This window comes from Temnothorax nylanderi, unplaced genomic scaffold (assembly GCF_030848795.1).
Source record: "Temnothorax nylanderi isolate EJ_2023f unplaced genomic scaffold, tnyl_v1.0 TNYL_tig0274_pilon, whole genome shotgun sequence".
NCBI lineage: Eukaryota > Metazoa > Arthropoda > Insecta > Hymenoptera > Formicidae > Temnothorax > Temnothorax nylanderi.
In genome coordinates, this window is record NW_027249336.1 from 8,619 (window position 1) to 130,514 (window position 121,896).

General features: G+C 40.5%; 5 protein-coding genes and 1 long non-coding RNA gene across 8 annotated transcripts; 5 read left to right on the forward strand and 1 right to left on the reverse strand.

Moving 5' to 3' along the window:
* The first annotated feature begins 39,554 nt into the window (after positions 1 to 39,554).
* On the forward strand, positions 39,555 to 41,163 carry LOC139780375 (uncharacterized). Its single transcript, XR_011720216.1, has 2 exons — positions 39,555 to 40,314; positions 40,824 to 41,163. It is a non-coding gene; the product is annotated as an uncharacterized lncRNA (long non-coding RNA).
* Positions 41,164 to 41,229: 66 nt separating this feature from the next.
* Mad1 (Mitotic arrest-deficient 1) lies at positions 41,230 to 43,980 on the reverse strand. The gene is made up of 7 exons (XM_071718992.1): positions 43,817 to 43,980; positions 43,456 to 43,716; positions 43,148 to 43,378; positions 42,625 to 43,061; positions 42,112 to 42,564; positions 41,722 to 42,020; positions 41,230 to 41,624 (listed from the first exon to the last, which is right to left on the reverse strand). Exons 2-7 carry the CDS (start codon positions 43,714 to 43,716, stop codon positions 41,272 to 41,274), a joined length of 2,034 nt encoding a protein of 677 aa, XP_071575093.1. The 5' UTR covers positions 43,817 to 43,980; the 3' UTR covers positions 41,230 to 41,271.
* Positions 43,981 to 44,177: 197 nt separating this feature from the next.
* Positions 44,178 to 48,008, forward strand: Par-6 (partitioning defective 6 homolog beta). Its single transcript, XM_071718993.1, has 5 exons — positions 44,178 to 44,356; positions 44,471 to 44,696; positions 44,782 to 44,906; positions 44,988 to 45,266; positions 46,126 to 48,008. The coding sequence occupies exons 1-5, from the start codon at positions 44,303 to 44,305 to the stop codon at positions 46,420 to 46,422; spliced, it is 981 nt and encodes a 326-aa protein (XP_071575094.1). The 5' UTR covers positions 44,178 to 44,302; the 3' UTR covers positions 46,423 to 48,008.
* A 56-nt stretch (positions 48,009 to 48,064) lies between these two features.
* Positions 48,065 to 51,289, forward strand: LOC139780378 (uncharacterized). Its single transcript, XM_071718997.1, has 7 exons — positions 48,065 to 48,495; positions 48,704 to 48,859; positions 49,609 to 50,004; positions 50,084 to 50,233; positions 50,276 to 50,581; positions 50,856 to 51,057; positions 51,240 to 51,289. Exons 1-7 carry the CDS (start codon positions 48,283 to 48,285, stop codon positions 51,287 to 51,289), a joined length of 1,473 nt encoding a protein of 490 aa, XP_071575098.1. The 5' UTR covers positions 48,065 to 48,282.
* Positions 51,290 to 51,639: 350 nt separating this feature from the next.
* On the forward strand, positions 51,640 to 55,886 carry LOC139780376 (uncharacterized). The gene is made up of 8 exons (XM_071718995.1): positions 51,640 to 52,039; positions 52,618 to 52,845; positions 52,944 to 53,421; positions 53,503 to 54,211; positions 54,418 to 54,648; positions 54,718 to 54,888; positions 54,960 to 55,432; positions 55,512 to 55,886. The coding sequence occupies exons 1-7, from the start codon at positions 51,640 to 51,642 to the stop codon at positions 55,278 to 55,280; spliced, it is 2,538 nt and encodes an 845-aa protein (XP_071575096.1). The 3' UTR covers positions 55,281 to 55,432; positions 55,512 to 55,886.
* Positions 55,887 to 58,685: 2,799 nt separating this feature from the next.
* Positions 58,686 to 119,045, forward strand: LOC139780379 (ras-specific guanine nucleotide-releasing factor 2). Of its 3 annotated transcripts, none has more exons than XM_071718998.1 (26): positions 58,686 to 59,283; positions 61,863 to 62,078; positions 64,228 to 64,358; positions 67,346 to 67,462; positions 91,123 to 91,229; positions 94,894 to 95,041; positions 96,879 to 97,189; positions 97,656 to 97,885; positions 98,295 to 98,488; positions 99,147 to 99,272; positions 99,352 to 99,454; positions 101,841 to 102,092; positions 102,418 to 102,578; positions 102,955 to 103,337; positions 103,718 to 103,824; positions 103,931 to 104,035; positions 104,181 to 104,384; positions 104,698 to 104,895; positions 105,005 to 105,447; positions 105,635 to 105,762; positions 106,530 to 106,550; positions 107,690 to 108,065; positions 109,429 to 109,526; positions 109,591 to 109,873; positions 110,428 to 110,622; positions 110,850 to 119,045. In XM_071718998.1, exons 2-26 carry the CDS (start codon positions 62,051 to 62,053, stop codon positions 111,069 to 111,071), a joined length of 4,671 nt encoding a protein of 1,556 aa, XP_071575099.1. In that variant the 5' UTR covers positions 58,686 to 59,283; positions 61,863 to 62,050; the 3' UTR covers positions 111,072 to 119,045. The 3 variants fall into 3 exon arrangements, with proteins under 3 accessions (XP_071575099.1, XP_071575100.1, XP_071575101.1); XM_071718999.1 differs by having other exon boundaries at positions 102,427 to 102,578; XM_071719000.1 differs by lacking the exon at positions 106,530 to 106,550.
* Positions 119,046 to 121,896: the final 2,851 nt, after the last annotated feature.

Consider the following 121,896-nt stretch of genomic DNA (forward strand, 5'->3'; position numbering starts at 1 on the left):
TAGGCCGTTCACGGCGACATGGCCGATTACGGTAATTAAGTGCGGAAACAAATATGAAATTAATACCTGCGCTTGTCCGTCACGAAACGGTCCCACGGCGCTATTAGCCGCACGCGACGCATGTGCATATGCGTGTGCATGTGTACGCACAATACCGACCGATAATCGCGGGTATCGGTTTGCGCACCGGTATTATGGGTGCCATTGTTAATTGCGGCCATTGTCGAGTGGTCAGGTATATTCCGACGTTCGCGAAGTTAATGCCCCATATTTTCGATCGGGTGCGCATCACGGAGAGATAGACGCCATCACCGGGACTGAAGAGAGAGAGAGGGATGAAGAGGGGGGAGGGGGCAGGGACGAGACAGAGGGAAAGTACGCTATTGTGCGTGCCGATTGAATCGAGTCGCTCCGCATTGTCAATTCCGACCGAGCGCGACTCGTTTACTTCGAAACTAACGGTTGTACACGACGCCGTTTAAAAACCGCTTTCACCAGTTTCACCGGAGCGAGATCCGCGTGCACGAGTGATGTCTGGTTTTTTTTTTTTTTTTCTAAATTCACGACATATGATTCGTTGTGGCGAATGCGTTGTCGGCGGATAACGTGAGTCTCAAACGAGCAGTAAGATCTTTAAGCACATATGAATACATATATGTCATGTCTTCCAAAATGACGCAGCATGGGGTGCATGACTACACGATTGCCGGTACGCGGCTGCGGTTTGAAGTGAATTATACATGTACTCTCGAGACCCGACGATCTTAATACGTTGATTGCCAAATACTTGTTAATTCCTAATTGGCGATGGTCTGTCTAGACGTGAACGCCAGCTGTTCACCGATTCGATTTATAAAGGGGAAAATAATAATTTGATTGCAAGTTTTGATGAAGAATGAATATAATTGAGTAATATATTAACCCTTTGAAGCACATATCATGTTTGATATGTCTTTTGAAAAAAATATATTTCTTTTACTCTGATTTCTTTGAAATATCATATTTAAGTGGTTTTGAGTCGCCGATTCCGAATCTGTAATAAAAATTTCAAAATTCACAATATGTTGAGTCAATATAGCGGCGCAAAGTCCGAGCAATTTTTGTTGTATAAAAAAATGTACTATAGTAAAAAATTTCGTCTGTACGTGATATACTAAAATTAAGTATTCGGAGGTTTTTGGGGTCACTGAAAATTTTCAAATTATCAAAATACAAGATAGCGGAAACTAAAATTGTAAAAAGTCAAATTTACACCATAATTTGATATCCAAGATTTTATTGAGTTGCTGATTTTGAATATGAAATAAAAATACAAAAATTCAAAATGGTAGATTTAATATAGCGGATCAAAGTTGCAAAAAATAAATTAAAAATTACTTTTAAAAAATTGCAAATTTATGCAAAATCTGATTCCAAATTTATGATCAGCGACCTCAAAACCCTCTGCATACCAAGTTTCAACGAATTCGTACGTAAAGAAAAATATATGCTTTAAAGGGTTAAAATAGCATTGATATAAGTGGCATTAGGTATAAAGTTACCTAATTGTAAAGTGGCAGTCGTCTGCCACTTTACAATAAGCTGTCTTCTCGATGCGCGAGCGAGAGTTTTAAGCGAGTTTCGGGAGTTCCCCGAGATCGTGTAAGTCCTCGACGGTGAGCTCTTTCGAATTAATCGCCGGCGCGAGATTGGATTTGCCGTTCGCTGTACCGGGAGCGGGGGGAGGATTATCTCAGGAGCAGACCAGAATCATCGCCCTGGCGGGATTGCACGGGGGGGGGGGGGGTCCTCCGGCAGGTACTTCGACGACGCGCGGTCTGGAACGCGGCGAAACCATCTGTCTTATTGCCGATGCGCGCCATTCCCTAATCCGTCCTCTCACGTCCTTACCCCTTGCGTGTTTACGTATGAAAATGACGTACTCCGGCGTGATGGGCTCGGGTGTATATTCTGCTCCCCAACACGCGCCCCGGCTACACCGAAACGAGGGTCCGACCGACTCCGCGCGCACGCGGGAATGACCTACATTATGCGCGCCCCCGTTAGCACGCCGTGTTATTATCCCTTCCCCCATTCGAAAGGCCATCTTGCGAGATCATTAATCTCGCGTACCTACAGAAGCTGCCATTAAGGGGAATTATTTGAGAAGTGCATTATTTTACGGACGATACTTACAAAGGGGAGTTCTTAGACTCGGAGCTCATCTATATGTGCACCGGCGAATTATCAATTTCCTGAAGATCGATAATTCGCTGACCTCCGGGAAAAAGAAACGCTTAAGAAAGGCACTGTCTAAAATAACACATATGCATGTGTTTGAATACGTGGCGCGAATAAATCGCGAAGAGAATAGAACGGATGAAACAGCGAGTTTTTCGAGCCCGGGACTTTCTCCCCCGAGCCAGACAATTGTACATTATACATGAAACATGTCGCTCGCTATTTTGGAAGTGGATTGATTAATGAAGAGGTTTCTCTCGCAATCTATTTAATATGCGCATTTATTCGGTAAGTTTCCTTTATGATCAATCGCGATCTATAATTCGAATCCGCGCGGTCTGAACGGTACGACGTTCGCTCGTGATTGTAAGAGATGCGCTCTGTACACTGAGAGAAATAATTATTTTTTTCAAAAAAAATTTTGTTGATTTAATAAAACCGGAAGATTGTATGTTGCCAAGCAGATGATTTGATTGGCTTAACAAAATATTTGTACAAAATATTTTGTTCTTTTTGTTCTTTTGACTATTTTGTTTGTTGACTATATTGATTTGTTCTTTTTAACTAAATATTTTATACTATCAATTATACATAATATAACATTAACTAAATATTTCTTTGAATAAATTTACTATTTTTAAAAACGTTAATGTTCTTGGTTCAACAAAATTATTTTATTGAGTTAACAAAATTGATCATTAACTTAAAAAAAAAATGATTTTGTATGATACCATTTTCAGAATTCAATTATTTCATTTTGTTCAAATAATAGACGTGTACTTAATTCAATAAAATAAATAATTGGATCAATAAATTGAAAAATCAACAAAATTGTTTTGTTGATTCTACAATATTTTTCCCTCAGTGTAGACGTGACTATAAAATACAAAAGTTATATGCGCTCTCGAGACTTTATGTGAAACGCAAGCTGACACGTGTTATTCCCTGTGTGTCCCTCACCATGGTGTCTGTAATATTTGTGCACTTACGTACGTACGTACGTACGCCGTTCACGGAATGTTATTAAGCATGATAATAATTCGACTGGAATACCGCAAACCCCTCGTAGCGACCGATCGTAGCGGGGCGATAAGAGCGAATTAATTCCCTTGATGCTAGCTTCGCTAGAACGATCCTACTCGCACGTCACGCATACAGCAGTTCACATTTCTCCTCATCTGTTCGCAGGAAACTACAAGAAGCCGTTGGGCTTTATTTTCTAGCTTCTGTTATATTGCGGCACAGTTTTGCGCGTAAAATTTCGCAAGCCAATATGGCCCCAATTCCGCCTCTGACCGCATTAAAGAAGTACCTGGAATCGATATTTCTCAAAATTTTACACAGCAACTTTCCAACTGAGCGAAATATTTAACGTTGAAAATTAGGACGGCCTGATGGCGAGCTAAGCCGCACAAATGTAAAATAAATAGTGAAATCTTTGGCCTCGGGTGCATTTTAATCTTAAGACGATTAATGCTACAAATAACACGTCGCGAAATTTTCGCTCGGCATAAATTAAAGCGCGCGCGAGATTCTTTTTTCAACCATTTCCGCCGTGTACCGGTTATCTTTAATATTTAATCTGCGTTTCGCGTATATATTATAGGACCGTGTATATTACAGTCCGTCCAACGCGCCGATGAAACAACTTTTGCCATTTGCCATCGTGATTCTCTCGGTAGCGTTCGCGTCGATGGAGTCACTTGTACTCTAATCCGCGGGCATGAGTTCGAATCTCGCTCGCTAATACCGCCAAAGAGGCGCAGCCGGATGAGGCTATCGGCGGGCCACTCTTGAAAATACTGCGAATAGGTGGATATCACAATCAAATGTAGCTACAGTTAGCAGGTATTACCAGTAATCTCGCGTGACTGCCCCCTTTTCATGCTCGCTGCGTATTATCCTGCAAAACGTTAGCGCGCCGTGTCGCAGCTCATCAATTCGTTCGATAATAAGTTTTAATCAACGTATTAGCAGTTTAATTGTTAACTACTTTATAAAAGCGCACTTTTGTCGCGGCATATTAGAAATACACGTCATATTTATCGCTGGATTGATTATGCAATGATTATGTAAAACCCCGATTTGCGATAAAGTCGACGAGATTAATTTATCGATCGATTATTGGCTGTCATTATTCCTTCATTCATCTGTATATATTTCATAAATATTATACTTATACTGATAATATTATATCACACCGTTTTTCATACAGTTTGTATATTTTGTGTCATTTTAGAGATAGATAACACCATATATCCCAGCTTTTGTTCACGGACCCAGGGAGCCTTTCGTCGACGGAACTTAACCGACCGGCGGTAGAAGGGACGATTTCACGAATGACATAGCGAGTCAACCAATAGTAAAATTTTAATGAAACCTGGCCTAAAGTCTGCCCCGTTTCCTCGACAAACACCGACAAACGCGACGTTCGGCTGTGGACGTCTGAGATTACGCGTCTGAGCGCGATATTCTAATGGACGGCAGGCAGCCGGCCTTTCTCGTGCATTTAGCCGAATGGGTTAAAACTGCGGTTATTTGCAGTGCACTTCGATCGAATTGGCTGCCGTTTGCATAATCTCCTTCCGTTGCCCGCCGCCGCGTCGCATTCGTCCACATCCGTACGCCTTTTCTTTCTACCGGATCTCCTCTCTCTCTCTCTCTCTCTCTCTCTCTCTTTCTCTCTCTCTTTTCCCGGTCTTTTCCTCCTTTCCCGAGCGCTTTTCTTTTTCCCATCCGGTCGGTACCTTCCATCCACGAAAACGATCGCGTTTCTTTGTTCGAAGCAGGAAATTTAGGTTCCACTACGATCGTGCTTGATTTATATCCGTCGATCGATCGAGTCTCACGACAAACGAATTCGTTCGCCTCGCGCGCTTGCCTCGAGGGAAGCTTGATCACGGCAGTCGCGGTCAGCGCGCGCGGAGCGAACGAATCGTCTCAATTACGATTTCTTGTCGGGATCGGATTTTCTCTGCAGGTCGGGACTGCGTTTACGCGAGCCCGTCGACCGCGACGTCGACCTCCGACGGTGACACGGAGGGACTACGTGCCGGTGCGCGTTCTTAAGAGAAAACAAATGACACACCATGATCGTCCTGAGTTTTGCACATAACCGATTTGAATAAATTTTCACACAGCCGTAAAAATTGCCCGGTCTTGCCTCTGACACACACTGAAATTGCGAGATTGTTTCCACAACGTGGAATAAAAATATTTGTTTCGAGAAATTTATACGCGTCCTCGGTCGGACATATTTTTCTTGAGGAGAGATCTCGCGACGTAAAATAATCTCGGAAACTTAAGTATCGTTTCTTCAGTATATGAAATCCTCCGATCAAAAGGGACGCCGTGAAGCGTAATTTACGTTTAAAAGATCACGTATAAAATTATCATACTGTAATCACAGATTTTCGCGTGAAACGTGACGCGTGTTTGTGTGTGTGTGTGTGTGTGTGTGTGTGTGTGTGTGTGTGTGTGTGTGTGTAGATTTAACGAAAATTCATGGCTCAACGTAAAATCATTTCGCATTAACGTTATGAATAGCGCAGAGCGCGGCACAAAGCAATAACGGTTAATGTCCGTAATAATTGTCCGCTGCATATTATTAATACAACTTAATTACCGGTAAGCAATCTGCGGTATATATATCTGCGACAATTCCAGTCGCCCGGATGGAATGTGTAATAGTACTGAATTTGCGGTGTTACGAGCTCGAGTCGCTTTGCACGTGAGTTACATCGGTTACGCTAAGTTTGTCGCGTTACGCGGGACGACACCGAGTTCTTGTTAAATTGCTCGTCTTTCGCTTACGCAATCCTGATATATATATATATATATATATATATATATATATATGTATATATATTAGATAATATATATACGCACACATATAATATATAAATATGGATGTACGTATGTTGTATATGTGTCATCGCGTATATATATATGTGTATCATTTACACAGAGGCGTAAATATGCACATGTACAATGTATTTCATTGTATATCGTTCAAAGTGAAAATTTCCCGCCGGGCGTTCGCTTTAAACGTCGCTGAATATTTATGATCCCAATCTCTTTTCAGCCTACGGTAAAACGAGGTTTACCGCCATAATAGCGATGGGGTGTGCGTGGCGTATCCGCGATGACTTTAATAACTAGTTACCGGATTAATTGCGTCACTTTGTCACCGTTAATTTACCTATTAAGCACTTATCGGTGGAATGACGTATCACGGGCGCGCGGCACAATTATTCATTATGCTAATTGCGCGCAGCTCTGCCGTAGATAAATCTTACTCGCTCTTTTCGATCGTGTAAATGTCATCATCGTGACGTTTATATCGGTACGGAAAAGGAAGCTGTTCCGGAGCTATTCGAAACTCCTCGTTGTATAATTTAAAAGTGAGATCTCGAGGGTGTTGCGACACAGTCGGATTTATATATATTTCAAAAAATTCAGAAAATCTCACTCGGGAGGATTAAAAATACGCTGCGATCAAAGGGCAGCATGTAAATCGCAGTCGGTCTTAAAATAGCGAGAAAAAAAATAAATTATGCAACGAGGAGGGAGACGAGAGAAGAGGGGAGAGAGAGAGAGAGAGATGTCGTCCCCTGGCGAGATTAAAGCTGCCTTACCTGTCGTCAGAGTAGAGCAGAATAGCGCTGACAGTAGTACGAGCTGCATTTTAGTCAGACACTTGCCGCACCTGGAGCACGATTCGTCGCCGAGCAAAGTGGCGCTCCACTTCTTCCCCGTCTGCACCCTCGAGTACTTCATCGTTCACTTGACATTTGCGCGCGGGGTGGGGCCAGAGGTCAGATGGGGGGAGGATAATCGCGGCCGTTTGTACCGTTTGTCGAGAAAAAGAATGAGAGTTATACCGCAGAATTTGCGCCGTCCGGGAATTTCCGCTTAATCGAGTCTGCCGCGGACTCGCATTAACGAACGCGCTCTCCCTCGTTCTTCAGCGGATTCGACGACGCCACGTGTTCCTCGCTTCCGAGGGAAGATCGTCGGCATCGATATTCGATGCTTTAGAAACAGTCGAGCGCCGTCCGCATTTGAATGTTGATTTCGATCGTAACCGGAAAGCGGAATTCCTGCGCGTTCGCCGCCGATTTGTCCTCGCCCTCGACGTCTCTCCCTGCACGCTTTTCGATTCTCGCGGAGAGGATTCTTCTCGTTGCTTTTTAAGAAGAACCGGAATACCGATCAGGCGCGCTCGAAAAAAAATTCCACCCTGCGTTCGGATTTAATGGAACGCGTGGAATTTCTCGACGTTCCCGTCGTGATTTACCTCCGCGTCCCGATGTCGTTTTTCTAATCTCTGCTCTTTCGGAAGATCGTAAGGATCGATAGAAGTACCACTTGCGAATTAAATCAAAATTGAATTATCACGTTCCCGTGGTTTATTTGTTCAACCTGGAAATTTTCTCGATTCCACGCGAGCAGAAACGTTTCTCGACACCGTGTTTTTTCGTGGAAGCCACACCGGGCAATAAGCGCACCTTAGCCGTCGTACATCCGCGCGAAAGTAGTTTCGCTATTACTCCGGCTTACTTCGGTCATTCCGCAGAGGTCTTCTCGGGCTTAACGATCCTGCTTTTATTGTCAGTTGTTAGACGGCGGGGCGCTATTTCCGCCGTAAACGTTGTCCCGTAATGTTTTTCGTCTCCCGCAACTTCCCTCGGGCGCTTTCACGAACTTTTTACGCGAAGGCTCGGCGTCTCTTCCGTTTTCTCTTCTTTTTTCCTCTCTCTCTTCTTTTTTTGCACGCTCGACGTTGCCCAGGTGCGCGCCGCGCTACCGAGCACACGTATATATTTCCCCGTCAAACGGATATCACTCCCTCACGAAGCTGGTCCCTCGTTCCCTCCGTTCGCGCTGCGAAACGACCCTCCTTCGCAAACGCGCGCATTAACGCCGCTCCCTCCGAGCCTCGCTAATTAACGCGCGGAATGATTACTCGCCGCGCGACGCAAACGTCGATGCGTCTCGAGAAGTCCAGGCTTCGCATCGGATTCCTTCGCACAAGATTGGATGAGCGTGCTCGAAATGGAAACGAACAAGTTTCGCTCTCTCTCTTTCTCTCTCTTTCTCACCGGTGACTCCTCATCGTTGATTAACCGGCGTCTCCGTCGACCGCGGTTCGTTAGTAATGTCAAAGCGAAAGCCTTCGCGGTAGAGCGGCGCGAAATACCTCGTTGTAAATTTCATCCGGCTACCGGCCGGATCACTCTCGCGTCCTCCGGATCCTCTTTTATCCTCTTTCCGTTATTTCTCTGTCGCGCGACGAGAGTGAGGGAGGGGGGGACAAATCGTCAGTGATCAGTGAGCGTGAATTTTTGTTCGCGTTTATTTCGCAGCTCAATGAATTCCTCGCGATTTTTTCCACCGCCGCGACCCCTTTTTCTCCGCGGATCGGAAAAAAATTCCCCCTGACGTTTGCAGATTCTCGCGGAATCTCGAGTCCCGGACGCGAAACACGGCGATGCACCCACCACGTGATACTTTCGTTCCTTGGCCACGTGCTGCGATCGCGATTGTCGCACCTTTTTATTTTCTCCCGCCGCGATGTACTCTCGTCGCGAAGTACGCGGCTCCTTGCATCGATTATCGTTCTAATTCACATATTTCTCAGGTTCGTCAGTCGTCACTGTATCCTTTTTCACCAATGGTTCCCCCACGCGTATCCTCGTGAACGCACTATCCACTCTCAAACACACGCCTCACCGATTTCGCCGGCGATTGCAATCGAATCTCTCGGCTTAATGAACAATCCCGCGAAAGTTATATATCACTGTCAATGCACGTTTTTTTGTAATTGTTTTTTTTTTAAGTTAACAAAGAAAAAAAGAAGTCACGACGTTCAGCGAGCGTCACTCCTCTCCGCGCCACATTTGAGAGGAAGTCAGTTTCCGCGAAACATGCGTGATACCGTGGATTCGCGGCAACGAGCAACCCGGCTCCGTTGTTACAGGTTACCCCGAGAACCTTTACCATCGGCAGTTCGTAGTTGACAGAAACCCTTGGCGGGAGCGGTACAACGAATAAGGTGCCACTCCCACCCGCGCATGCTCCACCACCACTCTCCGGATCATGATCCCCTTCTCTCCTCTTCCTCCTTTTGCTTATTTTCTCCTTTCCCCTTCGTTGTGCCCCCCTCTCGCCTCCCCCCCCCCCTACGGCCTTCCGTCTCACGCATGATCCCCCCATTTACTGCATTTTCAAATCATTTTCTCTCGCTCCCATTTGTCGAACTCCTCTTCCTTCGTTTTCTCCTTGGTCTCTCCCTCTCTTGGCAGCACCACCATCATATAACCGCACGTGGTGCTGCCGTCAGAGTGGGGCGATCCATAAACCAATTAATTCGGGTAATAAACTCGACCGGAGGGCGACCTATTCGGCGGACCCTCGCCTATCCCGAGAACACGCCGCTGGATCCTTTTAGCGACTTTCTTCGACTTGACTCGCCTTTGTTCGACATGGCAAATCGGCTTGCCACATCGGAAGCTATCTCTCTATCTTCGTTGAAACAAGCTTAACCCTTTGGCCACGTATGGCGTGTCAGAGGGATGTGGAACGATGTCTGTCAGAACGGAACGATGGATTTACGAGGCTACGCGGATTTACGAGGCTGCTGCTCCTCTCTTTTTCGAGGCCCTACGCTCAACTAATTTAAAACTCATTCTTCACAGCTTTTTAATTGAGCACAATTAAGCACTCGATATACTGATTTATACGTAACAATTGTTAAAGAACGACAGTCGTTGAACAGTTACAAATTTTTGGAGATTTTTGGAGATATTACGAAAGTCTTATGAATTATTAGATAATAGAAGATATTTAAATATTATATATAATATTTAATTAATTAAAGTGAAAAAAAGACTCAATGCGAGAAACTTGGCGCTGCTAGACCAAGTACGGCTGAAATAAATGAATAAATATGATAAACATGTATGATACATGTGTGTGTCATGTTTAGGTCTAAATTAAAAATTTTATTCCGAGATCTAGCAGCGCGTCAAATTTTTTGCTTTAAATATTTTTTTATCTTAATTAAATATTATATACATTAAAATAACTTCTATTATCTCTTGGTGAGTTTAAAAATGTATAATCTTTTAAAACGTTCATCATATTTCCTCTTTCATTTAGCGCAATTTTCTTATTTCAACACTTTTTTTGAAAAAAAAATTTTTAACATTTTTAAAATTATGAAATGTTAAACAACATTACAAATTATTTATTTGAACATTCTTTTTACGGAAACCAACAGCATTTATGTTGCGATGCACAATTACTTTACATTTTTGATTGGATATATTGAAACAAAAGAATGAACACGGCTCGTATGCATCAAAAATTGAAATGAAAAGGGCCAATGACCGAGCAACAATAGATGTTAAATAATTAACTTATTAATTTGCAAATACAATATATAAATTGGTATGTTTTACATTTTATCGAGTTTTCTTCAGCCATAACATAATAAAACATTTAAAGACGGTAATATATTGACGTATCATTTAAAATAAGTCAACCGTTGAAACAAACTATGTAAAAGTAAACAAAGAAAAAAATTCAACGTTTGACTTATTTCAATCTGTTCTCTATGATACGTCAATATATTACCGTCTTTAAATGTTTTATTATGTTATGGCTGAAGAAGACTCGGTGAAGTCGAAATGTACCAATTTATGTGTTGTATATGCAAACGGCAAATTAATAAGTTAATTATTTACAACTATTGTTGCTCGGTTATTGGCCCTTTTCATGTCAATTTTTAAAACAATTTTTTACAGTTTTTCAGTATATAACAGTTTTTCATACTGGCGTGTGTACTTGGAGATTATTTTTACCTTCTTTTTAAAAAGATAATTTTTTAATGATTGTATGTACATTAAGTCATAATTAATAATGTTGAAATAAAAGTGAAATATAAGATGGATTTTTTTATCGAAATTAATTTATGGCGAGAGACAAAAGAAAAAAGAGAATATATGCAAACACACAATGCTTGAGACACCGTGCATCCGGACGACCGTCACGATCTGTTTTAATTTGTTAAATATATTCATTGTCTCCGTTAGAGCGCGGCGCGTCTAGACGCCGCTTGCATAAGTTTTCGCGATGGCGTCGTCCCTTATTCCCCGGGCCCAATGAGGGATTATTAAAGAAAGGCGCTCTCTCGTAGCAGCGGGCTGCGTAATAAATCAATTAGTTTAAATAAGAAGGGCCCGGGGCACGTAGACGGGGAGCGGCGACATCGCTCGTCCCGTGAAACAACGCCACTCCGCTTCTCTCTCTCCCTCTCTCTCGCCAGCCTATTATTATGGCCCGCACGGTGGGCGAACTGCCGTCGATTGCGCCGATGAATTAATTGCGCGCGATCGATTAATTAAAACGCCGACGCACCGTCAACGTGATCCCAATGCCGAGCGGCAGAAATATTATTCCGACGCGCCCCACGCCGCGCCGCGCGCCCGCGCCGTGTCGGTGGCTCGCCGGGCGATAAACAGCGAAAACCTTGAAGTCGACACACGATCGGACGATCGCTCATCGCTAAACCGACGGTTTAACGTTGAAACGACCGTCCGCGCCTGTCGTACTTGTGTCACTTCGATGAACTGTCGTGCGGTCGTTTCTACCGCCGATCATCCGGTTGGGACGCCGCGGCCGCGCTGCACCGCCGCTGCCGCCGTCACCGCCGCGCGCCGCCGCCCGCCGCGTCGCCGCGATTTGTCGAGGTGGATCGATGCCGATATTCGATTTACATTCTCTCATCCCTTTTCGCGAGAAGCCCCCGGATCTCGCGCGCAGAATAGAAGTGTTCGGCGCGGGCGTTTGCATACATTCGAATGATCGCCCTGTCCCGCGAATGACAGCTGAGAGAATTATCCGTTGCATAATACACGCCGCATCCCGGCGTAGGATGCCGAGAGATCCTGGATACGAGTTGTTGGTGAATGAATTAACATACTAATTACATGCCCCGTCGAGCACGCGTTGCGCGATTTCACGGCTTTGGTAACTTTGCAACAATGATGAATCTTTCGTAACTATATGTTAAATAGATCGTGACGCGCTTTTGTCTTCCCACCATCACGCGTCCGCACGCTGCAATTTTGCGCGGCTTAATCTCGTTTTGAACGAATCAGATAATTAATTTTCTTGTGCAAGACATATAATAATATTATTCCTTCGTGTGTGCTAATTTGTCAGGTTATTGATAAAATAAATATGCGCTTACGTGCATCAAAATCTGTCTGCCGTCATCGCGTCTCTCTAGAAATCGAGAAGAGAGTGCAAAAATCGCAGACTGTTATCGATTGTTTAAATGTACAATTTGTACACCTCGTACGTATTCAATTAGCTGCGATAAATAATAACGTGAAATGCGTTAATAATCGGCGGCAAAATGCGCGCAAGCCGCACATCTGCTTTCGCTCATTCGAAAATTTTTAATCCAACCGCAATTTTCGCTGTACGTTTTATTGACAAATTGGAATACGAGAATCGCGCGAGCGAGTGAGCGAGCGAAGGCAGATTAATGCGATTTCGCAGAGTTGCTCCCGGCTTGTTTATCGCGCGCTTATCGATTTTGTTCATTCGATTGCTCAGAAAAAGCCTAAGAGATAGATCTGTTCAATTATCCCCGTAACGGACGTTATATTTACAGGCCGCTTATGTGTGCGGTCTGTCTCGCAATTCTTTGTTCGTCCAATTACATTCTCACCGAGACGTTAAATTACCAATTCTTTTGTCACCTGTAAACTTTAATGCACTCTTTCTTTCTTATATTTCGCTCTTTACGTCAAATATATTCCTAATTAAACTCGTTAAGCTCATTCTACGTCAGTTTCATTCCTAATTAAACATAAACTCGTTAAAATTCATTCTATTTATTCTCGAAGAAGATCCTGATCATTGTAAACGGGAAACCCGCTGTCGAGCGTAGTATCGGGATTTGGATTTAGGGTTACATATTAAACTTCAAGCCGTCTCGTCGCGGTAGGAATCCGTCACATAAACGGCTCATTCCGGATTTGTGTCCGGAGCCGGCTTAATCCCGCGACGCGTTATCTCTCGCATCCGGTATATTTTTCTTCCCGGCGTCCCGGGTGTCGAGACAACTGCCTTCCCGGTGGTTTTAGGGAACCATTTTTCGAAACAGCACCGTCCGATTGTTATCATCTCGGCTACGGCGCTCGGCGCGGCGAGGGGAAGGGCGGTGTCGTGGCGTCGAGCCGGTCTTAACATCCTGAGCGAACCCATTCGTCTCCGAGACTCATCTCACCGATCTCACCCCTCGTTTATACGGCAGCCAACCAACCCTGGTGGCTGTGGTGGTTGCTCCTGCCTGGCAGGCGCCTTCAAATTCGAGCCCGATGCGAGGTCTCTGCCCCCGAGCCTAATCCGCTCTCTCGCCTCCATTCCATGGAAGCCGGCTATGTAGTGACGGCCTTTCAACCGATACATCATAGCAAATGTGAAAATTAGTAGACTGAAAGTGGTTTATCTTTTTTCTTTTAGATATATAATCTGCGTTGCAATTTTCTAATGAAATAAATTGCACAATTATCAACAGTGTCGAAGGATATTGAAAATTTCCTTGCGAAATGATTGCTAAATTATTTGCTAATGTTATATCTTATATATTTCGAGTTTGTGGCTAAAGGGACATCCGGTAGGTTTTCGGACATTCTATAGATACATCCGCATTTACGCGCTGACGTTTATACTCATGAAAGATCGATGCGTGATACGAACTACTCCATATCACACGCGAGGACATGTGAGTGCGCCATCGCTGTACCCTTCGCTTTGCCTGCTTCTAGGTGGAGGTGGCGTATTCCCGTCTAATTTGAAAAGCCCTGTAACCCGAACTAATGGACCACGCGGGAGAGATCAATCTGCGTTACCTTCGCGCGAATTATTTTTCCGCGAGGTACGACTGTCCGCGCGCTTTCCATCGCGTGTGTGTACGCACGGTATTATTGACGCGAACGCTAGAAAATAAACGGAAAATGCGGCGTCCACGTCAGAGACGGGTTTTACGGTTTTACGCCCTGGGCCATTCTGCTTTCTGCCGGCCTTTGTACATTTATAATTTCGCGATAACATAAAATACAAAAGAAAAAAAATAAGCCAAGTACGTAACAAATCAACGTATATATGTAGATTTTGGAAAAAATAGATGTCTAAAATTAACTTCGTTTATCAAAAATAGACGTGAGATCAATGCAATTAACCAAATACATAATATATAGTATCAATGTTATAATCTGAATTACAATTTTTAGTACTGCTATCTATACATTAAGTAAGAAGTACTTAGCTCTCATTTACACTTTGTTATATTAATTCGTTGGTTCTCTGCATGTATATTAATAATAAATGCTGAAATATTCAGGTGAGAAGTTAAGGAAAAACTTAACATCGAGACTCAAAAACTTGGCGTGCCCAAATAAATAAATTGACCTTCACTATATAAATGTTAAGAATGCTATTAGTTTTTAAAAACTAAACATTATTGAATATATATGTCTACACTATGGTTCTTAATCAGATTGTTCCCAATCGAAAGCTCGTATCAATGTTATATTATATAGAAAACTGTCGTCAGATTTTCGATCGCAGTTTTCTTTCTTGAGATATTTGATTTCGGAAAATCGATCGGCCTGAAAACTCCGGATAAGCTACTTGGTAGCGTCGTCTGCTAGCTCTCTCTTTATGTACTTGGCGTCGCGACGCTACCGCGCGTCGCTTGATATCGGATGCAGCAGTGAGAACGTAGCGGACTATAATTTATATAATTTTTTAATGATTAGGAGCATCGAGATCGCGTTTGATTATTTCAACCATTTGACCCGCGGATAATGGGAAAATGTCCCATGCAAAATCCATTGGATTAATTTTTCGTTCCCTCAAAATTTCGCCCGCTTACACCGGAGCATGGCCCTGAGCGATGCGAATTGAAAACGACGAAAATTTCGCCGGCAACTTCGCAAATTGAGATGCAAATTACTAACGGTGACCTTTACGACGGCGTTTCCATTGCAGGTAGGATTTGAGTATCTTCCAAAACTGCAAAGTTGGACTTCTAAACGGGAATAAGTTTGCTACACAATTTCCTCTCCGCCCTGTTAAACGCAATTCGCGAAATTCAGCGTAGCAGAATTTAATCAAACCCGATTATGATTATTTGTCTTTTATCTTCTTATAAAATATGGGTAGTTATATATTTTTTTTTGTATGCAAGTTCAATTTACGAGAATCTGGTTTTACACGATATCTCGCGGGAGCGCGCTAATAACATAAATCGGGAATAACGCGTGTCAAACGTCCCGCTGATGCAAAGCCGGTACGCGATTTCACCATGAATTCTATCACTCCTCCCTCACCCTCCCTCCCTCTCTCTCTCTCTCTCTCTCTCAGCATTGAAAAGTTATTTGTTTATTGTTTATTGTATAATCCGACCGACATCGCGAAATCTAGTACGCGATGCAAAGCGTAATAATAATTTCTCCGTACCGAACCCCGGGCCACTTGTTATTCCGCACGTTTCTAATTTCCACAAATTTCGCATCTCTATGTTTAACCCTCGGGAATCGCGTTAATAACGTAAACTGGCGAATTACACGCGCGTTCACGCGAAGTCCGCGCGCGCGATCACGTCGCCGTAACACGTGGATCTTATGTTAACGCGCGGGTCCCGCATTAAATTAAGGGAATTCATTGACCGGAACGCGCGCGACGGATGCTCGTCGAAACGACGCGATTCCGGGACGATTCTTTCTTCTTTTTTTTTTTTTTTTTTTTCGGCCGTCTCGTTCGATGCGCACCGGACTTCGGCCATTCCGAAGTTTAAAACGCCGAAATCGAATGGCGACCAATCGCCTTTTTTATTATCGCGTATCTCCCGGATAATGGCCGCACGCGCGCGTGTATCTCTCCCTGGAAAAGCGTGTATCTCGCCCGCATTTATTTCCCACCCGCGCCGAAAGCCCGGGACTACAAACCGTCCGGCTGTAAAAACCCGATATTAGAACGGAATAACCGCGCGTGGAGTCGCCGCCGTGAGCTCGACGAGAGCCGCACTAGCTCCCCTTGCAAATTTTACCACGATTATTTACATTATATAATATACACGCGGTATTCCATAATATTTTACGCGGCGATATATATATATATAATTTCGTATGTAAATAAAATCTCGTTTTATTTTTATGATTTCGTAATTCTCGCGTTACTGTAACGCGCGATCGTTATATACGTTTACATTTTATGAATTATACATATTATTATCTACACTTTTCGAGCGTTCCTCGTATTTTATATCTTCAGAGTGATTCTCGACGTTTTAATATTTTCCAGCGATGGAGATGCGTTTTAATTCAATATCGTTACCGATAATATCAGGTATTTTCCGTTTCTTATTCTTTTTTTTCCCTTCTTCCTTCTCCCGATACCCGCGGTGGAGTCTCTCTCTCAGGAGTCTCTAAGCCCTCCATTTTCGTTTGTTTGAAAAATTCGCGTCGATCTACACGGGGTGGCGGCGGAGTAATGGCGGTGCTTCCGCTAAAATGTTATTTGAACGACAAAGTGGTTTGGCTGCGCGGCCTGCGGGGTGTTATATTATACACATTTACACGTTTACACAGGGCGACCGGCATCCCCGCGTTCGGCGTTTACACCGGCCACGTGTCGCGGCACCCCGCTCGAGCGTGAACGTGCCCCTCGCGCCACTCGCCCACCCGCGCCCGCGTGTGCACGGCACGTGTGTTGCACGTACAACGGCCACGTATATATACCTACCTCCGGCGTGCACGTGTATGAACACCCCGTGTACATTGAACACGTCGTCGTGCGACATATACCGGGTATGTCGCGCGCGCACCCCGGCCATTCTTTTTCATATACGGATTCTTGGCTCGATTTCATTAGCGCGATTGAAAATCCGAAAAGTCTCGTGAAACGCGCTGGGAAGGGGATTAAGGCCTTATATATACATATTGAATTTTGTAGAATCGATAGAATTTTGATTAATTACTGCAAATTACTAGAAGAGACGTTATCGGCTTTTGATTTTTGCCGAGGAAGCGCCAGATTGATCGGAGGAGCCCGTTGTTAGGAGCGAGGGTGTGGTTCCGGGACACCCTGTGAACACAGACGCGGACGCCGCCGCTGCGCTGTATATACGTGCATGCGCTTCGGTGTTCCGCTCACGCGTGTGTACGAAGCTAAACAATATACACTGTGGGTTTGCGGAGGCTGGCTCGCCGGATTCGGCAAGCTTCGTACGCAACGCAACGTGTACCGTGTCTGAGCGAGGGCGAGGAGGGTTTCGATGGTAGTGGAAAATAGCGACGTGTGGCACGGCGCGAGATGGGATGGTGGCAGGAGAGAGGCGGTTCGGTGATAGCGGTTATTGAATTATTAATTAAGCCGGTTAATTAATAAACGATAGGTCGCAAGTCCCGGTAGTCAGCCAGCCAGCCAGCCGGCTGCGCCACGCCGCGCCGGGGCTTCGCCTATACTCGTTTCTACTACCGATTACTGCTGCTGCAGCCACCCTGGCACAGCAATCTCCTTCTTGCAACCTTCGCAGAACCTCAGTCTTGTGTAACCGCGCTGAGACAAGCCGACGAAAGGCGACGACGACGGCGGTCTTTCAGAATTCGAGACCGTAATTTCGCTCGCGACACGCCAGTCGACTTTTTCGTTTTCCGAATGGTGCGATATATTACGTCCGCTCGCGATATATTGTCGCGACTATTAACTGCCTGAACGAATTCGACGTAATGAAAACCGTGCGTCAGTTTAAGCTAATTAATTGTACTCGTTTGTTTAATATATAACCAGTTACAAAGGCAAAATATAACAGTAACTTGGAAAAAACAAAAAGTAAATGAAATAAAAAACTTGTGGCAAGTATCAATTATATTTACTGAGATGATGAGAACGCTTTGAAGTGAAAATATTTCTGTAAAATTAAACGCGCTGTTTTTCCGTTTATCTGAAACATCAATACATCAATAAAAATATAAATCATAGAAATAACAAGAGAAAAAAAGTTTTTACTGTTTTTAGAGAAAATGTCGATATGACCAATTGACCATATATCAATGTAATCTATTATTTTCCGTCAGTTTTCCAAAAAATTCGCTTTTGAAAAGTTTAACATTAATATTCTACTCGGTGTAAAAATTTATTTAGACGCTAGTAATCTCGACATTTCTAGCAATCTTTTAGAAACTTTCTGTCGAATCGTATAATATGGGCATACGTACGAGACTGATAAATCAGTCTCCACGTGCTTTTTGGATTCTGTTTAGCATTTCATTGGTCCGCTGTCTGTCCGCGAAAACGGAGTAGACGAGACGGGGTGAAAATATAATGATATTCCGTCGGGAAAGAGAGCTGTAAAAATTTGGAATACGACCGGGAGCGATGCGGCTGAACGGCAAGAAGCGTGCTTGGAGGAACGAAGCTCTCTGCGGGACTCGACAGAATCAAATTACATGATATGGACCATAAAATAAATAGACGAATATTCATTCTTTCTCCCGATCCAAATCTTTTCCTTTTTTTTTCCTGTTATTCACGGTCGCTATTTGCCTATCACCTCTGTTCTCTCTCTTCCCCCCCCCTCTCTCTCTCTTGCGAGGACATTCGTTTACATATGCTCTTTTATACATTTGCGAACGCGTATACACGTCATACAGATCTCATTTTTTTTTTTTGAAAATTATAGTAGTTTCAGATTTCAGGCTGCTTTGCATTGACGACGCATGTTGTTGCACGTATAACCGACGTACAGGAAATTATGGTAGCCCGTATCCTCCCGTCATGAGTTTCAAACAACTATTATAACTGAACTGACTGAAAAAGATACAAAAGCATAGAAATATAATCGCCTCAATGCGCAGTAAAATTTCTTCTACATAATATTTTTCATATTATGAACATTATTTTTATTTAACATTCTCATTGCCGTGTATCATTAACGATACACCTAGAACTTAACCACACAGGCCAGGTGTATATGCTGGATGAACTAATTAAGGAAGTAGGAAGAGAAATAGACATATGGAAATGAGTTAAAGAAATCAATGTGAAAGCAATGAGAGCAGTTTATAAGTTTATTAGAAGAATTAACAAAGTGATATAAACATAAAAACAAAGAAAAAGGTATAAGAAGATGTGTGTTAAAAAGTTGGAAGTCCCACAGTTGGAGACACATAGAAGTGCCTATCCCAAACTCTTAAAAAAAGTGTATCGTAAATGGCACACCGAGTAATCAAAAGCTGTAAGGAAAAATAAATAGAAGGATAAATAGAAAAGTATAAATACTGTAAGAATCGGCAATAAAATACAGCAAAAAATAGCCTTGGCCTGAGGGTATATATTTTTTATTCTGCTTGGCAGTGAATAAGGAAATTGGAATTGATTTTTTTCCTATCAAGTGAAAATTTAATAGGAAGTTAAGTTACACAAGCAATCTTTCGATTTGTTTAATAAGCGTACTAAATACGGCATAATTTATGCCTAATCGCGTTAGCCGCAATTACTACCTCCTCTATTCCGCAATTGCGGGCTTTAACGTCATTTCGTCCGTCGAACGAAAAATCTCCGCGGCCAATCACGATAATTCGCTCTTCCTCAGCGAGTCCGCTTACGTCTGGCGTGCGTTTGTCCTGCGGCGCAAGGAGACCAATGTCGCAGGATACTGCGACTGAAGGCAAAACTGCGAAGCGGAGAACCCGAACCGATCGAGTCTGGGACTAGGACAAAACCTGTAATCGAATCTCTGCCGTCTAGCTTGGAAAACTCTCTTTTCCGGTCGCACAGTTCAACGAATTTTTTCTATCCCGCCGCCAAGTCCCGGGATAAACCCGATTTCCGAAAACTACCCTCTCCACCGGAGTTACGCGGTTATCCTGTGATTGAGTTAGCGAACTTTTTCGAAACGCAGAGAATATTCACGGCGGCAAAACTTCCGAGAAAAAATGGCGTTCTCCTGTTTCATTGTCCGAAATTAATTGCTCGAAGAGATAAAACCAAGTGTACAAGTAACCGGCGCTCATGGATTTTATTTCAAAAGGGGTTTTTATGCCGCCTCATTGAAACGTTATCAATAAATATTATTGGCCCTCGCCCGAGCCGTCGTTTCTTTTCTTTTATTATATCCCTATTTATTGTCCAGGTCACCACACTCTTTATTCTCATTCCCTTCTTAATTGATTATACATCCCTATGAACGAACAAATGGGCATGACACTTTTTTCCCGATCGCCCCACGGGCCCGGCCATCGACTTTCTGTTTCATGCGATTGCAATCAAAGGATTTATTACTTTCGGCAATTATTATTTTCCGCTCGTAGTCGTTCGCTGGATGCAAATTGCCCTTTCGCGTGTCCCCTGCATTGTCTCGCTGTGCACCGCAGTCGTGTATATCGCCGTTTTGTTCTTACGACACATAAACGCCGATAACGATGCTCAGCCGATATGAAATTATCCCGACAAGCGGAAAATTCTGTACGGTGAATAAAATCCGCGACAGCCACGATGAGTCCCTCTCTCTCCCTCCCTTTTCGCAATTCGCGCACGTAGCCCGAAGTTCTATGTTTTTTGTCACCCCTACCCGTCATCGGTCCATCCATCTATCCCCCCGCTTTATCATCCCCCTGTCGCATCCCGAGCATCCCGCGGGAAATTTTAAACTCAGCCTGTGCTCGAATGAGAGAATGGGGAGAGGGAAAACGAGGGGAGGGGAGGAGAGATCGTATCACAGGGAGAGAATAAGGCACGGGCAAAACGGAGGAGCGTCTTCGGTTTCGTCGCCTGCATACTGATAAACCGTATCGATATCGCCGCCAGGAATTTGGTCCTCCCTCGCGACGATGATACTCCTGTTCCAAAAGTAACGATCGTCGCGAAGACAGTACCGCTCGGCCAAATTGAACTGTCGCTATTTCGTATGCCAATCGTAACAACCCGTTGTTGTTGTTGTTGTTGTTTTGCCGCTGCCCGAAGGACCTATCCGCCGCTCGTTTTCTTGCCTCGGTATCGAGGTATCCTCGACTGCTCGCGAAAGTAAATCAGCGACGCAATAGCTTTAACAACATCGTGAATCGACGTTTAATTAAAATATTTAATTAAAATACAGATTTATGTATAAATAGAGATGTATAATATGTTCGATCTCTAACGTTTTTCTTTCGCAATATAATTCTTTGCCAGGTAGTAAATGAAATATCTAAACGAGAGATTAATATAGACGTCATCATTGTGTAAGCTTTTAATGACGCTATATTTTACTTTCAGTACGCGAAAATAATAAACTCGTGGCGAAAGGTGCATTGACTGAAAAGGGTTTGCGACGAACGCGAGCAGTGGCGTCGGGGTTGACAGTAGAAAAATTCAGCGACTCATTTCGGGAGATACTGTCGACAGAATCAACTTCGGCGGACACCGCCGACCGAATACAGGCCGAAATATCGCGCCACGTGTTACCTTGAAAAATTAATCGTTCCCGGACTCCCTCGGGGTCGGCTCCCGACCGACCTCTCGCCACCGTTCCGCCGACCCCTTCGTCCTGGAGGGAACGAGTTACCCCGTAAATTCTAACAAACGCGACGCATCGTCCTGCCGGGGCATGAAAATTAATGACAGGGGCGTGACAGGGGGGTGGTACCTCCGGTCTGTGCTCGGGGTGTACGAAGGTGAGGGTGGATCAGACGGGGGCGCGGCGGTGCAGCAATAATGCACACGGACACGCGATAATCCGCGGAAGGCCTCTCTTCCTCTCGTTAAAGCGTCGCCCGAAAGGCACACGTCAGTCATATCATACGTAACTGCCGGCTCTGCGTGACAAGGGTCGTTTTACGTCTTACCTTACCACTTTTACACCCTCTTTTCCTGGGGTAAGAACACGCCTGTTAAGCTGAGCGTTGGGGAAATACAAAGTCAACATCTCGGCGTCGGCGTCCTGTTATTCCGCTGCTGGGATAAACCTGTCGCGACAAAATTCTTTTATACCAAATGTAACTTTGTAATTTACCTGTCGATTGTTGTTGCGTAAAATAATTTGATGAATTTAATAATATTGAAATAGGTGAAAATCTATTTTAATCTATTGATGATCTATTGAAATAGGTACCACATATTTCAAAAATTTTGAAAATTTATTTAAGTATATATAATTATTTAAGTATATATAATTATTTTAAAAAATTATATATATAATCTATATATATATTTATTTATTTGTATTCTTTTGATTACATACGTGCTATTGAAACTTATTATTTTTTCTACTCCATTTCTTCTATAATATTAAAAAATTGTTAGATATTTATAAAACATTTGATCAATTTCGCAAATAACATAAATACAAATTTATTTCTATATTTTTTGCAAATTACCTTCTTTTATCAAAACATTTCAACTGAAACTAATTAAGATTAATGCTCTTGTAGAATCGTATAGGCTCAAACAATTTTTATGAAAGATAATTTCATAAATTTCGTAAAATTCTTTGTGCATAAAAATATTCGCAATAATTTCGGCAATTTTCTACAAATTACGCAATGGAATAATTACGAAATATCTAAGTGCGATACAGCATATCGCTACGACACATACCTATATTTATTCGTCGGAATTACGATCCTGTAAATAATTTTGAAAAAAACAGCGACAAATCCGGAGTAATATTTGCGAAGCAAACGCGACCTCGTAATATGTCAAAGGTCGGCACGGCATTAACGTGGCAGGAAACATACGAAATACTTTATGTCGCGTGAAAAAGTGCGTTACACGCTCGCACGTAATCTGATAAGTGCTGCCGCCGTAATTGTGCGTATACGCCGCGAGATCGGGTAGGTCGTGCTCGTAAATTATGTAACGGCCGACGACTGTGCGCTATACGCGGACACGCCGTACAAGTCTACAGCCCTGATGGATTATCTTATCAGAAATGAATGAAAGTCTGTTCTTTGCTGCGCTTGATTACAATTCTATATACAATGTCAGAGAAAGAGAGGGAGAGACCGAGAGGAGAAGTGGTTATATTTATAATAATAATAATGACGATGACGATGTTGAAAATAATAGTTACTATCGTCCGTACGTATATGCGCTTTGATGCAGCTGCATTTCGTACAAAAGCGCCATTACGTAATGTTTAGCATTAACCCGATGACGATCGTGGCGTAGTCCGTGAAATGGTTGTTTGTTTATTCGCATATTTCGGGAAATGGAAGAAAGTATGAAAAGAGTAGTAGCGTGTAATGTTTATTTCGTGCCGTCTCGCGATGCTTCACGTAATACTCTTCTCGAGAAGAGGAAGAAGAAGAAGAAGAAGGAGAAAGAGAAGGAGAGTTAAAAATTTAAAAATACCCGTGTTAGCTCTTCGTACACATCATTCCTTTAATTATGCATCAAGAGCTCCCGTTTGTTTGTAGCTTCCGAAAACTGCTCCTAACAAACCCCATTACGGGCACCCCAGCGCCGGCGAACACGCGAATGCGAACGGGGGAAAAAAAAGGGACGAGTGCGACACTGTCCGAGCGATTACGCTCGTTCATGATTAATTCAACGCGTTCGCGTTCGAAAACACGCGCGGATTATGAAATCAAGCGCGCGTGGGAGGAGGACGCGGATACTTGCGGATGCTGAGGCGCGATCGAGACGCGTCTCCATCGTGATCGCGCGTACGGATGCGGAACGGCATTCGGTTATCCGAGGACGTGCGGGCGAGAAGGCGCGCGACAGATGAAAAAGGGCGAACGCGAGAGCGCGCGGGGACGACGAGACCGGGGGGGGGGGGGGGGGGAGAGGATGCGAGAAACTGGCGAAGTGCGATGTGGCGCGTCGCGCTTAGGAATAACGATTAGAAATGCCGCGGTGGCCATTGCCGATCATTCGGAAGCCACCGCCCGCATAGCAATTTCCTGGCGAGTCCTTCGCCAGGACTTCGCCCGACCCTTGAATGTATCCCCCCTCTCCCCCCCCCCCCACGCCCCACACCATTCGGATAATCAACACCCGCACTTCCCTCTCTCGCGAAAGCAGTTTCATTCCGGCCGCAACTCGGCGTCTCTCGTCTCCTTTGCAGATCCGCAGTTGGATTGGGAACAAACCGAGAACGGGGTTCGCGCGCGTCCCCTCCTTCCCCTCTTCCCCCTCCCCCTTCTCGCCCTCCTCCTGGGCTGGCTAATTGCGGAATCGGCCGCGTAATTTGTGTATATAAATATTTCATGTACATCGGCGAGCGGCAAAGTGGGCGGCAAGGTAATATTCGTATTTAATGCATTTAAATTAACGGGGAATATTTAACGAGCGAATGCAATTAATAGTCGAGCGCGGCCGCGGCTTACACGCGCGCGTACCTCCAGCTCTTGCGCAACGCCGCAAATATTACACATTATTATTAATGCCGTGGTAATATTCGCGATGTTAGCGCATCAACGTTTGCGAAGGCCGTAAGAATGAAGCGCAGGAGCCGAATTAACTTCGCCGCGCGTAATATCGTTTCTTACTCGCGGACAACACTGTGCTTTATAGTTATAGAGTGATTCTAGTAACTGGGCTGGGTTACAGCTCTATTCCAAGTCAAAATAGAGAGAAGTGATAGAGGAAAATCTTTAGTATGATCTATCATTCTGTGATTATATATTTTTCGAATAACGCATCGACACACTTGCAAGATATAACTTTTTTAAATGGAATTATGTAGCTTTTTAGCTGTTTATATGTACTTTTTTTAATCAATTTTTCTTATCATCTTGAGTATAAAGGTATTAGAATAAAATAATCGGAAAGACAATACTTTGCCAGATATTACACATTTTATGTCGTGAAATTACTTTATTACATTAAGTGCTCAAATGTACCACCCTGACATTCTACACATTTTTAAATATTTTTTATGGTTTTTGTAATATTGTCAAGGTGAACTAATTACACTAATTGCATGCTCTTGTGATTCGTTTTTTCAAGTTATTTTCTGAAATTAATATACTGTTAAATATTAAAGGATGAAATTGAAACCAATACTTTGAATTAAATAACAAAATATTATTTTTAATTACCATGTATATTAAAATTTATTATTTTAACGCTAAACAATATTATTTTAACTCTATTTAGTTAAATTAACATTTTTTAAATTAAATTAATGACATATTGAGTGTGTAGAAGCAGTGGCGACCTATAGAAATGGTTAAAAATGACTCAAATTGAGCATAATTTGATAACTACGGATTTAACAGTGTACCTGCGAATATATTATGTTTTAAACAGTTTTATGAGAAAAAAATCCTTTCGATATTATCTTTCTTAACTTTTATACGCAGAATAATGAGAAGACTCGATTTACGCTGCAAAAAAGCATATAATTCCCTTAAAAAAAAAAAAACATTTTGCAAGTACATCAGTGCGAAGAAAATATAATCATAGAATGCTAAATATTAAACTTTGAAAAATTTCTTATATTACTTTTTTCTATCTTGACTAAAGAGAAGCTATATAACTCAGCCCAGTTACTCAAAACCTGCACTCTGTTTACTTTAAATCTTGGTGCAAAAAATGGAGCATTACGCGAAGAAAATAATTATGTTTTAGTAATTAACGGAAAGTAAAACGAGATAAAATAAATTAAAAATACAGGGAATTCTGTAAAAATATGTACGTAATATTAATCCCTTAGGTAGAAAATTAATCGTATAATATAATTATAAAATATTTCAGTGAATCTACACACGCGCACCATAAACACGGCACATTACGACGTCACTCCGGCGCGATATCGCGAAGCTTTAAACGCACGATTTTTTAACGCGAGGTGCGTCATGCAAGTACAGGGGCAAATAGTCACTTATAGTTTCCATCGGCGTCTTCTATCGTGCCTGCGACCTCCTTTCGCCGAACCATGAAAGCTATACCCGGCGACGTTGCGAGGGTCCCATGGAGGGTCGCTCAATCATTCATAAAATGCACGTTTTAGAGAGATCTTTCCTCCCGGAGCTTAAATATTCAACGAGCCATTCCTACCACCTTCTCCTCCGCCCCGGGCCGATTCCCGATGGACTTCGTCTCTCCGCGAGCTCCACCGAAGCATCTACTCCCCCCCCCTCCCCCCTCCCCCAGATGCCGACACCAACCCCTCGCCGTTGTCGACCACCGTCAACCCTGCCTTTCACGCCCATTTCTCGCCCGGTCCAGCTTGCAAAGGTTCCTTGGTCTCTAGCCGGCGCGACACGTCGAACCTTTATTCTTTACGAGCTAGCCGGCTCACGTTCGATCGACCGACGAAATCTCTCGCTAAATCTCACCGGCGAGAATTTTGCAACGCACTCAAGCCCGCTACTCGCTTCGCATCGTCGCGATCAAACGCGCTGTAAAATAATATACCGGGGAGAGACTTATGGAAACTTTATGACGTCTGCCGTGCGTTCGAGTAGCCGTGAAATTTTTAAAGCGCGCTCAGATTTCGCCTTGATGTATGTGTCACGAGAGTAAATCGGGAAGTAAACTGCACACTTTTGAATGAGCATGATACGAGGAAAACATCAGAACGGCGGTCGATGAATGAATAATGTCAGAATGAATCATTGCTGCAATCTGCACAGTTGCCTGAGATAGGGGAGACCGTGGCTCGTTGGCACAAGAGGCAAGTTGGCAATGTGCGTTCCGTTTATGTATTTATAGCGAAAAAAACAATGGAAAAGTTATCACAAAATATCTCTTTTATGACATAAGTACTTTTCCCAAAGTTTTACTTAAATCAAACAAGTATTACAATAGAAAAAGAGAAAACTCTGATTCAAGAGGTGGCAAGTAAATTTTCGAGCGTTTCAAAATATCGTATTAATGTTCTTCAGTTTGAGAAGTAAATTAAAGTGACGTATCATTAGTTAAAAGAAACGTTTCTGTTACTATACGACATATTATTTTGAGGAACAACAGTAATTTATTGCAATAAAATGACTGAAATCAAACGTATATAGGGATGGGGTATATTGGCTCATATCAAGGCACGCTTATATATAGAGCTTGACTTGTTGTTGCCGCGCGCGTGAGACCTGTGTGAGTATGTGATTTGCTATCTACAATGCTGATAGAAGCTAGATATATGTACGGGGTGGGAGAAAAGTATGGAAACCCTGAAAAATCTCGAAAACTATAAGTTTTACAGAAAAATGTTTCAGACAAAAGTTGTTTGGTTTCGAGGGGGCCATAAGATGGTATCATTGGTTTGACCTTGGATGGTCGTTTAAAGCTCACGTAAACGACACCTTTAATTTCTTAAATGGAAACCCCTATTTTTCAATGCATATTCTTGTAGCTAATCTCGAGAGCTTTTCAAAACACTATAATAAAGTATTTTTTCATTAAGAACTTTGGAATTATGAGGCTTGAAAGTTCTAGTATTTTGACATAAAATACAAAATATCTTGTAAAACATTAAGTTCTCGGTAATGTTACCTTAATACTTTTATGCACAGAATAATGAGACGAATCAATTGGTATGAAAAAAAGGCACAGTTCCTTTAAGAAAAAATATGTAATTTGCAACACGCATCTGCATACTTTTTCTTAAAAGCAACTATGTCTTTTTTTCATACCAATTGATTCGTCTCATTATTCTGTGCATAAAAGTATTAAGGTAACATTACCGAAAACTTAATGTTTTACAAGATATTTTGTATTTTATGTCAAAATACTAGAACTTTCAAGCCTCATAATTCCAAAAGTTCTTAATGAAAAAATACTTTATTATAGTGTTTTGAAAAGCTCTCGAGATTCGCTACAAGAATATGCATTGAAAAATAGGGGTTTCCATTTAAGAAATTAAAGGTGTCGTTTACGTGAGCTTTAAACGACCATCCAAGGTCAAACCAATGGTACCATCTTATGGCCCCCTCGAAACCAAACAACTTTTGTGTGAAACATTTTTCTGTAAAACTTATAGTTTTCGAGATTTTGCAGGGTTTCCATACTTTTCTCCCACCCTGTATATATTTATATTAATATTTTTATGTTGAAGAAAGCTACATCTAAAATAGTTTACAATTGTTAATCTGCAACAGCATTTTGCTATTCGATCATTACCAAATAACTTTAAAAGATACAATCTTTATCAAGAAATACATATCTATTACCCGTTTTGTGTTTCTATTACGTTTTCATTAATTTAACATGGACCGGGGAATTTGACATATCGGGGCAAATTGGCTACAATGCAGCATGTTCGTATTTCACTTATTACAAAGAAACTATACAGTATACAGGAGCGTTCCTGGCATGAAAATGTAGAGAAAGGTTCTCTCTATCATACACGGAGAGAATTTTCTCTTAAAATTTACCCTGAAATCATGGTAGTTGTGGAACAACATGTACCACCAAGAATTTTATGCGAGCTATTCTGATTAATATCCACCATAATAAAAAATATTAATATCTATTACATTAAAATATAAAATATGTTTGATTAATTTTACTAAAATATATCTAGGAAATTTCAATAATTTTTCAAAATTTACCAATCTGCTTGGTAATTTTTACCACGTTGTTTGTAAAATGTCTTTTGTATATTTTAAAAATTCCTTGGTTGCCAAGTTGTCCCAAGTTTGTAGTGAATTTAAGGGTAAAATATAACAAAAAATTCTCTCCGTGTATTAGTACTGTTTAATCATGATAATTAGTTGTTTAAAAACTCAAATGCCGAAATTGTGAAAACAGTGCCAACGAGCCCCGGTCTCCCCTAAGCAAGTGTTTCTTTGAACACGTCTCGCGAACGCGCGACGATTTTTCCTCTTTTCGGAAAAAAAATTCGATTAATTCACTGACAAAAAATTTACCATTTCTCGATGTAAATCAGTCTTTTTTTTTCGTTTTCGCTTCGGTCGCTATTTCGCGCAAGGCTTGCTTTAAATTCTTCGGCGGAAGATAATAAATGCTTAGATCGTGTCGGAAGTTTATAGCGAAGGGTTAAATAGCGGAAAAGAGCGATCGTGAAGCGTCGGCTTTACTAGGCGGTCCGTAGAACCACTATCTCGGTAAATTGTGCACACATATAAGACGGTGACGTCGTGCTGCGGCGCAGCGAAGAAGCCAAACCTTGTAATGCGCCTAAAGAGACCAAGAAGCCGCGGGATTAGGTCAAAGCGCAGGTGCGCGCGAGAGAGATCCGGGCGTGCACGGGGAATGCTTCTAAAAAGACAGAGTCACTTAGACGGTGAAGTATATTTTTATAATCCGAGGTTCAAGCGAGATGAGAGAGAGAGAGAGAGAGAGAGAGAGAGAGAGAGAGAGAGAGAGAGAGAGAGAGAGAGAGAGAGAGAGAGAGAGCACTGTTTCTCTCAAAGGTAAAACGCGTTTTACCTTTACGAGTATCGTCGTGCAAGATAGATTTTATTAATGCCAGTTGCGAAATTGAGAGCCGATGTTACATTATGTTGCAAGCGAGATTATCATTGTAATAATAATTTGTTAAATTAAAAAGTTTGTTTTTAAAAGAGGAAAAATCTGCTTATAAAATAGAAAAAATCGAGAGGAAAAAGCATTCGTGAAATGCGATATGTCGCTTTTTTAATGTTGAAAGTTAATGTATAATATTTTTACTGAAGAGGAATTTACTCCGGTCCAGACAAATAAACATTTTAGGTATATCTAAAGTAAGATTTGCCGGATAACTTTGCGATCATGTCTTTATCACGAATGAAAAAAAATAAAGTATAAAATTGCTTACAAAAGCTACGAGAACGTTGTTCCACGTTTTCGAAAGGAGAATTATGTCGAGATTTGTGCAAAAAGGCGAAGGGCAAAGGACAACGACGTTTCTCTCGATTGAGAAAAGTTGTTAGTTACGAGATTTCGTAGAAGCGATCTGTAATGAATTATACGTGTCTCACTTTCGCTTTGCCTTTTCTTCTCTCATTTGGTTATTGGAAAATTTCATTTCCCTTTAACTTCGTTCGACCGAACAAACACCGTGCTAATTTGTTAGAGCTCGTGGCGTAGGAAAATGATGCTTAATTAATTAATAATCGTGGAGTAAATTAATTTCGGGGTCGCGTGCGCGTACGATTCGGAGTGAAACAACTCTCGATTAATGAGCAAATGTTTAGCCCTCTTTAATTACGGCGTCCGGCTTTCAGACGCAGCTTTGTGAAAATTGAAAATTGGCGCGCCATAATATTTTTCCGCCCCTGTCGATGGCATTAAAATTTCACTGTATTTTGGAATTAAATGCGTTTTTAACTACATTTAAATAGCCATACGACACTAAAACGCGAAATCCCGAGAGATTTGGATGTCGGAAAATTAAAATGGCGAATTTTGATTTTTCTCGCGTATATTTTTCCTGAAAGTAGGTTCTTTCATTTTCGGGATCATTTAAATTCTGTTGATTTTCCGAATAAACGGATATTCGTATTGTGCGATGTGTTACGTTGCGATAAAAATGACAGAGAGCGAGATGGCGAAGTATAGACCCTTTAAAGTCTCGTATTTTATGTTGAGTTATAAAATCATGTTAACTGTGTGTTATATGACGCTGCTGTCGTCACATATCTCTCATATCAATAACTACAATATCCCTCTTGAACGCATCTCTCGCTCAATTATTATACACAAAGAGAAATTAGTGAAAACATATGCTTTTTTCTTATCATTACATCAGTCGAAAGTGAAATACGTGATAAAATCGAGTAAAATACGGATTGGCGTATCCTGCTTGAGAGTTAAACCTATATCGCGAGAGAGGGTCTTTAAAAATATTACGAAAGAGAGCGTGAGGCGCGCAAAACTAAATTACTAAAGCGCTCATCGGCTGAGGAAGAGACCGAGGCGAGAAATAGAATAGAGAGGATGCGAAATTTGTCTATCGACCGGCTGGAAAAGTTACCCTGTAAGGAATTCCACGTAAGGAAGGTGCCACGGGACTCAGTTGGAGAAGAAGGGGGGTTGTTTCATCTCGCTCCTACCCAACTCCTCCGCTGTTTATATTTAATGTAGCCCATCCGGGATCCGGATGCGCCCCTATCCCGACAGAACTTCTATCCCGGTATCCAACCTGGCCTCTTCTCCGTCCCCCCCTTTGTCCCCCCTTTTTCCCCCGCGCGACGTTCGTCCTCAATTTCGTTCCCCGTTTGGACGACCTGACCCGTGAAAAAGCATATCGACTCGTCTGATCTCTGCCACCGGGGGATTAATTTTTTCCTCCCTTCTCGCCGGTGCTTAATTTAGCGTGAATGGCGAGTGCCCGCGCTCTCCGCCTGGAGAATCACAAGGGCTAGTCTCTCTCACCCCCGATAAGTAAATTTCGCCCCGAAAACGAAGCGTTTTGCGCTCCTGGAAATTCTGGAGAACGAGAATATATTCGCGTGGTCGCGGTAATTAAAAATGGAAAAAAAAACACTCCCGCGAAGTCTTCCATCGTCGATTCGAGGGCGCGCGCGCTTGCATCCCTCTCTACGGTGCGTCCGAGAGAACGGAATTTTTCTCCGGTTCTTAATTAATAGTAATTACTTGCCGCGACTCTCACCCGCGCGGTGTCTCGCGAGCGAGGCTAGAGAGAGGATCGCGACGACGGGGACGGCGCGATTCAGGAAACTAAAAACGGGTCGACCTCGTGCTTATACTTATAGCTCCTCGTGCGCGCGGCACACGGTATTTTCGACTGCGAATTACGAGGGGTTTTACTCGCGGCTCGCGGCTCACGCGAGTGCGGCGCTAACGAGGCGCTGCGTTAACGCTGCACTCGCATATAATAACTGGGTTTCTGCCGATTTCCCCGCGCTCCTTCTTCCGTCCTTCTTTTTGCCGTGCTTTCGTCGCGACACGACCAAGCCTGTAAGTGCCATACATATTTATATGCAGCTTCTTAGCATCTCCATGTACACACACACACACACACACACACACACACACACACACACACACACACACACACACACATACGCGCTACGTATCGCATAAGCGCGAGCGAGGCTTAATAAGAAAGCGGGGCGTATATATCCGCGATATACGAGCAATCGAGCGTATATCCCGGATCGATCCTTGCGCGAGCCTTTTACGAGGACCTCACGAATCTCTCGGGAAGAAGAGTAATATTCTAGACGTAAACGGCGCGCGAGCGCGAAGGGTCGCACGCGCTGGGGCTGCCTTGCCTGGCTGCTGGCTGGCTGGCTGACTGGCCGGATGTACCTACGTGTCGCTGTATTTTATATCCTTAAAAGCACCCTCTTATCCGGCCGTCCGCTTTTACGCCGGAGACGTTCGAGAGTCCCTGAAAGGTTCTCCCCGTTTTACCTGTCCGATTATTTATTTATATTTATTAGGTTACATCCGGAGGAACAGATAGCGACGCGGGGACGCGGATGGATGCGTTAATGATCGATCGAATTTTCTTTTCCGCTGTACAGAGGATTACGAGATTATCCTAAAATAGAATTAATCGGATTTCTATTCAGGGTTTTCCGTCGACGACATATTCCGCTTTTGTGAATTGTAATTAATTAATTACTGTAAGAATATATATTTAACGATGATCGTACTGTCTTCTCGTAATTGTTTATGCGTATGTTTTCATATCCTTATCGGAGTGTTTTCTTTACGGACTGCTGAAGAGCTTGCAATGATTATGTTCATTAGAAGTGTATGCTACGACTTAAGAAAGGATTATTGTATCCGCACAAGCGGCCGCGAGAATAAGGAGAGGATCTGAAAGCACGTGGCCATTAAAATTTCGCACCCTCCCCTCGCCCCGGTTCGACGTGTATTACTTCTACTTGACATTGTTACCTGCGTTACGCTTTAACGACGCTTTTACGTCGTTCAAAAACGTCTTACATTCGTATTTTTCAAACGTATTCTCGCGTCGGCGTCGGTGGCGTCGGTGGCGGCGGCGGCAGCGGCGATGCTTTCCTCTTTATGCGCGCGGAGTGCACGCCCGTTGGCCCTAAAAGCCGTCCGCATCAGGAATTCTCGGGGGCCATTTTTCGAGGTCCTGCGCCGCGTACACCTTGAGACACGACTACTGAATAATATTTCAGCGAACGCTGGCATACGTTACCCTGAGAGAGCGGCGTCTCTTATATATACATATATATATATATATGTATATACGGCGTTCTGCCGCGCCTGCCGCAGCAAAATATTTGATGACTACGTTACGACCTGGATGCTGCGAGTTATACGTTATAGTTGACGGAGAGAAGAGGATGCACTTCGATATTATTATCTTAATTAATAGCGTTATCCCAGTTGCAGCAAAAATTCGTAAGAGAAAAGGATAGCGGTTAACGAGTTAATAGTGCGCAACAATTCCGATAATTACGTTTCCTCCTAGAAATAACTTGTTAGTAGAGAGATAGTGAATTGTTCTCTATCTAGAAATAATAAGGAACAAGGGAATTTCCCTACGAAATTTTTAGTGGAATATTAATCGCTGTCGCCGAGATTTATTTTCGGTTTTGACACCACGCCACGGGGTAAAGAAAGGCGATGCATCTCTCGCGCGCATCGCGCGCAGTTTCACGCACGTCCAGAGTGATCTCCCGTGTAACCCGCTTTATTCACCGGTATCCTGTCAATTTCTTCAAAGCGGGTACAAAGCGGGGTGCCAGACGGCTGCTCGCAGCGAATCCACCCTAAGTGATTGTGCGGTGTAACTATCGACTACGAGACACCTTTCAACTTGCAAGTCTCGAGGGGGTGTCGGCGGCGGCAGCGGCAGCGGCGGCGGTGGCGGAAGGGTAGGAACGGAGAACAGCCGCACGAAGTTCGCGACGAGAGATGGGCGCGGAGAGGTGTGGAGACGAGATATAAGGATCCCCCCCAGTTATAAGGATCGCTTAGCACGCGATTGTCTTCCTGCGGAGTGCCTTTAAGGGCTTTAATCATGGAACTTCGGCGGAAACGCACGTCGTTAATATTTCGCGATCGCGAGCGCGTCTCTCGCCCTCGCTCTCGCCCTCGCCACCGCCTTTCAGTGCGCGCGTCCGCCTATCAGCAACTTTTTAATCAATCATCACGCCCGCGCCCCCATCGCGTGAAACAATCGCGCGCGGGCCGCTCAACGATGCGATGAGTCACCTAAATGAAGTTTCCCGTTGCTAGACACTAATTTCTTCTCCTAGGAAACGGGAACGTCACTCCTACACCCGCCCGGTACCCGCTCGATTCTGCGATACTTCAAGCTCTACGTTGCTCTAGCGCCGGCCGCTTGTAACCTGATTTATTACGGGCGTAAGATATTACGAACGTCGATCGACAAACATGTTATTAAAAGCGATAAGCGATAATCAATTTTGACGGGTGGGGAAAAAAATTATCCCAGTTTCCGGAGGGGAGAGACGTCGAATAATATCGCGTAACAATTAAATTAATATCGATACCAAGTAATACCGCAGCAATTAAATACAATATATAACGTTATAGTCTCCCCCGCGTTTCCGAAAAAGATATATCGATACCACGGAGCTGCAGAAGTAATCATGGCTCGAGTGGGTCACTCGAACCCAGGCGACCGTCGCGTCGTTCGCCTTGGCGCACCTGCAGCCTGTCACCCTCGGTTCTTTTCCCCTTTTTCCACCGGAGGTAGAAAGGACGACGACGACGACGACGGCGACGGCGACGGCGACGTGCGACGGCGGGGGGTTAATTTCCTATACTGGACATATCCACTGGCAAAAGTGCCTGGGGTTTTCCCTCCAAGTGTTTCCACCCCCGTCCGTCGTCTCGCCGTCCGTCGTCGTCGCCGTTTCTCTTCGCCATTCTTCTCGCTTCGTCGCCCGCACGGACGCATCGTTCATCCCGATCGTCGGTGATTCCCTCCGGGGGTTTACGTATGCCGGACGCAGTTCGGCACCGATTCATCAAAAGCACCTCCCATCCGTTTTTCGCCATTTAAGAAAAGAGCCCGCCGGTCTCTCCCCGGCAAAAAGGAAGACGGCGGTGTCGTTAGGGGCAGACTCGCCCTCACCGTAGACGGACGGGGGGAAGGGATCGCGAAACGATCGGGACGTGAAGGGGGGGGGGATATCCCCCATCCCTTCTAATAGAGGTGTGCTCGAGAGGGCATCCGGAGATTGGAGCTTGCCAGCGAGCCAACTATCGTTTCCGCGCGTCTCGTCCTCGCCGTATCTACGACGACGACGACGACGACGACGACGAACGCTGCGGCCGAATTGTCCGCAGAAAATTGTCTGTCGGATGTTAGATACCCGCAGCGGAAGCTTCTTAGTGGCCGTTACGAAGAAACGTAACGTACTCGCGGCAATGATGAGTGGACACGTCCGATACGAAGCGCGATTGTGTCTAGAAATACCTTCCCCCTTCGTTACCATCTCACATTTACCTGATGTCAGCAGTATAGACGTTATACGTAACATATATTACAATTTATAACGATATGTCATAAATTTTAATACATTTATATTTTTATAATTTTTTATATTTTTTAAATTTATGTAATAAATTAACATAATATTATAAATATTAGATGTATTTACATAAAAACTCTAATATACATTTCATCATTTAAGTATATCTTTTTCTTGTTTTAAAATGCAAGCTATTTTTATATATTTATATTTTTATACGGATTTCGTATTTTACAGATTATATGTAAAAAATATCTGACATGTTATATATGTATATTAGACATTTTTGATATATAATCTGTAAAATATGAAATCCATATGAAAATATAAATATATAATAATAGCTTGCATTTTTTAAAATAAGAAAAAAATAATTGATGATTAAATGTACAAATATATTCATAGAGATGTGATAGATGCAAGTCTATAAATATTAAGTTGTATGTCTGAATTTGAATAATGGATACATGTACATATATCAACGGTTATTACTCTCATCATTAGCGCGATTTTAAGCCACGATAAACACGCTGACAATGAAATGTTTACGATAGGACCGGGGCGGACTTGCCTCTATAGAAAATATATCGATTGTCATCCGCCGTTGCCGGCGCGATGGCGCGAGGACGTCCGTGGAACAATCGTCCAGGAGTAGTCAACGAAACTTCTTTTCCACCCGGCTATTCCCCCGTGTCTTCCGTACATATTGTCAGTTTCACTGTCAGTGCTTGCTGCTTGTAGACTCTGTAATTTCCGGCTGCCACTCGGCCTGTTCTTATTTCCCGTCACGTTCGCCACCCGCGCGCTGGCCCGCTCCGCTTTTCTCGCCACGGCGGCGGCGGCGGCGGCGTGGCGGTGCGGTGGCGCAGTTCGCCTCGTCCTTCAGGTGTAATGGAGCCGAGAAACAGATAATTACAACTCTCTGACCATCCCATGCCCGGCCTCAGCCGAGCGTCAGCTTTTATTTCGGGGTCCCTGACCCCGCCCGCGTCCGTCGCCCAGCCCCAGACCTCTCCAAGATTTAAAGTGCGGATTCGTATTCATTCGCCAGCTTAGCGCTAATATTTCTTCGTTACGGCTCTCGTGTGCTCGCTCGCAGCCGGGGGATGAAAGGCCGAATGAAGCGAAATTCTCGCGGAGGTGGAAATTTCCCACCTACGCGTCACTCGCGGCGGTTTCCCTATTCCGGCGAATCCGGGGCGATTAATCGTAATTTCAGATTCGCCAAAGGCTTCGAAATTAAATTTGCGGGCCCCGGGATGAGAATTTAGAAATGGCGGGGCTCGAATTGCGTGTTAATTAAAAATCTAAATTGCGACAACATCTGTTTGCGCATGCTACGCGCACCTCTTAGTTTCCATAAATTAAAGGCTTGATAAAAAAAAAAGGATGAATTATATATCGAGTTTGTACGTTGAACGTTATAACGCGAGCGAGAATATCTCTCGCACAATTTGCGCCGCTGCTTAAAAGCGCACGCGAGTGCAGCTGAAAAGTTTCACCGGGGGGTTATTGCCATAACGATTTTGAAAATTAAAGTGATTTGCTGCCTCCTCGTGCCTGCCTCGTGCTCCTTACTAGCTTTTTCCTCTTTAGCCGGTACTTTAGGTGTAATAGACCCGAGAAATAGATAATTATCCTTCTCTGACCTACTTCGCGTTCGCATCCTCCGTCTCTCCAAGCTTTCTCACCGAGTCTTAAGCGATCATCTCCAAGTTCTTCAGTGTCGCTCGATGTTGAAAATACCATTCCGCCATAAAAAGAGCCTCATGTATCCTAAATACGTTAGAAAGATGAATTATGACAGCGCAATCAATTACACTGAATATATCTTTCTCTGTTCTTTTATCAATTATATGTCGTATTTTTTTATACTTGCACGTGTTAGAATTATTTTATCGTATCTCCACGCTTTATTTCTTTCTTTTATCATTCTCGTTTTTTTAGCACACAATTAAATGTTATATAAGTTAAGTCTCTTAAATTACTATTTTGTAGAATGGGGGGGCTGTAATTAGATTGTGCTGTAGCGAAAATTTCTGCTGCAGTTGCGAGTAGTCGTCACAACGAAATTGATTGTAATCTTAAAATAGCGAAGTTTGATAGAAGTTTGCTAATTCTTCCTAGTAATGTTAAGAGATTAATCGAATCGTATCGGTGGAAACAAATCGAGTCGCCGGAGGAATGATTCCGCGGAAGAATTTCCGCGCGAGTAACCCCGCGGCGGAAACAACCTCGCATTATCCCACTGACGTATTCAACCCTTTCGCCACCGAGGTCCACGACCGTTCCTCCGGAGGTATGTACAGGGTGGCACTGCCGATATAACTGGGAATCTCCTTCGCAACTCTGATCGACAAAGTTCCTTCTGGCGGTGCCGCGAGCACACGGACGCGAAAGTTAGCGCGCGGAGTCTACCAGTAGTCCCTTCTTCCGCGCCTCTCCCGTTCACCCGTTCACCCGTTCGCCTTCTGTGTGTTTCTCTTCATCCCCCGCATCCTATACACGTTACACATACGATCTGTCCCGTCCTCAGAGAGGCAAGAACGCTCTCTCGCACTCCCCCGGCGTCCTGGGAGACGAAGACGCCAGCAAGTTTCACGAAGATGGGCCAACTTTGATAAGATACCCGGTTTACCCAGCACATCCCGATTGATTATCTTTCTCCGCGGTATCTTCACCGCCGCGATCCCGATGACGGATTTGTACGCAATACGTATCCGTTTTGCGCGGCGCAAAACGATCTCGAGGATCCGTTAATAAAGCGGCTCGTGCGAGGCCGAGAGAGAACCATCGCGCGAAACTTGTTTTCGCGAGATCGCGATAAATCATCGTCGAGTCCGCCGAGCAAGATGCCACTCGGGGAATCGACTTGGGAGTAAATGAAATTCGCGTAAAACCGAAAAGATTCTCTCCAGGTGATCGAAGATCGGAAGCCGCGTTGAAACCGATATAATTTGGACGAATGCCGAATCTCTTGATGCTGCTGAAGGACAGTGGCTTCTCTGTTAACTTGATGATATATAGAACAACGCAACAATTGAAGATACTTTGTAGAGTACATTTTGCAATCAAAGTTTTAATGCAGAATAGGTCTCCGCAATAGTTGCGTTTTGCCTTTGCAGTCGAATAATCGTTGTCGCTTTTCGACGTGCGTTTAAGCGGAAGCTGAGTGGTACTCTCGCATTCGACGCCGAAAAGATCGCTTTGATCTCGGCAGATCGAGAGAGAGAGAGAGAGAGAGAGAGAGAGAGAGAGAGAGAGAGAGAGAGAGAGAGAGAGAGAGTCGTCTCATCTACTCGCGGAAGAAATAGACGTTTCCATTCGGAAGCTGCCCAGGCGCTTTCAGCGAGCAACCCGAAACCGCGACACTCTATGTGTGCCCGGTGCTCTCGTGTAAATAATGTCTGATCAAAGTTAGCCCCAGGCGAGATCAAAGCCGGGACAAGCGTGCTTCACACCGATGGGAAACGATCACCGATCGCCGGTGGATGGTCCTCTCGCGTGAGGCCTCATTAGAATCAATTTCCGCATGCGATATCTCTGCGGCATATGTTGTGGCGCCGCGGCATTAATCATGCACCTGCATGTGGCCCCCGGTCCAGCGTCGATATTTCCCGCTGGTACCCTCGGGGCACTTAAACCATCGCCGTCAATACGTCTGATGCATTTTGTACATGTGCCGGTCCGGGGAAGGACGATTTTACAAGCTTCTCTTTGTCTATATACCTCCTCTCTCTCTCTCTCTCTCTCTCTCTCTCTCTCTCTCTCTCTCTCTCTCTCTCTCTCTCTCTCTCTCTCTCTCTCTCTCTCTCTCTCTCTCTCTCTCTCTCTCTCTCTCCCTCTCCTCTCTCTCTCTCTCTCTCTCTCTCTCTCTCTCTCCCTCTCTCTCCCTCTCTCTCTCTCTCTCTCTCTCACTTGGTGACACGTTAACAGATTATCTTCTTCTTCGGCAGATGCATCCGGTAGCTTCATCCCCGTTGTAGAGAAAGACCCTCACGTTGATTCCGGATTGATAACCAGCAACGGCTGCGGCTGGTGGTATGAGGCGAGGTGCAACACAGAAGAGAACGTAGACAAGGACGAGGACGAGGACGAGGACGAGGACGAAGGTGGGTCTGCGAGGCGCGAGGGCGGCACGTATGCGAGGGAGAGCGCAGGATGAGTTTGCGATTAAACGCGATTATAATTAAGGATAATGGAGTTTCAGCTCGGGAGTTCCCGTCGACTCGAGTCCCTTCGCAACTGGCACCGTTATATCGAGTTCCCGTCGTCAGTTCCAGCACAGACGACCGTTCTCTTCCCCCTACTCTCTCTATCTCTCTCTCTTCCTCCCTCTCTGTCTGTCTCTCTTCCTTTTCGTTACCACGAAATGCTTTTGGTCACCCAGATGCACATATATTTACACGCTGCAAACGCTAAATTTTAGGAATGTGTGAGTGCGCATTTGTTCACTATAGTAGGCGGAGGTATATAGTGGCTTATACTCGCTAATGAAGACCACCATCACGGCTCCTTCGTCGAATAAAGCAATGGAAATCGTTCTTCTGGGTGTCGTCTCCCCTTTCTAGGCACGTACGAGTGTGTCTGAGACGGTAACGTCTCCCGCGGGACGACGGCCGATGGCCCGACGCGATTTTCAACTTCGACGTCCCCTCATAGGATTTTTATGCGTGATAAGAGTTTGGTGAGTCTTCTCGACGCTTTTATCAAAGAATCATGGGGAGATAAAATCCGAACCATATATGTTAAAGTTGACGGTATAAGGAGCCTATCAAGCGAAGATCAAAATTTGAGCCTATATAATTAGGTTCGATATATTCGTTTAAAAATATTTGGCAATTTTTTATATTGTGTAAGATTTTTATACGTGATAAGAGTTTGGTGAGTCTCCTCGACGCTTTTGTCAAAGAATCATGGGGAGATAAAATCCGAACCATATATGTTAAAGTCGACGGTATAAGGAGCCTATCAAGCGAAGATCAAAACTTAAGCCTATATAATTAGCTTCGATAAATTCGTTTAGAAATATTTGGTAATTTTTTATATTGCATAAATAAGATGTAATGGATAACGTATTTCTATTAATACTATCTAAAAATTATTGAATATCTTAAAATTATTGCTAATTTTACACACAAATTTTCAAACATTTTACGTATTTTTATAATTTTGTAATTGGATTTTTTGTTTTAGAGAGACGTTTATTATGTCCGATAATACAATATTGTGTATTAACATTTTATTGAGAGATATCTTAGAATGTAATTTTATTACATACTTTCTTATTTCACGACTATCATAATTAAATATGCAAAAATCTCGAAAATTTTGAGCTGCTATGGCAGATACTTCTCGTAACAACTGAAGATAGGGAAGATATATTATCAGCATAAGATAGAACAGACCTGGAATAAATACATCGGCGATCATGAAAATTACGTTATATCATTTGGATCATGGATAAGCAATTAATTTCAAATCAAATGAACATTAACAGATTGACGTGTAAATAAAGCTTTTTATACAGATAGAATCATACAAACTTATTATTTATTACATATTTATTACCTATTATATGTTAAAACCCAGTGAAACTTAATAAAACAAGAATATCAGTTTTATTCATAAACATGAAATAACATTATGTCATGACATTTGTTACTGTTTGCTGACTGAATAAATCAGATTGTACGGCATTAAGAAACATGGGGACACTATGCTGTCTTTGCAAGTATTGCTCGATCAAACTTCCCAGATTCGCAGAAAAGACGGTCTCCAACATATCTACACCCTCTTCACCTACGTGGAAAAATAGGAAATCATCTGGTGACTCTGCGTATTGACTCGATAGCTTGTAACAGCCTTCTTTGGTTCGATCTACTCTCCAACCGAACAGCTGGTAGCACGCTTGGCGGTACTCCTGCGAGGATGCCTTGAAAGCCTCCTTCAAACGCGCTATCTTTATTTCATGCGTTTGTTTCAGCTCCGCGATTTCTATATTAAACGAAAATACGGATATATCGCTCTACATAAAGAGTACAGAAAATAAGAATATATTTTATAAATAAAATAAGAATATATATTTATCCACCTTGCATCTGCAACGATGAAACGGTCGCGCCATAATTTCCCGACGCCACCTTGGCACGAAGCTCCTCCACTTCTCGTAACAGAGCCGCTTGTTTTTCCTCGGCTTGCTTCTCCGCTACCGCTGCGGGATTCATCGTGAAGTGCAAAACTCGGGCGTTGCAGTTGAAGTCGCCCTTCAACGCGCGATGTTCAAGCTCGCCTCTCAGTTGCTCGATCTCTGCCCTCAATTTATTGCATTCATTCTTTTGAGTGCCGGTCTCAACCGCTTGAAGATCCGCCTCCAATTTGCTGACTAAGTCCCTAAGAAAATTTTGAATATTTTATTTTTTACAAAATAATTTAATTTACTGAAAATTTGCAATATAATGTGTGTTAGTATGTGAGAGTATACCTATATCCGTCTATAACGCGCTCCAAAGCCGGTATTCTTTCGGTCATCGCATTGTTGCCGTCCACCGTTATCTCCTTCTCGTATAAATCTAATTGCTGTCTGTAACTATCCCTCTCTCTGGTGACGAGGATCATCTTCTTCTGGAGTCTGTTCACGAGCTTGCTCAGTTTCTCTTTCGACAACGTCACATCAGCAGCCAGCTTCTTTGCATCCTCGCAGCTCTTGGACAGGTTCTGCGATTCTCGCAGAACTGCGTCTAATTTTGATCTGAGCTGGCCCTCCTCCGCTCTTAGGTCCACCTCAGCTTGTTGAAGTCTGTTCAGCTCTCGCTTCATTGCCGCCGGTCCGCCAGTAATGCCAATCATTTCATACTCCTGTAAGCGAAGCGCAAGCTCGGATCGCTTCGCCTCTAACACTGCCACTTGGTACTCGACTTTTTCAGTATGCTCTAGCCTGCAAATACATGAATTATTAACTAGGCACAACGTTTTAAGTCAAACGCGTCGGAAGTACCTTTTTGTTATGTTGGCCATTTGTTCTTCTAAAAGTAATTTCTCCTTAACTGACTCCTTTAGCATTGAAATTGTCTTTTTCGCCGCATTCAATTCTTTCTCGAGGTCGTTCGCTCTCGCGGCTCTTCCTGCCATTAGCTTACCCTCTTCCCACAGAGCTCTCTCCGACTCGAGCTTTTCTACCTTCATTTTCATATTCTGTAGTTCCACGTTCTGCAATTCATAGTCCTGTTGCACCTTATGATAGTCCTTCACCCTCTCCTCCAGCATTGCTGCTCTAGCTTCTGCAGTTTCCAGTTTCATTTGCAATTCACTTGACTCGTTGATATCCTTAGGAGGAGGTGACTTCTCGTTTGCAGAAGCACTTCTTAAATTCTCGGATAATTTTGCATTTTCGTTTAATAACGATGCTATTTTCCTTTCTAAATTGTTTCTTACCTAATTAAATGCAGAGCGCCACAAGATTAACTTAATGGAGATATGTCACAGAAAGTATGTAATTAATTAGTATAAAAAATAATTACTTGGGACCACTCTTTCTCCACAGTATCGTGCGTCTCTTTCACATCATGGATTGTCCGGCGTGCAACATCAAGTCGGACTTCCAGCTGTTGAATAGTTTGCTTATCCTGCTCCGCCTGAACTTGCAAGAGACCTTTCTCCTTCTCGAAGATTTCTTCCATCTGTCTGCGTATATTGTGTAGCTGTTGCACAGCTGCCTCTTGATGCGTCAGCCTGGTCTTTAACGATATAACCTGCACAAAAATATATCTTTTAAAATCTTTTTTTTTCCAGATTTACTTGAATCTCATATTTATTATATCCTTCTTACCTCTCCTTTCATACGTCGCCATTCCCAAGGACTACCCGGAACAGAGTCGGATTGAGTCTTATTGCTTATAGATGTATCGGATTCATCTATTCTTGGCCGTTTGGGTGAGGTAATACCGTCGTCTGAGCTATCATTGAATTTCGATATGTAACCAGTTCCCGAGTAGCGCACTGGTACTCCGGCGCTTCTACGGTAAGATTCAGCTCCGGAACGTAAATCTTTTATCATATTAATGATACTCGTTGGATCCTGATCACTCATCTGCACAAAATTACATTGATTTGTTTATACATCATTACTTTAATAATTGCAACATTAAATATAGTATGTGTAAAAATATAAGTATAAAACTTGTTTTTACCTTTTAGTAGTAGTTCTTAATTATTATTCACTCGTCTCTTCGGCTTTCCTTACATTTATCTTCTCCTTTCCTATTATAATTCTTACAGGAAATTCTTAAACGAAATACAACAACTGGACAACGCCGGGCGGCATTAACAACACTGACTCACTGACAACATATGATCACATATGATCATTGATCATCGATGAGACAGAAGCGAAACAAGCAATCCAAACGGCAATGGAGTTGAATGGAGTTGCGAGTGTTGCGACCAATCAACAGTCACCGCAGTCACGTGATGCCGCAATCATCAAAAGTCCCTAGTCGTCATTTAGGAATCCCCTAGCGTCAGGAATCCTTAGGAATTCACCCGTGATCGCAGCCGAAGTGCACCGTGCACGCCGTCGCGGATTCGGTATGCACGTCTTCCTGCCCTCCTCGTAGGCTAGTTTGAGTCAGCCGAGGAAGCAAGTGGTACGTCGTTGGGTGAAAGCAACTCCGAGGATGTCCAAGAAGCAGGACAAGGTGGACAACGGCATCGTCGCCGTGAAGAGCAAAGTGGGTGTACACGTCGCGCCGTCGATCGTGGATATAACGCGACACGGGGAGCGACCGTTTCCCTCCCCCTACCCCTCCCGCACAGGATTGCGCATTATTTAAATTGTTTTGCAGTTCGACGCCGACATCATCAGATTCTCCATGAATCGTAACGAGCCGATGAGCTACGAGGACTTTGGGAAGCTGTTGGCGCAACGGCACGACTTGGGGGCGGACTTTAGCTTTTCAATCTGGTACACGGATACAGACGGTGATCCACTTCCCATCAATAATGATAACAATCTGGCTAGGGCTCTAGCGAACGCCAAGTGCCTGCTCCGAATTTTCATACACAGGAAAGGTGAGATTCCTCGCGTCGTGTCGTACTCCTGACTCTGTACGGAATATATATTTTGTACATTTTAATTTTATTGTTGTGACGGCAGGCGACGGGGCGTGGGATAATGGATACGGTACTATAAAGCCGAAAAATTTGATATCCAGTATCTTGGGTGGCACACCAGGAAAGCCAAAATCTATAGTTATTTCAAATCCACATGATTTTAGACAGGTAAGTTTGTGCTTCGTCGCTCGTTTTTCATTGCGTGGTCTTTATCGGCCGATTTCATCATTCATTTACACTTGCTGTCAGGTATCCGCAATTATTGATGTCGACATACTGCCAGAGACCTGCCGACGTGTGCGGCTATTGAAACACGGGTCCGATAAACCCTTAGGATTTTATATCAAAGATGGTGAAAGCTTTCGCATACTGCCACCGTCCGCTGGTGGAGGAATTGAGAAAGTTCCAGGTGTGTTTATCAGTAGGTTGGTACCAGGTGGCTTAGCGGAGAGCACAGGACTTCTAGCTGTGAATGATGAGGTCCTGGAAGTGAACGGTATAGAAGTTGCGGGCAAAACGCTTGATCAGGTAAGTGGTAGCTTTACAAAAATGATTTATCGAGTCACACTAATGTCCAATGTAGATTAACTTTAATCTTGACTGAGATAAACTTACTTTTTATCTTTTTCTAGTTCTAAGAATTTTCTAGTTCTAAGACAAAGATAAAAAGTAAGTGAAACCGTGATTAGAGTTAATCTAAAATAGGAGAAATGGACATAAATTACCAAATATTGATATGAGAATCACAGTTGTGAAAACAGAATTATAAAATAACATTTATTTACTTGATTCCAGTAATATATATTTTCATTAACTCTTCGTAGTCACACATGGGTCAATTTGACCCACCTTCATTTGGATCTAAATATCAGCTAAATGCCTAGCTTAAAATGGGGCTTGGTCCGCCATCTACAAGAGTTTAAAGTATCCTCTATAGGTAGAGACCGTCAATCATGTACTCGTTCACGATTTTTTTTCAACATGTTGCCATTTGATTTCTCACAAAACCGCAGTTGTTTTATATTCTAGAATGTTCAAGGTATGTTCCCACTGTCTCAAGATAGTAGATACCCGATCGGACCGATACCATTAAAATGGCAACCTTTAAAAATCGACTGGGTCAATACGACCCAGTGTGACTACCGCGGGATTCTAGAGAAGTGTGACTACGAAGGGTTAAATGCATACAATGTATTTAATTGTATCAGATTATATTCTTTTAATATAAGATAACATTTTTAATAATAAGAAATAAGAAATAACTTTCTTTGCAACAACGAAGAATTATTCTGTGTAAATTATCCTATATAGAATATCTGCATACAGCAAAATACTCACTCTTTTTCTTCTTTCTGTCTTTTTTAATGCTTATTCGTTCACGGGACAGGTGACTGATATGATGATCGCGAATTCCTCCAATCTCATCATAACTGTCAAGCCGGCGAATCAGAGAGCAGCGTTGACAGCACCTCGCCGTGGCTCGTTCTCACGTAACAGCCAGTTGTCGTCAGGAAGTCGTCAGTCTACGCAGAGCGCTGGTAGTGATGAAGAAGCGGACGAGATCGTCGATCTTACAGGCATGACGATGCAAGATGACGCCTCGGCGTCGTCTACTCAGCACCATCACTACCACCACCACCATCATCATCACCAAAATTATGATCAGGGTGTACTGCACTTGTAGGGTGCACGTGTCTTATATTTACAAACTTTAGAATAGCAATGGACTTGTAAAGTATCGAAATACAAGCATAGGAAAACGATAAAAATGATTACGAAAGAAGGAAAGACTGCACAGTATTATGAATTGTATGTGACTGATACTCTTTGAGATGATACTTCGCGAGTTCCAGGGTTAAGAGAAATACTTGTACCTCGATACTCTGTTGTCCATTGCTCTGGGGCGTCGTGTATTAGGCTATATTATCGCGAAAAAAAAATATCGATACGAAAATTTATAAAATTTTGCTGTCCGACAAATAACGTTCCAAAAGCAAAAAAGTGGCCTTATATGATATATCATTCCAGCTACTTTAGAATGATAGGAAAGAAAAGAAGTGTTCCCTTATAAGCAGTCACACGCCTATTCGTGTATCTACTTCGTCCACTCCACCGCATGTTTAGACTGTTGAAGTTTTCGAATTTTAATTTCATTTTTATCTATGTTATCTGTTATCCAATTGCGGACTAAGGATTGAAGGGTAATACTTTTTTAGAACGGTAAGTATCGATGGAAACGTCAGGAATAACGAATTGTATTTTCACATGTGTAAAATATTGTTCTTTGCCGTGCCTTCATCGAAGTGGAATTAATATTTGTTTAGGAAACGATATTACATTCCAATTATACTTACATCATTGAAAAGAAGGAAGGAGGGAGGAGCGAGATAACGTTTCTAAGATATCTATACTGCCTTCGTAGTTACACGAGTCCATTTTATATACGCTCAAGCCCACTTTTTCTACTTAATTCGAAAAGACATGTACATATATAAATATATACAAAGATATATATATTTATAATATTCTAGATATTTTTCTATTGAGTGTATTTTTTTCGTAATCGCAAATCTATCACTTGGACTTCCGCAATAAGCGCGCTGTTTTTTAACAGGCCATATCGTTCCATTGCCAAATTATTAATCGCATTAAATGCGCATCATCAATTCCGCGATCGCTAAGATGTACACTTTATATATTTCTTTCTAACTCTGATGTTTTCATCTTAGGCCGAATGTCCATGCGTCATAGATCATGTATAATATCTAAAAAGGAATATCTTTTTAAAAAAGATGTTTGTGGTATGCAAATCGAAAAGGATAAGAGAGAGAAAGAGAGAGAGAGAGAGAGTGTGTGTGTGTGTGTGTGTGTGTGTATGTATGTGTACTTGAATGAGAGGATGAATTTAAAGGATTAGTATTAATGTAAGATGATCATTGTAAGTTTAATCTGTACGTATTTTATCGCTTGAAGCGAGGAATCACTTTTGTACTTAACCAAATAGAGTACGGACTAGATACGTTTGCAAAAAGTACTTACTCGTCTGTACTGAGTGCTTTATCGAGCCGTAATTGTTACTTGGGGAGATATCAGTGCTAAATTAGCATTCGTGAGATGAAAAATTAGATATATTTTTAACGCGGTACGTCGCATTGTGTACTCCTTAGTACGGATAAGAGATCGTTGATAAATTATAAGGACGAAAATACTTATTATAAACGCTGTAATTCTTTTTAACGGCAGCTTATGAAATAAAGATATTTTATTGTATTTTCTAAGCCACAACATTATTTAGCCATTGAATCCGGCATAAAGCGTCCGTCGGAATCGCGCCCAGTATCGATGTCTCCTTCTCTATCGCGGTTACTATGGTGTGTAAATAAAATATGGTAGAGCGCCAAACCACAAAATCTGCAACTTGGCGTGGGACATGGTGTTCGCAAAAATTGGACGCTTTACAGTCGGTTATTAAAGTTGAGGGAACGACCGGTAAAATTTTGTAAATACTGGATCGTGAGAGTGTTTCTCAAAGCGTCAGGGAGAGATGTCTTACGCCGAGCATGGACCCCGCATTTTTTTGACGGGTAGACCAAGCAGCGGTGTACCTTTGACTTACGGGGATTACATCCTGCCGCAGAAGAGATCGGAGGGTCGCTTGAAGCTGTACAACTCGTGTACGGATATTCGTGCTTGGAGCCCGAATGTCTTGGAGAGCACGCGCTACTTCCGCGAGCTCAACGAGCATGACAGACCCACGGTTCGTTTCCCACGCGAATATATTTTTTCCCTCGAGGAATGTGTGCCTTAGGCTCCGAGTCGCTGCTTATCCCGAAAAAGGATTTATATTTCATTTGTATACGTAGCTGTGTAAACGAATTCAGAAATTTTTCAACGAGCGATTTTGAAATCTGGACCGTTATTGGCGGTGGGAAAATGTCGGTTATCTCGATTCTCTTTGTGTGCAGCCTGGGAAACTGATACCATTCAACGTGGTAATGGAAAACATGATAGCACTTACGGCTCAAGCTCAGCGTGAGCTTCACGTCGTGCGCCGAGAACTGCGGGGATACAGATCCTTGAATCTCATCCCGGAGCAACGGGCTCACCTGGAGAAAGATTTCGTGAGCTTCCGCGAGCGCGTTAAACCGACTTCAGTCGCAATGATAATAGTCTTCTCCTCCATTTTGCAGGACAGAACTACTGGCGGGACCGATAAGGCGGAAGAAATGAGAATTGAATATGTGATGAGACCGCTCGCTCAGGAGGGACTTAGATTATTCAACGCAAACAGGATTGCATCCTCGCGGCATTTCGACGCTTATATGTCGATATACTTTCGTCCTGACAGATTTCGATACGTCGGAGACGGCCGTCCGCTACTAACTAATACGCGCGTCTCGAGACATCATCTGAACACACATCCATTATCGGAAAATAATACTTATCTGGTGTCGCGCGTAACGTCCTGCGATATACTGACCGAGGTGAAAGCCACGCGAGGTAAAAGTTGCAAGATACAAAATTATTCTTTAAGAGCGTATCCGACCAGACAGCCAAGTCTGTCGAAAGCAGATCTTGCGAAGTACAAATTTTGTCAGCAGAAAGACTACAGATTTGATTAAGTGCCGACAGAAGTATAGACAACAGAGTCTACTAACATAATTAGATAGCAAATTGTCGGCAGAAATCGAACAGATTCTGCAGAACTATAATATCCAGGTTCTGTGCGATTTCTGCCAATCTGCTGTCTAATTATGTTAGCAGACTCTGCTGGCAGAACATAAGTTGAACGCAGTTGAAATCTGTTATCAATCTGCCGACATACTGCTATCATTTTACTTACTGAGCGTTTATTTTAAATATTTATCAGAAATCAAAAGGCGCGAGGTTTTGTTTATCAAAAGAATTCTCTTTGAGCAATCTCAAAAGCACGCTGAAACAATCCGTTGCAAGCAGAGCGATAAATTTTGCAGAGCGCAGCGAGCAAGCGAGCGTCTGCATCGAGTACGTTGACGCGTCTTCCCAAGCGGTGCAAGATGTTTGCGAGATCGGTGTGCAAACGGAGGAATGTAAGGATGACGACGCTTACGACAGGCAGTCCAACGTCGATTCGCCCTCCAGTCAGTATTACGAGACTACCGAAAGCGTGTCTACGTCCGAAAGCGAGTTAGGGATAAACTCGGATCCCGAGGTCTGCGAGAGAAGTCATAAAGGAGTGATCATCCAAAAGGATTCGGAAATTATCGTTCTGAAGAACGAGCTTGGTGTACGAAACTGGCCGATTTGATTGAAACGAGTCTCTATACAACTACGCACGGTGAACTTTATCCACGTTCGCTTTTCAGATGAAAGAAGACGAGCTGGAAGAGCTGCGGGAACTCAACAGGCATTTGAAAACATTGTTAAAACAGAAGGACGAAGATTCAAACATTCTGAGGCGTAACGTTAATGTAAAAATCGGTACTTACTCCCGACTGCTTCAATTAAAAATTTGTGTAATTATTTGACTCTCGCGTCCCTAGACCCTGCAAGAAAAGTTGAAAATAGTGAGCGTCAGACGCGACTGCGAGACGGTAGATCTAAGTGCAAAAGTAACAGTATCGAAAGATTTTATACGAATTGCATATCTCTTTCTCAACTGGGGTCTTTATCCGTCCTTACTGTCCCTCCCGCAGGTTTCTTCTTTCGAGTGTTTGGTGGATCAGTTGAAAGCGGAGCTAGCTAGAAAATGTCAAGTTTGTTATTTCCAATCGCAGGAAATCCAGAAACTTAGGACGGAAGCTAAGGAGGCAGAATTACTTTCCGTGGAAAATGAGTCGCTCACGGTTCGTATGCGCGAGATTTAGCAAATGCCACGCCAATGTATATTATATATACAGTATATATGGAGGGGTTAAAGCCATAGTGGTGTAAGTCACTTTTTTTAACCTATCGAGTTAAGTTCATAGATGCAGTCTACACATGCAGATATGTTGAAAAAAGAAGAAAAAAAAGTGGTCAAAAAAATTGACTTACACCACTATGACTTTAACCCCTTCATATAATTGCTTCGCAAAACTCGCGAAAGCTTGAGTTCGGATTTAATGAATTAACATGTATAAATATGTGATAAATTAGCGGAAGGTGAGGGAGATGGAGCATTTATCGAGGGAGGCGGAGAGCTGCGGTATCGCTTTGGAGCAGATGAAAAATGTCTGGCGAGAACGTGATACGCTTCAAAAGCAATATCACGAGCAAAGTTGCACGCTGGCGGACAGGGAAGATGAAATAAAACGACTATTGACGTTGATAAAGCAAATGTCTGTTACGTCTGACACTCGTGAGGTGTGCGTCATTTGGCTACATGCGTCACATCGCAATCCATTAATTTTAACGTCGATTCAATTAATAATAAGAAATAAATTATTCGGGAATGGTCGGTGCGCGACGTTACATTGGCCTAATTTATAATTAAGGGTAGAACGGCGTGAACATAATTAAAGGGATTTTACGCAATTGCAGATTTACCGATTATTGCGAAGATATGCCGTCACAGGGAATTACAGCTTTGAATAATAAGAAAGAAAATTTTAGGGACGTAGAGATAACTTTTTAATCTAATACTTTCTTCATTTCTGTGAAGTAACAGACAAAGAAATTAGATTGTCGTAAAAGTGATTAACGTTAATGAATTCGGTTACCGCCTGCCTATACATGTCGTAATCCTAAATCTTAAATTATCCTTGCAGAAAAATGCATAAGTATAATAGGACACATAGTAATAGCAAGCGCGTTTAAACCTTGTCTCACTTATGTATGTCTTTTTTCCCTCGGAAAATCTTTTTTGTTTACATTTTATATCTCTTTCTGTTATTTGCTTATGTAGATTTCTCCCACTAATAATTTTCACGATCAGGTAGAGATGAATGATGTAGTGGCCGACTTGAGAAATGAGATTCAGGCAAAAAACGACAAGATCTCGCAGTGCGAGATGCAGCTAGTTTGCATGGAGCGGGAGGTCGGTAATCTGACTAACATGCTGAAAAGCAGTCTGAATAATTTCGACGAGACTAAGATAGCGTACGAGGGCGTTTGCGATTACACCAAGTGCGAGCACGACACTTGCTTAGACGTGCAGAGCGCGTTGTCCGCTTTAAAAGCGTTCATCGCCGAGTTGGAGGAGTGTAAACTAGAACGGCGTAATCGTCTGCGGGAGATAGATAACTTAAAGGCTTATGTGGCATGTTACAGCCAAGAGACCGTCAGCGAAATTACAAACACAGATTTTGATACCGGACACGGATCGATTCAGCCGGCTGCAGGTATATATTTTGAGAACCCGGAAACCTTTTTCGCGCTGTCTTGCCTCAATTGTTGTTCCAACAATTCGACGTCGTATTCACGTCAAATCAATCCGCGTTATTACAGTTCGGATCAGTGATTCGTAAGAAATGGAGAATTACCTTTTATTTGTTATTTCTTCGTGATGTAGGTTGCTCCGTTGCAATACAACAATGCACGTCCCGAATTGATAAGATATCACGGGGAACTACCTGAAGATTAGCGCTTCAATCTCTTCTATTAAAAGTTTTATTAAAGTTTTATTAAATCTCAGATATTACAGATTTTGTTCAGTGTTTTATACCGCGCATGTTTAAACATTGCCTCATTTATGTATGATTTTTTTTAGAAAACTTTTTTTTTTTAATTTTATATCTCTTTCTGGCTTATATTTATTTATGTAGAATTCTCCCGTTAATAATTTTATATCAAATTTTGTATTCCGCGTTAAATAAGTATAAATGATTTAATAATGACGCTACAGCGCGCGTGGGAAATAATTTAAATCAATGGATAATCTGATACAGATTTAATTGTGTCAAATTTAATAATATTACAGAAGATGTTTCCACTCACACATCGAGTAATGGCGACTGTCATTCATCTAAAGAATTAGTCAGCGTTCAGATTCAATCAGACGATGTTGACACTACCACAACGTGTTCTGAAGAATCGGAAAAGATAGAATTGAACGAAGTAATCTCGTATAAAGATATCGATCGTGCCCTCGCAACGCACATCAAACGTTCCATTGACAAAATACATGAAATATCCGCGGTACTTCAAGGTATTACGTCTATCTCAAGTATCCCGTGTAATTCCTTTAAAGCGACGACCGCGTGACGAGTATTACATAATTATTATACATAATGAAAATGCATTAAGGTGCCGGCGATCATCACGTGCAAATTATCAAAGAGTTCACGAGGCAGCAGCAGGAGCTGCAGAAGAAGGACCTCGAGATTACGGAATTGAAGCAAAAAGTGGCGGAGCACATGTTGCGAAGGGGCGAGGGCGACTGCGCGATTCAGGAACAGTTGAGGAAAAAGATGTTGGAGAAGGAGAAGGTGTTGGAAGCTATAATAAGTAAAAGGGACTCGAAAATCAAGAGGCTGCACGAACACCTCGCCGCACTGGAGAGCGATATTTTTTCTTACCGCGCGGAGTGCGACGCGTTGAAAGTCGAGAACGCCGAGCTCATCGATGCGAGAAGCTTACTTTCGAAGGAGAATGAAGCGCGCAGTGAAGAACTGAGAACACAGAGGCGGCAGATGCGCGAGTTAACTCAGCAGATAGACGACTTGAAGCGGACCGTCGACGTCTTAAAGGAAGAAGCGAATAATGCCGAGAACATGAAAAAGAAGTTAGTGTAATTTCGTTATTATTTTAATCTCCATTAATATTCAATCCATCGTTCTTAAAAGTCGACTCGTCGATTCAACAGATTGATCGATCTGCAGATGAAGAACAACGATCTTACGAATAAGCTTATACAGGCAAACGAGACTGTCTCCAGGAACGCCGAGATCATCGCCGAGCTGGAACGTAAGGACGAGAAGAACCGGATCGCTCTGACTCACGGAAGTATTAAATACGACGCGATGATAACGCAGAAGCACGGCGATGTCGTGAAGCTGCGAGACGAGAATCAATCGCTGCGCGATCAGTTAAGGGAGGCTGAGGTTGAACTCGCTCGCAGTAACGACACAATATTATCATTGAGGAGGGAAAGCGACAGTGCGGCCGCGATAAATGTCCTACGGGCAAGTCTGTCGGACTTGGACGTGGATAAGGAGAGGCTGTTGGCGCAAGTGGACTATCTGAAGAGCGAAATAGCGTGTTACCGGAGTTCCACCGCGAGCGTCGAAAGCAGACTGCGAGCGTTGTCGCACGGAAATGAGACATTGGTGGCGGATATAGAGATTGTAAAAAGTACTAACGATCAATTGTTATATCCTTCCGAGGACACGAGGTCGTCTCTGAAGGATGCGCTGTACACGCTTCCCAAAAGAATTTACGAGACAATTCTGCGTCTTCGAACGGAAATTATGGAATATGATAAAGAGACAATGAACACATGTTATCCAAGTAAAGAAGCTCCCGAAGTGGAAGATGAGAGAGAAAAGCGACAGAAAAAATTATATGCTAATAAGGTACACGTAAACGAGCTTGTTAAAAACAATATAAGAGGACAGGCCTGAGTATATACGTAGTATAAATTTCAAAAAGCTTATTAAATTTCATTGCTCATTAAATTACAGAGCTTATTAAATTTTTTTCATCAAAATGTTTCGTTAAAATGACTATTAACGTCTCGGTATCAAATACAACTGCACTAATGCTTGCAATTTTCCTTCAGTCTTGTCAGCAAGATGAGGATATATTAGATCCTGCCGCTCAAGAAGTAGATTATAATTTTGAGAACGCCGCGCGCAAGTTAAAATTCCTCGAAGGCCAATATGAAGAAAAACTGCGAGAAATTAAGAACCTGATGGACGACGTGAAACTAAGAGATAGCGAAATAAAGAGCCTTCAGGAATGCATTACCTATTTGTTGCAGGAAAAAGACGATCTGCAAACTAAAGTTAAAGTACGTGCGCAAGTTTTCTTCTCGTTCACAGCATCACATTTTAAAAATACTTTTTCTTCCACCTGACAGTGCCGAACGGAGGAGTATCAGAACAAATTGACGTTACTGAAGAAAAAGTACGACAGCAGCTTGAACGCTTTTCGTAAAAGGCATAATGAAAACGTCGAAAGATTGCAAGCGAGATTCGAGGACATTATGAAAATCGAGAAGAGCTCGTTCGACGCGGACAGTTGGCTGCAGGTACGCGAAGGAATCGATTAATAGGTAACTTTTTTTTTTGCGTCGGTTCGTTACGCGGTTATTCTTTCTAGTCGCTGAACTTGAAGGAGCTGTCGGAGCTGCATAATCGAATCAATATTTTGAGCTCCCACGCGGCCGAGAATACCGAGTCGAATACCGCACATATCGAAACCAGGAAGGATCACTACAGCTGTCGGGATAATACCCAGGAGCATAGGTTTTACAACAAATTCACTTTGCGTAAGCAGTACACGAGGGAGAATAGATCGTCTTTAAGCGGGAAAACGAGTGAAGAGAAGTTTCACTCCAAAATTTTCGATGCTGAAAATAATGAGAAGATGATAACGGAATTATACTCTCGCGATTTAAAGCTTAAACGGGAACACAGGTAATTTGTACTTTACGTACATTTACTAATCGTTAATTTTGAGACGAGCGCTTTGATCATATCTTCTCGCAATAACGACGATCATTCAGTTCCCTCGAGGATGAGAAGGAGCATTCTGGAAATGCGGGATCGTCTGAATCTAGAACAGACAGAACTGTAAGTACGCAATAATTTAATCACGCTTATGTTGCTATTGCTACGCTAAAATACTTAGACACGCGATAATACGTTGCAGCTTGACTGGCAGAGGGAGAAATTCATCTATAGGTGTAGCATACATCACAAATTGAGCAACGCTCGCTGATATTCGTATTAATATAGCGGTATTTTGTAACGGAGAGATTTTCAGCGAGAAAAAAAAGGGAGACGGAAAAGCGGAAGAGGCAAGATATTGTTACCTTTACGTATTGCCGTATTTAACAATCACGCGCGCATTAAGAGATTAACAATATATATTTTATACAAATATAAGAATATTATTTGTTACTAGCTCTATTTTCTTGGTATGCATACAACTTTTTTGACGTTCTTTTCACTTATACGCTGTTATTCTTTGTTTAATCAAAGTTGTACCCGTGTTATTTCATTTGTAAAAAAAATATGTATTTAAAATGAACTTTGCAATAAATGCACAAATTACGTGAAAAGTGACTTTTCTACGGAAATTTTTATAAATTGCCAATAACATATGAAGTAGAAACGCTGCTTACAAGAGACGCGTATATACTTAAAGAAATCTCTCTGTACCTTATGAAAAGTTACATCCTGGGGGGAATGTAAAGCGAAAGAACTCCGCTACGTGCCTTTAAGCTTCCGTAATGGGAATCTGTGCGTAGATACGACAGCACGTGTATATGTGTAATACGCCGCAATATCCTAGTTACCTTCAAACATGTACAGAAACTGACGGAAAACTGTTCCTTTGAACCTGAGAGAAACTTGGAGAGTTGAGGAAAGAATATCTCTCCATATACGAACGTAATACAACACGCGCGTGGTGAAACGTATGCGGACGACGGAGTTTCGCAGAAGGACCGGAGGGCTGTAAATTGCGTCTGTTTCAGCGTGGGGTTTACCGCATCACTCCTGATGCACGAAGCGCGCCCGGTGCAACCCTGCGCCGCCAGTTGCGCTTTACGATATTCCGATTGGCGCCCCGACAATAGTAAATCCGATTATAACCAAAGGAACGTATCTATAATTCCATTTCGCGGGGAACAATACGCGACTGAGTTTGCTCATTATTGTCATTGCGCCACTGTGTCCTCGTGCACCCGCGATTATTTCCTTTTCCGCGGTGTAACGCCTACGTTTGGCGCAGCACCGAATTACGTTTGCCGCACGGATTGGCGCCTTTCTCTTATACCGACTATAAGCAAAGATAGATTATGTATGCAGAACGATTTTAATAACTGAACTGGGTTATTACTCCTTTATAAATCAAAATAGAACAAAGAACAGAGAGAGGAAAATTACTGTTTAAAATCTACCATTTTTTTGTGATTATGTCTTTTTAAGTTAAATAATACACCAATACATTTGCAAGATACAATTACACTTTTCTTAAAAATGGAAATACATATTTTTTTAGCGTAAATAGATTTTTCTCATTATTCTGTGTATAAAAATAATGTAAGATAATCGCGGGAGGATTTTCTCGTGGGGGTTTTAAAGGATAATGTGTATATTCGCAGAAATTTATTTCAGGAAATAACTTGAAAGAACGAATTGTTCTTTCAACAATTTGTATTAAAATAACTAGTGATCAACTTGACAATGTTATGAAAAACATACAAAAACGTGTTAGAAAATGTTTAAAATCTAATGGTACATAATAAAATAATTTTATGATAAAATGTATAATAGTTGGTAAAACATTGACCTTCTGTATTGACCAAATTTACGTTATTTTTTCAATATGACATATTAACATTTTGATTTTTCTGTTCTCTTTAAGTATACTTAAAGAGAACTCTCTTAAGGTAGCCAAATGCCTCGTCATCTAATTAGTGACGCGCATGAATGGATTAACGAGATTCCCACTGTCCCTATCTACTATCTAGCGAAACCACTGCCAAGGGAACGGGCTTGGAAAAATTAGCGGGGAAAGAAGACCCTGTTGAGCTTGACTCTAGCCTGGCATACTACCTTGTATACAATATAGTTCTCGAAACAAGATTTGCATCTTTAAAGCTCGATTTCTAAGAACGCGATATCAAAGTGAGGTAAATCTTTTTTAATAGAGTCTAGAGACTGTAACTATTAATTACACGCAATTAAGAATTAAAGCATTCTCAGAAATCCAGCTTGAAAGATGCGAAACTTGCTTCGAGGACAAAATCCTACTTTATATTTAATTTTAAATAATGTTAAAATATTTTTAATTGATACTTCTCTCGGGAGACAGGAAGCTATGCACACTCTACTTTTTAATAGCTTCAGTTAAAATTCTTCTAATAAGAAAACTCCCTTCTTCGAAGAGATACTTTTTTTTTCAAAAGAAACATTATAAGTGCTTTTTCAGCGACATAAATATAATACATGCATAAATATATGTAAAGATAACGCCGTGGACTTCGGCGAATTAGTTTCAGTCACTAACGTAACTCTTGTCACTGAGCGACACATTATTAATTTCTAGGAGTGAGTCACGCACCCTCGTAAGTTCCTTTTGTAATATCTTTGCTTGTACACGCGCTCGCAACACACGCGCTTCATTAATTTCAATACTAAAGTGTCCTCTCGTATTTAGCGGACGAATCGTGAAAGCTTAAACAAATTGTAAAGACAAAAGACTTTATTAATGAAAGCAAGACCGTAATATTTTATTTTATCCAAGAATGTCTCTTTGAAAGCGGAAAGAGTGTGCATGCATAAATTAAAGGAATTATAGGGCATACGAAACAGAATAGAACTCTAATGGATGGTAGAATATATACACGCACGCTAACGTAACATGCATTACATTTTGTATTACATTTTGCTTACGTGGTGCATTTTTTACGCCCCTTTTTATTCATCTATGGCACTTCAAGGTGTTTCGACTATATGTATACTTGTTGCGCTTATCCATCAAGGCTCTTCTTCGGGACTGAAATAAGCACTTTTTGCTGTTAACGCTAATATATAACCCAACTTGGTCCGACCTGAATTGCATAGCCAATGGGGGTGTTTTCGATGTTGGATCCAAGGTGGCCTCTTGGCAAGAGCTAGGCGGCAGGCAGTCAGGCGAGCAGGCATAGATAGTTCCCTCTCTCTCTCTCTCTCTCTTGCTCGCAAAAGGGCGAGAAGGTGAGGTGCCTACGGGCAAAAGGGTGAGTTTACGAGGCATACGAGCTTGCGCACTGGCGGGCCCATCCGGCGCAGCCTCCGGGATCCTTTTACGGGGCGGTGGACGCGCGCGTGTCCGCGATATATAGGCGGAGGACGGAGCTTGTCGGTCGGTCGGTCGCCCTCGCGCGTCAGGCACGTCGCAACCCCCAACACCGTAGCACGTCGCAGGTCGCCGGGCCTCCCGACCATGAGAAGAGGAGCGTCAAGTGCCGTCGCCGCCGGCCGTCATCACGGGACGTCGTCTCCGCCAGCGTCTATATCGCACGCGTCTACATCGCCGCCTTGGTCGTACCGGAAATAAAAAATCGGCGTCCGGGAACCCCCGTCGTCAATCCGTTGTTGTCAAGGACCGGAGCGAGAAAAACCGGGTGGCTGCACGCACCGACGGATCTCTTCCGGTGTGATCTCGCGGCCGCAAAAAAAGAAAAAAAAAAGAGAGAAGGGAAGAGAGCGAGGGGGACAGAGGAGCTGTATCTCGGCAATTCTCCAGAGAGACGTACGAAGGAAGGGAGGAAAGGGAACGGGGGTGGTGATTACACGGCATGCGGTCTTGAGAGCACGCACGAACAGGTGGCGAGGCGGGATCCTCTCTCAGTGGAGGACTCAGTTGCTGGCGAAAAAGAGGGCGAATCGGGAAGAGTGGCGGTACGGCGCGTGCGACGAAATACGTGCAGGTACTGTGAAAGAGGACACGCACTTTGAATTTTTCTTTTATCTTCTGATCCTTCTTTTCTTCTCCTCCTCATTTCGTGTTCTTCTCCCCCAAGGGGGAGGATTTTGAAAGGTCGCTTCCGCATAAGCTCTTCCGCCTTTCGAAAATTCACCTTTCGCAGATTCACCCAAATCTGCTTAGTGTGTCAACTTTTTTTGTTTTATTCAGTACTTCTAAGTAGTCTTTTCGAGTTTCGTGCGCGTAGTCGGTCTTTTATAGCCTCTCTTGGTAGAAGTGACGATCTTTATTTAGATATCGATGGAAAGAGCTGCTATCACAGCTCATTAACATAAATGCAAACAGTGGGGGGGAAAGCGGATTTAAATTATACGGGGATCCGAATTATATCCTTCCTCTCTTCTCTCACTGGCTCCGAGATTAAGGATAACGATTCGAGAAAACGAATGTAAACATATGATAATTTAAAATTTCTATTACGAATATTAGAAATTAATAAATGGAGCAATTGATTATGAGATTGGAAAATGCGCAGGGGTATTTTTAAAATGGGTATATATCTGGCGAGTGTTATAAAAAAAAATGGATCCGTATGGCTGAGTGTATTTATCGGAAAACTCCTAGAGCTACGCGCGGCTTACGAGCTTTAAATAAAAAGCTATCGTATAACTCAGCATATTTTCACTTGTAAACAGACTACATGCGAATCTCCTCCTATAATACTTTCATCATTTTGTCGGCGTAAACGCGGCGGTATTTATAAACCATAAGATAAACCGTACAATATCGATTAATTTCCATCGATTACGGAGTTGTTGCGCACAAAATTATTATATAGGGCTAATACAGTCATTATACACATATATACAGAGTATGAAATTAACAGTGTTACAAGCTATTTCCTTGTGAATGATTAAAGATGGCAAAATCAACTTTAATATTTTAGGGTTTACCGGGGCCATTCATGTATATGGACTACTATTATTAACTTTTTGTTTTTTAAGTACAAATATTATATATATATAGATCAATTCTTTTTATATAATTCTACAAAAATAAAGAGATTTCTTATATTTTATTCTAATATAAAATAGAAAATATTGAATAAAAGATTCACTTTGACCTTTGATCGATTTATGATTCTATTCTTTGCACATAAATACAATGCATCCGCAATGTGCAATTGTTTTTTTTCCTTCAAATGCCGTTACGTCTGTTTTTGCGTCGATCGATTCTTCTCCTCATTCTACATACAAAGTAAGGTCATTAGAAAATGAATGCTTTTTACGGAATATATCACATTTTATATCAAAATATATCAGAATAAAATGTAAAATATCTCTTACGGAGAAAAAATATGCATTTTTGATGAACCCTAGTTTAATAGTGTTACATAAAAAGCCGAGAGAAGCCAATTTGTGTAAGAAAAGATAATTTTATTTTTAAAAAGACGAAGGATTTGCTTCCTTGCCGTTCTCTGGCAGCGGTAGCTCATATATCACATGAAAGGCGAATCCAGAAATACTAGAGAAGATTTTGTTGCCATCTCCAATTTTCCGAGAATACAGTTTGTAATACTCTTACTTTCGTATCCTATATAAAACTATTCATTAGAACGCATATAACATCTCTTATGCCTAAGAATAAAATAATATTTTTCCTTTATTCAATATAACCGGATTGTAGAACATTAACGCGCTTCGGCAGCTCGATATCTCGGAAAAAGGATTAATACGTGATTCATGTATAAAAAAGCGTCAAAGTTGCACTCGCAATCAGCGGGAATCGGAAGTAATCGTAACGGCTATCATTGGAATCGCATTAACGTTAAAGCTATTAAGTACTCGAGAATATCGATTTTAATCGTAAACAGCAGCAAGATCTTATTTCCTCGGGTCCTTGCGTATGCCGTCGTTTCAATTTCCTGCTTGTAGTGGCGGTTCACGCGCGCTCGCTCGCTTTTACGAGGATAAAAATGACGCGGAACAAATGATCCCGACGTACCATAATAAACGAGTTAAGAGATCGGAAGCGATTTGTAATGTGATGTTGGGATTTTTAATTAACGCCACCGCGGCGTGTACGGAAAATTAAGTTTTACTTTATACAGTTCCGATTCAGTCGCCATAAAGTTATTGTGCTTCAGCGCATAGTTATATCGCGCGGGATGCCAGTGCGCGAGTTAGTTCCGATGTTTATTCAGGGATACACGAATAATTTCGGTTATACGTCGAGTCGGCCGGATAACAATATTTATCCGTTACGAATTAATGATCTATCATCCATCTGATTCATACAAATTAACGTTATCGGCGCGGGCGGGTCCCTGTGATGAAACTCGATAATACTTCGTTACGCGGGGAACGCATCAGCGTTAAATTGGACGTCAATATGTTTCCGTAACGATAAACATATTAATAGATATTAATGGTATCTGTCAACAATATTTACCCTCCGATGAATCGGACACGGTGGCAACACCGCCGCGCGGATTGTGAACTAACAATTTTATTGATATACGAATCCGCGCTCTAGTGTTACGCGCGATTTATCGAGCGGATTCTTCTCTCCGCGTTTGTGCAGATGCAGCGGCACGGCTTCTGATGAATCTGCGACGTCACCGAAAGCGAGATCGAGATACGTTTCTCGACGCTTTAACATCGAGGCATTATTTTCTTATTTCGAACACAAACAAGGTAATTTGGACAATCAATCACCGCTGTGAAGATTAAATGTGAGGAAACAACCCTCCCTGGTAACGACTTGCAATCATGCTCAGCCCCAAGATGCAAAAAACTGGTGAGTTCATTTCGTTTCTTATCTTTTTGTTGGAACGCACAAAAATGTCTAAGATTAAAACAATTGTTCAATATTACCGAATTTGAGATTAACAAAGCCGTATGATAAATACAAGCTTATAGGGAAAATTTTATTAAATTCTTTAAATTACAAATCATTATTATATTTATTTCGAACGTGTTATTATAAAACAAAATTAAAAGTGTTATTAAAATAAAACATCAGGCAAAGAGACGTTAATTATGGATTCATATATTTTCGTAAAACTCTCTGATTTCGTGATCAATATTGCATAACGTTTAATATATTTGAATATGCATTGCTGTTTAATAAAATTGAAATGTGACAAATGAATGCATTTCGTAAATTCGCTTTCTAGGAATTTATTTAGCTGTTTCCAGGAGAGATGCGACAGGCATTAATCATCATTTATTTAATTGACAACTGCGAAGTGCATTTAATCACGACGTACTATCTAGTATCTATGTATCTATGTATAAAATTGCTATTATATAGACTTTCCAATGGTACTTTTGTTTCGTCAAACAAATAGTGTATTTTATATTGCTGATTTATATATTAAATATAAAAGCGCAAACGCACATCAAAGGTTTTCGTGCTTCCCGTTCTCGGTACTACAATATTTGCGTTGGAAAGTTTGCCTTCTCTCTCTCTCTCTCTCTCTCTCTCTCTCTCTCTCTCTCTCTCTCTCTCTCTCTCTCTCTCTCATCTGCGATAGTGCCTGCTTTATTTTATAAATCCATTGTTTGCCGGGAAATTTTCCTCGCCATATCGAGATTAAATTTTCCATCTCCGCGCGAGGATATAAATACAAATAATAATGGATACCGCGAATCTCTCGATTCGCGCTCTCACCTTCCCCCTCCGTTTTTCCACACGGCGCACGTATGTAGTACAGCACATACATGCGAGCTCGTGCATGCCTGCGTGCACGGGCAGGTACGGATTACGCGAGTTTCCTCGTTCTCGCCGGAGGGTGAAACTTCGGGCTCGATTTCCTCGAACGGAAGAACAAAGTTTCTCAAACGTCGCGTATCTTTGCGCTGAAGTTAAACACACGATCGCGACAGTTCCGCGACGAACGATCGCTATACAACCTATAAATGTCGCCCGCTCGACGATTCGCGTCTCGCGTCACGCTCGCGAAGCTGCAGTTGAACCAAAGTCACATTCACACGCGGAAACTGAACTCTGGAAATCGTGCGCGCCGTGTCGGAGATTGAAATCTATTCGGAAGTAGCGCTGGTAAGCACGCGCGACGGACGTGGACGACCCATTCCCGACGACCAAGTGTTCGATTAAACTCCCCATTCGGTCGCGATCGATCGCAATTTTTTTTTATCCGCGAATTTGCCTTCGCGCGGAATTTCATTACTTCGTTTCTCAAATGACGCGTTTTTAATCACGGAGACGACTTTGCAACAAGTATCGCGTCGGGTATTGATTCGTCGTACGAACGGCGAGACTATCGCTGTTTATCATCGCAGCTTGCTCTCGGTGGATTATTAATATTTACGATTGATGCGATGCGGCAAACAAGATTCGCCGGCACTTTGAGCCCCGTATTATTGGAACGGTCGCATGGCGAGATAATTCGATGCGCGATTGTGATGCAGCGCGCATTGTTGCGCCATGCGAAATGTATATATCCGGTATGTGACTTTGCAATTCGGATGTTAATTTGGCGTTTGCACACGTCACGCTGATTTACAGGTATACACACAGGTGGAGAGATCACTCTATTCGCGTTATTATAATTAATTCTCAGAAAAGTCGCGGTGCAAAGCATAAAAACTCATAGATGAGCGAACTCAAAACGCGAACTCATTACAAAGAACGAAATTAATCGAGATAATGTAGGCGATTTAATTATGCGCCGCAATATTTTTAATGGAACGTCTGACATTTTCATGAAAATTTGCTGATTGTTTTTTTTTTCTTTTGCGAACGAATTGTTCTCTGTACAACATCGTACAAGTTTTATTTTGCAAATATGTCCGGGAAAAATTCGCGCGATGACATTTCGAGCGGCACTGCATTCTTCACACACGTTAAAATCTGAATAGCTATATACGTACCGCTTTTATCGCTTCATTCACAAAAGCTGCGTGCCTATGATGTGTTACAGTGAGGGTAAACGACTCCCAGCTGGTCATGCTCTCAGAGAAAGCACATTACGATCATTCGCTGTCAGGGTATTTGTACAAGCGGACAGCTGACTCCACCAAGTGGCAACAACGATGGTTCGTTCTCTATCAGGTCAGTGAATTGTTTGATGAACTGTTGACCGTATCGTCGTGTATTAGATCGAGCATAAGCATATTACCAAGGCGGAGCGATTCAATTTGCGTGATCCAATTCGAGAATCTCACGCTCAAATCAGAATCTGAATTTATAAATAAATTTGGCTGAGGTAATATTTTTCGTAATAAATTTAATAATTAAATTTAATAAAAATGAAATGCTGATACACACAAGTATCAAAGATTATATCAATTTAGAAAAGACCAAAACCCATGGTCGAAACGTGACGATTAATCCGACCAAAACCAATGGTCGAATTGTCACGACATTGCCAAATGTTGTTGATTAAAAATAGAGTTTTTCTTGTAAATAAATTTGTCTCCCTTCATCAATCTGAAATACGTAGTTCCTTTTTTTTCATACAGTCTAAAAAATCGAACTTTGCGATTAGCATTATACCTCATAACGGCACACCAGTTCGTAATTTTTCGAGATTAATTGGCAAAGCTCTCCGCAAGAAGTTTACTCGCGGCGGGAAAGTTATCGCGAAGTTATCATCAAGTCAGCGTAGTCAGCGCACTCAGCGTTATATTAAATAAAACGACGTCATACCTTAAAGCGGAATTTTCAACTATTAATAATCGTTGAATTAAAATAATGACAATACCTAAGTTTCCGCGGGAACTTGTACTGCGCACAAAAGCGTCTTCCTCGATCCGCGGAAACTTCATCGCTCGCGGGGATGCCGTCTACTCGTGGCCTAACAAACTTCGAAAATGAGGCCTCATTAACTGCTACGGCGTTTCGGGCCAGCCAACTAACTGATACAATTAAGGAAGGAAACTTTCGATACAGTTCGCGACAGATATCTCACTTATAGGAGCATATCTATGCCAAGAATTCGGTCTTCGCTTCTTTCCCTTCTCTCTCTCACCCCGTTCTAATATCGCACGATTCCTTAAGCCCAGCGATAAATCTTCTCGTTATATGCTTTCACGATCATCAAGCCGCTCAATTACGGCACCGACACGAAACTTCTAATTATTCTATTAAGAGTCGTGTTATCGCATCGCAAATGAGTTTCAGCTTTCTTCTTCTTTTTTTTCTTCTTTAAAGAAAAGTTTGTCATCGAACCGTTTAACTAATTTTAGTTTTAAAGAAAAACAATCTACGAAGTGCCACGGGATTTGCCACGCGCACTTTTACCTACCCGAGCTTGAAACGGCTATGTACCGGGAAGCAATAAGTAGGAGCGGATAAATACGGGAGGTATTGCCCTTTTTCTTTTCGTTTTGATAGGATCAGATAAATACGGGGGAAGCGCAGACCCCGTCGCTTTTCGTTTAAATAAGATCTCGGATAAAGTAATAAATAAAGTGGAATATCGCATTGTTTCGCGAAAGTTTGTCAAGTAAACGACGATATCGTCGCGCGGCGGAGTCTTGTTTCACCCGTCGGCGTCGCGGATCGAAACTTTCGCTGAGATAATCAAGTGTATATCGACGAGAGACGTTTCGAGTCACCGGTTAATGGAGGTAACTCGAGTTTGCGCTCTTATAGCTTAATAAACTTATCTTGAATCCATGAAAATCGATGCCTTATTATTTCACGCGAGAACGCTCACGTAATTTCCGGAGAGTGCGAGTTTGAAGCAATTATATAATAAATAAATAAAAGGAATAAAACTCATTCTTTCTCGTGACGCTCGGCAAATTACGTACATGCAATTTCCGAGTTGAAGTTAAGTTAATCAAAGATTTGTGCTCCGGGGTATCTCCTTTTCTCCGTTTCTTACTTTGAGAAGTAAGTTTGTTTCATAGAATTTTATTACTAAAACACGAGTGTTGTCGCAAACTGTATTATACCTGTCGGCAAACGCGCAACGTTTCCGTTTTGTAATTCGCAGTTAACAATTTCTGCACAAATTTGCACGGCACGAGTTGACCTGAAATCCGAGCATAGATAGGCGCAATTAGACAAATATTATGGACAATTAAAATTTCGTTTGTTTGTCGAATACTATTTGAACCGTCGATTATAACATTTTCGGATGCTTGTCGATAATGTCACGGCGCGACAAAAGCGAAATCGTTGTGTTCCGAGTGTTCCAGGTTGTATCATGTATCAGCAACGCGAATTTTATCCGGCGGATTATTCGGAACGTAACTGGCTTTTATATGAAATGAGTGTGCGTACAATTGCAATATTCATTCCGCAAATCTTGCGCCGCGCAAAACACACACACACACACACGTGCGCCCTGTAATTTAACGTAAAACCAGATGATATTATTTTGTAAGCATTTATTTTTTAATAACGCGCAGCAGGTAAATTTGTGCGATATTTTAGTTCCTCGCAGAACCGAGGGGAACGGTTTTCTGTTTTCCGCCCTTCATAAACGTGTATTACAAGCCATTATTTCGGTAACGGAAGGTAAAAACATATTTGAATTTAACGCTACGCTATTTCACACATATCGCGCTGTAACGTAACTGAAATATGCGAAGGTATATTTTACATGTACACAATCCTAAATAAGTTTAAGTTTTAATTACTGCGTTCTCTCTGAATGCCTCGCTGAAATTTGTTTACTCTATATATGCAAGCATAGAGAACGGCTCCGTGCTTCGTACCCGCGCACCCAGTGAAGGAGTTCTTCAGTAGAAACAGTCGGCGTATGGTCAGACATTCCTGGCGGTGGAAACCTTGTAATGGAAACTTAAGCGACACAATATTGTGGCTTAACTCGACTTGAATTAAATTCCAGACACGCGGGTTGTATTGTTAAAAGGTTTATTTTATTTGCGAAATTAAAAGCGTGACACAGGACCGCGTGAAATATCCAGGCGTGAAACATTAAATATCGTGACATATCATTATTTTCCGTGTCCGCGCGTATTATACAAAAAGTTATACACAGATGCTTATTTTCTCACGTCTCCCCCCCCGTCTCGTAAGAGGAAAGCGAGGTTTACCATACGTGGCTATGACGTCTGTTACAGAATCTGCTATTCTATTACGAGAACGAGACTTGCTCACGACCCAGTGGCGTCGTTCTGCTGGAAGGCTGTTATTGCGATCGACTCATCACCGCCAAAGGCAAAGAGCCGGATAAACAGGTACGCAATGTGTGTTGCTTTGGCGAGCGCACGAGCTCTCTGCAATGAACGCACCCCCGCGCGTGACCGAAGAATTTTAGTCAGCTAAACGGCCGCTCGCGCCCGTTTTACTTCCATTTCCGCTTCGATGTAGCGCACGCTGTTTCTGCCCCACTTTATTATCGTGCATGCGCCAACAGGAATTGCATATGAGTCAGTCGAGTTATCGAAGCTGTCGAAATCTATATAAAGCGCGCGGCGTTGTCTTTAAACTTTTTCTAGAAACACAAAGTTACATTTTTCCCACAAAACAGCGAAAGTTGTTCCAACATACAGTTTACGTTTATAGAAAAGAAAATTTACGATTGTCAATTAAGTTTTTCTCTCTTCTTTCTTTCTCCAAGCTAGATTACTGTACAAAAATTGATAGACGGCGACACGCAGAATAATGCAATTCTCCCAGCCTCATTTGTTTCCGATGATAATGCATTCAAACGCGTAATGGATAATTCAAAAGTGTTTACTGTATGTTAATGTATTTAATGTCAAAGGCTAATGTGTCGTTTGTACGCACGTGCCTTAATTTAAAAACACACCCCGCTTTTAACCTACATTAATGGGGGACCGTGATAATTTCACTTTTCGAAGATATTTAATTCGCGTAGCGTTATCGACGTTTCGAAAAAAACCCGTGTAAAAAAAACCGTAATTTTCGCGATACGCGCATGCACTTTTTAGCGACATATAAATTTTTGAGAACAAACTGCAATTTATAAAATAAACCTGTCGAAATACCGTGACCCGGGCTGGGATTCTCTCCGTTATAAAAAAAAACGTCGCAATTAGCGCCAAATATATGGTCGTTTGATTTTGAAGTCTTTTTTTATCAACTACATTGAACTGGTTTAATATTGAGAGATCAAAATCGAACGCATTTAATGCTAAATAGCACGAAATAATTTTTTTTTTTTCAATTTATAAATAAGTAAAGCAGGATAATATTTCTATAGTTTGTTTAAACTTTTGGTATTGCAAGTCCTAAATCATTACGATCAATACGTTACCTCTCGGGCCTTCATACGCACGGACTTCACGCAAGACGAGCATTCTCCGTTAAACGGATGAATTCGAAATGCGCCAAGCAATTAAGAGGCTCATCAACGACATGTGGTCGCGTGAGATGATAGGGATAGAGAGCGTATCGATTTCTGCAAAGGTCACGTGATGCTGGCCATGCTTTCCCGCTTTTTCTAAAGATATATCGGCCGTTCAGTTATTTTCTTTTAGTCTCATAGACAAGGAGGAAATTGTTTTTTTCCTTATTTCCACTTTCGTTGCGGCCGATAAATCGATCGCACGCGCCTGCTGCGAAAAATAATGCGTAACTCCAACGGCCGCTTTAACAGCCCCGACTTTGTTCAGCGCCGCAATTATCACCGAGCGGAGCTGCAAAGCATATCCAAGGTGATTTGCAGAATTTATACTATGGTTTGGTTTTTAGATCGACTTAAATACTCATTTCTAAATTTTTAATAAACGAAAAATTTTTAATGGCGCTTCGATTCGAGGCTTAAGATAAAAAATATATTTTTTAAAATAATTATAAATATTTTCCATTTTTTTTTAATATTTAGAACGCAACCGAGATTATAAGATCGAATATATGTTAACGTTACTATGTATCTGACTATAATAAATAAATAATCTATTTTAATATAATATTTAAGAAAATGTTTTTAATATCTGTAGGTCAAAGAGAAACGTACTGATTAAGTAGACCGCTTTATCGAAATACCTTCAATTAAATTTTAGCTTTCAGTTGCGTAACTCAATTTTCTTAGTTAACCGAATTAATTAAAGTAGAAATATTTATTTAGTTCTGTGCGCGGTTCGCACAGTCGAAATTGTTTTGTAGCGAGAGAAAGAGCGGCATCGACGACGTGTTCGCATTATGTTGCACCCGTTGCAAGAACAACGGGACGACGTTCCTCTTACGTCTGAATGTGCTCGTCCCGTTTTACGTACCCTATTGTCTGTCAATGGCGCCGTGAGATGCAACGACGCGAGATGCCCGCGGGTCCAGTTACGCGCCCCCTTTTCCGCGGACATGACACCCTCCTTTTCCTCATCTCTTTTGCAGAGGAAAGACGTGTTTATTACTCGGCAAACGTAAATTAATTAAGGACGTCAAACGCTCGTCGCGGGATGCGACAAGGTGAGATTATCCGATACTTCGATAACGCCGCAGCATTTCTTCCTCGTGATAGTCTCGTGCTCGGCTGGATGCCTGCCGTGTGTCTTAGGGGACGCGCTTCATTTATCTTTCGCAGGGAATGCGCCCATGTACTTCTGAAGGTATAAGCCAGATAAAGCAATGCATTTGTTATACAAGAGTACAATTATAACCGGGTACAATTGGATGGCTTTCACGTGGGATGCTCACTTATTGAAGTGTTCGCACGGTATCTACACGAGAGTGTCGGTTGTTCCGCAAGCATCTGCTCCAATTTAGCGTCACTTTACGGTATACAGGTAGTTGTCAATTCAACAAGCAATCGCCAACAATTAAAGCCACCGGCTACAATAATACTCCGTTTTTTATTTTCCATACACACGTATACGTGGAAAAAATTATTTCGATATTATTCGTACGAATTTTGCCCCGCGCGAGTAACTATCTATCGATGCGTAAAAACCGCACGAATCGAAAGACTGTACATATATATATATATATATATATATATGTATATTAAATATATATATATATATATATAAGATATATATATAAGATATATATATATATATATCTTATTCGCCACATGTATTTTACGTGCGAGCGAAAATGTTTCTCCGTAAAATGTTGTTGGATTTGGCGCAATTGCAACAACAGGACTCGTAAAATACATGTGGCGAATAAGAGGACCGTAAAAAAATACGCAATTTCAATATCGGGCGCCGTGGCAAATGGGGGAAACCGAGGAAATATATGTTGCATTTTCGTTCAAACGGCCTATTAACTGCATATTTACCCGGAATTACCAATCGTTCCGCACAGCTGCATAATATTTCCATTGGTCGATCACGGTGACAAATGATTATGCAAACCTCGGAATTAGCATTACAGGATCCGTTTGACGACCGCATACAAATTATCCGGGCGACGCATTCGCGTTGGCGCGAGCTTCTCATTTGCCGACGACTATTCTCGAGGTAACGTGACTGTTCGTTTCACGAGTTAAGTTGCAGGAAAATTATGAAAATTTAAAGCGCCAGCTAACAAAATGAATAGCCGTCTAAATGCGCCGTGATTTTGACGCGTTGCTATATGAATATATTACCGCAGTTTATACCGCGTTTCAACTCGCATAAGTGAAATGTGCTTAAATCCTTTCATTTTATGTTGTGAATTAATGTTATGTTATGAATTATGTTAGAATTAATTTCCTTTCTGCGATCTGAAAGATCGACAACCGCTCGCGAAATATGCTAATTACTATGTTAGTTGTGATTTACGAATTATTGAACTATTTATCTCTGACAATATAATATAAGAAAGCCAACTAATAATTTTAATAATCGTTACAATCACTAGTTGATTTTCAACAATTTCGTCAAGAGTGATTATATGTATAATTACTGATAAGACTTGAGAAATGCTGAGCGATATTAGGATAATTCGGCTGTTCAGACATTACGCTGCATCATCACGCAGGGTTCTCTTGCCTTTTTAATTCAGCTATCGCGACCTTAGGACGCGGACAAATGTGGACCTTCCTTTCTAGGAGAGCACGTGCTGGAATATTCTATGTCCCTGCCGCAGGCGGCCGCTTTGGATTCCTTGCATTATCGAACATTGTCATTTGTTGCACGAACGAAACATTTTTCTCTCGTGTAAACCGACCGGGTTGCTCGTCACCGTACCCGTAAGACCACCTGTCTTGTATTTATCTCCCTTAGTAATGGATTTCCCGATTAACCTCTAATCAGAACAGTCATTGTAATAAGTTTGCGCGACACGGCGCGACACGACGCGAACAAGGGGAAGTAAATCGTGTCTTGATTAATTAATCAAACGCTCGCAACGAGCGTTTGAATAATCGTACATCGAAATACCGCTTTGCTATCGTTTCGTTCCACAAGCTCCACTTTTTGATTTAATTACAATGACGGAATATCCAGTTACATTTTGGAAATATGAAGAACAGCCCCGAAGAACGCTTACCTAATAAATTATTTTCCCGCTGCATCGGTGTGTGAGACAGAGCCGAGATACTCTTCACTCGCTCATGCTCGCGATCGAGGAGGTCAAGGATGGCGACCCTATATAATGTCGAGTGCGACGGTTAAATCCGACGTTTCTTAATCGAGCATTCTGCACCTTCGAGCTTTTACACGCTCCTCCTCCGCGGAGGCAGAAATATATCCCGGCGTTATCTCTAATTGACGCGCAAATATATGTATAGCGCCAGCCGCTATTTTGTTATTTTCGAGTCACGGTCTCTCTCTCTCTCTCTTTCGCGCGCGCGCGTCGCGTACCTCTCATTAATATTATACGATCCAGAAATATCTCGGCAGTAACTCTCCACTAATAAAAGACAGTATCGTCTGTCTTTTCAACATCCGACCGTCTTTTGCACAGCTGCGATTTGTAACGAGAGGATGATTAAAAATAGCTTAATGAAAAAGATATTGTTTTTGTAAATAGAAAATTATAGAACAATAAGTAAAAACGTAAATTGCGTTCCTCGAACCGATGATGTTGATGGCTTTCATATGTTAAAAGAGATCTGTCGGTAACGCGCCTCCGCATCTGACATATCTTTGATAGCTGCAATCTGCTTTCGTAATCATGTGCAAGCTGCATGATTATTATCAACGATGTATGTTCTGACGCTTATCCGCTTATGCGCTCTCGAAGCGTGGTGTACAGATAATAGATGTCGGAGAATATCACGGTAACTTCCGCCTCCTACATGTGGGATACTGACTTCTCTAATTGATCGTTTTCGCAATAATACAAAATAATATCAATCCTATATGTTTATATTATCGCGATGTTTACTTGCTATCATTTGTAATTATTATATACCTATGTACTTAACGTTATTAATTAAATCGACAGTAAAATATTGAAAAAGTCGATCAATTATACAACTGTGGAAATGGAGAATATAGAAATGCAGACTTGATTAATTAGTATAATTAAAGCATATCTTGCTTTTTTTCTCCCCTCCCCCCAACTTATTTTTACTGATATTAATAATAGTAAAACTTTGACCGATAAGTGATGCTGCTTATTAATTAAACCGAGAGTAGAATAGCGAGAAAATAGATTAGATATGCAACTTTGGAAATTTGAGAACAAGAAAATATACAGGCTTGGACTTGATTAATTAATATAACTAAAGCATCTCTTGCCTTTATCTCTTGCTTTTACCTCTTTCCTTTCTCTTCTCAATGCCGTTGGAAATTTTTTTCTATTGAACTTTTCTACTCGTATGTATACAAAGATATCAATCACTCCACTTGACTCCCTACACAGAATTCTTCAAAAGCTCGCAGATTTCATTTTGTTACAGAAATCCAGAATCGCGCTGTGCTTTTTGATACAGAATCCTAGTATAGAGTTTCTCTAACGATTGAAAGTGTTTGAGAGATTAATTTCTTGAAAGTCTCGCGTTTATTAAAAAAAAACAAAAACGTTACGTTTGCCTCCGTTACGGAGCACTCCGCCTCCGAGAGATTCTCAATTTACGCACTGCGGTAGAATTGCAACTTCAATCGTCGAACGGTGAATCCAGACCAGTTATTTTACAAGCTGCGAGTCCGCGTAGGTATTGGACGCTCTCATTGTTACGCGCGCCAGTTTTAATTCCGCGAACTATGTAATTAATTATTTCCCCACTATAATGCGCAACGACCAAAGTTCGCTAATTAACGTCGCGATGTAATTAACATCGGCGCGTTAACGTTAATAACGGAACCGATGATAAACGCGGGTCGAAGGATAATCGATATCGGCGTAAAGACGCAATGCGGAAAGATTAATTCGAAACCCCGCGGAATGCCGATCTACCGTGTAACTGTAACGTATCAAAATATAAAACCTTTTCCATATTCGTATCGTTCTTTTTTTTTCAGCCTTGTTGAGCGCTCGAAACGTTGAATCTCAAAATAAAAGCACAATCGGTTCCTCCGCAAACGCCAAGATAATGGAACAAACTACTACGGAGAGAAGGTCAAACAAACTATAGGAAACGCTCAAATAACCGGAGAGACGGTACATGTGAAAAATGAGCGAAATTTGTTGTCGGCCACGTGTGTGTTGGCGTCGCGAAAGATTTTCAGATACACATCGCCGAGAAATATGAGAGCCGGGATATCAGAAACCCCTGCGGAATTGCAATTTTACGCGGGAGACTGCCTCGAGGGTTGTTTCACCTGACCCTGCGGGACGCGTAACTTCAAAAATAGATTCAACAGAACGATTGGTGTTCATTCTTTCGGAATTTTTTTGCCCGTGCAAAAAGTTAAAAAAAATAACAAAAGATTCTCTTCGACGGAGAGCCACCGACTTCTCTACGGGGATGTCGGTTAATTAGATTTAAAGTAAAATTTTACCTCGCTCTATTCCTGCGGAATTAAAATTCTAGTCCTCGGAACGAGAAATAGTGATTCAAACGCCATTTTCCTCCTGCCGTTAAACACCTTGTTATTAAACTTAAAAAAAAAAAAGAGCGAAAGGTCAGTTTTTATTAACGCGACGATTAACGTTTCGTTCGATATTCCTGCGAGGTAAAATCTCGAGTTGGAATGCTGAAATCGCGCGACGCTATTTAACCACCCGATGGCGAGGCGAGGTAATCAGCTGCGGCAGGCCACGACAAATTCGCCCGTTAATTGATTCTCGAAGAGAAAGCCCCCGTGACAATCGCGCCCGCTCTCACGGGGACTGAACACCCCGGGATCGCGCAACTCCGTGATGTGCGCGCAAAGTGACGTAAATGTAAGCGGCGTTCGATGCATTCTGCATTCGCGGGTTTAATTCGACGGCTGCCATGTCGGGCAGTTGGGATGACAATTGGACGGGCGCTGCGGGAAAAGGGCTCGAAGGGCCGCCACCGTTTCGCGTTTATGCACGGCTGAGGCGCGACAGCGCCGCAATGTGTGTGCGCTGCACTGTGAGATTGCACGCGCCGCTCTCTCCGCCCCATCGCGGGTTCTTATCGTCAATTCGCGTCGCTCTAGCCCGCCGTCGCCGTCGCACGCCGATAACTGCCGCCCGTAACACCTCGCGTCCTTCCCTCTCGAGCTTTCGCCGTGAAATTAAATCCATTCCCGCGAATATATCACGGGAGTTAAATTTAAGCCGCGCCACCGCGCCACGGGAAAATCCACGCTATTTCCCGCGTGAGCGAGAGGTCAAGCGTGACTCGAATATATGCTTCTCGTCTCGCACTTTTTTCTCTCTCTCTCTCTCTCTGAAAACGTCAAGGCGACGCGCGTTTAAATATTTTTCTGCCACACACGTCCACAAAGATCTGAACTGGCATGTTTATGCGATCGTGTTATATGAGAGACTGGTGTCCCTCATTTTATGGCCCGGCTTACCGCACCGTCAAACACTTCACTTTTATAGAAACGTAAAATCCACCGCGCTACTTCTATTAGATATAATTGTCGGCATCGGAGGGTTGATTATAAAATTGCGTATAAAAGTTTTACCGCTGGTGAGGTTTTGCAATATATTAATATATATATCGCATTGAATTCGCGGTTGCGCGCACCAATGCCGCGCGCAAACAACGAAATTTTACCCCACGCGCAAATTATAATTTTCGAAAATTCGGCCCGATACCCCGATATTCGCGCGGTCGCGGACCATAACGAGCTCGCTAAGTATCGACAATTCGCGTAAATCTATATCTGGGAGTCTATCAATGGCGCTTCACAATACTCTTGAATGAATCCATCGCCAACTACGAAGATTGATGAATAGTGGCCATCAGAGCGGCACACACACTGGCCATCCGATACATATAACGATGCCATCGGGTGCTCCAGCCAATCGATCAATTATACATATTTACGTTCGATCGGCTCTCAGATTAATTCTACATGTATGCCTGTCGAATGTGTCTGAAATTAAATATACATTGTCGGAAGTGGATTATATTTTATGTCGGAAGTGGGGATTTCTATTTAAACAGTAACAGTCCGTTAGTACCATTAAAATTTAGCTGGATATTTATATGAAATCTTTAATTTAAAATTAGCTCTCTTTAGAATCTACTGGCAAAGAAAGTATATCTGCATTTATATTTCCTCGTTGTACAAAGTGTAACTTCTCAGAATACCCGTCTGCAAGTCAGAGAGTAACGTATAAGTATTACAAGTTCGTAATAATTATTAAAGTAAGAAAACCTTGGGAGTTTGATAAAGTCGTGGCGACTGATGGGGTCCTCCTCTCGTAGCGGCGCCGCGGGGTGTCGCGATCAAAGGACGACCGGAATAAAAGAAAATATAATCAAAAGAGAAAAAAGGAAGGCAGAGGGAAGGCGCATATTTCGAGGGCAAAAAAATATCCTGGATACTAAACTGGGGAGGCACTGAATTTTACATCGGCCTGACTACGTTGCTGCTATGACTACGCGGATGCTGCATGCACACGCGCGGTACAAGGCTATACCGGGGTAGGCCGGCGGAAAGGGGTTAGGGGGGCACGAAGATGAGAAAGGGAGGGCGGTGGAAAGAGGGCGAGAAGAGGAGAGAGAGAGAGAGAGAGAGAGAGAGAGAGAGAGAGAGAGAGAGAGAGAGAGAGAGAGAGAGAGAGAGAGAGAGAGAGAGAGAGAGAGAGAGAGAGAGAGAGAGAGAGAGAGAGAGAGAGAGAGAGAGAGAGAGAGAGAGAGAGAGAGAGAGAGAGAGAGAGAGAGAGAGAGAGAGAGAGAGAGAGAGAGAGAGAGAGAGAGAGAGAGAGAGAGAGAGAGAGAGAGAGAGAGAGAGAGAGAGAGAGAGAGAGAGACCGGTGTGATCCCGCCTGTTGCTGCATTACACATAATATATAGGTATGAAAGCACGATATATATAGGAAGAATATATATATTTGTCCGCTTTTTCCTTTTTTATGCCTCTCTTTCTACCTCTCGTACGTAGATATGCAGGTGAGCGCCAGCCGCCACCACTCGTGTCACCCCACGGCCTTATTCTCACTCTCGTTCTGCCTCCCCTTCGGCCGCCGCGGCGGCTTTGGGCTCAATGTTGCTGGTACCACACCGCGGCAACCGGCATAGCATCAGAAGGGATGAATCGATTCTGTTTCTAGCTAAAAATAAGCTCCTCGTGGGAGCTTACCTCACGCTGAACAGCTTCCGCGCCGCTTATCTCTTATCTCTCTTCGTCTCCCTCCTCTTCGAGTCACCCGTCTCCCCCCTCTCCTCCCGTTTTCGCTAATTACGTTTTTGCGAGGTCTACCTGAAACTTGAAATCCAATTTACGCGTCATTTTCCTGTGACACACATTTAGCATAACGGCACTCCGCGACTAACACACGGTCCTGTCATCTTCTGGCATGCCGTTAATTTATCCGTCATATCCATTTTAACTATTTTATTAATAGCTTATTTCTTGCGATAACAGGTTGTACGCGTATATTTTAATTTTAACGAAATATACATGTTAACCTTTTTTAATACTTATTTTTTTTTATACAAGCAATTTGGTGCGCGTTACCTAATTGTTAGAATTGTTGTGAATTTAATAATACATTGTAAATGTATTATTAATTTCATTTATCTTTAATTATTTTAGGATGCTTTTACATAATTTTAGCGATTGAAATTAAACGTTTGAATTTTTGTAAACTTAATGATGCATTTACAATGTTATTAATTTTATGCCCTTTTAATTAGTTTCATATATTTTCACATTAAACGTTTTAATGTTTTCACTAATTTTACCATATTTTATGATTGATATTATCCCTTTGACTTGTCCTGGAATGGCAATATGGCAATAAGTGCTTTATTCACTCTCTGCGCGTTCTCCTACTCTCATGTCCTTCTCCCATCATATCAACAGCCGGATCAACTACATCCGGCTTTTCCCGGGGGACACTAATTTCTATCCGTTGCGGAAATGGATCGTGTAACGGTGGAAATGCATCATGCGAAGGGGTGGCAGGGGTTGCACAATGCGGCAACGGTAGATGGAACGTCCGTCGAGAGCGCAAACGCCTGTCGATCGGACGACTTCAAGCGGGAATATTTCAGTGGCGATGATGTATATGTAGTTAAGATTAACAGGTGCTCTCGTAGTGACCTCGGCGGGACGGGAGAGCGAGGCCGAGGGCAACGCGAGGATGTAGGTCGTAGGTGAGCGCGTCGCGACGGAACGTAATGAATCGCTGGAATCTGAGAACAATGTTCTCAGCCGGTCGTCAAAGGACCCTGAGCGAAAAACTGTTCTTCCTTACATACACGTAGTTTTGTCTGCCCCGTTACTAGAGCACATTCCTTTCCCGGTATCGCGGTATATTAACCCTTCGGCTACTACACGCCACTATATAGTGAATCAGCTTTCCGCTAACTGATTTTTTGGAATGAAAATACACTAGAGCGATATTCTTTCCTATGCTTTGGTATTTTGCCGTCGATATTTTGTTATCAGATCAGAATGTCCTCAATTGTTCTGATCTGCATTTGTTTTATTGAAAGGACGTTGACGTTTTTCAATCGAATTCGGTGTATACAATGGTACAGCTTCGTCGTAGCCAAAGGGTTAACCATTATTTTACATGCATTTGAAGAATCATGAAATATTTCTTTTTCCGCGGAAGAAATATTTCGCAAGAGAATCGTCTTTCTTAAAATAATATAAGTATCGTTTATATCTCGACTGCGCGACCGCGTGTAAATGTAGCGCGGGATGACGCATAAGAATCAAATGCATAAGAAGGAAAAGGAAAAAAAACGCCGCTTCACCAAGCAATTTATCTAGAAATTTCACGTTAAATGTGCTTTTAATTAAGGTATCTCAAGAATTAATGATTTGATAATAGCTGTAACATATTTTGACATTTTTTTTATACGTGGCGATGAAAGCTTTCGACCAATTTAAATAAAATTGACGCAGTTAAACCAGATCTATCTAGATCTATCATATCATGATACAACATGCTTTACCTCGTTGTTTCGAGTTTAGTCTCATTCAAAACGATTGTGCTCTTCAGACAGATTGTGCATTTGCAGCGCTATATGCTAAAATGTATGCTGCTAGCAACATTATGATTATGTATATAATAATACAATGTGTTTTGATAATGAAAGGTCAAATCATTTATTAGTTTAATATGTTGATTATGATATTTAGTAGATCACGCTCTACATTAATATTTGTATCTGTAATATGAATAACAATCTCTCTCTTTTCTCTTCTTTTGCTTTAAATTTAAATATGTTAATTGTACAATAATATCAAAACGTAAAATAATTTCCATTTTATCAACATATGAAGTTATTGCATTTAAATTATAATATATGTAATTATAGATGCAGGTATTATGCACTATTCTCCATTATTTAAAAAATTTTGCATACAATATGTATGTATTTTTCATACGTTTTTGCCTAAAATGTATATTTTATATACACATATATTTAGTTTTTTATACACATTTAACTTCTTATTTAAATATTATATACATGTATAAAAGATAACAATACAATTTAGAAATTCGAAATTTGGATATTTCTTTATATTTGTACATTTTCTAAAAAGATTTTTTAAAAGACTATTTTATACATTATTATACGCGCGGCTAGCTTGTATGATTTAATTACTCAACGCTGCAAATTATCAGGTAACTTTTTAATCCGTTATTAGGACTTTGTGTTTTTTATTCAGTTTGTAGTAGCTCCCCATTCGCTTTATACTGAAAACCAATTTTCAGCGTAACTATCTCACCAATTTTCCGCATGCATTTATACGCGCGAATCACACACACACACACACACACACACACACACACATGAAACTCGATTAGAGCCGCATATGCAACTCGATATGGAACATACCCAGGTAGCAAGCACTCGTCATTTTGACGTCAAATGACGTCAAAAGACGTCAAAATGACAGACTTTTGACGTCAATTGACGTCAAAATGACGAGTCTTGCTACCTGGGTATTATTTTTATGTTCGCATTAATACTCGTTACACGCGCGCGTAATTTAATACCATACCTTTCGGTCGTCCTCACAAATTGAAATCCCAGTTTCTATTGTGTTTAATTCGAATAAATTGCAATGCAAACACCGCGAGCTAATAATAATCAATCGCGCGCGGTTGTTGCGTGCATTATATATATATGTATTGTATATACTTACCTTTTCCATCTGTATGTATTGCGTACGGGATGAGCAGGAGCAACTTTGTGACCCGGAGCGAATTATTTTCCCTCTTCCCTTATCAAACGTTTACCCTTGGCATTCATCTTAATTTTCCGACGACCAGGGGACCGTGTGCACGAGCGCCGGTGTGCGTAATTTACCTTTCTTATGTACGAGCCCCGAATGGTGCGTTTAAAGAAGTTTATTAGCTGTCCACGGGGATATATCGCTCTGTCCCGGTCAATTTCCTTACCGCGGTGGCCCTTATTTTTGCATTAACCGGCAGTACGTTTGCGGCTGTTATTATGCCTGAAACGCGTTATTTCGTGGTCGTATCGCGAATTCTATCAATCGGCACAAGTGTTTGATAAATAGGAATTTTGAGCTCTCCCCCGCCCCCTTTCTCTTCTCTCTCCTTACGGGAAACGTCTATCGAATCTCTAACTGACGAGAGGTGAAATGTATCGGAAAAAAGTGTTGTTCGAATTGCAGCGCATCTGCACGTCCGTAGCAACGTACGGCGGAAATATATATATCCGGAGATATACCGCGTTCTGACGCGAGTGATTTTATTGAAGTCTCATCTCTCGCGTGCGAAAATCTATAACAACGTTCGAACGTGCTGCGAATTGTGCTCTACGATGCAGCTCGCGATAAATCTATATCCCCGCGGGGAAAACCTACGCGATCGTTCTAACTAGCGTTATATGTGCGAGAAAGTTGGGACTAGGGTGAGGAACGAGTTATATAACTCATTATTAATCAGTTTTAATCCCGCGTACAGAAAGTCGCGCGGATTAAAACAGGTCGGATAAGTTTCATTTTGTCGTAAAATAACATCATAGGGTAAACGTCGACGAGTTCAGATGGTGGAAATTGTTTTTACGAGTTTATTAAATGTAACACAGGAGACTCACTCACGTACGCGCGTGAAACACGGAGAATAAAGGGTACACGGCTTGTAAAAATTATAATAAACTCCGTTCATTGTGTATTCTTTATAATTTACAGTGCGCATTGTTTATCGGCGGGTGTCGCTTTTGCCCTCGAATACGAACTAACTTTTATATTCCGTGCTCAACGTGAGTTATTTTTTCGCGTATTTTTTTTTCACACATTATTTTTCTATCTTTATACATATTTGAAATGTTCATCTTTTATTTTGCGTTCTTTCGGTCTTTTTATTCCTCTGCGCGGAAAGAAAGATAAATAGATAGATAGATAGAGAAAGAGAGAGGGAGACTTTCCTTTTTTATTATTTTAAACTTGTTTTCAATTTCTTATACGTGCACGTAATATAAAAATTTGCATTTTGAGGCTGTCGCGCGACCCTTGGATGGCAGTTTTCATTTAAAAATTTAAGAGCACGAGGGCAAACTTTTCAGCAGGGATTCACACGTAATATTGATTCTGTATATTACACGGAGGGGGAAAAAAAGAGTTTTTTGTTTGCTCGTGACAACGGAAACATAACAATGAAACAAATAACTATAACGAATATATTTCGAAAAATTGAATTCGACGAAGTTACTTCAGTTTTTTACTTGTGGGTTACCATAATATCCTTAGGCTGCTAAAAGTGGGTCAAATATAATTTAGTTAGCTCTTTCACCGAAATATTACTCTACATGGAATATATATACAATTTTTATCAAAAGAGATGTAGGTAGAGAAGACCGGGGCTATGTGTCCACACTTTAAGCTTTTTTCAAGTTTACTAAAAAACTAATAAAGATATTTGGCTAAAATTTTAATGGTATAACCTTCCAACTTTGCTATTAAAAAAAACATAATTAGAATCGTTGATCTTTTAACATTTTAAAGAGGCGAATTTTTTAAGTGGACAAGTCAAGCATAGACAGATAGCCCCATATGCGGAACTATCTGTCCACATTCGAGGGGCTATCTGTCCACATAATAAAAAACACCATTATTTATATTAATTTCTATACTTATTTATAATATTATTTATTATTAATATATAATATTGAAAAAACTGCCTAGTCGTTGGAGTTAGAGAAGTAGTAGGCACTTTGTGTAGATTTTTTGACAAGTTTCCTGCGTAGAGCTGACTTTTCTTTATATACGGTGGCATCAAACTGATTTTGAGTCCGTTGCAAAATCAATGTGATGAGTTTCTTTTGTCCCCTCAATTCTTTGATCTTTTTTTTTATTTGGGGCCTTTACTTTATCCTCGGCATAGCGTTTGAAATAGAAAATACTCAATAATTTAAGACAAACTCATATATTTAACTTGACGTGTATTTTTAAAATAAAAATTTGGTGACGATTCTTGAATCTCAGGATCAAGTAGTTGCTCATAGGTCACTTTTTTACAGTAGCGAATGAGAGCCCGAACATTTATTCCAAAGTCTAACACTGTTTTTACGAAAAGATTCTCGCTCAATTTTTATTCTTTTAATCGCTCTAAATATAATTTTATTGGATATGTCTACCTTATCCGTCTTAAGGAAAGTCTTTCTTTTGTATATAGTTACGCACCATTATCTATTTATAAAAGAACAATTCGTCATTGAAGTGTGGACACATTGCCCCATCAAAAATAGGACAGATAGCCCCGACCACGTTTTTCAGTCTTTAACATGTTGCCAATTTTAGATAATGCGGAATTAAGATTTGACGCTTCTCACACCTGATAAATATATATTAATTGATAATATTATGAATTGCTTACTTTAATTTGAGTTAAACCACTGTCGCACAGCAAATTTTTCGACCGTCGAAAAATGTGAATAATTGTTTTCGCTTTTCTTTTAACGTATATAGCGTCTGCGAGAGGCATCGCAAGAAAACAAACAACATTTAAATATCTTACGTAGGGTATTTTTCAACTACTTGTTACAATGGTAGAGACATCTGTCTCTTGAGACTTGAGATAGCAGTACTGTGGACACGTAGCCCCCGTAGACAGATAGCCCCGGTTTCCCCTATATATTTATCTTTAAAAATGCAAATATATACGTCAGTATATTGGAAAATAAAAATAAAATGTTTTTTTTAATGCATAATTCTAGTTTGGTAGTTGATTAAACCGTTTGTTCAGTCTTTTTCAACATTATAGTGATAAATTAATTTAGTCCTTTTTGATTCTATTATGTGAAATGTAAATCCCCGCACATGTTTCACCAGTATAGATATATTTGATCAAAGTGAGGTGATTTTGGCCTTTCTCTTGTTAATTATTTGAATTTGTAGTGATTTAACGAGACTCAATAACTAAATGATCAGTCCTGATAACCATGTACAGGTGTTGGGACCAGTTTGTGTGTTCCCGAGAATCGGGAAACCGTAATTAATAAACGAAAAGGCTGGAATATAGCGACGCGAAATGCCGTTATCTCTTTGAACCTTCGGTCGGTAGCGAGATGAGCAAACGCCTGCTCATTAACAGCGCATTAAATCATGAATTAAAAATACGATTAGCGGTCTTCTCCATCAAATAGTGATGACTCGCCAGTTAGCGCGTTACACTGCGAGACTCTTTGCCACCGTCGCGTCGCGGCTTTATGAAAGCGGCAGATTTACGATTCACCGTAATGCGTAATGCAGGGTTGTACATAATTCTAGATTAAGCCGACAGCTCGACCTTGATATAAACGGAATTCGTGCCGAGGATCCTCCGCTTCGACGACAGCTGCGTATACCCATCAGCAATACGCTCGTCACTGTCGCGATTGTCGCATTTTTGAAATTTTGAATATGCAAAATGACTAAGCGAGATGTAAATCACGAAGTCAAATCTTTATTTAAATTATAATTTAAGATAAGGAAACGGGTATGAAAGACGAGTGTGCTAAACAGAGTGTGTTAGAGTTAGCCAGTTGCAGTTCTCTGTGCAAGCAAAGCGAAGTGGAATTTGCATCTTCTAATCTAAATGCAACTTGACACAAGTCTCGCTCCGTGATGAAAGAGACGTAGAAACTGAGAGGATTCCGTACCGTCCTCCGGATGTGTTATCAGGGCAAGACGCTCTCCCTCTGTGCACGATATCGCTGGAAACTGTTTTTAAGTAACTACGAGTATGTGGCCGGATAGTAAACCGTAGCCGGCGATTACCAGTCGTGTGATGGATTGCCAGCTTAATGTTGGTTTACTGCGCGTAACCGACCTGGCAATTCGGACCTGTCCGCGCGTGTCGTTTTTAGTATCGGACGTGAATGTAACGGATACCTCAGATAGATTTATCAAAGATAAGTTTGACATATCTCTTTAATCTTTATAAAATAAATCTTTATACAAAATCTAGAAATACATAAATTTTTGTGGAAAAAATGACACTCCTTCTTTCTGATATTTGCAAAATTTTTCGAGTATCTGCAATTTAAGTTGTTAAATAAAAGTCTTTAAATTCTCGATTTAAATGATTTCGCAACGTCGAGATTAATCGCCTGGGGCGATTATGCTCTCGCATAAAGCTCTCGAACTTTCCACATAACATACATATGTAGGATGCCTAAATGAAATGGTATCAAAGACCGCTGACATGTCGACTAAGACGACAAAGAGCGTAATTACTGCATTAGTTGTAACGGTCTCAAATAAGTTCCATTCCAGCACACACGCTCTCGTTGGAATGTTGGCATGAAAACGAACTTCACCCACGTCCTAGTTTCGAGAGCAAAGAGCTCTCGTCAAATACACGTGGGAACCGCGATACGTTTACACGGTCTCACCGTTATTTTCCTGTCCTCGAGAGGTCCGATCTTACAGACGTTTCTTTCTTCGAAAAAGGGAGAAAGAGTTCCCGTATTCTCGCATCGCCGTTAAATCCCCATGTTTCTTAGAAATCCGGAAAAGGGAAGTCCCTTCGATCAAAGAGTCACATTGATCGATCACAATGTTCTTCTCGCATAGTGAAAGAAAATGCATCTCACAATGATCTTTAAGCATTCGGCTTATTGCAATTTTCATTTATAGTATTATTATAAAATAAGCAATACAAATCTTTAAGTTTGTGTAATATCGTAGACAGAATATAGACAAATTAAAAGTTAGGAGTATTACAAGCAAAAGGCAATGGGACAGTATTTAATATATTGTAACCTTTGTCCCAGAAAATATGTTAAATATTATTCAAAAAAAGTTCATATTTAATTTACACCTTTGGAAATATATCTATTAATTTTTACATTTGCGTGATAACAGAAATATAAAATTTGGGAATGTATTAATTCGTAAACTATTATTTACTGTATATCCCCGTAGGGTTCACAGTCTAGTATCTTACGGCGTTTTTGCAGGGACGTACCCAACCCTATCCCACTCTCATCCATTTCCTTTGGACCAACGGTTTAACGTCTCTTCCGAAAGACGGAGCCCAGTTTTTTCCGCACAAGATTTTATCTTGCACGGAGGGCACAGTTTCTTCGGAAAAAAACTTTTTCCATACTACATGGCTCTAGTGGACTCCAACCTGGTTCCTCAGATTACGAGTCTGGCGCTCTACCACTAGACCACACTGCCGCATTTGGGAATGTATTAATTGTTACATTTTTGCGTGATAACAGAAATATAAAATTTGGGAACGTATTAATTGTTACATTTTTGCGCGATAAAAGAAATATAAAATTCAAATTGTAATCTACAAAAAATTATGATTTTTTTTTGCAATAGCAAGCACATGCTAAAATCACGATGCATTCTTGAGATAAACTCAACCATCTAATTTTCTCATAAGTTTTACGGTCAGGAAACTTGTTCATGTTGCAAAGTATTGTACAAGAAATCTTGCGCGTGGTTTGGTCGTTGCGTATTGCCCGCATTGCAGTCTCATACATTACAAATAAAATTCTAGAGACGTGTAACCATGGATGTAAAAGCGTAAAACCAATGTCGTGCTCAAAATGCGGGATATGCGAAAGCACTACGAGATATAAGAAAGAAGCAGCCATTGGAAATCTAGAAGTAAAATATGTATTTTGTTATCTCCTTTTTCTCTCTGCATTTATGTAAGAAGCAGCATCTAATTAAGATTTAATGCGGAAGATGCGTGAAATGTTTAATTAACCCTTATATAGATCTTCTATTTCGGATGTGACGAAGACATATTTCACGTATATCCAGTTGGGTAGTAACTAGTTAATTAATTAAAAATTAAAGAAAAAAGTTAAAAAATTAATAACTTTTAACTTAGCTTAGTTAATTTAAAATGAGTTATTTTTTAACTTTAAGTAATTATTTTTAAAACACAAACTTAAACTTATTAACTTTTTTCTCAAGTTAAAAATTTTTTTCATCTCTGAACACCAATATTTTTTCTATCATTATTTTTAACATGCGATTCTACGATGTATGTAATTCTGCACAAATATTATATCGGTGTAATTATTGGTAGTTCGTTTATGTATATAATTGTCAAAGAGCGTGCAGGCATGGTTAGCACAAAGTGGAAACAAGGTTACATGCATTTCTTGTTAATTAAAATTTCATTTTTTTTTAACGATAATTATTAATATTCTATGTAAAAATCACTATGTTCATCTGTATGTAATTTTTACAACTATTATTAGTTTTTCATAATTGTAATAAAAATATATTTTGATATAGAAAACAAAATTTCTTTGTTATTTTATATATAAACTTAACTTTACAAATAAAATATTAAATTTATTTGATGATTTATATTGTAATTGGAGTGTTAAAAAATAACGATTTTTATACATTTTTTTTAAACGGTTAGTGCTATTAATTTTATGTTTGTACACATATTTTATTTATACTTTATAGAATATCCGTGAATTTTGATATACAAAAATAATATATGGATGATACGGAGGATAACATTGCCGCTGATAGGATCACATCAGAAGAAGTACAAGCAGCTATAGGTAAGCTGAAGAATCGTAAATCACCAGGCATTGACAATATCACCAATGAAATGATTAGGTACGGCGGCCACGAGCTAATGATCCAGATAGCGCATCTGTTCCGGGTCATCAAGGACACAGGCCGGACACCAAAGGAATGGAAGACCAGCATTACGGTGCCTGTATTCAAAAAGGGCATAAAGTGTGATCCCGTAAACTACAGAGGCATAACGCTATTAAGCTCCGTAGCAAAACTCCTTACAAAAATTTTAACGAAAAAGATCACGGATAAAGTACCCATCTGCGAAGAACAACAAGGATTCAGACCGAACAGATCGACACTGGACGCAATATTCATACTGCGACAACTCATCGAAAAGTCCGTGGAGTTCAACAAGCCAGTGTTTGTGTGCTTCGTGGATCTAAAACTAGCATTCGACAGGATAAGGCTACGCGACGTGATCACCATCCTAAGGCAAAGGAAAGTTAGCCATCTAGATTTAATCAAGGAGCTCAACACTAACAACAAAACAAAGATAAAAACAGATCAAGGGCTAATAAAAGAAGTCCCGGTCACCACAGGCATCAGACAAGGCGACAGCCTAAGCCCCACACTCTTCAATCTAGTCATGGACGAAATTATCCGAAGCGTCAACGAAGTAGGCTGCGGATATAGAATGGGGGATCGAATATTGAGAATATTGTGCTATGCGGATAACGCCGTACTCTTAGCAGAAACGGAAGACGACCTACAGCAACTCCTATGCAAATTTAAGGCGACAGCAGAGAAATTCAACATGATCATATCAATCAGTAAAACCCAAGCGATGGTGATCGCTAAAGATCCGGTCCGATGTAAGGTAGTAGCTAATGACAACATCATCCAACAGGTGAAGTTTAATTACCTAGGAGTGTAGAAACGGCAAGCGACAGGAATATCACCAGAGAAGTACGAACGCAGGCCGACAAAGCAGCAAGGATATCTGGCTGCCTCAGGGACAATATTCGGCGAAACCAGTACATGAGCGCGCGGAGCAAAGTTAGAATCTATAAGACCTGTATAAGGCCAATCCTCACCTACGCAGCTGAAACAAGAGCAGAAACGTCAAAGACCAAAAGAATAATGAGAAGAACCGAGATGAAGATACTGAGGACCATCAAAGGCGTAACCCTCAGAGAGCAGATAAGAAGCGAGACAATAAAAACTGAACTTGAGATCCAGGACATAGTGAGGTGGACGAGAGAGCGACGGCGCCGGAGAGAATAGCAAAATGGGCAAAGACACACAGACCAAGCACACCTCGGCTGCCAGGTAGACCACCTAAACGCTGGTATGAGAGTGGACATCAGGCTCGTAAGAGGGGTGACAGAGGCAGAATAGACAGGACAACAGTCCTAGTATAAGAAGAAGAAGAAGAAGAAGAAGAAGAAGAAGAAGAAGAAGAAGAAGAAGAAGAAGATAAATAATATAAAATTATCGAGATATCTACACGGGCAGTAGTCATGTCCACACTGATTTATATTATTTTTAATATTTCTGATTGGATGTGAAATAATAATCAATATGCAATGTGTCCATATATGTATATTTTTGTCTTTGTTTCCTCACGTAATATTATCAAAGTAGAGCTGGTAATATCCGTCGCGTATTGATTTACATGTAGTAGATTTTCTCCATCAGTAAAAAAAATAGTTGAAGCAGTGATCTCTGGTCAACAGACCTGGTGGACGGACCTACTTTTATTACGAGGAAGTATTGTGGTTAGGAATAACAGCAAGAAAAAGAGTCGCTCCTAATTCATTTACCTTCCGCAGGGGAATTAATGAACTATTCCCCATTTCGAATAATGGATTATCTGAATGACTAATATCTTTTGACATCGCAAATCGATAGTGCTAACTAATGGCGTTTTCATAATTGAAACTCTGTACTCCGACTGTTTCGTGACCGGCACGGCACGGACTCGAATTTCAAAGTAATATCATAGAAAGCACTTAGTACGCACGGACTTGCCTTCCCGGCAATATGGGTCATGAATATTTACGCGGATAGTCATTGTTATTATACTTGATTCCACTTACAATTGGCCCGCTGCTCATGTCCCGTGTACATAACGCGCGCATGTCCTACAATGTGTTACGTATCGCGCGAGCCTTTTGTCGCCGACTACAATGGGACGTTACAACCAATGCGGACATTTTGTTAACGACAAAATGTCCGCGTTGATTGTAAACGTCCCGAAGAATATTGCGCGGAGCCACGTTAACGAAGCTAAAGTAACGTCGATGCGTGCCTTAATTAATTAGCCGCATCTCTCAAGCGCTCAAACGTATACACACTGCACACACACACCAATTATTCCGGTAATGATCCCATAGAAAGCTAATGTGGCGCAAACGAAGTTAATTTGAAGCGTATATCTGCCAGATCGGTTGACGTTGACGTAAATATCCTTCGTCACGTGAGAGATGTGAGAGAGAATCCTAAATATAACGTACGTAACGTACTACGTTTGCCGAAAAGTAAAACGAATTAACATAAATTTTAAGCGACAGTGCTCTGTCAATTTTTTAGGCATTATTAATTTACATATATAATAGATATACATAATACGTTATCTCAATTTTGTCAAAATCCTTCTTAATCCTCTTAATCATTGATTTATGCGATTCTCCGAGGTATTAAATAAACCGATAAAATATAGTTAGCGATTCTGATCGCGAGCTTATGCGACGAGCTCACGTCCGTTACTAGAAATTGGAAATATTCGATCTATGCAAATTATCGATATGGAACGTACACATAATCCGGTCTTGCCCGGAGAAACCTAATCGTCGTTATCGTATTTTAATGCACCGCGAGTATAATTAACGCTTCTATTTTAACATCGTCACCTCAGATTTTAATTAATTAATGTATCGGTGTACAATGCGTTATAAGCCGCGTCGAGCTTTGCGCTGTGGAAACGGAATAATATAGGCGCGCTGCTTTAATTTTAATGTATTCCAGGTATCAGAATCCATCTCTTCCAATTCATTTATGAAATATTAAATTGCTGCGAGCTGTTCCACGTTGTTCCGAATACAAACTTTTCTTTCTTTTTTTTTCGAAACGTGCTGGATAAAAGAAAAAGCAAAGTCAGCCTTTCTTTCAAAACGAAGTAACGCCATCTAGCGTAATTAAATGTACATCCGTTTTAGCCTAGCAAAAACTCGTCATTTTTCTGCTCGGTAAACTCATATATCATAACGCGCACGAAAAGGGCGGTAACTGCACTCTCACGTAATCACAGTTTTTCAGTTTACTCAATTTGCTTATAATACTGCGCATTAATTCCTTCCTCTTGGCGAATTCTTTCTTCCTCTGTTTTCAAGGTCTGCGTAAAACTTGAAATAAAATACCTGCGTTTATCGAGGCAATATATTGTACGCGTGATCGAACTGGATATCCAATTTCGCAGTTAAAAGGATGATGGTAGGTATCTACTGATTCGTTTTTTAAAGCGCAAGCGCTTACGGCAGTTACGGCACTGTACGAGGATAGAAAGACATTCACGAGCTACCGAACACGCTTCGTGAATAGATAAAAACGGTCCGAGAATTTTCTTTGAAAAGGTAAAGCGAGTCTTTCCCTCTGAGAAGACGTTCCTATACCTCATGCATGTTTGCCTTGTGGAATAATCCTGCATGCGCTGACAAAGTGCAGCGTACGGTGATGCCTTCTTTAAATGGTCACATTTTTTTTGTAGTTAATCTAACACGTTAAAAAAAAGAAGAGAAAGTATATACGAGAATGTTGTCATTGGTGTATATATATATGTCAATACCCGCGGTCATACGGAAATAATCCGTCGGTTCCCGAATTTGCATGATCAGCGGGTACGCATCTGAAAACTGCCCGAGCAAAACCACGCTCGACACACGGCTGTTTGTGTGTTCTTGCGCGCAATTTTGATTTGCGATCGCCATGCAGCTGAATGAAATCGTGATAAGGGCTTGCATAGTTAATGCCTTCGTAAAAGCTGTCGCGCGAATAAAATCCCCCGGATAAAGCGGGAGGAGAACAACAACGCTACCCGTGGAGAATAGAGACGGTTTCCTAGGCTTTTTGCATTATGCGGATATTTACGGGGCAGTTTAATGAAATCCGTGAGAGGCCGCATTTCCGGATTTGTACACGTCCGGTATAACACATAAATAGCGAAAGAGCATGTATAAATTGAATGCGGCGCCAGAGGCGGAGGCACACACGGCGCATAGGGAGATTCTCGTTTGCCTCTCGACGCTTTGAAACCCCCATTGCGATTTGCTTGAGCACGGCATTTTTCATGCGTGCAACAACGCGCAAATCGAACACACATGTGAAAGAGATCGCGCTTTTTTTTTTTTTTTGGTCGGTCGCCCCCCGCTCGTCGTCGTTACTGCCGTGCATTGGAGATAACTCAATTTTTTATCGTTCCTCTGTTGCAGCACTGTTTCGCGATATCATACAGGAGGGAGAACCAACGGCAATACGAGCTAAAAGCGGCCACAGAGACGGACTGCAAAGCGTGGATCGATGCGATACGAGAAGCTAGGTAAACTACGGCTCGCGCGCCCGAATCGAAGATCTCGGGGTCGATTAAAATGACGCGCGGCGTCGCGCGTCGCCCTGATTCACGCGGAGATTTCGCGTCCCGCGTAAATCACCACGGTCAGCCACACCGATGATCGAGCGTGGCAGGCCATGCGTTTTAAATGTTTCCGAGGTCTAATTAAATTTGCCGCCGGTGCGCGACGGCTTCGGGGTCCCGTCGAATTAATTTAATTCGTGGGAATCGACAAAAGCTAGCCTCCACCATTGTCGATTTTGCCGTCGATTCTACCGCCAGCGCTATTGAACGTGTTTGAATCGATTTCGACATCACCGAGCTTCTCTGTTTTCCTTTTCTGAGAAAATTAAATGCGACATTGTCAATAAACTCCACGGCTTCGTTAAATGTTTTTCAGATATATATCAATTATGCACGTGGGACACAGGGATATATTCCGATATTTGTTACCGTTATTCGAGCCGGCACGTGCGGGCTCAAAATGCGATCCCCGACAATAACGCGCGCGATATAAAAGCTTTATTTATTCGACTGAATTATAAAGCAATTTGTATAATTTTTCGATATATTACGCCGCGCGAGGGAAACAAACTTTTTCATTAATACGGCCTCACTGGAGGCGCGGACTCACTTTCTTCATTCCGCGTGTTTAATAAGTCTTCTATTTTTAATAAACGGCGGCAAAATAAACTTGGGTCTTGCGACGCCGGAGACTTCACGCGCATTTGCTTTGTAGAACGAAAGGAGGAACGTGCAGGCTAACGGAATAATCTCGCGATGGACAATACGGTTCGCGGCGTGGCGCAATAATTAACTTCGTTTCTCCAATATCGTTCTATTTTATCCACACTCCGCTGTAGACTCTTGGTCTATTATTCAAGAGACTCCCCCTTAATCTCGTTGATGCGCTGATAAATACGCTTACGGGCACCGCATTAACATCGAGCCGTCTCAGCCACCACCTCTCTATTAATCCCGGTGCCGTAATTTGTGCACATTAACGCCGAAGTAATCTTCATCATCCTATCAAACGCGTCTTATGGGCCAAGGGGAGAGAGCTGGCCGTAACAGCCCGTTATTGCGGAAATCCCGGCGAACAGGCCTTGCGAGGATACGATGCGAATATTACAAATATATTGTTCACATGTTAGTGCAATTCGTTCGAAACGATTCCCGCGAAAATAAAATAAAATCGGTTATGTAAAAGGGCTTCCGCATATCGTATTTCTCTCGTTTACAAGATAAAGGATTTCACGCAAGTTATTTGTCTCCGCTGACGATTTTGTAGCCAGCTCGACTCCGTTTATAGATGCGTCCGAAACAATCAGTCGACAACTTTTCCGTCGCAGATGCGTCTCCTGCGGGACGTGATCGTTTTACTGATGCCCGCAGATGTGTCAAACGTCGTTCTAATGTCATATCGCGTGCGTGATGCTATTACGTGAGAAAAAATGACAGCCGCAGATCCGTGTTTTTGCCTGACGCTTCTAAAAATGACTAGAGAAGAATAAAAGTTGTACGTTTATATTCCGACCTCGGAAATCCTATGTCATCTTCGCCAACATTTTTGTCTTCTTTGTTTGTCTAGTCATCACTCAAAGTATTATTTCTTAATTAAGTGGCAATTGTTTTTATTATTTTGTTTTTTGAATAAAAAAATCATTATAGATGACTATAAATTATTTCTGCATAATTTTTAAAATCTAAATCTCAATCCAAAATTCAATGAGAATTAAATTATATTTGCTTTCTCTTAATTATTGACATTTATATATAAGAGAAACCGTAAATAATATATTTATCTGATATCGCTTATATGACGCAAAAATGTTTCGTCCTTTTTAAATATTTCACGGTATGAGAAGCTCCATTTCCCTTTCGCGTAGTCCTCATTTTACCGGCCGACTTATATACGTTCGCATCCCTGCGGAACGGCTCGGCTGCCTTCTCAGATTACTGCTACTCTGCACCGTAATATGCATAGATAATGATATCCGTGTTACTTTAGCAATTCTGCCATGCCGTGCTCGAAAATACAGGGTTGATACTTCTTCGAGTATCTCGTTTCACGTATAGGGTCGATCGATACCGTGATAATTTTTTCATGCAACGTGGACCACACTCGAGAGTGCTTGTTCTGCGTAAACTCAAGCGGAGCTTCTCGAAACACCGCGAGATGTGGACGAGTTGTGTTATGTACTTACACGGCTTATGGGTATGCATGCAGAGCAACTTAATTAAAATTTAAGTGTGAAAGGAAATCTTTTACTTAATCTTTTTGATGAGAGAGACACCATGCTGTGCAATCCTTGCTTAATGTTAGGAGAATTCTAAACCTACGAAAAAAGATTCAAGACGATTCTACGTTATTAGTTTAGTAGTAAACGTTCAATAAAGTTTAATAAAAGCAAGATATACGTTAGAACGTGCAGAAGTAAAGTACATCTTGCCTAACATATTACACTATTTAACAAAAAAATGCACAAAAACGAAAGTAATCATTTACAATAGTTTTTAGACGCTATGGTATTCGATCCCATATACCATATTAGTCTATACGTCACAATTTTGAGAAATTTGTGGGTAAAGTTACAAAAAAGGGCTTTTGTTCAAAATAAAATTGCCCTTTTCTGCGATTTTAGCAAATTTCTTAAAATCGTGAGCAATTTAATAAACGGAATCGTATTTAGAGATCGCTAAAAAAAAACTATGAGAAAAGATTATCCTCATTTTTATACTCGAAAAAAGTCATTTTTTTGTGGAAGAATATATTATTCATATTATAATTTTGCAGCAATATTTAGTATAAAAAAGATATACACGTGGCGTATCATCTTTCGTGACATGTTCCTCTCCGGGGAAAGATACTTTACGCCTTGGTTCGTATTTTATATCATTCGTATCACTTTACTTACGGAATCGGCTAAGTTCGGAACCTCGCACCCTCTTTTTTGCGTAGATTATGCTGATAAGATATAAATGTCAAATGTCGCTAGTTACACGAGGCAATGAGAGAGATCCTAACAGGACTAATCGATCATTTGGCATCGGGAAGTTTGGTAGTTTAATTTACAACCGAAATAATCTTTTCAAGTATAAACGTTATAAACAGATTATAACGTTTTTTATCTACAGAATTTTATATAAATTTTAGGTAATTTCTTCCTTAAAATATTCGTTTTAAAGATGAGTATAAACGTTATAAATAGATTATAACGGTTTTTCATCTATATAATTTTATACAATTTTTACTACAGTTTAAAGTAATTTCTTTCTTTAAAAAAAGTTTAAATCCAGGATAAAAGTTATATAAAACTGTGTAAAAATATAAAATCACAACTACGTATGCGTGCGAATTTTGTTTCGCTGGTTTTCAAGTCGTTGAAAATATTTTGAAATTTTGCGATATTTTCCGTTTCTCACACGCCTCGTGACTGCAAGCGGAGAAACCGTTATTTCATTTCCACGCAAAACTGTCGGAATGTGCACTCCGTGCATTTTTCCAGGCCACGTACGATCGAGCGCTTTACTTTTCCTTTGTATCACGGTTCTCCGCTTAAATAACACTTTTAAGCGCGGCCCACGAGATAGGGGCGCACGAAAGGCAAAGCTCTGACTCGGCATCCTTTTTCTTGGGTATTGATTCTAGCTTCAACAAATTGTTGCTACAAAAGGAGGAGCTCGAGCAGAAGCACCTGCACCTGTTGCAAATCGTCGAGAGCGAGAAAACGGCCAAGTGGCAGTACACTCAGCAGTGCGAGGAATTGGCGTCGGAGATAAAAAAACTCCGAGCGGAGGTTAGTCATATCAGCCCGTGTTATATATTTACCTCGTGATATTTTCCACGGTAATTCTGTTCCGCGTACCCGCGTGTATTTTTATTTCAAAACTACTCTGTGATTACATTTTGTTACGTAACGAGTAAAACCATTTGTAACGAATAAATTCATTTTTGAAAAAAATATATCGCACGAGGGATTCTGCACACTTTGTTTTCATTTTAATATTAATGCTTCAAAAATTACAATAGCGCATATGGATAAAAGTTTCACGACACTGTCGCAGGAAAAAAAAAACCTATATAGACGATTGTTTAAAAAAATGTATATTCTGACCTATATTTGAGAGACTTTTTGGCATCTTTTTGTTATCGTTTCGTTGTCACTTTTTAACGTAGTCCCTTCCTACTTCACGCACTTATTGTTAGCCCACTAGGGCTTCCTTTGCTTTGATATACCACTCGCATAGAAGTCTTTGTCCTGATTGTCCAATCACATTCGTTACTACGGCAGCCGTCACATCACAAAATCAATTTCTCAATTTCAAATCTCTTTTTCTTTCTCAATCTTCGTGAATCTGCTGAGGGGACATGCCTTTCAGGAATAGATATTTTATAACTGCTTTTCTGCTAACTTTCAAATAATTTTAACCATTGTTTAGCTCGCTGTTTGTTGTTGACAAAAGTTGTTAACGAAAGAAGTTTGAAAAATACAACAGTTATTTTCAGTACTGAGTCATAAATGACTAATATGTGTGTGAAAATAGTACATGTAATGAGTGGGGAAGAGGATCCGCGCCCTCTTCCTGCAACCTTGCCCTAAAAAAACCAAACTCAACTTATATCACTGTGACAGTACCTTTTTGGCGACTCTTATGAGAGAAAATTGTTTCTCAATCATGAAATGGTTTCACATGGATTTTCAACTTTCCACTCGAAGCGAGGTCCACCCCACACCGCGCGGTGCGGTTTCCAACATGTGAAATTGTATAATGATAGACTTCGTTTCGCACTACGAGCACCGGGCGGTGTGGGGTGAATCTGAAATTACAAAAGATACGAAAGTTACAAAAGTTTGGCTTTATCTTGTTATATACTATTTGCATGATAAGATTAAAAACTGTGTAAAGTATAAAAAGAACAAGACTACTTTTTCTTTTTAGACTACTTTTCCTTCTCATTCGTATCGTACACTAACTTTTTTTGTTAACAACTTTTTAATAAACAGTGAGCGACGCCTAAGATCTTTTGATCGTTAGTAATAATATTGAACAAAGGGTGGTTTAAGACCCATGCGTTGCAGCCTAGGAGGCTTATTGTGTTCTCCTTTTGATTGTCAGAATTGTCTTACTCATTGTCAGAAGGATGATCTTTATAACATATGTGAAAGAGGACGTTATTGGAGGATTGTTTCCCCTAAATAGGAGTTTTACCCTTTTCAAATATACTTGTCACTTCTCGCAATACGATGTCACGGAAATTAATTGTATTTTCTGCTATATGTTTTGTGATTTGATTTTAATTTATACTGATGATAAATATGGAAAGCAACTTCCGAAGCACTTTTAGAATTAAAATTAAATTTCGCGTTTTAACTCGAATAGTGCCACTAGTCTTTAATCCCCCTCGTTAAAATTTTATCGAATGTCTAATAGTGACAATTAAATTGATAACATATCGAAGTTAATAAAATTATTACGTCAGAAGAACTGATATTTCATTCAAACGCTCGGTCAATATTTAATTCAACCTCGTTTGAGCATCCTCCACTTGGTTTACTTAAAAAATACAGGAAGCTGTTTGCTCGGGATTATATCTTCGTTGAGATTTACCGGATTTCGCGGTTCTCGTTACAGCTGTGCGCCCTGAAAAAGGAGCTGAGGCCTTCCGTGATGCCGATATACGTCAACCGACCGGCGGTTCAGAGAACCATGTCCCAAGGTACCGGAAGTTTGTACAGCACATTCCATCCATTCGGCAACGACGTAGACGCTTCCGCCAGCTTCGTTCCCGGTTTACGTGAAATCAGGGAGGACTCTATCGAGATGCAAAAAGTCAAGAAGGTCCAGAGCTTCTTCAGGGGCTGGCTGTGCCGACGGCGTTGGAAGCAGATTGTCGAGCAGTACATCAAGAGCCCGCACGCCGAGAGTATGCGCAAGCGGAACAGGTAATTGTTACTGCCTCGTCGTACGACGCGATGACGTCCAACTTGTTCGCGCACTTTGCTTTTCCATTAACGGTTTGTTCGTGCCTTCGCGAGTTTCATACGGTTACGTTTCGCACGGCCGTATGGAAATAAACGCGATAAGCGTCGATGAACTTGAATGCAACATTCGAAAAAGGTTGGAAAAAATGTAGAACAGCGTAGTTTTTTGTTATATGAAATAAAATTATATGCTCTGACTGTTATATAAATACAACTGCAGTAATAACACAATATAATAATTTTATTTTGCGGCGTAATAAAAATAAATTTATTATTGTTCTCCCGCCGCTGAGAAATTTTCCCTTAATCAAACCGCGTTTTCTCATATTTCATTCATTTGCGATATAACAGCGACGGTAAAATCGACGATTATTGGCTTCGTTTAATTTGCGCTATCGGTGGGTATTGAACGCGTGTCCTATTTCAGCCTGGTATTCCAAATGGTGGAGGTCGAGGAGGAGTACACGGAGCAGATGGAGATTTTAGTAAGCTGTTTTCTGAGGCCTTTCAAGATGGCTGCCAGTTCAAAGAAACCCCCATGTAGTCACGAGGACGTGAATAGCATATTTTTGAATAGCGAAACCGTGCTGTTTCTCCATCAAATCTTCCTGAAGGGTCTCACCTCGCGTATGGAGAGCTGGCCCACTTTAGTTTTAGGTATGGACTACTTAAAACTACTATAAGTAAAAAAAAAAAATACTATAAGTAATATACAAGTCGATATATCGGACAACGAGTTTATGGTCGATATTCATAGTCGGATCTTATATTTAAGACCGTCTTAAGTACGATCTTAAGATGTTATGAACCAATCACAGAGCCGTATTAGCATCTTAAAATATTATTTAAGACGGTCTTGAAATAAGAACCGACTATGAATACTAAGTCCCTAATGCATTCGGCGAATCGAAAAGACGCAAGAAGTTTTGCTATTCCAAGTGTCTACGATTTCTTTTTCTCCCTAACGATATTAATTTATGCGAATACAACAATTTTGTAAGAAAATAATGTAAATGGATATAATAATGTAAATGCATATTGACCACGGTACGTCTCGTCAATGCAGGTGACTTGTTCGACATGCTGCTACCGATGTTATCCATATATCAAGAGTACGTGCGAAACCACCACTATAGCCTTCAAGTGTTGACTGAGTGCAAGCAATCGTCACCGTTCGTGGCGTTGCTCAATAGGTTGGAGAACAAGACTGCCTGCCACGGACGATCCCTGGAGACCTTTCTAACATATCCTATGCATCAGGTAGGATTGCCATGCGCGGAAACTGACGCAAACCGATAACACCAATACAATTCTCATACGTAAAATGCAGAATACCGCCACGAGTTTCTGAATGTTCAATGGTATCGCTTTTGTATTATTATCGCTATGGGGAGAAATATCGCTAAGGAAATGCCTCAAACGCGATATTAATTTCCTCGCTGTTCTTCTCGCGAGAAATATGATAGAAAAATGGAAGGATTTTCCTCGGTGATACGAATACCTCTTTGGAAATTATCGATTATATGAAATAGTTTGGTATAGCTTCCATGAATATTACATGAGATCCTAACGATCTTATAAAGTGAGCGGAGTCGATGCGGAGAATATACATTCCATCGCCTCCTTCCGCGGAACGCGGAAGTTCTATCTGAATTTATTGGCGAAATATAATTTAAATTTGCTTTAAATATAGTGAGATTTTTTTTACTCTATGCTGCAATCTACATTAGTCTACTAATTAATTTCTAATTTATTTCTGCTCTACCGATATCTCTAAGAAAAGTAAAATTTAAAGTCTGTTTGACAAGTTTTGCGTCACGATTACTCTCCTAGCTTTCTCTTCTCTTTTTTTTTTCTCTGATTTTAGTGGTACTTGAGGACAAGTTCCTTAATCCAGCTACTTACTTTATTCGTTTAGGTTCCAAGATATATAATTACTTTGTGCGAGTTATTGGCGCATACGCCGTACGATCACGTGGAACGTAAGAGCCTCGAGCATGCCAAGCAACAGCTGGAGGACCTCTCGAGGCAAATGCACGACGAGGTATTTGTCAATTAACTCTATATAAGAATCATATTTTATTTTCGCTCTAAATATTAATTAAACATGTCCCATTATTCAGGTCAGCGAGACTGAGAATCTGAGGAAGAATCTAGCAGTGGAGCGAATGATTATCGAAGGATGCGATATTTTACTGGACGTCAATCAGGTCTTCGTCAGACAGGGTGAGTGCGTCAATGCTCTCTCTTTCGTATGTCTTTTATTTATTTTAAACATGCTTTGCGGACTCATCTTTTTAAAGTAGGCTTATTTCAAGTGTAAAAATATTTAAATATTGCGTATTTAAAAATTTACGCAAGAATTAAACAATCAAAATTATTTCGCGTTCTAATGGTACGTATAACTATTATTTTCTATTTTAATCATTTTTAAATGAAATCTGACAAGCTGTGCCCAGTAGAATGTTGAAACTACCGAGTTTCGTTTAATATAAATTATTTTTGCATATAGAAAAAATATCGAAAATTAAAAGATTTCACTTTGCCGAAGTCGATAAAATCGAGGCTACCTGATAACTCGCGTATCTCTCACGGTTTATCCCTGGCTGGGAAACTCGTTTCTAGACTTGATCACAGTCGGTAAAGCTCGATGGGCTTCCCCATCGTCAGGGATGGGGAAAGCGGAAGTGGGGGGTCAAAGGGCGCAAACGCACAGTTACATGTTCGAAATCGATGACGCAACTTGGTCGCGTCGATATATTTTCGTCGGTATATACTTGGTTTCATCTCGATCCTGCGCAATGTGTCCTGTCAGGGCCGACGTACTGTTCTACTACTGGCGGATTTTCGTCAGACGAAAAATTCTTACGCTACGTCGATTACATGACTCAATAGCGAATTGCGACACAGTTGCATGCAAGCGGAATGTCACGCGATTGCAGGAACTGTAATTTCATTAGTCGTTTCAAATTCGATAAAGTAGCTCTTCTGGTGTTTAGTCGCGTTCATAAATTACTAAAGAATATTCAAAATTCCATACAATACAATTCAAATCTTAGATATCTGCTAAGAATATTAAATAATGACCTGAATATTGAAAGAGAAGAGGCTTAAAATTAAAGTTAAATCCATATTTGCAAGGAGTTGTATACATTTTCAAAAATCCATATTATTATTTAAAAGAAAGCAGAATATAAAATAAAAAGTACCGCTGAAACATCTTGTTTTGCAATAAATGTCGCATATTTTTGCTAAAGGTAGCAAGGGATAAAGTAAAGCGAAACTATTTCAAGTGCAAGTAGTAAAACTCTTGTCTTGTGGTAAGCCGGCCCTATAAACACGATCCTGGCAACCCTCCTCGTGCTTGACGCCACATCACATGGTTATCACGTAAACGTCTTTCGGTCGCCAACGGCAGAGCAGACCATCCCGCGAACGTCATCCCTCGTTCGCCTTTCGTCGCGGCAAAAAATCAGCCGGTGCGAACGTCACGATTCGTTCCAAGGCAAACGAGGGTCGCGATTTTCTTCGAGCCTTACCTCTGTGTCCGGGGATATTCGGCGATATTGCGAGCCTAGAGGTCGATGAACGAACGAACGAAAACAAGCGGCGACCAATCCGCGGCATTGCCATTTTGTCGGTCCATCAGTACGGTGCAGCGCGCATAAAGACCACGGGAGTTTCGCGAGCCCTGTTTCTGTTAACGTAATAGCGTCGATAGCGAGAAAGGTGGGACCAAGCGATGTGTGTGACGCTGATGGTAGGGACCAAGGATAATCGCAAAGAATCAGCTATAGCTATTCGTCTGGATGTACATAGATAAGGTACACGCGTTGCTATTTCAGTGATGTTGGAAGGACTCGGTTGAAGGTTTCAAAAATTGAATAATAAATCCTAGAATAAGATAACTGAATACGTCAATATCAGACAACTATGAAATTGCTTTTTTTGTTAATTCGTTCATAAGTTTTGATTTATTTATAGAAACATAAGTTTGATTTATTTATAGAAACACAAATGCGCAACGTCTTTTTCTCAGGAAGAAAGAGACGTGAAGGATATTTAATTTGAATTGACTTAGCTAGCCGTTAAAGGAACTGTCACACTTTCAACTTTTTTTCTTCTAAAATCTAAATGGCTTTAAAACCTACCTGATCTTATCTAGCTTTCTCCAGTTAGAGAAATATGAATCTACGATGAATGAACGATGCCGGCGTAATACCGGCGAATTCAGATTTCGGTTTACAGTTTCAAAAAGATATGTTTTGCATTACTGACAATATATTCAGTATCGAAAATTGAACTCCGCGGAATAGTCAATTTCAATTTCTGTATGACGTCAACGGCGCAGGCACGATATTGCGTATTTCGCATTCCCGTCCGTCCTGCTATTTTTAAATGCGCATAGGCAGCTTCCCCTAATTGTATCGATTATTTTAAGATAGCTCGTTTTGGAGCCAGAAACCCGACAAACCAGAAAGATGAAATAATTCTTGTCAGGCGTTATTTCCTCCAACGAGCACTTCGTTCTGCGACGATGTTAATAATAATCGTATAAATCGCCGCGGATCACGATCGACTTTGCATAATCTGTCCTACCGGCTTGTTTCAGGTACGCTCATACAACTTGTGGAAAAACCGCGTGGTGCGCGAAGCAGATTAAGCGCTACATTCGGCGGCAAAGCCTCGAGCGACAGGGAGGCTGTCAGACAGTGCTTTCTCTTCTCGAATCATCTGTTGCTCACGACTCGCCAGTCCGATGACGACGGCCGTTTAAATCTTGTTGCGCAGATTGGCAAGATACCCCTTTCCGACGCGGTGCTGATTGAAGATCCGAGCGATCTGGGTGCCACAGATGATGATGGTAATTATTCACTCGTTGACAAAGTAATGACCTGGTTTCTTATAGCTTTTTTCGAGATCTCTTTAAATCGGCGATACAAGAAGTTTTCGTCAAATTGAAAATCAATATTAAGTTATCGATGGATTAAGAATACGAAAAGGATCAAGTAATTTAAAATTATGTCGTATACAACGCAATCCTTGCACTTTCTTTAAGTAATATATAGATCGTGTGTGTGCGTGTGTGTGTGTGTGTGTGTGTGTGTGTGTGTGTGTGTTGTCTCAAAGGCTATAGAGATAGAGAATTTATTCGATGCTACAAAGTAGCGACCATAAACTAATTTTAGGACTGTCAGTATGTTCGATGTCAAGTGGCATTAGCGAGAGTAGCGGAAGCGGTAGCGGCAGCGGGACTTCCCAGTTGCAGAATCGCGACTTCAAGATTATACTCGATATAAAATCCGGTGGACCGCAGGTGATCGTTCACCTCGTGGCGCCTACCATGCAAGTAAGTGCACGTGTTAAAATTATAAAATATTAAAACAGATAATCTTGTCGTCACACAGGACAGATATTCATAGCTGTGGCATTTCTTGGCGAATAAGAATTTTTTATTTATACATATGTGCATATAAATATATATACATGTATAAATAAGAAATTCTTATTTATACACGAGTTTCTTATTTATTAAGAAACAAGAATACTGCCCAGTATTTACACTCTATAAATTAATTTATTTAGAGCATGCACTTTAAACCTGTATGTACTCCCACTTCGTATTCGAGCTGTAAAACAATTATAAATAAAAATAATAGAATTACAAAATTTATAGATCGTTTTCGCTTCTATGATCATATATGCATTACGAAAACTTTTTGCAGGAAAAGGCAGCTTGGGTCAGTGATATTAGTCAATGTATGGACAACGTTCACTTTAACGATCTACTCCACGGATCGTTATCGGACACCAGCTCCGTCACGATGCCGCAGTCCATCCGGAACGATCCGAAGTTGTTCAAGGACGATGTGGACATCAGGTTCAGTCGCACTTTGAATTCCTGCAAAATACCGCAGATTCGTTCCGCGACGCCCGAGCGGCTGTTGCAGCGACTGACCGACCTCCGGTTCCTCAGTATCGATTTTCTCAACACGTTTCTGCTGACGTACCGAGTGTTCACCGACGGCGTCACGGTGCTGGAGGCCCTCAAGAAAGTTTTCTACGAAGCCGAGCCGCCGGACGCGCAAATACCCACCGGATCCCTCGTGTAAATATGATAACGAGTGCAGACAGCAATTATTAGCTTAAAATTAATTTAGTTTTAAGAATTGAACAGAATGATTATAATTATCAATTTATCAAAAAAACTCGATAAAAAACTCGATAATATATTATATGTAATAAAAAAAACTTTTTTGTGAGTATTATTATATTACTATAGAAAATCAAGAGACACGGTAGTGTCTCGCGTCAAGTACATGCAAAGCGAGACCGCACCGTGACTCTTTTACGCGACGCGACGAGTTGCAAGTACCCAAGATTTTGAGATCTCGATAATGACTGAACGGATCGAGTTCTGAGTTATTTTTACATGTTACTGATAATTATTCTTAACATGCCTGAATATTTTTTATATTTATATTCTAGATCCTTAGACGTACTAGGAGCAAATGCCAGCGAAACACAATATTTCGAGGACCGAAGAAAAAGTAACTTTTCACCGAGACGAACTAGCGGCGCGAGCTCAGTATCAGGTGCATACATTAAGGCTTCTTTTCAATCAACAATTAATAATATATTACTAGGACGATATAAGATAGTTGCGGCTTTTAATTATTAATAGCGACTTGCTTCATATAGGATATGGATCAGAAGTGAGCGATACCCGCGACGCGAAATCTCATGGGTCCTCTGACGCTAATACAAGCGGATACAATTCAAAAACTTACTGGCGATACAAAAAGCGTCAGTATCTTGCGGTTTACAATATATTACATAATTAAAATTAGAATTGAAAGGAAAATCAATTGGAATAATAAAAAATACTTAAAATAAAAGTAACGTAACGTAAAAGTGTATCAAAATGCGATATAGAATTTCCCGTGTTTAGTGGATGAAGAACAACCGCTCGGACTCATCTCCGAGACCCCGGTCATAAAACGCAGTCCAACGTCCAGTCCATCCAGCTCGTCACAATCTCCGGTTGTGTCACGAAAAATCAGTATTCGTGTGGATCAGGACGGTGAGAACGACGGGTGTCATCTAACGATACCGAAAGTAATAGCTGTGTCGTCCAGTTCTGAGACACTCACAGGTATAACCGCGGATATTAATTATATATTAATGCAAGCTCTTAAAGCTATAGAATTTGAATTATATGTAAGAAGTTAATGTTAAATTATTGTTAAATTTAAATTTAATGCAGGTTTAAATTATAATATTTAGAGACAAAAAGCGAAGGCGTTTTTTTTCGATATTTTTATACTGTTTAACTTTAAGAGAAATATTATAGAATAAGATGAGAATTATTATATAGGTAAATTAATTTGAAATTTTATACATATATTTCGTCTCTTATTTGATAAAGTTGTAATATACTGATGTGTGAAAAATATTTGGAACGTAAGACGTTACAGCAATCAGCGCACCATCTTCGCCAAGCAACTTGAGCTCTGTGACGCTCATCGGCTCGATGGAATCCGGATCCGGATCCAGATCCGGATCCGCTTCCGGATCGGATCCAAGTCCTCAAGAGGGAGGTACTTACTCGCGTCGTGTCTCGGATATCGAAACACCTGTCACAACATCAGAAGAGGATGCAAGAGGTAATCTTTCATTAGATATAAACTAATTACAATCCGATTACACCACTTGTTCTTCTAATTAAATTCGCTGTTTATAATATATAATTAATACGTACAAAATAAATTATAGAAGTACAATTTACTTATGACGACATACCGTCATTATCGCAATCGGTCGAGTCTGTCAAGTCGGACACGCCGAAAACGCCGAAAACGCCGAAAACACCGAAAACACCGAAAACACCGAAAACACCGAAAACGTCGAAATCACCGAAATCACCGAAAACGCCGAAATCACCGAAAACGCCGGACACGTCAAGAACGCCGGAGACGCCGAAAACACCGAAAACACCGAAAACACCGAAAACGCCTGTCTCTCCGTTGATAAAGGAAACCAAGGAAAGTAAAGAAGAGCAGGCTACGCCGAACGGCGACGAGAGTGTAATCTCTTCTAAACTGATCAGTCAATCGGCGCAGCAGAATCAACAACAATATTCGGAGCATAGGGCGTCGATTGCTTCCGCGCCTGCATCCACCGGGCCAAGGAGCGGCTCGGTCTCCACCATATCTGGCGTATGTGTGAATAACAAAATGTGAAAATTTCTTCGAAAGCGTAGTAAATTAAATTAATCGGGGAAAAAAAAGAATCTTTCTTTAATCATTAATTATTTATGAGCTTCCAAAATAATAATTTATATAATAATCACAATTGTTTGTGTGCGGTTTAATGAATGTTTTTAATTTCGCGATGGATTTGTAGAATTATCGGGTGAGCAGACGGTCGATGCATGACGAGTGCTCCTCGCAGCAAAGCGGCTATCAGCATGACCCACAGGTTTCCAGTAAGGCCGGTGTGGTAATAACCAGCTTTCGGCAGAGTCATCGAAGGTTCGTTTTAATATAGCCTTTATTTTACGTGTTACCTGCATTTTATCGTGTCTCTGAAACTTTCGAAGGCATTCGTATCGATAAAAATTATTTCTATTTCGTTCTTGCTGAATGTTGAGTGCCGTTAATGGCAATCTCCGCCTTCTAACGCATGAGAGCTTCTTCTCGATATCATGTTTCATTTATCAGAGTTATAATTAAAATCATTCTTAGAGGGAGAAATTGGAGAATATATTAAAGAGAAAGGATAATGTCTTATAGACTATTCGGCGTGTTTTCTGATAGTTTAGTCCGTAAGATAGTAGATAATTTAGAGTTAACATATAATTTCCCCCGCTTTGTGCAAAAATTCATTTTTTCAAAACCCGATATAATGCAACATTTCTGGTTATACTTGAGTTGTGCCTATTAATATTCGAAAGAATTGTAAATATATTGTAAACACGTTAAATTTTTTATGCCTGTATCATGAAAACTGTTTTATAAATAATTTACAACTTATTTTAATACAATGTATTCTTTTTAATTAATTTGTAAATATCTCAATATCTTTAGTTTCTTTATAATCGATAAATAAAATTCTATAATAATTATAATCCAAAAATCACCCAATTCAAAACTGTTGCTCCATTTTTGTTTGATTTAAATTATATCTTTATCACCGTCGTCAAAATCGAACTAAAGTGAGAATCCTTAGATCAGAAAGATACTCCTGCTGCCGATTCTATTCAACCGTGTTTTTATGTATTGTTTTGTGTCATTCATAGCATTGGACCTGAACCTATCTGGTAAGTGGACTCATTTTGAAAAGCGTCATTATCCACTTATTGCGTGTAGCATGGCTGCGATCCTCCTGCTTGCGGCATCGTTAGAAACAAAGCCTGAAATGTGTCTTGCGTGTCTTGTGCTCTGCTCTGTTATTATACAAATCCCTGGCTTGGTCGAAACTTATAGTTATCGATTTCCGATAATTTTAATCGTAATGTAATCCTTAAACGCGTCTCTTTCCCCTTGCTATTAACTGCGCCGTTTACTCGCTTACACACGATTCAATTTCACTCAGTCTATTTCTTCATCATTTAGAGAATGCACCATAGTAAACGAGAGAATGGACCAAACGAAATAGAAATAGTTTTTACCCGATAGCCGCCTTGTGCCACTGCGTGCTTTTATAGCGCTGGATATTCCAAAGAACGATTGAAATCGGCAATAATTCTGGTGAATTCGAATCTCGATGCTATTGAGATATATTTCCATTTGTTACATCAGCTTATTACATGACATAAATATAGTCAAGTATTATTAAAAGAATAAAAATAGAAAAAATAATATTTATTAAATCTTTTCTCTTACCGTTTCTTCAGCACAATCTAACGTTAGATACGTTAGATAGATTATTTTATATTTGTAGCGTCGAAACTTGAACTCACTGAAACTATGTCAGTTACAATCCTTACTCCAAATAATATACTTTGTTGACTTTGTAGCGACACAATAATATAAAAACAGCAAATAAACAGTACCTACACCGCTGACTTATCGATATCTTAAAACTTCTTTTGCAAAATCGAGATGCACATTAACTTCTATTTGCTTAAGTTACTCACGATGCTTATTACATGATATAATATAGTCAAGTATTATTTACAAAAAAAAAAAATAGAAAAATAGACAATCACCGGATCTTTCCTCGTGCCGTTCCTTCAGCACAGTACTGTAGCATGCTTTAAAATACAACGCGAATGACCTGATCGCCAGGTTAAAACGATAGAGATTCGCCTAATTCAACGTAGAACGTAGAGCGAACGCGTAGATCAGAAAGAGATGAAGAAAGGTCGAGGATTCGACGACTAAAAAGACTCTGATTTTTATTTTTACGAACATGGTCGCCGATATTCGTCGTTACTAAAATCAGTCCTGAATTCAGGAGCAGCACGTCTACGGCGGCGACCGCGTTTGCCATCGCGACTTCCGCCTCGAGCAATCCACCGGACATAGGGCCGTCCTCCGGGAACGACAATCGCGGCCGGGATAGGAATAGGCGGAAGGAGTCCGTGATGTCGACCGCCGCAACGATGAGGGTGCTGAACGTTCTGAGGCACTGGGTGTCCAAGCACGCCCAGGACTTCGAGATGGATCAGAAATTGAAGAGCATGACCATCGAGTTCTTGGAGGATATCAATTACAGTCCCAATCTGTTGCCGGCTGAACACAAGGCAGCCACTCAACTTCTGCGATTGATTACCAAGGAAGAAACCGAGAGCAACAAGGTCGATTTGAAGAAATTGCTAACTCCCCCATCAGTAAGTAATATCTAACAATAATCTACTCATTCAATATTGATTAATAATAGAAATAAAGAATTGTGCGCAACCACATTGTTCCATTTTATACTAACATTGATGGAGAATAGTTCTTTGGTGTCATTTTTACACGCGCGCGAATTTAATTTGATATATAATTTTATTAAATTATTATTAATATTATTCATGATAATCGTTGTGCATAATCTGGATGCGTGTTAATTAGAATCTCAAAATCTCGAGTACTCGCAACTCGTGCGTTCGCGTAAATGAGTCACGGTGCGCCTCGCTCCGCGCGTATACTTGGCGCGAGACACTACCGTGTCTCTTGATATCATATTATATTGTTTAACAAAAAAAATACACGAACGAAGATAATCGTCTCTGGTAGTTTTTTGGGGCATTAAATATGATCTTGTTTATCAAATTGTTCTATCACGTCACAATTTTAAGAAATTTACGATTAAATTTGCATAATTAAAAAATATTTAGCAGACCCTTAAATCGCTTATAAGTCGCAACTTGGACTTTATTAATCATAAATATCTTTTTAAACAATATACTCCATTTTAATTGGAATAAAACTTCTCCAACATGTTACATAGTTATAATATGCGAAAGTATACTAAAATAGTCCTTTTTGCAACTTTAACTGCAAATTTCTCAAAATTGTAACGTGATAGAATCATTTGGGATTATATTTCATCTAAAAAACTATACACAGTAAAAAATTTTGTGTTAAATTTAACACATTTCACATGTCCCAATTTATCCACTCAAATTTTTGTGTTAATTTAACATAAAGCAAATATGTACAATAAAAAAATAACAAACATAATATGTAAAAAATTAACATAAAAATTTAACATTTAAACGCTATTAGAAATCAAAGTTTATGTTAAATTGACATCTCTATAATGTTAAATGTAATTAAGATAAGATGTTATTTTTAACATTTGAGAGAAGTATCTCGATCTTTTTATGATGAATAACATAAGAATTATGTCAATTTAACACATAGTAACTGTTATAAAAAGGAAGATAACACAATTTATCTGTTCACTTTAACATAACATATAAAATATATCACCAAGAATTCATGCACTTACATATAAATTGTGTTATTTTAACTCTTAAAAATGGTTAATATTAATTTAACATAGAAAAGTTAAGTAACACAACAACGATATGTTAAATTAACATACAACTGTGTCAGAAATTTAACACAAAACTTTCTACACAGGAAAATTTTAACACAAATACAAAATGTTTTTTACTGTGTAGGAAACAAAACGATCATTAATAATAATAATAATTTCATAAAATTTACCCGGGCTAATGTTCGATAATGAATTCTCTTCAGATTCCAAGTAAGGAAAGCATCGAGACATTATCTGCACTCGAGATCGCGGAGCAGATGACGTATCTGGACCACCATATATTCGTCTCTATCGCCAGCGAGTAAGTAACGGATTGCTAAATCATATCGTTGTGCTGTTTGAGTACGTAGGAATTTATCTTGCAGAGAGTTTCTTGGACAAGCATGGATGAAAACGGATAAGGCAACCCGCGCGCCCCATATTCTTCTTATGACGAAGAGATTCAACGAAGTGTCGCAACTGGTTGTTTCCGAGATTATTCGTCGCTCCAACATGTCGGCCAGAGTTGCCGCTATCGAGAAATGGGCCGCGGTCGCTGACATCAATAGGGTTCTGCATAATTACAACGGCGTGCTGCAGATTTGCGCGGCGTTCACAAACAGCAGCGTGTACAGGCTGAAGAAAACTTGGGATAAAGTTTCCAAAACGGTACGCTGATCAAAAATTTCCTGAATAATTTATAAATTCAATTTTGCACATAATTCATTTGGCTCGACAATAGATTTGTGTAAAATAGTGAATGCTATATTGACAGCAAAAATCAATTTTTGCAACTCTCCACTGAAATCCATTTTTGCAACTAACACTGTTTAACAAAACATATTTTTTTTGGAACGCAAGAACGAGGGCAATAATTTTTAGATTAAATATAATTCAAATTATACTATCACACACACGCCACAATTTTGAGAAATTTGCAGTTTAAGTTGCAAAAAGGACTATTTTAGTGTACTTTCGCATATTATAACTACGAAATGCGACATGTTGAAGAAGTTTTATTGCAATTAAAATGAAATATATTGTTAGGACTTTTAGCCCTTAAAAGGAATTTATTGTGTTGATTGTGTTTAAAAAGATATTTATGATATTAATGTAAAGTCTATTTAGTCAATGGATTTTTATGTTAAACAACGTAATATAATATGGTATTATAATTAATACGCATTCGCAAATTATGCACAATGATTATCATTAATTTCCAGACAAAACAAACGATAGAAAGGCTACAGCATATCGTCTCATCTGACGGGCGCTTTAGAAATTTGCGAGACGCCCTGCACCGATGCGATCCACCCTGTATCCCTTATTTAGGTCTTTACCTCACCGATCTCTCGTTTATTGAAGAGGGTACTCCAAACGTTACCGAGGGTCTTTTAAATTTCTCGAAAATGCGAATGGTGAGCGATACTTCTTCACAAATTATTTAAGAATTATATTTAAAGTACTCTTCTATATCAAATTCTTTATTTTATTATCTATTTGGTAATAAATATTGAAGAATTGAAGAATGATTTATCCAAAACCAATGATGCATGTACCGTTTATTAATTATTTTACGTCTACTATTTGCTATTCACACACATTAATGAACAAAATTACAAGAAGATATTACATGTCTTTTCAGATTTCTCACGTAATTCGCGAGATACGGCATTTTCAGCAAACTCCCTATAAGATCGAACTAGTCACTAAGGTAACCAATTATCTACTGGACACGTCGCTCCTGCTGAACGAGAAGGATTTGTATCGCATGTCCTTGGACCTCGAACCCAGAACATCCAGGTTGAGTAGTTCTACCTTAATAGTAGATCTACCCCCTTCGGTCAGCCACGTGTCCACAAAATAAGTTCATTTCGTCCCGAAATTCTGTGTGAAGCAACTCAACTCTACCTTCATTTCACTAGATGAAAAAAATGGATGAAAAAGAGAAGTCTAGGTTCGAAAAGATAAACCATTTGTTGCGACCGGCCGATCGACGACGATCGCGAATGTGACTCGTCGTGCCATCAGCCCCGTCCATTTCTGTCCACCTTCGCTTGTAACGTAACGTCCGTTAACTTCTGTTGTTGTTTCAGTTTTATCTATCGCGACATATTTGCGCAAGAGTTATATAAATAAGCTCAACAATGATCTCATCGTCGCACAGAATCGGCCTCTAATTCGCGAAAGAAAATTTATCGTTATTATTAGGTATAACAGTATAGCAGAAAATTATAGCGAAATTAATTGGATTTGAAAGAAACTTTCGTGTAATTAGAACTTGCTATCGGGGTTGTCTTTCAATTATCTTCTCTTCCATTATTACTGCAGTTAATTTTATTTCTACTTTAAATTTTAAGATGATAAATGTCCTATTTCTATCCAAAGTTTGAAAAGAACTGACAAAGAAAATCGCAGATTTTAACAAGAGCATTTAATAGTAACGTGTATAGATTCCAGATCAAGCGTGACTCTGTACATAAAATCTGATGAAGATAAGAATACAAAATATTAATTAATAATGAATGTAGAAAGACTCTCTCGTAATAACATGATTATGCTTAATCTCTCCGTGTCGTTGATAAAGTAATAATCTCATTCAGAAATGTGGTCAGTTTGATCTGCCAGATAAGTGATCCATATTTCACGGAATACCCGAATTTTTTACAAGATAAAGGCTGTCGTTAACACCGGCTGATCTCCGGTGAAGATAACAAAGAACCGTCATTGATTTTAGTTTAGCTAAGCTCAATCGAGCCAGTATTATTATGCGAGGCGTATGAGCAGTTCAAACAAGTACGTTTGAGAGAATCGATGAGAAGCGAAAGGGGTGATGGGAAATTATATTCTGACAATCAATAGCATAACGATATCGCTGTTTTCCGTTTGTTCTAATTATTGCTGCGAGTATCAAAGCAAAGAAACTCGCTTGTCAAACAGCTGAAAACCTTGAACCATTATTTTCTAAAATAGCATAAAAGTATCGTAATATCTCATTTTCGTTAAACAATTTGTTTTGTTAACATGTCTTGAATTTTCGATTCTAGTTCTGACTCAAAATAATATTTATTAATTCCAAACATGCAAAACTATATATATATATATATACAAGTTTTCTTTGTTTGCCAAGCGAGACATAAATCTTATACAAAAGGGTATACATATCAACTATACTTAACATAATTCCAGATCAATATGTCTCTCTTGCCCGCCTCTATATTTTTATTCAACATTTATACCAATAGCAAGACATGACCAGACAGTTTGGAACTGGGATTCCGTTGGCACACGCACTGCAAAGAAAGAAAAAAGAGGCGGGATCTCAAGCGAAAAATTTATATACATATATTATATATATATACACCCGTCTATTTTTAGCTTTACGTTTATTAAGAGACTTTCGGATGCGCCTCTGCATCTCTACAAACTTAACGTTCCCGCCATGCAAAGTGCACACGATCTTTTCGAGCTCAAATGTGGAAACCATGGCGTGCAGATCGCGCGTTTCTAAATCAAATACGTGGAGAAAGAAGGTTTTTTTTCCCCTCGAAGTGTGCCACCGCCTTTCGAAAAGGCGACGAGGCAAAGAGGCGCTACTCGCGTTTGTATCCCTTAAAATTAGAGAAAGTGTCTCGTGTAAGGTCGTGCCACGCGAATTGAAACATTAGAACAGCGCGTATAGGCATTCCGATCAATCAGGGTTTACTCTCCAAACACATACAGAAAAAAGAAGCATGATACGGCAATTGATATAAAACTTGATATTCATGTTCTCCTCTCGCAAAGTCTGCGCTCCTCGAAGACGACGTGCGACCAATTTAATTAATTGTAAATATCGAGCTATCGTTACTCCTATCGAATTATATAGCTATCGTTAAAAGTCGATTCGACTATAATCTCCGGGTGATTCGCAGATTACATATGTATACCTTGTGTCTTCGAAAAGTATCGTTTATGGTTTGCACGCTGTCCTCTGATCTTTCAATATGCGATACTATTGTATCAACCGTAGGCGAATAATAGAACATAAAAAAAAAAGATTACTTCTTAATTCGTACGATTGATCGGTTACTTAAAATGTTTTTGCGTTAAATTAAATTGACTAATGCGACCGACTTTGGATAAAAATCTCTCGAGATTTTTGCCTGTTAGGTGTAGAGGATGGATTAACCGTGTAAATCGCAGAATCCATTGGTGTTTTAATGGACACGATATTGAACGTGTCCATATTGGGCAGTAATGTTAAACGTCATGATCGTGAGAATTATTTTAGAATATTGTGTAGGTTCTTTTGATAACTACGAAGCGTCCAGTGAGAAAAAAAAGATACTCACCATTGAAAGTTCAAAGACAATAGAAAGAAAGGAAAGGAGGAGAAATAGAATTCGCGATTGATCTTTTACGGATAATTTTAGAAATTAGACGGAGCATATCACTGTCACAATCATTAATTATTAACGCTCTTTAGGATCCAAATATTCCTGTTCGCTCAAGCGGCTATAAATTTTAGATACCGCATGCGATAATTTTCGACGGTTGATCTCGTTTGATCGTAAAATCGCGTTTAAATTGCTTTTATTTAGTGAAAAAAAGTCAAATTATAAAATTCTTTTATAATTTATAGTTGTACAGATTTTTGTACTATTATTTCGCGTAACTGTACATGTTTCAAAGCACGTTTATATAAATTTAGCCAAATTCACTTGAAAATACTTGATACTTTGAAATAATTGCTCTTTTCAGCATATGACTGGACACGACTGCGTTTGAAATATTAAAATTTATGCGATTTCTATTTCTACGAGTTTATACCGACCGCGTATCGCAGTTTTCCCTGTGATTTTAATACTAATTCTTCTTCGACTTTATCATTTTTTCGTCGCGAATGATCTAAATCGAAAGTGGGCAACGTCTCTTTTCATTACTGCAAAATGGCAAAATTAAATTGAAAATAATAGAAAAATAATAGAGGAAGTAATAATACCACAGTTCAGTGAAATAAAAAGAATTTACCAAAAAATCGATACTCGTTATTAAACATCTAGTTTTAACACACGGTATAAACTAACTTTGTTTTTGGTGTCACGAAAAAAAAGTTAAATGAATACTTAATATAAACGTGAAACATGAAATTTTTAATTTTAGAAGGCTCAAATAATTAGAAATCAATAAATAAAATGAAACAAAAAAACGGAGCCAGAACAAGGCACAAAGCCCTTTTCATTTTATTTAATGAAATTTTTAATTAAATTTCTACGTAATATTTTTTAATCTTACTAAGAATTGTCATAATCCGCGAGACATCTTTGGAAAAATAATACTACTGGCCATTTCAAGAGGTTGCCCACTTCTTATCAAAACCTTGTGCCAATTTGAAGGAAGATCGCGCGATGAGCGAGAGTCGATTGCATCGACAACCCTTATGAGATCAGTCCTAATTAGCAATGTCTCTTACATTATGGTTCAGTCTATGGCAGTGTTAAAAAAAAGAATACTCAATTAATTATATGAATAGAACAGTAGTTGACGTCGATGCAATCGATCTTAAAATGTCAAAAACAAAAAGTTTGTGTAATTCAGAGTCTCAACGTGTAACGTAGAACACGTCGTATAGCAGAGCTGTCTAGACGTTCACGTTTCTCTCTCTTTCTCTCTCTCTCTCTCGTTCATCCCCGTATGTTCTTTTACGTGACGTTAAAATCAGGCAGCTCTGTCATATAACTTGGAAGAATATTTTCTAGAGTGTACAAAAAAAATTGAATATATTACGATTGGCTAGCGTCTTTACGAATTCTAATTATAATTCTTGATCATCCTTCAGATGTAATCTGATCGGTCATTTGGTAAATAAGATACTATCTATTATTTTTTAGAGAGTTATTTTACTTCGCGTTTATATTTTATTTAAAGCGAAATGCTAGTCATAAGTATTTAATAAGTATCTATGTTATCACAGAAAAACTTTTATGTGATGTTACATGCAGAAATTATTTAGCTAGTTTAATTATCAAATTTCATAATTGCTATCGTTCAATTAAGATTATTAATCGTTATTGTGCAGCGGCACAACAAATGTCTTTCCTACGTCGGTCTTTTCTGTCAAAGTGCCAACGAAGTTGCTATTCTGGGTACCTATTTTTACAATTCCGATCGAAAGTGCGAGCTTTCTAGTCTAGATTTGCGATCGGCTTATTGCCGTTGCGACGGAATAAAGAGTAGTGATTTTTTTCGATTTGGAAAGGCTTTTGATTGGCACAATTTCGTGTTTCAGTTATTCTACCATGCGTATTTAGATTCGAAAAATCGAACATAAAAAAGCCTCTGATATTTTGCGAACAAAGAAGATTGAGAAAATCGAACGCGAAAATTATTATGTAATAATAAATATTGTTTGTTTCGTCGCATAAATAAATATATAGTGGACGGTAAGCCGATTCCGAACTTTGCTAGCCGAAAATTCGCGTTTCCAATCGGAACCATAAATGATCCCGGTGCCCTGTTTCGGCGATCAAGCTCCAAGTGTACCTTGAAACGTTCTAAATATCTCGTTCAGAAAAAAAAAAAGAAGTTGCGATCTTTATTATTGGCGCACTTATACGCACGTAACTATAACATGTACTCGTGTTTACTCGCGGCACGCCGTTAATAATCTCACGTGAGCGCTATATATAGACATCGATATGTGTCATATACACTTCCTTGTACATAACTCTAGTTACGTATTGAACATGCATTGCGCTAGGCAGCCATTATCGTTGTTGATAGATCTCACTTTATACGAAGGATGATGATTATCGATTGACGCGGTTACTATTAACGCCACGCCAAAATGTAACATCGCATTATCGCATACGTATAAGTAAGACACGCCGTTTGATTGTATCCAATCAAAGACGGACGTATGGGGTTTTAAGACCTCCGCGCAATCAGTATGGAGAAAAAGAAGATACCAGTACCTATTTAGTATAATCTTGTGCCATTTTATCGTGTTAAAAAAGCAACGTGATGCTCTTCTTATTGACAACTTAAGTATTCTTAAGCTATCGATAATAATCATAGGACAACGGCTTAGCGATATAGCGTGTGGAAAAGTGACAAGATTGGCGCTCACAATTGTCCAAGAGAATTTCATGAGTCTATTTGAGTCTCGTGCAGGTACAAATTTAATTACGAATTTTTATTAATTAATCGCTGGAGAACGTTGAATTCTTCAAACGAGTTCAGTTTTACACCACAATTTATAATGCAACAAAAGCAGTAGCTTAATTCACATTTAATAAGGTCATCGTCGAAAAATATGAAATTGATATATGCGTCTGATATATATATATATATACATGATTGCAAAAATAACACTAATGACTAAAGATACGGTCTGAACTCGATGTTAAAAATAATAATTTCGACCTTTGAATTACCCTGCACGAGAATTTTAAAGACGACACTTTTGAATTACTTCAAAATTATCAACTCGGTACCAATCGCAGATTTTGTATAATATAAATATTAATCTGGACATACATATAATATTAGTCGATTTAAGCATTGAAATAATGCGCAGGAAGCACTCATCGCTATTCTAATCACGATTTAAAGTCTTTCGATTTCCTGTGAATGTAATCGTCGTTGGAAACTATGATATAATTGCTAGTTGCGGGTGCTGTAAAGTACCGTCTTAACCAAAGTTACCTCATTTCTTAATGGCGATGCGGCACTATAGAGAGAGTATTGTCTCTGTTGACTTCTCCGATTAAAATTATATCTCGCGACTACGACGTAGAATTAATCCGACTTTGTCAATTGCGACAGTATTTACAATGCTATTAACATATTTCACAGTATCTTTTAAACACGATAAGGATCTATTCTCCCGCAAGACCAAACAAAAAAAAAGTAAAAGAATTACTTATCGGTAAACGTAAGCGTAAGACAGAAGAGAGCAAGACTTGTAAAAATCTTTAACTGTTTCTTTATTATGCACAAATTAACGGAGGTGCAGACGCAAAGTGGAGTAAATTAATGAAAGAAATAATTTCAAGTTGCAATTCTTTTTCTCAAGAAATATTTAGATATTTAATATTCAGCAATTAATTTAAAATCCATTCCAATCAGTTCATTTTTAGAAGACATTTCTAAGCAAATTTTAAAAATCACACATATTTATAAATATAAACGTTGAGATCGATATACATTATTTGTATTACGTTCACATACGGCGGAATCTTTTTGGTCCATTTCCAGTTATACGGGTTAAGTGCGTACAAAAGGTTAGAGAGATTCGCGATAGGAAAGAATTTTTAGTAGGGAAATAGCGTACGCGCGCAAGAGTAAAAAGTTTCGTGCACATTCTCCGTTCTATTTTTTTGGGTAGCACTCGAAGTAGACGCGCGAGGAGCATATAGTTGAAAGAGAGTGCAAGTAGGGCTTTAGATCCCCTCCTTCGACTTTTCGCAATGCGTATCTCCGGCCGTAACTTTTTGAATGTCTTGATATCCGTGGGATTCTACTTCGCGGACTTTCACACTTTTCTCGTTAACTCGATGAGAAGCAGATATTAAACGACAAATAGACATTTTTTTCTAAAAGGATACGCAACAGCATAGAGAAATATTTCGGAAATTTGTGTTCGATCTTTCAAACAAGAAATAGTAATCACTTAGAATTTCGAAAAAAAAGTCTACGGTTCTTTAGAACTTTCAAACAAAAGGTTTGAAAAGATATTCGAGCCTTTACCTCTACCAGTACTTTGGACATCTATATTTCTAGCTAAAATTTAGCTTCTTTACTTTTTCGCGCGTGACTTTGCGAATACGTATACATTTCCGATTCTCCTCACGTTAAGAGTTCAAAATCTTTGTACATATACAAACGCTTGATTTGTTTGTCACTAGCAATTAACCGTTAATACATGTTTAATATACGAAATATTACTATTATCGCGTGTGAGTGGCTATGCAAGGGCGAGCGTACAAGGATGGAGTTGCGTGTCGACCGTGTATCCGTAAGTGTGCAATGATGTTCCTTCGACTAAATTAAAGCGGAAAGCTAATCGATCACAAATCATCAGCTGGTTGTGAGTAAATGTTAACTAAGTATCAACCATACTAATGCAGAGACTTAAGTGCGCGGCGATGACTGTTGGGCAAGACTTTGACTTTCGCAGATGTATAGACTTCTAGATTACGCTAATAATCGCAACTGTGTTTAAAACGAGAAGATAGATGTTTGTTTAAATACACTGTACATAAGTCTCTCTATATATTTTACGTAGCTGAAAGCAGATTATATGTGGAGCTTTAGATGAGATGTAACAAAAGTGTGTAGCGAAAGTCATTTTTGCCCAACAGCAACGATCGCCACTCTCTCGATACTATTTTGACATGCAGTGTAAGTAATGTTATCACGACTGTATTATCGCTAATCTTGTTCGGACAGAATCAAAAAGTCACTCGAGGATTGAATCAAAGAAGGGAGTAGCAGTATCCGCAAATACCACAAAAAAAGTTGCAACTTTAGCCATACGCGTGCGTCCACACGTACAATACGTACGCACGTAAAGTCTCGCTATTGTCTTTGATTCAATCAAGATTTTAATGTTGTACATGTTTATAAGCCGCTAAAAAAAAAGAACTATTATAAATAGTTGATAATCTCGTTGTTCAAAAGAGAAGAAAAGATAGAGAAAGTGAAAGGGAGAGAAAGGGAGAAAGTAACCAGGGGAAGGCGGCTAATCTCTATTCTTGAATATTATACAGTAATCGTTAAAGCTGTCTATTGTCTATCAAATATTTTATATCTTCGATCTGTATACATTAAATAGAAAATATTCTTCTGTAATATACTTCTCTTGCATTCATTATCGATCCACGTCCGTACTTAATATTCCATCAAAAACAGTTAATACATGACATGTTACAAAATATAGTTACAGAGTTGATTTTTATTTAAAAATAATAATTTCTTTACTCTCTACTATAAAAAAGTTATATAGAAGTTTATCTCCGTTAGTTAACGTTACAAATTTATCAGCCTCAATAAATTTGCATATATTTGCTTAATTTATTGTCGCGATTCGCGGCGACCCATTATTAATTTTCTCGGCAGAAATCGGAGCGCCCATTATTAATTTCATCACAGAAATACATGTGTCCTCGTGAATATTATCATTGGAAAGAGAAATAACGACTCTTAGATGTAATAACCGTCTTTAATCGGGTCACGCGGCCGCACAGTGTCATACTTCATCCGGATTGCCGGCGCTTTGGAACAAATTGCTACTTTGCTTACCGAATGTGCGGCGTAATCCAGCGTGTAATTGCGGCGACTAAGTGGATAACGAACCAAGAACCGTAACACTTAATTATCACAGCTGAACACGCGATATTGCAAAGCGGACCGTACATGGGACTCTCGGGCCGCCATTAAACCATGGTAAAGCCGCCGAACCATTTCGGGAAGCGGGGCAGTTTCTGAAACTCGCAAAGCGTTATATCTATATATGCATTCGCGGCCTCCGCAACCCTACTTTTCCTGATATCTCCATTTTCCTCTCACCTTTCCTCTCTACTCGCGATCGCTCGAGAGAAGCTATTGTACAATCGCGTACATTTTTCTTTATATCTTAAATTACTTATATATATATACTCTTTATCATTCTATCTACTTGTGAAGCTATTTCTATAAAGATATATATATACATCTATGTGAATTCTAGTTATCTTCAACTGCGGAACCGAGTCTTTCTCGTATTACTTAGCTCTTTTAATAACGCGGTCTTTATTTACCGAGAGAAAAAAATCTGAGATTTTTTTCCACAAAGGTACTGAGTTTCATCGAAAGAGTAAAGTTGACACACACACACGTCTCTTGTGAGAAGTTTCACGAATACGTGTGCATACGTAGGATGAGAAAGAAGTACATCCACGATTGTTTCCAGCCACGATGCAGCTTGTGCATCTGTTAGAGGCTCGCCGGGAGAGAGAGTCGCGCAAGAAAATTGCGACTCATTAATTACCAAAGATTAATGGCGGCTTCCTTGAGCGCGCGAAGATGCGCTATTTCGCGAGCGAGCGCCTCGTCAATGAGATGGCCATTTGGTTGCCTCCCGGCATGGGCACGGAGGACGCGGCCCGGAGGGCAACAAAACGGCATTACGCCCTCGCGCTCCTCGCATTCGCGCTTGTTCGCGCGAAACCGTTTTACACTGATGGCGACGCCTCGATGCGCGTCGCGGCTTTCAGTGTTATTAAAACAATCCATTTACACGCAAATATACGACCGCACGGTAGATGTATTTTTTCCTTCACCTCTCTTCTCTCTCTCTCTCTCTCTCTTCCTTTTGTTTTTATTTTGCCTGCCTGCGACTTTTCTTCGGCGCGACGCGCTCCACTCGGGATCCGCAGTCGTATTCGTCCGTTCCAGCTGATTGCGATGGTAATGCTCTGCAGCAACGCGACCGCCGACGGTCGTGAAAAGACGTATCGTTTGTCTCGGGGCTGTCTTGCGGCTTCTTGAGTGATGTAAGGAAATATTACGTAGTTTGCGCGTACGTCTCGCGGTGCAACTCCATTAATTCTCGCCCGCGCACGAAGGTGCAGTTATAAAGACATTATTAAAAAGCATATATCTAATTATAATAGATAGTCATGATTAAATGTAATTTAATTACACAGTTAAATGCGTAATGTATATGGTATAAATTATATAATATATAATTTTATAGAATTTTTAACCTGTTAACTCTTGTATCCCCCTGAAACGAGACTTTTGAGATATGTTCAAATGAACTTCTCTTTAGAAAATGATATCAAAATTCCTAAAATATTAAACAGTACTTAAGAAACATCTAATATTCAGATTTAAAATATAAAAGAGATAATATCTTGATGACACATATAAATATAAATATAAATTCCATTCTCCTATGCACAGATAAAGTAAATATGTAAAGTTTAGATTGCCGCATATCGCATACTTAAATATAGTCGATTTTATTTATTGTACATAAATTCAATTTCATTCTTGTCAATTAGCTTGTCTCAAATGTTATCATTATCCACAATCAGTATCTTCGATTGTGGATAATGGTAACATTTGAGACAAGCTAATTCGACAGTATATTTCGTAATGCCGTTCATATTTCTTCAACGTGACGTATAACGAAAGCCGAGCAGAATAATGAAACATCTCGCAATTGCAACGCACCGAATGAGCATTAATTTTAAGAATCACACGAAATGAAACCGAATGTCCAAAGGAGATAAGGCTGCACTTAATTAGGCACATGTTAGGGTTTCCACCGAAATGAACACACAGAATTTATGGCTCAGCTGTGTCTTCGTCACTCATCTCTCCGCGGAATTTCCGCGGGAGATGTTCACTGGAAAATTATCGCACTTTTCATAAAATGTACTACGTAGGTAATTTATATGAAAATGTTATTAACTATAAAATCCCTCTCCAAAAAGACAATAAAGTCAATACTCGCATATATCAAAGTTTATTGTTGCCGCTTTTCCGAAATGCCGATTGATTCTCTCGTTGCGCTTATTGAGCGCGTGAGCGACTGTCATTGCATATTTTAACAGTTTAGGTATATCGAAGAGTTAATAGAGTATTAGTAAGAGTGTAATATTAATTATATGCATTTAAGCATTTAAACATTTAATTTAAGTATTTTAGCATCGGGGGGA

Excerpts from the sequence above, each read along its gene's own strand:
- Mad1 (XM_071718992.1), bottom strand. The coding sequence starts at position 43,716 with ATGAGTGATCAGGATCCAACGAGTATCATTAATATGATAAAAGATTTA. Across the intron at positions 42,565-42,624 it reads ATGGCCAACATAACAAAAAG|GCTAGAGCATACTGAAAAAG; the intron begins GTACTTCCGACG and ends ATGTATTTGCAG. Across the intron at positions 42,021-42,111 it reads CGCGTTATAGACGGATATAG|GGACTTAGTCAGCAAATTGG; the intron begins GTATACTCTCAC and ends AAATTTTCTTAG.
- Par-6 (XM_071718993.1), top strand. The coding sequence starts at position 44,303 with ATGTCCAAGAAGCAGGACAAGGTGGACAACGGCATCGTCGCCGTGAAG. Across the intron at positions 44,697-44,781 it reads AATTTTCATACACAGGAAAG|GCGACGGGGCGTGGGATAAT; the intron begins GTGAGATTCCTC and ends TTGTGACGGCAG. Across the intron at positions 44,907-44,987 it reads ATCCACATGATTTTAGACAG|GTATCCGCAATTATTGATGT; the intron begins GTAAGTTTGTGC and ends ACTTGCTGTCAG.
- LOC139780378 (XM_071718997.1), top strand. The coding sequence starts at position 48,283 with ATGTCTTACGCCGAGCATGGACCCCGCATTTTTTTGACGGGTAGACCA. Across the intron at positions 48,496-48,703 it reads ACGAGCATGACAGACCCACG|CCTGGGAAACTGATACCATT; the intron begins GTTCGTTTCCCA and ends CTTTGTGTGCAG. Across the intron at positions 48,860-49,608 it reads CTCACCTGGAGAAAGATTTC|AAATCAAAAGGCGCGAGGTT; the intron begins GTGAGCTTCCGC and ends AATATTTATCAG.
- LOC139780376 (XM_071718995.1), top strand. The coding sequence starts at position 51,640 with ATGAATGATGTAGTGGCCGACTTGAGAAATGAGATTCAGGCAAAAAAC. Across the intron at positions 52,846-52,943 it reads AATATCCGCGGTACTTCAAG|GTGCCGGCGATCATCACGTG; the intron begins GTATTACGTCTA and ends AAATGCATTAAG. Across the intron at positions 53,422-53,502 it reads GCCGAGAACATGAAAAAGAA|ATTGATCGATCTGCAGATGA; the intron begins GTTAGTGTAATT and ends TCGATTCAACAG.
- LOC139780379 (XM_071718998.1), top strand. The coding sequence starts at position 62,051 with ATGCTCAGCCCCAAGATGCAAAAAACTG. Across the intron at positions 97,886-98,294 it reads CTGGCCCACTTTAGTTTTAG|GTGACTTGTTCGACATGCTG; the intron begins GTATGGACTACT and ends TCGTCAATGCAG. Across the intron at positions 104,896-105,004 it reads ATCAGAAGAGGATGCAAGAG|AAGTACAATTTACTTATGAC; the intron begins GTAATCTTTCAT and ends AATAAATTATAG.